Source organism: Schistocerca piceifrons, unplaced genomic scaffold, assembly GCF_021461385.2.
Source record: "Schistocerca piceifrons isolate TAMUIC-IGC-003096 unplaced genomic scaffold, iqSchPice1.1 HiC_scaffold_726, whole genome shotgun sequence".
In the NCBI taxonomy this organism is placed as follows: Eukaryota; Metazoa; Arthropoda; class Insecta; order Orthoptera; family Acrididae; genus Schistocerca; species Schistocerca piceifrons.
Genome location: NW_025728977.1, coordinates 244 through 144,422, shown reverse-complemented (window position 1 = coordinate 144,422; position 144,179 = coordinate 244). Strand labels below are relative to the sequence as shown.

The 144,179-nt window shown below is 39.5% G+C and overlaps 1 protein-coding gene across 1 annotated transcript; it reads right to left on the bottom strand.

Annotated features, from left to right (window-relative positions):
* Positions 1-36,194: 36,194 nt before the first annotated feature.
* LOC124770032 (trans-1,2-dihydrobenzene-1,2-diol dehydrogenase-like) lies at positions 36,195-141,732 on the bottom strand (the record flags this gene model as incomplete). Its single annotated transcript, XM_047249170.1, is given in 6 exon segments — positions 36,195-40,915; positions 62,923-63,070; positions 75,342-75,591; positions 95,696-95,987; positions 110,589-110,790; positions 141,466-141,732. Coding segments are annotated over 6 exon segments (1,203 nt in total). The 3' UTR covers positions 36,195-40,808.
* Positions 141,733-144,179: the final 2,447 nt, after the last annotated feature.

Here is a 144,179-nt window from a genome sequence, read left to right as displayed (position 1 = left end):
CTGATACCTTTTAGTATCTCCAGGGTTCTTCCATGTATACAAGCTTCTTTCATGATTCTTAAACCAAGTGTTAGTTATGATTATGTTGTGCTCTGTGCAAAATTCTACAAGGCGGCTTCCTCTTTCATTTCTGTCCCCCAATCCATATTCACCTACTATGTTTCCTTCTCTCCCTTTTCCTACACTCGAATTCCAGTCACCCATGACTATTAAATTTTCGTCTCCCTTCACAATCTGAATAATTTCTTTTATTTCATCATACATTTCTTCAATTTCTTCGTCATCTGCAGAGCTAGTTGGCATATAAACTTGTACTACTGTAGTAGGTGTGGGCTTCGTATCTATCTTGGCCACAATAATGCGTTCACTATGCTGTTTGTAGTAGCTTACCTGCATTCCTATTTTCCTATTCATTATTAAACCTACTCCTGCATTACCCCTATTTGATTTTGTGTTTATAACCCTGTAGTCACCTGACCAGAAGTCTTGTTCCTCCTGCCATCGAACTTCACTAATTCCCACTATATCTAACTTCAACCTATCCATTTCCCTTTTTAAATTTTCTAACCTACCTGCCCGATTAAGGGATCTGACATTCCACGCTCCGATCCGTAGAACGCCAGTTTTCTTTCTCCTGATAACGACATCCTCTTGAGTAGTCCCCGCCCGGAGATCCGAATGGGGGACTATTTTACCTCCGGAATATTTTACCCAAGAGGACGCCATCATCATGTAATCATACAGTAAAGCTGCATGCCCTCGGGAAAAATTACGGCTGTAGTTTCCCCTTGCTTTCAGCCGTTCGCAGTACCAGCACAGCAAGGCCGTTTTGGTTATTGTTACAAGGCCAGATCAGTCAACCATCCAGACTGTTGCCCTTGCAACTACTGAAAAGGCTGCTGCCCCTCTTCAGGAACCACACGTTTGTCTGGCCTCTCAACAGATACCCCTCCGTTGTGGTTGCACCTACGGTACGGCTATCTGTATCGCTGAGGCACGCAAGCCTCCCCACCAACGGCAAGGTCCATGGTTCATGGGGGGGACATTAAATGTAGCTTATGTAAACACAGCTAGAAGTGATAAATTATTGCGTAACCACTGTACAATTTTAGTTTTACAGCCATTATTTCCCAATGAACTTTGTCAACTGCTGAAACACTTTCGATGTTCGGCAATATATTCGCCGTGAATATTTCAGTGTTACCAATTATGAGATGCATTCTCTACTAACAATACGCGTTATGCACTGCATAAAATGTAAATATTGCGTGTGTGTGTTTTAGTGCCTTGGTTGTAGAAAGTGTTATAGACGTCAAAAATCGGCATAAACAACGAAACCTGTAACGTAAACACACGTGTTCACATCGAATGTAACGAACTCAATTGTGTCGTTCACCCACAAAACGTAAAGCAGTTTCATTTGAAAGCTCTTTTTTGGTTTAAACAGTTTGTTTCGTAGATGTATCAAATAAGATAGAATTTATATCTACAAAATTAGTACCTACTTACACGAATACTTGTTCCACAGATCATGAATACGATACTTCGCAATGATGTGTCAGTTTAATGAAAGGTAGACCTATCATTACATGACAATTCTTCCAATCACTTATTTATATCTAAAAATCGTCTACTGAGTAGGAGCAGTCATTCATAGATTCTTTTAGTTTGATTTTAAATGCTGGTTGGCTATCTGTCAGGCTTTTAATGCTTTTTGGTAAATGAGCAAAGATTTTTGTAGCAGCATATTATTTATCCCATACATTACAGCTTACTATCTGGAAACTAACATAGGCCACACAACTACCTTTTTGCAAATGGTATTCAGTATGTATAGTAACTGGGAAGTACAAAATAAAACTAAACCCTGATGAGAAAGGAAACCCCTAACTTGTTTTTGCAAATTATTCTTTATTATTTAAAATAATACCAGCATAATTCAGCCCTTTGTGTACCAAAGTCAGATTTAATCCAGGATAGTAAAAATCATCCTTTCTTCTTGTGTAGTAGCAATGCACATTGCCATTGCTTTTGGAGAGTGGGAAGGGTTATTGGTAATAAATCTCTCTCTCTCTCTCACACACACACACACACACACACACACTGTCTCTCTCTCTCTCTCTCTCTCTCTCTCTCTCTCTCTATATATATATATATATATATATATATATATATATATATATATATATATATATATCCCTAGCTCCTTGCAATTCGAGACACTAACATGAAATTCCAACTATCTGTTTAAACAGGCGCAGCCCAAATAGCAAACAATTAAGTTATTCTTTCTCCTGCAAAGTATGTTAAGAGTTCTATTCTTAACTGTCTATAGCAATCTGTTACTAGACTAGGAATATCACATCTTGAATGACAAAGGTATGAGCATAATATAATTCACATAAATTTTTCATAAAACATTTATTTTGCAACACAATACAGTATTTACAACAAACTCAGAACTGAACAAATTTCTATTTTTTTTTAAAGTAGACTAACACTACACACGAACCATTTAGTGTCCCTTAAATAATATTGTTTTTGTAAGCAAGCTCCTTACACATCCTTTCTGAAAGGTTTCTGTTACAGCCTTCCCCAAATGGTGATTTCTGATCTTGAAATACTCAAATAAAATGGATTTTATAAGAGTTGTACGATGGTTTTCTGTGGGGTCAATGCTCATTATATGTTCATTGATAGATGTAAATACATTGCTGTCAATTTCTGCCATAGCAGATGACAAGAGCACAAGCATTATATTTTTTTTTTGTCAGCATACCCTTTGCCTGCTGCAAACGATAGGCTTGTTCTGCTACTTTACAGATTTGAACAACATCCCTGGAAGGTGTTACTAAACCTCCCATATTCTTTCTCATCAGGAGTTCATTTTCGCTTTCTAATAAGCCATATAAAGAATTTGCACATTCAGTACAATATATGGTTTTCTTCAACTTACGTACTATAAATCCTGCAATGTACACAACAACATTTGTCACATACTTTGACAGTTGTTTGAAACAAATAGAAGGGATACTGTAACAGTGATCATGAGACACGTTTTCAACATCAGGAATTTCAGCTCGGAAATTTATACATGAAACAAATGGGTTTGTTTGTACTTTACCCAGTGCTGAAGATACATTCAGAATAGAACACTCTTCAGTGTCTAAACAAGTTCCAAACTCTGAACCCCTTACTTGCTGATGTATAAGTAACCTTTTGTAAGCAGCTTTGAACTGAGTGGCAGTAGGGTTATTGTTATCACCACCATACCTCCTGATTGAACTAAAAAATGTATCGATGTGATCTTGTAACAACTTGTGTGTCAGTATGAATTTAAGTTGTGGATTAGGACTGCTTATGAGAGAGTTGTATAACCTTTTGAGACTTTGAATTGACACAATAAAACCAAGGAAACCAGTCTTTCTGTTTGTAAACAAAACAGAGGGGCCATTTGCATCCAGTCTTAAATTCTTTATATATTCTTCAGCTTCATCCAGAAAAGACAAAATGTGGCTAGCAGTCTGCAATGACAGAGGTGCTTTATAACCTTTCGCTAACAGATTTCTACTGTTGAAGCAATCAAAAACATTGTTCATAATCCTTATGAACCTAACTGTTGGATCACAGTCTTTAAAATCGTCTAGCTGCAAATCTTTGCCAAGAAATTCAAGGGCATTAGCTACACTATTACTCAATGTCTGTGCAGCAATTCTGACATTCATCTTATGGCGATACCACTCAACATGCTTCATTCTTACTTTTGTAGCAAGATGAAGTGTCTCCACACATTGCAAATCATGTAACTTGAGTACATAATCCCATTTAATAGGATTTCTATCGCCATCAAAAATTGTGCCCTTACCAGCTAAGGTATTACGTACTAACTTTAGCATGTGACATGGGTCAAGGAAAATACATATTTCATCATTACACAATGGGTGCTTAAAGAAAGATTTTATGTTAGGTAAAGAAAAAGAAGCACCTAGCTTTCCTATCATTGCAGTATTTACATGTGTTCCATCAAAAGTTACTGATATCACCTCAACACCAGCATCAAAAGTAATTAGAGCCTCATTCAATAGGTTAGATTTTTCTAGTGCAGTTAGTCTATTGACTAGAAAGTAACCAATTGGCAGTTTCCAAGAACTGTTAACAGCAGTTACCATAAATGTTAGTGCCTCGTTTGCAACAGGAAGGTTATCATCAAGCTCTGCCCCATAATCTACATATCCAACAAATTTATTTTGAGGAAATTTAATGTGTTTCCTTATTGCAATTTCGTCAAATGACATAGCACACAGCAATTTCTTGCCCTTGTTCATAAGCTCTTGACTCTTTATTCTGAGAGCAACTGCTGCTTCTTTGCTGAAACCTGGATTTCCATCAATCACACTATACCACCTTCTCAGTGTCCGTGTATGTGGCAGAGGTATACTGAAATTTCTCCTTACGTAACTGTAAGCCTTGCTGCTGTAGAAATTAAGAGTTAAAGCAAAGGTCCGAAGAGCTGCTGGGTACTTTTCTCTTGTTTGACCTCTGCTGACACGCTTTAACAGCTCTGAGGTACCTGGTGGCAGCATCTCAAAGCAATATGATACTCTCAGTAAAGAACTGCAAGAGCTAGGCTACAAACTGTCATTCACTCAACATGTTCTGAATATCAATCACATCATGCAGAAGACTCTACATTGATAAGGAATGAGAAAACAACACATAATTAGCAGTTACAAACTAAATTTCTGCATAGAAGGAACAAAATATCATAACTGTTTCTACTATTTGTGCTCATGTATGGTAGATCTAACATAGTTAAGTTTCCAAGAGTGTCTCCACTTTAATAAAAGTTACTGCTTTCTCATTTATATTAAATTATGGTACTTTCTCCTACTTTATTTTATCCATTGTGGTTATTGAATACCACAACTGTTTTTGTAAATTACACTGTAGGAAATAATGCAACCAGTCACAAGTTTCTTTTAGTAGTGATTTGTATTGTACCATTACTAGTTTTGAGCCTGAGCCCATTGTCAGATGGTAGCATTGATTTCTTGCAAGTTTTATGTATGTGTCCCAAAATATAACAAAGTTCTAAGAGAGGAAATGTAAAAGAGAGAATTTCATGAAGTAAGTGCAATGTGTAAAGTCTATATACAATCTCTTCTATTACCTTTCAAGAAATATGTAATTTCAAAATTTTAGGACACACATGTAAAACTGCAAGGAATTAGTGGTATTGCATGGCAATGGGTTCCAGGCCGAAACTAGCAATGTTACAATAACAATCACTTCTAAGAAACTTGTGGCTAGTTGCAGTACTTTCCACAGTGTAATTTTATCCTATTATTTACATGAACATGTTGATATTTTTCAAAACAATGCCTACATTTTTGTGAATAGAGACTTTTTTACAATCAACTATGCCACTTGTCATGGAATAATAAGACAGGTACAATACTAGAATCTACACCACCTGATATTTATAATAAGAATGGCAATTTGGTATGTCTTTAATGTCATATGTCAAGAAATTATAAGTACTACTTGAAGTACATAGTTCTATCTTACCTTCAGCAAATTACCCATGGATTCACTTATAAGATCATTCTTTTGAAGGTCACTTATTAATGATTCCAAATTTAAAATTCTCTTCCTCATTCTGTGGGCTGATCGCTGTAAATTACTTAATTTTCTGGCTTTCTTCTTCAGCTGCTTTTTTGCAACACTTGCCATTTTACTAGCAATGCCAGGAACAACCAAATCATCTTCCTTAAAATCTCCTATGTATCTAAAACATTTGCTTGTCCCAGCTTTTACTTCAGAAGCTTGTACAGTGGCTGCAAACAAAATACCAGTCCACTGAACGAAAATGTACATGAAAGAATTTCCCCACAGTCTGAAGCATAATACGACAATGTCACTTTAAAAAACGCTGTTACATTTTTACAGCCACTGCTTAACACTCTCCTTCTTACGTTAACATATTAACACAAAGTAGATATCTAGACTTACGAGAATTATGGGAAGTTTCTGCACATGAAATTTCGTCTAATGAATCTCTCTTAGTCGGAGGTTTACGAAGCTTGGCTCTCTTTTCTTGCAGATGCTCAGGGAAATCGAATTTTGTTGGCACGGCGTCACTGTGAAGCCAATTCCCACCAGTCTTTTCTTTGTCGAAACAGTTTTCTTCAAAGTGCTTCGAACAGATGCGTGTGTGCGCAGTAGGCTTGAAATATTTTCGTTTCACTGCCTGTATCCACATCTGCCTGCGCCCTTCATCCTTTGGAAACCTATACGAAAGAGAAAAAGCAGCTTTTTAGCTTACCATTTCAAGAAATATATACGATTGCAATGTGCGCTTGGAAACACACACAGCACTTCAAACCGCCAATTTACGTAACTGTGGCGTTCTGGGTAAGGATATGATACACACAATAGTTTATCAGTATTCAAGAAATGCCGCTAAATTAAACTAATAATACTTACACGTGAAATTTAATGTTACTTCCCTTCACAAAACGCTCGGTACAACCATAAGCACAACAGGATACCACCATTGTTTTGCCAATAGTCGAGTGGTATAGCAGTAGAGATGTTGGTGCCACGAAATTTACGTCATGACCAGTCTACCAATATCTATGGTCGAAGGGATGGATGTAATTTTTGGCGTGTGCGGAAAGGCAGCCATCTGGTTAGTATTTATGGTTTGTGCGACGAGCAGAGCAAGTCTTATTGCCTTGTGAATAAAAAATATTTGGAAGTATCTAAGTTTTACGAGAATTATTTAAAGCGATGTAGCATTGTATTCCTTGGTTTCCACCGTCTTCGTGAAGTGAACCGATGCCGACTCCGTAAGATACACACGGTCAACAAAGAGAAGAACATCGATGACGACTAATGAATCAATATTGTGCCAGAAGGACGAATTCTACGTCTGAGGTGAGAACTCTGAATAAATCAACAATGACGAAGAATTCAAAAATGTAATTAATCGGAATTGTAAATTATATTACAGGCAAATTTCACGCAGCACTGAATTTGTCTGCATTCAAGCCGGTCAATACAGTCCATAAAAAAGCCTGTCAAAAATTCTAAAGTTACAGTTCCATATCCATAATTTCTTTTTTCCAAAAAATCAATAAATTTAATTTTTTATTTATTTCGCCACACTGGCGACGGCTGACAAGGACAGTGCTGGTGGAACAAAGAGTAAGTACTTGATTGTTGTACTACAAATGTACAAATTACTGTTTCACTGTTACATGACGCACATGGAAAATGACGAATAAAGTGAAACAATATTAATTGTATAAACGGATGACACAATAACCAGAAGGAACAAGGACAAGGATTTACAAAACTAACGTAATCGTGAGTGACGCAGCTCAGCCGGAATTAAGGTAGGAAAGCGCAAACCCGTGCAGCGGCTGCCCTTGGCATAGCTCCAGCAGAACCGTTCCATATTAAAATCGTGGCAGTGTTGGTGGTAACACACAATATCACTTTGATAATTACTTTTTTATGTTAAACAATCGCAGAATTAGAAGGCGTAGTGCGCCATCTTGTAAATTTCCGACACGCAACAAATAACAGTCGCGAGATATTTTTATTAATTCAACTGCGAGAGAATTTAAAGATTTAGATTAACAGTAAAGTCCAGATAAAAATAATATCTTCACAATGGAATCGGAGAATTTTAATTTGATAAATGTTCGTGGACACGTCACTGATTCTGACAATAGTGACGTAAATGATGACGCAATTAGTTTTTCAGCACAACATAATGTAGAAGTAAATACAATTCAATTGCACTCCACAGGGATTAACAATAACAAACCACTTGCAAATGAAAACTTGTACACAGTCGATGAAGCATCGGTTACCAGATCAGATGAAAATATTTCGCGTGAAATCAGTGAACCTACCCCCGTTTCGATTCAATCAGACCGTGGCAGAGAAACAATGGTTACAAATAATGGCATAAATACACAGAAGCTTCGTCAGTTACGCTTGAGGCATTATATAGTCTAATGTCAAACGTGAGCGAGCAATTATCGGATTTAAAGATCGGTCACAACACAACGAACACAAAACTGTCGAATCTGGAAATCAGCCACAAAGTGACAAAACACAAAATTGTCAAACATGGAAACTGGGTTCCAACAGCAGTTTTCAAGTGTAAACACGCAATTTGAAAATATGCACAAACATTTCGATCAACGCTTAAATAAACTCACCAATGAAATCAACCAAAAGATCGAAGACAAAGTCATCAAAACAGTCAATAGTGTATACAATGTATTGGCAAATGATTTAGAAAAGAAATTGTCAGATCTTACAACATAAACAGGAACAGGAACTGTCAGAAATCGTAGAAATACACAATCAAACACAAACGGTACAAAAAGAAATACATGAAAACGTACAGACCATACAATTAAATTTAACCGGAGTACATGTGAAGACCTGACCAAGTTCATAAAGTTACCGAAGAAGTCGGTCTTCTGAAACAGGAGATTCGACGTATCAACGCGGACATCATCAAAATAAATGAAACTTTAGAAACTGGTGATGTAAATGAGTCAATAACTGACCGGGAAACAAAACTTTTTGAAAAATTAGGTAATGAAATCAAAGTAGCCGAGGACAGAATACGTAAGGAAATTGCGGGTAGACTGAATGTTTCAAATGATTTGCCTACGTCAAGCAACAGGCAGCGTGACACTTACTTGCCCGTGCCAGATTACGATGTCAATAACGCAAAACATCACGCGCCCAGTCCGGCGTATGCGCACGCACCGGCGCAGGCAAACAATGGCTATTCGCCAAACGCGGTGCTGCAACAGGCAGTAGGCGTACCGCCTTGCATCTCGACGATACTAGTCGATGAGAGCCTGTTAAAACATACACAGTTTCCAGTTTTCTCCACAGAATCCAGAAAAACCCATCCAGTCGTATTCGCAAGAGCATTCAAAAATGTCTTACCAAGAAACTGGACGGAGGCACAGAAGATTAGATATGTAGTAGGCTTCACACAAGCGACGCACTTCTGTGGACCGCAGACATGGCTGAACAGTGCGTCGCCTACGAACAATTTGAACGGGCTTTCTTGGAGGAATATTGGTCTACTGGGGTCCAAGAAAGACTGCGACGTGAGGTATTCAACCCACAGCCGTTCAACCTAAAAAACGGTGGGTTGAGAAAGTATTTCGAAAAGTATTTGAATAAGACGCGCTATTGGAACAATCCAGTACCGCACGTAGATGTTCTCAAAATTCTGAAAAACAGACTACCCGCGAACTTACTAGAAAAATTGGTAACCATACCGGAGAACGACCTTGAATACTTTCTTTCCGTGCTTGACTCAATTGATCTGATATATGAAGACGAGCCGAACACAAGTAATCGGAATGGACACTCCGTAACCAATCAAAACAACGGTAACGGAAATCATTTTAATGGCAGTGGTCAAAACCAACACAGTTGACATCTGTATGCGACAAGGCCAAATAATGGAAACTGGAATTACGGAAATCGGAGGAATTCGGCGCCAGAAAGGCTTGAAGACCGAAGATATAATACAGATTACGGTCCACGCCGGTATGGAATTGATAGAATTCACGTGAATGATTGGTCAGGCCCGCGTTATGAAAGGCGGCACACAAAAGAAAATTACGATAGTTACAGTAGTAGCAATGACCGACCAAGGAGAAATAGCGAGGCCGGCCGCAGAAAATGTTGCACGCAGCGGTCCGGAAACTAATTGGCAACAGAATACTACTCAGTACACTTCGTAGAGGTAACGGACAGTAATCAAGCAACGCCGTTGTCCCGTCCCCCCCCGTCCCCCCCCCCCCCGGTAAACAACAACCTGTTACCATTACCGATGTCACGATAAAATGTACATTCTTAATCGCTGACAAATTAATCGTTGTCGCCCCCCCCCCCCCCCCCCCGGTAAACAACAATCGGTCGCAACAAGCCCCCACTGGCTGACCGATTTGACAACAGGGGGCACAAACAAGCACACATTACATCTTAAACAATTATTTTTAAGATATGGTCAGGATGCTGCCATAGAAGAAGATCTATGTGAAGAAGAGATGAAAGCACCGAACAAGGTAAGTGACCTCGTGCAGGCTGGAATAACAGCAAAGATAGGAACTATAATTACCAACGTAATTTTAGGTACAGGCGCATATACGAATATTATTTCTAACAGTTTACTTAAAGAAGTTTCGAAAGCATTAAAAGTACCAGTGTTGCCAAGGCAAAATTGTAATATCTTGGCAGCTGTAGGTAACAAGTCAAAAAGTATTAAGTGGCAGACGTAAATACCTGTTACCATTAGCGATGTCACGATAAAATGTACATTCTTAATGGTTGACATATTAATCGTCAATTGTATTTTAGGTATGGAAGTTTTCCGGCAGTATAAAGTTTTTGCTATTGTTGTTGTTGTTGTTGTTGTTGTTGTGGTCTTCAGTCCTGAGACTGGTTTGATACAGCTCTCCATGCTACTCTGTCCTGTGCAAGCTGCATCTCAAAGTACTTACTGCAACCTACGTCCTTCTGAATCTACGTAGTGTATTCATCTCTTGCTCTCCCTTTACGATTTTTACCCTCCACGCTGCCCTCCAATGCTAAATTTGTGATCCCTTGATGCCTCAGAACATGTCTTACCAACCGGTCCCTTCTTCTTGTCAAGTTTGTGCCACAAACACCTCTTCTCCCCATTACTATTCATTACCTCCTCATTAGTTATGTGATCTACCCATCTAATCTTCAGCATTCTTCTGTAGCACCACATTTCGAAAGCTTCTATTCTCTTCTTGTCCAAACTATTTATCGTCGATGTTTCACTTCCATACATGGCTACACTCCATGCAAACACTTTCAGAAACGAATTCCTGACACTTAAATCTATACTCGATGTTAACAAATTTCTCTTCTTCAGAAACGCTTTCCTTGCCATTGCCAGTCTACATTTTATATCCTCTCTACTTCGATCATCATCAGTTATTTTGCCCCAAATAGTAAAACTCCTTTACTACTTTAAGTGTCTCATTTCCTTAATTCCCTCAGCATCATCCGGCTTAATTCGACTACATTCCATTATCCTCGTTTTGCTTTTGTTGATGTTCATCTTATATCCTCCTTTCATGACACTGTCCGTTCCGTTCAACTGCTCTTCCAAGTCCTTTGCTGTCTCTGACAGAATTACAATGTCATCGATGAACCTCAAAGTTTTTATTTCTTCTACATGGATTTTAATTCCTACTCCGAATTTTTCTTTTGTTTCCTGTACTGCTTGCTCAATATACAGATTGAATAATATCGGGGAGAGGCTGCAACCCTGTCTCACTCCCTTCCCAACCGCTGCTTCCCTTTCATGCCCCTCGACTCTTAGAACTGCCATCTGGTTTCTGTACAAATTGTAAATAGCCTTTCGCTCCCTGTGTTTTCCCCTGCCACCTTTAGAATTTGAAAGAGAGTATTCCATCAACATTGTCAAAAGCTTTCTCTAAGTCTACAAATGCTAGAAACATAAGTTTGCCTTTTCTTAATCTTTCTTCTAAGATAAGTCGTAAGGTCAGTATTGCCTCACGTGTTCCAACATTTCTACGGAACCCAAACTGATCTCCCCCGAGGTCGGCTTCTATCAATTTTTCCATTCGTCTCTAAAGAATTCGCGTTAGTATTTTGCAGCTGTGACTTATGAAACTGATAGTTCGGTAATTTTCACATCTGTCAACACCTGCTTTATTTGGGATTGGAATTATTATATTCTTCTTGAAGTCTGAGGGTATTTCGCTTGTCTCATACATCTTGCTCACCAGATGGTAGAGTTTTGTCAGGACTGGCTCTCCCAAGGCCGTCAGTAGTTCTAATGGAATGTTGTCTACTCCTGGGGCCTTGTTTCGACTCAGGTCTTTCAGTGCTCTGTCAAACTCTTCACGCAGTATCGTATCTCCGATTTCATCTTCATCTACATCCTCTTCCATTTCCATAATATTGTCCTCAAGTACATTGCCCTTGTATAGACCCTCTATATACTCCTTCCACCTTTCTGCTTTCCCTTCTTTGCTTATAACTGGATTTCCATCTGAGCTCTTGATATTCATACAAGTGGCTCTCTTTTCTCCAGAGGTCTCTTTAATTTTCCTGTAGGCAGTATCTATCTTACCCCTAGTGAGATAAGCCTCTACATCCTTACATTTGGCCTCTAGCCATCCCTGCTTAGCCATTTTGCACTTCCTGTCGATCTCATTTTTGAGACGTTTGTATTCCTTTCTGCCTGCTTCATTTACTGCATTTTTATATTTTCTCCTTTCATCAGTTAAATTCAATATTTCTTCTGTTACCCAAGGATTTCTACTAGCTCTCGTCTTTTTACCTACTTGATCCTCTGCTGCCTTCACTACTTCATCCCTCAGAACTACCCATTCTTATTCTACTGTATTTCTTTCCCCCCTTCCTGTCAATTGTTCCCTTATGCTCTCCCTGAAACTCTGTACAACCTCTGGTTTAGTCAGTTTATCCAGGTCCCATCTCCTTAAATTCCCACCTTTTTGCAGTTTCTTCAGTTTTAATCTACAGGTCATAACCAATAGATTGTGGTCAGAGTCCACATCTGCCCCTGGAAATGTCTTACAATTTAAAACCTGGTTCCTAAATCTCTGTCTTACCATTATATAATCTATCTGATACCTTCTAGTATCTCCAGGGTTCTTCCATGTATACAACCTTCTTTTATGATTCTTGAACCAAGTGTTAGCTATGATTAAGTTACGCTCTGTGCAAAATTCTACCAGACGGCTTCATCTTTCATTTCTTACCCCCAATCCATATTCACATCGACATAGGCATTGGACTTTGCTATTTCCGAGTGGGCAGTCGTAGAAGGTCAATCTTGTAAAGTCAACAATATAGTATAATGGCCAGTTACAGAAACAAGCTGAAGTAAAATTAGTTTACCCACAAGTGTTATTGATAGATATTCCTTTCCCCGAACAATTAGACACGGAAATAATTAACGAACATGCCGCCCACGAGAAGGTAGGAAAATCTACTTGTCTTTCAGAAACTCAACAAAATGAACTAGCAGATCTTATTTATGAATACCGAGACATTTTTAGAAAACAGCCGACAATAATCAAAAATTATGAATACAAAATGGAAGTCTACCCACATAAAACGTACTGCCATGAATCATATGCGATACCATGGGCAAAGAAGGAGGCGGTTCGCAAAGAAATAGATAGAATGGTTCTGTGGAAGGTGCTAGACCCTTCGCATTCACCGTACTGCAGTCCCATCCTAGCTGTCAGCAAACCTGACGGGTCAGTCAGATTAGTACTTGATGCGCGGGAAATTAATAAGATCATCGTACCAATACGCACTAGGCCGGAAAACTTAGATGAGCAATTGCTTAAATTTCATGGAGTGAAGTATTTAACATCCGTTGACATGAAAGCTTCGTATTTGCAAGTAGCCCTACATAGTCATAGCAGAAAATATAGTGCGTTCATTCATGCTGGCAGAAGCTATCAGTTCCAAGTACTGCCATTTGGACTCTACGTGAGTGCTGGGGTGTTCATAGAGGCTTTAGACAGAGTATTGGGTCCAGAACTGATTAGCAAAGCGACGTTGTATGTAGACGATCTCTTGATAGCCACAGAGACCTGACAAGAACATGTAGAATTGGTACACAAGGTGTTCCAAAAGTTCCGAGAATATGACGTCACAGCAAATTTTAAGAAGCCCGGATTCGGAAGGGATCGGATAATATTTTTAGGCCACTTTATTTCACCAGGCGGAATTTTACCAGCTCCAAAAAAGCTTGATGCCATAAAATATTTCCCATCACCACATGCACGTAAATAATTGAAAGCTTTTCTGGGGGTCACCTCATTTTTTCGAAAATTCGTGCCTAAACAGTTACTGAATAGTGATTCCCTACTCAACCTTTTAAGGAAAAACCACGCATGGTTGTGGACAGAAAAATGTGAGGAAGATTTCGTAAAAATCAAAGAGGCACTCATAAATGCACCAATTTTGAAGCATCCTAACATGAACTACAACTTTTGTTTGAGCACGGACGCCTCATGTCAGGGATTAGGTTCTTGTCCGTTCCAATTTGTAAAGGATAATGGAGAACAGAAAGTAAACATAATTAGTTTTGCCAGTAGAACGTTAACGGAATGTGAGAGAACCTATTCGGCAACTGAACTCGAAGCGTTAGCTGTAGTGTGGGCTTTCCGCAAGTTCCAATACTATCTCTGGGGAAGGCATACTCGAGTGTTTTGTGACCATCAAGCATTATCGTTTTTACTCACATGTAAATTGTTGCACAAACGGATTGCACGCTGGTGTGTATTACTCCAGGAATTTGATTTCGAGATAGTTTATATCAAGGGTGAACAGAATGTAATTGCCGACGCATTATCGCGCTTGCCACAACGCTTGACCGAGTTCAATGAATTGATCGAACAAACTTCCGATTTTAGAGTTTTTCTGATGCATGATGGCACATTTCAACTATATTACAGAAAGATGTGTAAAGACATGAGCAAACTGCAAAAGGAAGCCAATAGATGGAGACTAAGTTATACAAAAACTGCAGGCAGATGACAATAGTACATTGGAACAATATTACACACTGTCAAACGATGTTCTTTTCTACAGGCGCAATCCCCAGTCCAACACCTGGTGTGTATGCATCCCGGAAGAATACATAGAAAATTTGATAAGACACACACATAGAGTATGAGGACTTCATGGAGTATCAAAATGTACAGCGAAAATACCAACGTATTGTTACTTCCCGAATCTCAGATGCAGGATTGAACAAATAATAAAAAAGTGTACAATATGTCAGAAGGTTAAACATCTTAATAGATCTTGTTTGGACGTATTACACCCTATCATTCCAACTATACCAAGAGAACTAGTTTCCGTGGACGCAGCAGGACCATATCCATGGGGAGGAGTTAGATATGTGATCGCATTTTATGATGTCTTCACAAAGTACTTAAAAATGTATGCTATAAAAGCAGTACTGCCGGGATCAATAATCAAACGCATGATGGAAGACTACGTACCACTAGTGGGAAAACCGAAAATATATTAACTGATAATGCAACAAACTTCACTAGTAATAAATGGAAAACATTTCTCGAATCTCAAAACATAGAACATATATTGGTATCCAAATTTCACCCAGAATCGAGCCCAATTGAGAGAAATTTTAAGAAATTTAATCGCTTTATAAGAACTTATATACCAAATACATAGTCAAAATGGGTAGAAAACATAGCCCCATTTCAGCATATTGTAAATAATTTAATTCATACTTCAACAGGCTTTACACCTACAGAGTTAATGTTTCAAGGCACAGGCACAGAACTTGACGAAAGGGCTAAACCTTTACCTAAATTAGCCACAAAGGAAATAACACTAGACGAAAAGGTACGCCAAGCATTACTACAGATGGAAGAACAAGCAGAAATAAGGAGAAAACAGTTCAACAAAAAGATAAGAAAGGTTACAGAATTTAACATTGAACAGGAAGTACTATTAAGTACCCACCCAGAATCCTCTAAAATTAAGGCATTAAACAAAAAGTGGCAGTTGTTGTATGATGGCCTTTTCATTATAATAGACAAACCACACCCAGGATGTTATCTGTTAGGTAACACACGAACGGACAAGGTGAAAGGGTTATACCCCCACAATGGTATCAAGGAATCTTTTCATTAAAGGCTATGCATTAAACTAGAAAACATAACTGAAGTTTCAGTTAAACATCGAAACTAGTAACCAACTGGGGGCATATGCCAGCTTAAAAACGCATAGTTAACCACACCTAATGAAACATGTGTTACTGTGAGTCTTAACACTATAAAATAAACCATACGGTACTTTTGTAGTCTAACTCAGTTATTTAAGAGAGAGGAACAAAGACAAATTAGCGCGAAGGTCAGAGTTTGTTCGCTTGAGACGAGCAACAAACACGCGTTGAAGTTGCAATCCAACGCTCAGCTGATGAGCACGCGATAGCAGCATGGCAAGACGAGGGCATTGGCCGCGCTGTGGGCAGCGAGCCGGAGAGAAACCTTCCCCCTTCCCTGTCCAATCAGCTGAGTGTATACAAAGCACGAAGGCGCATGCGCGGTCGAGTCCAGACGACACGTGACTAATATTACACGATGGCAGGTATCACGAATAATGTTCACCAACAATGCAGAGTTTTCCCCGCGCCTACAGTCCAGTCGTGCGCGGAACGTTTAGAAGTTTTGAGACCACGCTTACTATGAGACACAGTTCGAAAGTCATTCAAAAACAAGAAAGAAAACGGTATACAAGTCTTGTAAATAGTAGCTTAGAAAATTTACTGCCCACCGTGACTCTGAAGTCACGTCAAATTTTATCGTTATATTTCGCATTAGGATCGTTATTTCTTTCTTGACAAGTGTGACTTGAGTGTTACAATATGGCTGCTTTGTATTTAGGTTGTTTGCACTGGCACCAGAATAATATTATCTTTGGTAGGTAGCATTGAATGTTGGACTGCAGTCATTTCTCGTCTTCCTGTGCTGGTGCAAGTTTAGCTATTATTTACAGTGATGCTATTGTCATTTTCAAGAAACAAAAATACTTAGTTAGAAATGTTAGTATCATTCTTCATTATAAACACTGCATTTCATGTAACTATAAATATTGCATGTGCTATGAGCGAATTTGGGTCCGTTTCTCTGAAGTCACGTTGGGCAATAGTGGAATCATAACCTCACTTTGTTGCAGAGTCATGGAGCCCAATAAGTTTTATGGAAAACGTAAGAAAGGTGAAGAATATGAAGTTAGAACTGTTCCTGGGTATGAATCAGAAGATTCTGTCTTAGATTCAGATAGTGAGGATGATATTGAGATAGTAGAAAAGCGTCAAGGTGACATAATTATAGGCGAGAGTGATAATAATTTCAAATCAATTATGATTGGAGACGTTCTAGCAATCGTATTATTCGTCCTGTTCAACCATGGAAGTGTTGTCTCCCTTGTGCACCGGAAGAACCACATCTACCTATGACCTATTTTAGGCAGTTGTTAGACGATAAAATTGTGGAAAATGCTGTAGATCAAACCAACTTATATGCAATACAGAAAGACATTTCTAAACCAATAAACACTGATAAAAATGAGATTGAACACTTTTTTGGTTGTGGTATGTACATGTCCATTTATGGACTTCCATCGTCTCGTATGTATTGGAAAACTACTACTTGGATTCCAGCTGTTGCTGATGCAATGAGCCGCAATAGGTGGGAGCAGCTAAAATTAGGACTCCAATGATAACGAAACTATAGATCAAGCTGACACATTGTACAAGATCAGACCCTTTCTGGAGCCATTGGTTGAAAATTTTCGAAGAATTCCCATGAGTGTAAAATTGTCAGTGGATGAACAAATGATTCCTTTCAAGGGAAGACACACCTTGAAGAATTATGTCAAAAATAAACCTAAAAAATGGGGTTACAAAGCATTTGTCTTGTGTGATTCACATGGAATTGCACATAATTTAGAGATATATTCAGGGAAAGTGAAACATGACCCATCCTTACCTGATGTAGGTGTGAGTGGAAATGTTGTTCTCAGATTGGCTTCTGTAATACCTAGACACATGTTTCACAAACTGTATTTTGATAATTGGTTCACAGGAGTTCGGTTAGAAGTTGAACTAGAAAAGATGGCTATTCAGTCTTTAGGAACTGTGAGACCTAATCGGCTCAAAGGCTGTATGTTCACTTCTGACAAAGTCATGAAAAAGAAGGGTCGAGGGAGTTATGAGGAACATTTATCTAAAATTGATGGCATTACTTTGCAGTAAAATGGTATGATAACAAGCCTGTTCATTTGCTCAGTACTTTTGCTGGTGCTCATTCAACATCAACAGTGGAGAGATGGGACCGTGCAAAGAAAGAAAAAATAAATGTTGAATGCCCGAGTATTGTTCACTATTACAATCAGTGCATGGGTGGTGTTGATCTGTTGAACTCACTGATAGCATTGTATCGCATCAAAATCCGGTTGAAGAAATGGTATTTCAGAATTGTATTTCACTTGCTTGATCTGACTGTAGTCAATGCTTGGCTACTATACTGAAGAGATTGTACAGAGTGTAACGTGAGAAAACGAGATCAGCTCAACCTATTGGACTTCAAAGCTACTGTTGCTGCTTGTCTTTGCAAACAGAAAAGGATGGACAGAAAAAAAGGGGAAGATCTAGTAGTTCATCAATGGAAACTGCAATTCAGTTGAAGAAGAAGACTGGGTCAGCAGAACCACTGCCTGAAAAAGAAGTGAGGAAGGATGGAATTGGCCACTGGCCTCAATTTTCAGAAAAAAGAGGCTGCAAAAACCAGGATGTAATGGTGCACCAAAAGTGTTTTGCACAAAATGTAAAGTGCATCTTTGCTTCACACCAAATTCCAACTTTTTTGATTTTCATACTCAGTAGTTCATGTCAGAAACTAAAAGTAACCAGAAAATTGCTGACATTAAAGTCAATTTTTAAGTTTGTATTTTTTTAATTATTGTATTGCGTATGTTTTTATCTGTAATTAATTGTTATCTCATTATTCTTTACTTACTTCCAATTTTACCATAACATGCAGCTCCATTCTTGTCTCGAATTAGAAATACTAAATTATTTGTACAAGACTGAACAAAAAATGTAACTGCCAACTGTGACCTCAGGGTCACAGAACTATTTTTAAAAAAATAAATTATTTCAAAAACAAAAATTCACCTTATATGTGTTAAATACATTATTCTCTAACATTCTGTGCATATAAATATTTTTTTCTACAGGGAATAATAATTTGGGCAATAGAGGGATAAGCTGGTACTACATTATAAAAGTGAATATACAAGTACATACTGGTCATGGATGGTATTGTAATATTATATTATACTGAGTAAAATCTTAGCTTGTATGGAAGGAGAAAGAAAATAGCACAATAGAAAATAAATAAATAATGCAGATATATAACTGGAAGAAAGGCCATGTACACGAAAACAACACACAATTACATATAGGGAAAAGCTGGCAGCAAAGAGGAAAGCAAAGAGATAACACATACATTTAAATTACACAGCAGCGAGCGATTTTCAGAATGAACAAGATAAACGCGTGAATTTTTATGACTAAGGTAGAGAATGACACAAGCTTTAAAATAGGAAAATAATAAACAGATCTATGCAACGTGAGTAATGAGCTGAATCGCCCTCAAAACAAATACCTAGGCCTTATATAGAGAGAAACACATTAACATTAGGAAACATCTAAAGCACTCAGCAAACAACTTTGTAGAATATATAAGCTACACACGAAGGTACATGTACGAAAGCTAAAGTGTAAAGGAGGAAAATATGGAATAATTGCGCATTAATGGACCATAAGGCAGTTATGTATGTAAGAAGAAATATTTAGTTGTAAGTATTATTAGTATGAGGGGACGATGCTCAGCACACCCTGAATTATTTTGGACTATTGAGGGAATGGTGCAGGGTACCAAAAAAGGGCCCCACCAGCAAAGTGTATATTATAGTGGTAGATATTTTTTGTATGTATAAACGTATGTATGATTATGTGAAAGGCGAAAGAAGCTCTGTACATGTACGGAACCTAAACAATATAGAAGTGTGTAAGGAAAATTAAACTGTAAGACAACCTCGTATAAAATGTATACCTAACGTCAAGAAACAACTTAATTAAAACCGTAAGACTCTACGAGTTTAAGAGAAAATACGAAAAACCTGATACACAGTGCAACATTAGCTATGCTTCACTCATGTATGCAGAAGGAAGGTATGAATTACTTTACACACTTGAAACATGAAATGATAAATCATGTCAAAATTATATCTTTCATACATATCACGATTTACAGTCACAAAGAATGAAAATGATATCGCCGCTATACGAGAAACAGGTAAGTAGTGTGATCGACGACATGTAAGCAAAGGAATCGTCTATAAAATGAATTATGAACAAAAACGTTATACAGAATTTTATGGTGCACTGAAGCTATGAAAGTCGGATTATTCGTGTACATAGATTTTAATGAGAATCGTTGCATTAAAATGTATGTATTTTTTGACTCATGATAACACAAGACGCCTATAAGCTCACTTTAATTGAGGATGATACACGCACACAAGGGCGTGCCGCTATTATGAAACACTGTACATAGTAATAGTAGTTACACCCTGAACTTCAAGATTTTATGTTTATATGTCCATGTTAATGTAGAAAGTTTTATTAAGGGTAATGATTTACAAGCACACCAGAGCGTGCTTAAGCACAAAACACTGTACATATTACGGTTATGCTGCATATAAATTATTATTTCGTGCACTTTCAGATTTTATACGTAAAAACTGTAGCATACACGTAGCCGTTGCCATTACCCTAAGTAGAAGGTAGAAAATTCCCTTCCCAAGCTTCAGTGGAGGGGCTACAGGTGATGCATGTCGTTGCGTATGAAGAATACGTAATGTAAGGTAAACCCTAACTTACACTCGAGTTCAAGAATGAAAACAAAGGACTTGTTCCTGCTGACAGGTTAATGGAAAAAGGTGTGTGTGTCAGTAAAATCCAAGGCGAAGAAGCCACTATGAGTGGTCAAAAAAATTTTCAATTTTCGTCGATTGTTTTTTCCTGTAATTAATGTAACCAATGTATTGTATGTGTTATATGTTATTCCACTGTATGTGATATATTTTGTATTTCATGCCGAGCCCGTGACATAAATTTGTGAATCTTATGTACATTGACCAGAAGTATTGAGGGGAATGAATCTTGGTACAATAGGTAAAAGGGGTTAATGCGGGGAAAAAAGTGTAGTGAAAAAGAAAGTTTCGATCGCAATACTCCCAGTTAAAGTGGTGTGTGTAGAAATTAAAATTGTGCAAAGTAGTGCTACGTTGCAAGTGTCAGCGAGCCCAAACAAGTGACATCGAAAATTGAAGCTTGTATCGTCAAAGACCCATGGCGTCACAATAAGAAAAGACAATGCCAACCAAGTTTGACATGGTACGCTTCTTACCTGGATCTGCATCGACGGGATCGTCCTCCGCCTGGCACATAGTGTGGTGTGTTCTTCCGGGCACATATTCCAATGTACCTCGTCGTATCCAGTCTAAGTACTGGAAGGAACTACAAAAACCACACGCATACTGAGGTTCGGAAATCTAGACGGTACCCGCACGTCGGTGTATATTCACTGCACTGGCGCGCGCATTCAACCAACGTCGCCCGCTAACGGACGGCCAAAGCTCGTCGCCCCAGAATAAATACAGAAAGCAATACGAGGACTTAATTTTTACCTCTGACGAGGAAGGAAACATTTGTAAATAACGTTGTATTCATTGTATATTTTATTGTACAAACTTTACTACGTGACATCATTTCTCAGTATAAATCAAAAGTTTGTGTATTAGGATTAAGGTTTGTAAATATTAGCATAAGTATGCCAAAAACCTGACACACACCCAGTAATACCAAAGAATTCCCAGTGTCATGAAAACGAGACAGTAAAAATGAAGTTTGTAAATAAAAGACCCCCAAACCTATCAACTGCAAGGTCGACTACTGAATCCTGTCAACCAAATAAAATGTTCTAGTGACAGTATTGTAGTGTCGCGGAATAGTAAAGAGTTGGAAACGTGGAATACTGTCAGAGTTTCGTTGACTTAAACTCAGATAAATCTGCTGTTTCCGCAGGTCTCACAAAGTGCACTCCCAACAAAGACGTGCATCCATAGTTATTAACAAAAATCGCCTCGTGCACTTACCACAAGGCTGTGTAGAGTCGACAGTTCTACCGCAACTCTGTGATGTCAGTCCTGCAGTGGCGGTGTCGACGACTCCAGATACCAGATCTGCAGGCCAGTGCTGTAGTGGGCAGTTCGAACACTTCTGATACCAAATCTATAGGCAGTGGGAGCGAGGACTTCTGCCACCAAATCTGTAGGCGCCCCAGTGGTCCCGGTCGCCTATGGTGGACTGGAGTCCGAGTGATGATCTCTCCAGTTGTCAAGATGCTAGGAAATGACTGTGGACGCGTCAGAAACGCCAAAGAAACATTATTAATTCATGACGCTTTTATTCCTGCCGAGCACAATGTGGCCCGCGTAACACAGGCTGGCTGAGTTTGGTGATATCAACGACCTTCCCCGAGTCCTCGCTCACTCGGAGCGATGACACCAGCTCCGAGCCAGCGCAGCGCCCCGTGCTGTGACATAGCGGTGGACTTCGGCCGTCCATGGCTGGCGGTGCCCAGCTGGTCGGCCGGCTCGGCGGCGGACAGCAGCCGCTGCGCGTGGGATGCTCCGGGTTGGAGTCCCGTTGCTGTCGCCACGAGTGGCGTTCTCGTAATGCGGAGTGTACTCTATCCCACCCTGTCTTCTTCCCTGCTCCTCCTGGTGGCTCGCCCGCAGTGGACGGGCGGAACGGGCTGCAGTCCCCCAGCTTCGTTGGTTCACCAGGTTGTGACGGCGGATGCACAGGGCCTAGGCCCTGCACAATCTCGACGACAGCTCACTGATGTGGTCACCATTGTCGGCGAGCGAGTCTGCCGCGATGTCTGCTAATCCTGGGTTGATGATTGACAGTGGCAGCAGAGAGAACCAGAGCTGGTACTGTCCCCTCACGTCTGCTGCTGGATGGGCTGCCCTTACTGCAACATCTCCTTAATAAAGATTAACATGTCGATCACCGAGCTGAGCGCTACACAGCGACCCAGTACACATCTAAACTGCGAGTGCCTTGTTGCTATCAAAGCTGGCGTATTTAAAGGAACCACGAGCGACGTCCTGACGTCATGCTCGTTTGTAATGAACGCATTTGTTCCACTTATACTGCTGATTTATCTGTTGTACTCGCCCCTTAGGTCTTCTTGTGACAGAGTTACGTGTCGTTACGGCAGACTTACGCGAAGTTGTGAAATGCAGTACAGCTGACGCTATACCTCTGTCTTACACTCTACGAAAGTCTCCGTCTAACACAAACCCGCGTGCTAAGCAATTCTCTCTCGCCTGATGTGTGTAACCAGACCCTGCGTGACGACACATTCCGATACATGTGCAATCCTCCTACCTCTTGGCTAACCTACTGCCTCTGGCTCTCGGCATAGGCAACGAAACTTTGACAATATTCCACGTTTCCAACTCTTTAATATTCTGCGACACTACAGTATACAGTAGGGGGGCAGTTGTAATGACACATTCCGATGCAGAGACATATAATACCTTAAAGACTGCGCCAAAGATTAAGTTGAGAGGGATGTAGAATATAATCTCTGTAATATGCATATTGGATTCTCTTTTGTTTCATACTCCAAGAAGGAGGTAAGAGACACTTTCGATTGTTACCTCGTAGGGGATGGTCGTAATTTTTGGTGTGTGCGGAAAGGCAGCCATCTTGTTAGTATTTATGGTTTGTGTGACGAGCAGAGCAAGTCCTATTGTCTTGTGAATAAAAAATAGTGATAAGTATCTAAGTTTTACGAGAAGTATTTAAAGCGATGTAGCATTGTATTCCTTGGTTTCCACCGTCTTCCTGAAGTGAACCGATTCCGACTCAGGAAGATACACACAGTCAGCAAAGAGAAGAACATAGATGGCGACTAATTAATTAATATTGTGGCAGAAGGACGAATTCTCTGAATAAATCAACAATGATGTAGAATTCAAAAATGTAATTAATCGGAATTGTAAATTATATTACAGGCAAATTTCATGCAGCACTGAATTTGTCTGCATTCAAGCCGGTCAATACAGTCCGTAAAAAAGCCTGTCAAAAATTCTAAAGTTACAGTTCCATATCCATAATCTTTTCTCTTTTCCAAAAAATCAATAAATTTAATTTTTTTATTTATTTCGCCACAATGGCCAGACGTGGGTTTGAACTGTCATCCTCCCGAATGTGAGCCCAGTGTGTTAACCACTGCGCCACCTCACTCGGTGAGAGAACAGAGGTAGACAAGACAATTACAACAATAATTACAACGAATGGCAAGAACAAACTGGATAGAACAACGAAATGCAAACCAGTTCCAGCGGGATACTGGAGAACCACAACAGCAAAAGAAACAACGGGAAGACCAATCTCAGGCCATATTTGATGTGGGATGAGGAGAACTCACATGGCAAAAAGATTGTGTCGGAAAATTACATTTGCTGATCACGCAATACATGCACAAATTCCTGCCGAATGCCTGAACCTAAATTACACCACAAAACTAGAGGAAGAACACTTCAGCCTGTATTATATTAAAAAGGTGGCGTTTGAGAATTATGTTACCACGGGCAGGTAAGGGACATCAGCAGGAAACAAGACAGGGATCGAACACTACTTGCTCTAAAGAAGAGATTGAAGGATAGGACGGAAACTAAGTTCAGGCAATTCTACGAGGGCCGTTCAGAAAGTAACCTCCGGTTGATTTTAAAAAATACACCAAGTTAAATAAAAATATTTTAATATATACCTCTTACAACTACATCTTTGCACTATTTTTCTACATAGTCTCCATAGCGATTGAGGCACTCTTCACAAGCTTTGAAATTCCTTCTGCATAAAAATCACCCGCTTGTGCCTGGAGCCAGCCTGTGACCGCATCTTTAAGCTCTTCGTCCTTCGTCGTCATCAAACCGGTGTGACCCGAGCCATTTCTTCAAATGCATGAAGAGGTGATAATCACTTGGCGCCAGGTCTGGGCTGTAAGGTGGATGGTTGATAACGTCCCACTTGAAGGACTCAAGAAGGGCCGTTGTTCTGCGAGCAGAGTGAGGACGGGTGTTATCGTGCAAAAAAACGATACCGGAAGTCAGTATACCACGGCGTTTGTTCTGTATAGCCCGTCGTAACTTTTTTATTGTTTCACAGTACACGTCTTGATTAATGGTCGTACCACGCTCCATGAATTCAACCAACAACACCCCTTTGGCATCTCAAAACACCGTTGCCATCAGTTTTCTGGCAGAAAAATCTTGCGAGGCTTTTCTTGGTTTGGTAGGCGAATTTGAATGTGCCCACATCTTTGATTGTTCTTTTGTCTCAGGGTTCACGTACTTAATCCAGGTTTCGTCACCGGTCACGATTCTGTTTAACAATGGTTCTCCTTCGTCCTCATAACGTGACAGAAAGTCTAATGCAGAGGCCGTTCTTTGAGTTTTGTGGTGGTCGGTAAGAATTTTGGGCACCCATCATGCACAGAACTTACGGTAAGCCAATCTTGCTGTCACTATCTCGTACAAGAGAGTCTTAGAAATCTGTGGAAAACCAGTAGACAACTCCGACATTGAGAAACGTCGATTTTCACGAACTTTTGCATCAACTGTCTGAACGAGTTCGTCAGTCACCAATGATGGTCTACCACTCCTCTCTTCATCATGAACGTTTTCTCGTCCACTTTTAAATAAACGTACCCATTCACGGACAACTCCTTCACTCATAACTCTTGGTCCGTACACGGCACAAAGCTCACGACGAATAGCTGCTGCAGAATATCCTTTGGCTGTAAAAAACCTTATGACAGCATGCACTTCACATTTGGCGGGGTTTTCTATTGCAGCACACATTTCAAACTGCCACAAAAACTAAACTAGCGCAGGTACGACGTTCACTCGACCACGGCTTGATGCCGACTGACCTGTTGAGTGCGTGAACGCACAGATGGCGTCGCTACTCCCCCCACAACCCGCACTGTGACCAGTCGGAGGTTACTTTCTGAACCGCCCTCGTACATATTGCAAAAGGGAATCTTGTTCTTTCACAGTGAAGGAAAAGGAGTGCCCTAGCGTCTTTGCATTCCAGATGAAATTGTGAACAAGGTAATCTGGCACACTCACTTTAGCTACGCACATTTTGGAATCAGGAAATGCTACCTGAAATTACGCACACTGTGCCTATTTAAAGATGTGGACAGACGAATTTGGAGGGTATTGGCAGTGTCTAAAGCCTGTCAGAAATCAAAGCATGTTACGGTGACAATGCAGGTACCTCTGCGTCCCATAATTCCATCTAAAACACCTCACTGCAACCAGTTTAAAGAGTCCCCTTGTGCTCACAGATAGGGTATACAGTTACATTCAGGTAGTCGTGGAGTAGGTATCTGAGTATGTCATCTTAGCCCCCCCCAATGAAACAGGCAACTGCACAGAGTGCAAAACCTTCTACAAAGCTTTCCTGACCCTTGCAGGTCATTTGTGGTGAAACGAGCTCTGTGTCATTTGAGAGATACAGAGACGAGCGAGTGTACAGGGACTTCCCAGTTCACTGCTATTTGTGCCATGTTATTATAACGCGTCTCAGCGTTGCATACAAACTGTTGTAACGGCGACTGGAACGGTCGTGGGGTTGAAGAGACAGAAAGCGTGGCGGGACCCACGGAGTGTCCCGTGAACAACAACACAACGGGAGAGGACGGACACGACCAACAAAGGACAGAATGAACAACAACAAGATCGAAACAACAGAGTCACAAGAAAACATAACAACCATGTCCACTCATACACAGAACAAGAAAGTAAATAAGCTGTCTAAGGCGAGGCGATGTGTCCAGAGATGTATGCAAGGTTAAACTGTCTGGCTGGGCGAGAGGCAGGCGCTTAAATACTCTATCGGGGGCGCCGCTATTGGCCGCCGGAGCCATGTGTTCCACTGTGGTGCCCTCACACTAAATGCGGGCCATGAGGCGCACGCCGCCACAGCTTACAGCGTGATGGTGCAGAGACCTCTAGGGGTCTTCGATGTCCATGACATCTGGCGGGGATTCAAATTCTGCAGCGCACGGTACCAGATCCCACCCCCTGAAACTTCCGCGTAGGGGCAGAAACGCCCCGGACGGTGCCGAGATTGGTGGCAGTGAGAAGAGGAGTCAGGCTCATCAACCGTTATTGGCGGGGAGGAAGGGACACCTGAGGTATCCATGACAGCTGATCCAGAGTCCAGTGTGGGGGAGGGAGACGCCGATCCACCAGGAGGTGGAGAGGGCCGGTGGCAGGCCTGCGGGGAGACAGCAACCGGGGGCAGGGACAGTGACTCGAGGACCACGTGCGCACCTAAAGGACGCAGGGAAAAAGGTCGCGACGAGTGTCCCGTGGCGGCATGCAGGCAGAGCTGATTATGATGTCGGCGCTCCAAGCCTTTTGATGTCTGCACTGACGTCGCACGCCGCCCATGGGCCGCAACGACTGTGGTGGTGGGTGTGTTTTACCTGCCTTGCAACCGTACTTGCGGGCCCACACAGCTGTGCCATGGTCATACTGCTGTGAGGGCCAGGAGTGGGGGCGGGAGGAGGACGGCATCAGCAAATGGAGCAGGGTCCGCTGCTGTCGCCCATGAAGGAGCTCAGCCGGGCTGCGTCCATCAATTGGTCTAGTGCGATAGGTTCTCAAAAACAGGGTGTGGGCTTACGTGGTTGGAGATGTGTGTCGCCGTAGTCTATTGGTGTTTAAAAGTGCAGAGAAGCCTCTCCACGCGCCATTGGACGAAGGGTGGAAAGGGGGGGCTACGGATATGTTTGATACAGTTGAGCTGACAGAAGTCGTGGAAGACGACGCCATGGATTGGGGATCAAAAATCGACCTACGGAAAAGTATCGATCTATCGAATAATATCGTCTATTATAAGTTATCGAAAAATAATGACATGTCACTACGCATCTATACCTCGTGCAATATCGGATTACCGTAGATAATCGACAATATCGATAACATGAAAAAGTCGACCTCAATTATTTCCAGTCTAATAAAAAGTGTTGATGTCTCGAAGAATAACATTCTAAGGAAAAATTTCGATCCATCGAAAAACAGCATTCACCGGAAGACTGAGGAACTAACAAAACTACCGATCAGTCGAATATCATAGATCTTACAAAAAATACAGATCATATATACAGACACATCGAAAAAGGTCAATCCTCAAAAAATATGGATCTTTCGAAGAATTTCGAAATCCTGGAAAAAACGTATAGCTCGAGAAATATCGATAACACATAAGATAGATAACTAGGAAAAGATCGACGTCACCAACGATGTCGATCCATCGAAATATGCCGATCGAACGAACATATCACCCAAGGCAACTATCAATATCTCAAAATATAGGTAGAAAAATATGAATCTGGCGAAAAATATCGGTCAAACGAAAAGTATCGTACTATCAAAGTATATCAACCTATCGAATAACATTAACCACTCGAAAAGTATAGCTCCACCGGAAAATATCTATCTATGCAAAGAAATCTGTATATTGCAACATTTCGATATTTCGAAAAATAATTATATACCGAAAAATTTCGACAACGCGAAAACAACGATCTGTCAAATAATATCGATCTCTCAGAAAAACCAGTCAAACGAAGAATACCAAATTTTCGAAGACTACCGAGCCATTGAAAAATTTCGTTAACTCGAAATACATCAATAATTCGAAAATATTCGATCTACAGAAAACATCGATGAACAGAAAAGTATCAGTCTCTCGAAGTATTACAATCAATATGATAATACGGATCTGTCGAAAGAAATCTAACTATCGAAAAATATCAATATCTCGAAAGCTCGCGATCTGAGGAAAATATCCATTATTCGGCATACCGACATATCGAATAATTCGATACAATGTAAAGTGTCGATATTCGAAAATCCGTGATATTGTAGAACGACTAACATACAAGGATATCGATCTATCGAGAAGTAACGATCTATCGGCAAATAACGTCATGTAGCCCTCGTTAAAAATACACGGTACTAAAATTATCGATATCTCGAAGGATATCGTTTTTTTGCTATAGAACAAAAATCTATACCTAAAAAAATATCTATACCTAGAAAAAATAGATTCCTCGCAGACATTGATGTCTCAAGAAGTTTCAATCACTCGATTATTATCCATATGTCGAATACGACACAACGAAAAGGAAAAATATCGATCTATCGCAATATTCCATCATACGAACATACATATACTTAGAAAAACATCGACACCTAGAAAAAGATCTAAACCGATGAAAATATCTATACCTAGAAAATAAATTACCTAGAAAAATATCAACCTCAATGAATATGGATCGTGCCGGTGATATCGATAACTCGAAGAGAACCGAACATTCTACGTATAACGACTTCTCGAGGAACATCGATACCAAAAATATACTTCCCACGGAAAATATCTGATCTCTGGATAATATCTGATCTCTCGAAGCATAACGAAACTTTGAAGTATCGATCTTACAAAATGTATCATTCACTCGTATTGTATTGGCCTCAAGAGAAACATAGATATCTTTTAAGACAGTAGCCCTCGAGAAGGAGCAACCGACGAAGTTATCGAACTCTCGAAAATTATGATTTGCTGTATGTTATGGAGCACTTCAAAACTATCGATATCATTGAAAGTTCTGGAAAATCGATGTGTGCTGACAACACGAATTATATCGATTTCGCCGGAAATATCAGCCTCTTAACGTACATTGATATCTCCGAAACTATGGATCTCTCGGAAAACATGGATCTCGAAAAGTATTGATGTCTCACAAATGTGGGTCTCGACCTCTCGAACAGAACCGATCTGCTGATCGTTTTTCGGAATGTACCACTTTCACGAAAAGTATCGAACTTAACACAAAGCATCGGTGTAAGATTGATTCCGCGAAAAGTGTAGATTCCTAGAAATATATAGACCAGAAAACAATCGATATAACTAAAACGGTCGTGCTCTCGTAAAACATCAAAATCTCGAAAAATATAGATCGCTCGAAAAGTTTCAATATGTCTAGAAATTCCTATTTCTCGAGAGGTGCAGAAATTACAAAAAGTGTCGACTTCTACGTTATCATCGATATCACAGAAGGTATCATATACAAGAAAGTAGTTGATCCCTTGAAGAGACTTGATCTCTCTTCAGCTATCGATGTCTGGGCAAGTCTCGATCTTTCGTATGCACTTACCTGTCAGAAATTATCTATTTCTCGTATGCATCCATCGCTGGGAATGTATCGACCTTCTGGTGTCTATAGATGTCACGAATTGTGTCAATTTCAGAACAATATCGACCTTTCGGAAAGTACCCGAACTCTCAGAAGGTATCCGAACTCTTGGAAAGTATCCGATCTCTCGGAAATTATCTGATCTCTCGGAAGTTTCTGACCTCTCGAAATGTTTCATGCAATCGAAATAATAGATATATCTGAAAGTATCGATCGCTCGGTGGCATTGATCCCACGAATTGTATCGACCTTACGTGAGTGATGAAGTACCGAAAGGCATCGAACACTCGGACGGTATCGATCTCGAAAGTAGTAATCGCTCGAAAGGTATTGGAACACTGAAAAGTGAAGATCCCTTTAAAAATAGCGATCCCTCACAAATAACGGTCTCTCGAAAAATATCTAAATCTCGACGATTATTGATCGCTCGAGAAATATCGATCTCATATAAAATTCCGACTCTCGAAAAACATCAACCTCCCGAGAGATTTTTATTCTCGAAAGTTGCCTATCTAGACGAACTTATCAATTTCTCGGCGGTATTGATCCTTCAGTTAGTGTCTATCTCTAATAGCAACGATTCCTCGATTAGTAATGGTCCAACCAATAGTATCGACATCTCAAATAGTATCGATTTCTCGAAATTAATGAGAACCCGAAAAGTGTTGAATTGTTGTAAAGTACTGATTTATCGGAAAATCGTGAATATCAGATCAATCGGAAAATATCCGAACTCTGTGAAAATATGATCTCTCGAGAAGTATCGATCTCTTGGAATGTGTTGATGTCTAGGAATGTATTGATTTCTCGGAATGTATCGATCTGTCAGAACGTATCGATCTCTCTGAAGGTAAAAAATTCTCAGAATGTATTAGATCTCTCGAATAGCGTAGACCCAACGAGTTAAAATTTCATAGAGTGGCTGAGATACTAGTTACAGCGCTCCTAGCGGCAACCAACGCTAACTCGGCCGCCATGTTCTCCTTAGTCAAAACATTAGGAAAGCGTTACTGTTGTTTGTGTTGTAAGTGTGTCAGCTGTTGTGATATTACTGCAATATTTAACTTTTCTAGTTGACTTTTTTGTTACAAAATATAAAGTCAACATGCCTGCAGTGTGTTCAGCGTTCAACTGCACAAATCGCAGCGATAAAACAACAAATATTTCATATTATAAGTAAGTATATTAGTACCGAAATACGACACACGTTTTTTAATGTTTATTAAAGAGTCATTTGCATTGGAACTGTAATTATGCTTAAGACAAATGCAGGAAGTAATTTATCATTGATTACAGATTTCCTTTAAAAGATAAGGAAATTACAAAAAGATGGGTTATAAATATGAAGCGAGAAAACTGGTTTCCTACTACAGCCAGTTACCTCTATTCAGCTCATTTTGAAGAGAAATATATGTACCACACAAATGTCCAGAGGCGCCTTTTGTCAAAACCTGTACCTACTATCTTTAACTTTCCACCACATTTACAAAAGCAAGTTAAAGTATTATGACCACAACCCAGAAAGCGATCTTTCGACAATTTGCAAGATAGTGCTATTACAGTGACATCATTAGCACAAAGTAAGTCAAGAATTTAATTTTACTCCGTGTTCTTATTACTTTGAATTACATACTTTCTATTATAATCTTATGGTGTAACTCTGTTATAAACGTATGATGTAACTACATTCTTTCAGTGCCTGTCGGACCCACATCTGTTTCTGCTGACCACAATTACTGTCTACCAAGCCCTAAGAAGTTGAAAACACAATATAAGAGAGTACAAGCAGAGAATGTGCGACTAAAGAAGCGGATAAAGCAAATGAAGCAACTTAGTGTACGACACAAATGAAGAATAGTGCAGTTACAGACTTTAGTTGCTGGTTTGAGAAGAAGGCTATGTAGTTCAGTTTCTGATATGTTAAACAGTGAACATGTAGTTGGTTTGTTGAAGGAGCTATTGGAACTTCAGTGCAGTGCTAAAGTATGCCATTATTCTCAGCAAATAAGGAAATTTGCCCTGACCCTACACTTTTATTCTGCCAAGGCATACAGCTACTTACGAAAATTTGTGAAATTACTCCACCCAAGAACGCTTCAACTTTGTTATTGAATTACTATGCTTGTGTTAACTACTTGTAACACATATTTCAAATAAATTCTCGTTCACAGTGTACTGGTTTTTGAGGCTTTGACTGTTTACTTTGAAATAGCGACAAAAATATCGCATTTCTGCGCCCGTTACTGTTTCTAATAGTTAACCACAGCATGTTTAGAAGTTTCACCGTAATATTCTGGTGGTACCTGCGCTAATTGCATTAATTTATGGGCAACAAGTAACGTTATAGTGGATGGACAGACTTATTTGAGTTGTCTTGTAGTGTTATCTACATCGAAAAGTTTAGCCATATTTCGACAAAAACATCCCTTTTTGCTGTCAGTGTACACTGAAATCACTGCTGTCTATTGCTTGTTTTAGAAAAAATAAAGCTAGTATGGGCTATTTCAAGTAAGTCAAACACAGTTACAAGGGGGCAGGACACGGCAGACGAATGCCTTGACTATAGAAAACATGGCGGCCAGAACTTCAATTTGCTTCAAACATGGCGGACCTATAGCCACTCTATGAAATTTTAACTCGTTGCGTAGACCTCACGCATATATCGATCTCTAAGATAGTATCCAATTTTTCGGAAAGTATCGATCTCACGGAAAGTATCGAACATTCAGAGAGTATCTAACACTCGGGCAGTTTCCGAATCGCTCGCAAAGTATCAGTCGCTCGAAAAGTATCGGTCGCTTGAAAAGTATAGGTCGCTCGAAAAGTATCGGTCTCTCGGAAAGTATCAGGCTCAACAAAAGTATCGGTCCCTCGAAAAGTGTCTATGTCACAAAAAAAAAAAAATTGCTTTCTTTCTCTTGGGACAGTTTACATTTATTGGCTGGAAATATATGTAACGTACTGAGGTTCCCAACTTATTCATTCTGTTGAAAACAGAATGTTCTATGTTAACGCATCGACAAGTAATCCATATAACAGGTCATGTTTTAGTTATCGAAACTTCAATTACTGACTGTTTGAAGTGCCTTGCAGTTGACCTAGGACCCTAAGATTTTGCACAAGACTAGATGTAGTAACCACATTACTCGAGAAAATGCGAAAAGTATTAATTTGTACTGAAAACGTAAAAAAACTTCCCGTTTTTGTCATTTGTTTTCATACTAACGTAATGCTAGAAATTCACATCGATAGCTTATCTCTCGAGTAATTTAATATTTTCCTGCTGGAACTAGTATCGACCTCTCGAAAAATATCACATCCACGAAAAATAAAGACCTCTCGTAAAATATCGACCCCTTGAAATGAAATTACCGATCAAGAGGTGTTGAGCGCTGAAGAAATACGATCGCTCCAAAACATCAATCACTCGAAAAATATCGAACTGACGAAGAAACTCGGTCTCTTGAGGAATTGCAACTCCTCGAATTATATCGGTCACTCGAATAATATTGTTCTCTCGATGAATATCGAGCTCTCGAAAAATATCAATATTTAGTAAAATATTGACCTCTAATAAAGATCTATGACTCGAATTATATCCACTCCTCGAAAAACATCGATCTCGTGAAAATCATCGTACTCTCGAAACAACGATCTCTCGAAACATATCGGTCTCTCGCAAAATATCTCTGACACAGGAAAAATATTGGCAAGCTGATAGATACCGCTCTCTCACAAAGGGTCGATCTCTGAAAAATGTAGATCTCTTGGTAAAAGTCGACATCTCTGAGTATGTATCTCTTTCGAAGAATGTCGATCTCTCTAAATATGTCAATCTGTCGCTAAATGTCGATCTGTCGGAAAATATGTATCTCTCAGGAAAAAAGTAGCTCTCGGAAAATATAGATCTAGCGACTAATATCTATTTCTCGAGTAATGTCGAATTCTCAAAAATAGCGATCTTTCGAAAGATCGATGGATATAGATCCCTTGTGTGTTATTGGTCTCTCGGTAGATATCTAATGCTCGAACATGTCGACTTCTCGAAAGGTATCGACCTTCCATAAAGAGCCTATCGTCTAAAAATATATCGACCTTTGGAAAAGTATCGACATCCCCAAAAGTTTTTTTTTTTTTTCAGTTTTTCGCTCTTACAAGAATTTTACCCAATTTTTAAGTGGTCTGGAGGGGGGTTGGTACTGATGCTATTTCTTCATGGTAATGGATGATTCTTTATACTGTTTGATTTTACTTTAATATTTTCTAGGAGCAAAATGTAATTTTTCAGTGGTCAAAATTTTTCACAGTTCTTGAGCAGGTTTTAACATTCGTTTTGGAAGAATATGTATGTGTTAAACTCACTTTTGGAGAAAACTACTTTCTGAGAAAGCTAAATGGGACAGCAAGATTTTTTGTTGCTGTATCTTACATAATTTCTTTATCTCTGCACATAGGATCCATTGTATAAACTCGATTTATCGTATCTTCCATTGTTTGTTGTACACTAACATGGATTCTCCTTCACACTAGATGATTATTTCAACTGTTAATGCAACTGCCAGGAGTGTTACATTATGTTTCATCCACATGTGCAGGTTTATAACATCGATTGAAGTAGCTTTTCCATTACATGATATGGTGGTACTGGTACTTACAATGGCATTATGGGTTAAGAATGTAGGGACATCCTACCCTTACATATTCCTTTAACACCACAGAGCTGGAGAAAGTAGGTAGCCCTTTCACCCATTTTATTATATTTCTAGCCTCAGTTCCTCTGTTGGCACCTCATTGTTAAACTCATTCACCTTAACTTACAATGTGCCACAGGATGAGATAACTCCTCTGCTGTAATAGCATTTAATTTTCTCCCTGTGTACAGAATACTCTGCTAAGGTTACCTGCACTCGGTAGTTGATAACCTATTGTTGTTTCAATTAGAAGAGCACCATTATGTACCCCTTTGCACATTTTAACATAGCAATACCTTCAAATGCTTATTAGATGTAAAACTGGAGTAGCTCTTCAAAGATACCTTTTACCCTCTTCACGATGAACCCATTCTAGAAAACATATTGTGTGGTGTTACTGTTATCTAATAATTCTGACAGTTTTCAACAAGATTACTTGAAAATCAGGCACTTTAAAGTTGGTGAGTGTTAGTGATTTCTGGTGGCCCATGTACACCACTAGAAGATTTGTTATTTTAATTTATGACTTCCACTTATATTAATATGTATTTACTCAATAAAAATTTAAATAGTTCTCCAAACTTATAACAACAAAGGAATGATGTCTGGCCAGCCTCTAGCTCAAAACCCTTGGGTTTGTCAAACCTGTATCTGGCCAAAAGCTGATTTCACTGACATGCACTGAAGCAAGACCCATGCACTGAAGCAAGACCCAGCTCACATTATAGAAGGACTAGTGGTGCTGACCATCTCAGAAATGCAGTGTTCAGAAAATCTGAACTTAGATGATACACACTGAATTGCCTCTTTGTTCAGCATTTAGCACCACCCAAAAGGAATGTGTAACATAGGAATTCTACGAAAGCAACAAGCTTTACCTTCCCTATTTTGTGCATCTGTTTATTACTACTGATTTTTTTAAACCAATTTTACACTTCAAAAGACACCTAGTATATTGAATGGAAGTCAGTTTTTCCATTCCTCAGTTCCAGCAAAGCAAAGCAACTGTGAAAATAGCAATAGGCTTTATGCACTCCCACTCGTTGACCAACTTTTTTAACACGATTAAAAGGCTTGCTCCTGAGGCAAAGAGGAACAAGACAAAGCCTGATCATATTAACACAATGCCTACTATTTCACAACTTTATGAAGGATCAGTGGCATTACTCCAGTGTCTATCAAATAGTAACTTCCAGCACTAAAATCTTGGTAGGTAAGGTAAAGCTGCCCGAAGGTGTGTTTGAACACTACAGTGATTTACCAGGCTTGCTCCTGCTGGAGTTGGTGTGCCCTTGCCTTCCTGTGGTCTTTGAATTGACTTACCCAGCACGTTATAGGAGGAACTGCAGCTTCATGTGGATGCCTACCCACTAAGCAACTTAACATTTTTCAAATTTGTCTCTTAGTATTGCAACACAAAGGATTATATGATAATTTTTTTCTCAGTAACAACATATATTTATTCATCTGTCTTACAGTTATTGTCCAAGTTTTATATCATTCCAAAGTGGTTATATCTTACTTGATTACATAAAAGTTTTTTTTCACAATATTGGTGAATGTGCTTTTGTAATTTATGATTACATATACAAAAATATAAAAGTCGTGCATTATTACTAAAGAATCTTAGAGTAACAAAAGAGTTTGTTTTGTGAATGAATGACATCTTTGGTTTATTTGTCCAAAATCTAGCCTACTGGAACATTTACAATCTACTTTCATAGTGTCTTTGATAATGTACAATGAATAACAGTTTAAACATCTACTACCCAAAATGTCCTCAACATACAAGTTATATCTTATAACTTACACTAATCCCCTATGAATTGCCAGTGATTCATATATCACTACAAAGGGACCCAGAAACAATGAATGCCAAATAAAGATTCTCCCACACATGGTCTACCTATCCATCTTCTATGGCTCTCAATGCCATGACACTTCATAGTAATGATATTATTATTGTGAAATAGTTTACAATACATATATGACACATAAACAGTGATGAATTACAAAATTATGCTTGGAAATTTGTTTACAGATTACAATCCTGTGTATGTACATTGGAAATCTACTGCTACTCACATACTCCTTACCTGATCAAACTTAAAATCAATATTCTAATCACAAATATAACTAATTTCTCTCATTTTAAATGTGTTTGTTATTGTCATAGAAATAGGTAATGAACATGTCATTACTGTTCTGGTGTGCATAAGAATTTGTTCTGAACATCTTTTATCAAAACATCTAGCAACAAAATTCTAATCAAATACTCTTATCCAAATGAGGACATCTTATAAAAATACCTCCTTTATATGGAAAATTGCAGCATCCTAGATAAGAACATCAGATTTAAATTTTCACTAAGATACAAAAAGTGACAACTGAAATAATCCCAAACAGATATACTTTCATGTCATCAGTAAAAAGTTTTTTTTAAAAAAAAGCACCAAAATAACATTCTCAAAAACCATGACTATAAAGGCTACAGAAATGCATCTACGTCCATCATTTACAACTGAAAGCAAAATACTCAAATGTTGACAACCTTTAAACTATGTTCAGATTAATTTTAAGGCACAGGAATATTTATACCATGTTTCCCTTTGCTATTATCTCATTATGTAAGTTGTACTAGAAATAGATTCATCAGGAAACTGTAGGAGTTTAATGGCAGAATTCGTTAAGAAGATTTATAAAAGCAAAGCACAGTGTTAAATACAAATACTAGAATTGTCTAGCAAGAGAATGGCTGGATATCTACACATTTCACATCAGCTCAAAAAAGCTGCAAAGCTTGCAAAAGACTGCAGTGAGGCAGTGGATACATAATTGTAACTATTTCCAAAGTAGATATGCCACTGGACTGAATTTTCCTTGAAGTTAATAATCAATATTTGAACTGACTTATTTTACTACACTTTTTAACAGTGACGTTCTGCACAAAAAATAAAATGGCTATAATGCAAATAAAACAAGCATAATATTCTTCACTTTCTGTATCACATGACTTCAGTTTGTGAAACTTAATAAGGTAGGTTAACAACTGCATAAAAGTAAGAATACCTGAAATGAAATTAAAGTTATACATATCCTAGGTGGTGCCACTGATGGGTTGTTAAAACATCCTCTCACTAAACAGTATATTTTAAGTGAAATTGCCTCTATTGTTTTCTTATTAGAAGAAAAAACCTTTTAATGTGAGATACACTTATTCTGGTACATGTACGGAACATTGACATTAATAATTAATATTACATACAACAAAATTATAGACAAAAACTAAATCATTATCCTCAAGTAAAGAGTGGTATGTCTGGAATGTTCACGGTATCCATTACTGGAAGGATTAGTTCACAGAATTCCTACTAGAATGTCACTGAAAGATGCTCAATTTGACTGTTAAGACACACATTACTGATATACTATGGTAACTATGTAAATATTGCTGATTAAGGAAAGCGTCTGACCTATTAATGAGTACTTGCAACCTATAAGTGATAATGCTGTGGAATTGCTAACCCTAGAACCATGTTATACAACGAGGTTTTAGTGCTGCCATCAGCTGAAAGGCAATACTATTGGGCTCTGCATGGGAATAACAGCGTAATTCAAATTAGTTCATTCAGCATTATGCAATAAGAAGCTGCCTGGGAGTGCAAGGTCACAGAGAAACACGAAAGTTAACACTAGCAGGTTCTTTTCACTCATAAGGGAGACAGCTTGATGTTAGAACTGTACACTGATTTAAATAAGAAATTTCAAAACACTGAATTATTTTGAGTGGAACCTTAAGCACATACATCAATTTAGGAAGATGCGCCTTAGAATGTCGGATCTTTATTCGTCTCAGTTTTATGGCAAGACTGTTAACATACTGCAGTCCTGAAAGCAAATTTAAGTATCACCACTGTTAACATCAGCTGATGACTCTACTTTATGAAATGGCTGTGCTCTCAGATTGTTTATTTAAACGTATTGCGCAGCTGACGAGTTCTCTCTCCATCGTAGTCCACCTATGGTGTGAGTGGTGTGAGGCAGGGGGCGGGGGGTGTTGGCTCACTTGCTCCCAGTGGTTTCCTCTAAAATCAGGTAACTATAAATGCTCAACAACAAATCATTGGACAGGGTGTCAAAATTGCCCACTTGCGAAGTTTGATGAATGTGGCTATAATCAACAACAAAATGTACCTAATGACATTAACTTGTTACTTCACTGGTAAAAGGTGCAATATTAGCAACAATTTATTAGGTGATATTCATAGTGACATTCACATATGTAGTGACGAAATAACTTTTAGACAAACAAAGGTCTTGTATATAAAAAATTAAACTGTCTTTTTATTTCACCTTTATTTCTGGGACATATTGGGGGGAAGGGGGGGACACACGTAATCTACACTGATGTACACTAAAAATATGACACAGGTAATTTTACATAAAATGTTATGCTTCAGTAATATAAAATATATATTAAATCACATTTCTGTATTATTCCTCTCTCGACCAACAATCCATAATACCTGCAACTACCTGTTCACCTCAATATGATCACATACTAGATAAGACGGCTACATTCATTTGAATTTTGTAAACAAGCTGAAATACTATCTACAACAATTTAACAATGTGCTTTTACTTTTATGGCAACTTACAAAACTGTTGACTGTTCTCTCCTTTGTTATATACCAAAAAAGAACAGCAATTACATAACAGAAATTTTTAGAACCGTATTAGGGATTTTTATTAGTTAAATGCATAACATCACAAATTAATAGTATAAAAATAATATTCTGCCACACTTTCCGGTATGCTGTAAATTTCAATGAGCAGACAGTCTGCAATGTATGCTACATTAGACTGTAACACTAGTGATCAGATGTTTTATTTCACACCACCTGTAGAAGTCAGCTTACAGAGTTTCTGAAGCAATTTTGTAAATACATGAAAGGAGTCAGTCACTTACAAATGACATTTTGAAGTAATTTTTGCTACTGTTTTCCCATTGAAAAAGTCTCATATTTTTTTCAATTTCCCCGTAAGTGCCTAAGCTGTGAGGATTTTTCATAATCAAAAAATATGTCTTTTCTTCTTTACCCACAAACAGTATAATAGATATAAATAATATGAGATATTTCTGTCTAGCAATACTACTTTGCTAAAAAATGAATCAGAAATAATGTCATTACATCATTCTTCAACAGTTTCTACTCAAAGGATTTAATTTTTAATTTGGTTAAGATGAAGTTATCCTTTACTGTTTGCAATTAATTTTTTTCTATTGGATTCATTCTTCTATTAAGGCAGATTATTTTCTTCACAAAACTGACTTGCATTTGTGTTACTGATGACACACTGTATATATGCACAGACACTTTTAATGGAATTAGCAAAACCAATCTTCTTGAAAGATAAAAAGCAGTAGGTAATGCTGCAAACACTTCCAAAGTATGTTCAATGTGTGTCAATAGTCTTATATATACTGTGAAATACAATATTATTTTATATAAAAATAACTCATTGATGACGGTATAATTTTGTTGGAAAAAAAGCAGCTAAGGAAGAAAAATATTTTATTCTATATTACTGTGCAGCTCCCAAAAAAAGTATTGGTTTATATACTTAAAAAAAAAAAAAGAGTTAGAAATTTTCATAGAGATCCACTAAACTAGAATTTAATGTTACTTATGAGATAATTTACAGCAAACTAGTCACTACTATTTTCATATTTGTATTTTTCATTTTTGACTTGATGCTGTACGTCCTCTCATCAGTACTCTACTTGTTACAGTCATAACATAACCAATATACTACACATAAAACCCATGAGAATTTAAGATGCTGACAGGCGGTTGAGTAAAACACAGCTGAGTGCTACAATATTTTATGAATATTGCTAAGCACAAAAATAAAATTCAAGAAAGTCTGTCAAGCATTATCACAACATCCACAGACTCACATATGTACATTTTACTCCCAGTTTTCCCTGAAAATGCAGGTAATTATGAAAATAACACCTTTTTGCTAACATAGTGTGCAAATGAATACCAAGCATCAACTACTCATCTTGTTCATATGTAACTCCAATTTCTTTTCTCAATTTGTCTTCCAATTCAGCAATCAGTTTACTTTCAGCATGGGTTATTTTGGGGCTTTCTAGCAATCCTGTGACAGACAAAACAATTTTTGCTGTATTTATAGACATTGCACATAAATAATATGCATTACATATAAATAATAAGCACACTTGAAAATATAATAGGACACTTCTTTGTAAAAGTTGTATCAGCGGATCATCTAAACTCTTAAAGTAACAAAGTGCCTCAGGAAACAATGGATCATTTAACTAATAGGATACAGCATTTTTTTTTTCAATGTTACGCAAATTACTTCCCTGTTCTATATGTTTTGGAGAAAGAAACACCTCATTTATTTTCCATTTTATTTGTGACTGTGGAGCTGCCTCTGTAGCTGCCACCGTCTGCACTAAGAAAAGCTTAGCACTTACCTCCAGAAGGTGAAATATTTATTACTGCCAATCTATGCATATAAGAGTACACGACACTATTACGTCTTTTGGAACCATTAGTTCCTTGTTTTTATTATTCACATTTCTTTTAATGTGTTGTCATCAAATGTTGACTTACAAACTTCATATTGTTTATACAGTAATAACAAAAGTTTAAAACTAACATATTTATCTAGAAAGGTCAACACAAAATATGTACAATTTCGGCTCTTTAAATGAATACAGAACTTTATTTACAAGAAAAAATTTTAATTTTTTTAAATAATGGGTTCCCAGTATGTGCTCTTATGTAGTCTGGTAATTTGTTGTACTGGTACCACATTGACTCACAGATGTATGGACAGTGGTCTGTTCCTCTTTAATTTTGTTCTTTGCCTGTAACAACTGTACTTAGTTCTTGTGTTGTGAGTGTGCACATCGTAACATTAGGGTGTCTCACTCTAAGAGCTTACAAAAAAATGTGGTCTCCCTCTGACAGGTCTCCCAGCACAAAAGACCATATGACAGCCTAACAGCTCTCTTTTATAGCATCACTATTCTCTTCAAGTGCACATCAGTGGCATACCCTACAACTCTATCCTATGCTTTATAAATAGGAAAATTGTCCCACAGTACAATAATTTCAGCATTTTATTACATATGGTCATGGAAAGCTGTTTTAGCAAGTAAAATGCACTGCTTATTTTCCTACATACAAAGTTAACAAACATTTCCTGAACATCTGTGGTATGAATTCCCACTTTGAACTCCAGTAACCGTGATTTTGTGGTACTGACTTTTAGGCTATGGTTACTAAAATATTTAATCACTTCTGATGTCCCATGTGTTGAAAAATGTTATGTTCTCATTGTAACCATAAAACATCAGAGAGATGTCATCAGCATAAGTAATTATATAGAAGTTAGAAAGCCGTACAATGTCATTTACACACACAAGAAAAAGAACTGGCCCCAGTGTTGTCACCTGTGACACTCCCTGCATTACTGTTTCAGTCATAGACTGAATGTCAAGGAGAGAGGAATAGGTTGCAGCTGATTAAAAAGTAAGAGCAGGACATTCAGACCTGACAATAAGAGGGACTCACCTGATGTGAGGATGAGGGGAGATAGACGAATGGGGTAAACAATGTAGTAATTTGGCCATCTACTCTCTCTGACACTCCTCTCCTCTCTTTCAGGTAGGTCTCTCTCATCCTGGGGTATGAGTGACCTGCCCTTCCTTTTCAACCTTCACCAATTTATTCCTCTCTTCTTCCCAAAAAAGAAACTAGTAGTTCTAAAATCTAGGATATTCATGTACTTTCTTACATATTTGTTGGGAGTACTAAATATTCACCTTCTGAAGGTCATTGTGGCCATTAATTCTGTCTCATAATTGTGTAGCTTCCTCAAGCGAATTTTATTATATAGTATGATAATATTATAGCACAAGAAAGTTAGGACATTTCTTTAAGTGGAAGAACAACTAAAAATCAATATAAAACACTATGAAACACAAAAGAGCTGGAAGAGGTTCAACACCATTCAATGATTACTAGCTAGCTTAAATAAAAGCACATACAGTACAACACAAAGCTCACAAGTATGTCACACTCACACATTCATTGACATTGTTAGCAGCAGATAACCTAAATCACCAAGTCTATCAAATATTTTGCAATGATTGAAATAAAAAGGAGCAAAGAGCAACAAAGCAACAGAACACTGTCAGTTGTTAACAGTGTGCATGAGAAATGTCATGTAATACTAAAGAAGGTTATTTGTGAAATTCTCATGTAGGTCAACATCAAGTTTTTCCTTTTTCTATTTTTGGCAGAGATGCTTACAAGGCTATAACAACTTAAGAAATACGCGGTCCCTTACTGGTCACAAGTATATCCCAAAAATGCTTCATGGATTCATAAATTACTTTTTTGTAATTAGTGTATGAATATTTGCTTGAGAGCCGGAAGATCAGAGATCCCTCTATCAGACACATAATTTAGGAAAATACTGCTTTATATACACACAACAGACTTGAAATAAAAGTCAAAAAACAGAGCAAGAAAAGGAGGCATATTTGAACAGAACATCATTTAACATCCAAATTGTTTTTTAAGTAATTTTTCTTCCTGGCGTACACCATGTGAGGCTTTATTGAATACAAATACAGATATAGAAAATAGATTAATGAGAACTAATTTCATACAAAAACATTAGTTTAAAGTATACAAGAAGAAAACAAAAACCATGGCTATCACTGAGTATGGTCTCAAAAGAGCAAAAACTGACATGAATGTTTACATATGCCCATAAACTGTACTAGTGTTAGAAGTAGTAATAATAATCGTCGTAGCAGCAGCAGCAGCAGCAGCTGCAGCAGCCACCTGGTGGTGGTGGTGGTGGTGGTGGTGGTGAAGATGAAGATGATGATGATGATGATGATGATGATGATGATGATGATGGTGTATGACTTAATGTAATTTTTAATAGAATTGCCAATCTATGCACTATATTGACAATTTGTAAAGGTATGGTATTATAAGTGTGTTCCAAAATGTATAAAACTTATGGAAGAATGTTTCTGTTTTGTTGCAGGTACGATCATTTCTTAATTTGAGAGAGGGGAAAAAAAAGTTTCACATACAGCAGAGTATTCATTGTGACCCAGTATATTGGATGTACATGTTACAGCAAGTCTCAGAATGCCTTTAACGAAATCTCTGCATAGGACACACCAAACAAATCCACCATTCAACAGCAGCATGACAAGTTCCAGAAGACAGAGAGAGTGGCAGATTCAGCTGAAAGTGGTCATGCTAAATTGCTAACGACATAAAAACTGATAGACCTGCAAACTGTATATTCCTTGAGACCCAAGAAGTGTGTGGCACACCTATCTAGCCAGTCTCTCCATTGCTAGCATACATATTTAAAGATGAACCCATACAGAAATTGTATAGCTCACGAGTTGCTACCTGAAGATATTGGAAATGTGTTAGTGGATCATATCATTTGTAACACCACAAGAGACAGAACTTGATGATTGGTATTAGTTTCACAAGTCATGATTTCATCTTGATGCATATATGTATTCATTAAATTCATGCATTTGGGCTATGGAAATTACACATCGGCTGCAAATGTCTACATCTACATGTCCTCTGCACACACAAAAAATGAATGTTTGCTGTGCTATGCCACATATGTAAACCCTATCACATTCTTTCAGGGAATGGCGAAAAGTGGACACTACATACAGATTGTGCAGAAATTTTTACACACTATACCAAAAGACCAGCTGCAGTATGTGTTGTTTCAGCATGACAATGCTATGGCTCATACAATCAACACCACTATGATTTTCTACAATCTGGGTTTATAGATGCAGGTGATTTGTTTATACCCGACTTTTGTTTGTGGGTTTAATAACCTCGCTGGATGTCCAAATGGAGATTCGGACGTACCAAAATGTGTAACATTGCCTACTTCGTCGAGGACATCTCCAGCAGGTCAGCCACCAATCTCTTAGGCCAGTTACATGAAGTCAGGTCAATATAGGGCTACCCAGCAGTTGGCTCGCACTCAGTTTTTCTCCATTAGCTGCTGTTATCCAGATCAGCCTCTACCATTTTAACTACAACTACTACTGCTCTTTACCTGGACTGGATTGAAACTTATTTTTGGATAGTGGGTGCCATGTTCACCAATTAATTGCATGACTAGAGCAGCATGAACAGAATGAAGGTACAATGATGCCAATTAATAATTTGGGAGTTCATAAAACACCTCCCCCTTAATAGCTGACATAACTGAGAAACTGTGGCTACTTGGTAGGCAGTCACACTTAAGTTATGTCACTAGGGTTAGTCAGAGTGTTGAATTGATTCTGCATTCATTGTGTTTCGATTTTTTTGTTAGAGGTGCTCATGAGGCATTATGCGGTGTAGAAAGACCATCTTATGATGAAATCAAATCATCACAAGCACTATACGTTGCACCAGAGCCCTCCACACTGAAGTTCCATGATGATGGTCAATGCTGACCCACGAGGGTTGAACGAAGTGAAGGACTATTTTGCCAATAGCCTTGGAACAGTTCAGTCATGCTAGTATTCCTTATAAGTTAGAACTTGAGTTGTGAATTTAAGCCTGCTTGCAATCTAGCAAATTAATCCAGGTAATCTTCCACAACAGCAATTTTCAGCAAGAACTTCTAGAGGAGATAGGAGTTCTGTCAGCTGGAAGTAAAAGCATGCATCAGGACAGTAGAATCCTTGATCTCCACTTCACATGCTGGTATAAAATTCCCATATAGTGCTTCTACTTGATGAGCATGTGGTTTCCACCACCAAAAAACTTATTTGTAATTTCTTAGTGTGGTGTCACCGCCAGACACCACACTTGCTAGGTGGTAGCCTTTAAATCGGCCGCGGTCCGTTAGTATACGTCGGACCCGCGTGTCGCCACTATCAGTGATTGCAGACCGAGCGCCGCCACACGGCAGGTCTAGAGAGACTTCCTAGCACTCGCCCCAGTTGTAAAGCCGACTTTGCTAGTGATGGTTCACTGACAAATTACGCTCTCATTTGCCGAGACGATAGTTAGCATAGCCTTCAGCTACGTCATTTGCTACGACCTAGCAAGGCGCCATTACCATTTGCTATTTATCTTGTGATGCATGTACCGTCAGACTGATGTTCACCAATTATGGATTAAAGTTAAGTATTCCAGAAGCTACGTACCGTTTTTGCTAGTCTCAATTCCTTATCATTTTCCAGACCTCACGCCAGCCTGCGTGAGCTTAAACGCGTGCCTTTCGGCTTCCTGTCATAGTGGATTGGCTTTCTTGCCAGTCCACAACACTTAGCATTATAACTGTAATATGTGTGTGCATAAAAAAAAAACAGTAATGCTTGGATTTACACCAATTTCAACAGGAAATACCTTATTTACCTCAGTAAAAATCAAACAATAGAAAATCCAGGATGGAATGTACACTGTGAGATCAAAATTATCTGGATACCCGCAACAACACACGTTTTTGATATTAGTTGCATTGTGCTGCCACCTACTGCCAGGTACTCCATATCAGTGACCTCAGTAGTAATTAGAAATCGTGAGAGAGCAGGAAGGGGTGCTCCGTGGAACTCAAGGACTTCGAACGTGGTCAGGTGATTGGGTGTCACTTTTGTCGTACATCTGTATGTGAGATTTCCACACTCCTCAACATCCCTAGGTCCACTGTTTCCAATGTGATAGTGAAGTGGAAACGTGAAGGGATATGTACAGCACAAAAGCGTACAAGCTGACCTCGTTTGTTGGCTGAAAGAGACTGCCGACAGTTGAAGAGGGTCGTAATGTGTAATAGGCAGACCACCACACAGGAATTCCAAACTGTATCAGGATCCACTGTAAGTACTATGACAGTGAGGTGGGAGGTAAGAAGACTTGGATTTCATGGTCGAAGGGCTGCTCATAAGACAAACATCACACTGGTAAATGCCAAACGACACCTCGCTTGATGTAAGGAGTGTAAACATTGGATGACTGAAAACACTGGATGACTGAACAGTGGAAAAACATTGTGTGGAGTAACGAATCACGGTACACCACATGGCAATCTGCTGGCAGGGTGTGGGTATGGTGAATGCCCTGTGAATGTCATCTGCCAACGCGTGTAGCACCAACAGTAAAATTTGGAGGTGGTGGTGTTGTGGTGTGGTCGTATTATTCGTGGAGGGGGCTTGCACACCCTGTTGTTTTGCATGGCACTATCACAGCACAGGCCTACATTGATGTTTTAATCACCTTCTTGCTTCCCACTGTTGAAGAGCAATTCGGGGACGGTGATTGCATCTTTCAATACGACTGAGCACCTGTTCATAATGCACGGTCTATGGTGGAGTGGTTACACAAAAATATCCCTGTAATGGACTGGCCTGCACAGTGTCCTGGCTTGAACCCTATGGAACACCTTTCGAATGTTTTGGAACACCGACTTCGTGCCAGGCCTCATCAATCAACATCAATACCTCTCCTCATGTAGCACTCCATGGAGAACAGTCTGCCATTCTCCAAGAAACCATCCACCACCTAATCCAACAGTCTGCCATTCTCCAAGAAACCATCCACCACCTAATCGAACATATGCCTGTGAGAGTGGAAGCTGTAATCAAGGCTAAGGGTGGGCCAACACCATACTGAATTCTAGCATTACCGATGGAGGTCACCGTGAACATTTCAGCCAGGTGTCCGGATACTTTTGATCACATAGTGTAACAATATTGTGAGGAGGAAAGTTGACACTCACCATGTAGCTGAGGTGCTGAGTCGCAGATATGCACAACAAAAAGACTGTCACAAAGATAGCTTTCGACCAGTAAGGCCTTCGTCAAAATTAGATGACCAACACACACACACAAGCGCACGTGCGTGCATGCGCGTGCTCAAATGCGACACACACATAGCTGCAGGCTCAGGCAACTAAGGCCACAGTTGCTAATCAAAATTACAAATGGTTTTCTTCATATAAAGTATCTACCTAAAAAAGTTGATATTATACCCTTTCTAATCTTATGCCATCCGTTGATTTTCTACATTTTGATAATATGAGGAGAAATAAAATAAACAAAAAGAAATGGTTCACTTTATTTTTTATCTTCACATCCTTTTTTCCTTACTATCTAAAGAAGTCGTTTGTGGTGTCACAATTTTTAATCACCGATATTTGGCTGTTTCTTCCAAATACGCTGTGATTTCCATGGTTTTTGTTATGGTGGAATCTGAGAAAACAGCTGTTTTTTCCAAATAAATAGAGAGTTTCATGTCTATAATGATGTGAGAATGTGACAACAATCAATTGTCTCTTCCTTCCAAACATATCATCTGCTGGCTGTTCTCTGATTGGCTGCATAGAACCAGCAGTTAGCACACTTCATTTCAGTCCCATCATAATTCACTGTAAGTGTTGATAACATTCTGCACAAAACACGTACATCATTGGCCCTCACCTAGACTTTTACATCTCCTGCAAAAATTAATACTATTGCTGAATATTTGTTCAATTTTAGCCAGTTCATTTCTCACTACAAACAGATTCAGGCAAACTGCAATTTAAGACTAGTAGATGTTAATGATAAACCAACGTACGTGGTATACATTCCCATGGTTGGCAACATGACAAAATTTACTGCCTGCTCACCACTGCCCTCCCAACATTTGTCCTAGATGTCAGTGATCTGGTGTAATCTATTCCCCTCCAACTCTAACGAGTCCTTTAAAATATATCTGTATGTGATGTCATTGCCAAAGCATCCTCTGGAAATTGAAATGATCCTATATTTATCTATCAGAAAAAAAAAGAAAGATCTGAGCAGCAACAGTTTAACCTGTAAATACTGTATAAAATGCAACTATTTTTTGAATGACAAATTTGGGGAAGAAACTCATCCTATAGTTGGATAAATACAGTAGTTTTGTTTGGTTTTGTGAACTAATGGACAGTTTTTCTTCTGTTACAGAATGCTAATTTTGTGTTCAACAAATGCTTGTTGGCCCCAAAGTGAGGGTTACAATATTGGAAACATCTGTAAAAGATTCTGTTTACAAAACTCACTTCCACATTACTGCCTGTTTTCAAAAAGATATTGAATGACGTGTTGCTGAATGTAAAAAATGTTACAAGTGTTTCAGAATGTGTACGCTGTATTTTTTTAAAAACTAGTTTGGACTGCAACAACCCAAAAGAGCGTAGCAAATGCCATCAAAGAGTTCACTCAAATGATTCACATTAGACAATGGTAAAAAGTTCATGGGAATATTCTGTGATCTGACAAAACCATTTGATTTGGTGAAGCACTCCTTATTTCTCCACAAATGGCAGATATATGGAATCAGGTACATTGCTTTACAATCGTTCAACTTTTACTTAACTGTAAGAAAATGAAGAGTAATTGTAAATTCAATTGCATGCAATTATTCCTCAAACTGGGATGCAATTTTACAAGGAGTCCCACAAGGTTCGATACTGGGTCTTGCGTTGTTCTGATGATTGTACATGACTGATTTGCTCATGAGCTGTAACTTCTGGATATTAATTGGTTCACCTTTCTATTTCTTCATGACCGCCAATATTGAAAAGCTCAGACTTTGTTCCCAAATTCAGCTGTACTCAACTGGTAGTATCTAGTTCAGCATAATATGTAATTTTGAAAATGAATTCAAAACTTCTCCATTTGATGTGACATATATTTTTGATTTCAACTACAATAACTCTTCAGAGTAACATGTCTTTACAAGCAACACTACAATACTCTCTCAATCATAATTTTAATGTCAAATCAACACCTCACGATACAGTAACAAAAACCTTCCACACAGTTTGTGATTCTAAACCATTTAAATAAAAGTCTTTCAACTGCGGCAATCGCCATTAATCAGCTAGGTAGACACTGTGTAACACATCACTATACCAAAGTGATAAGGTACACTACAGTCCCTAGCTCTTCCTGTTCCACATAAATGACCTAACAGTTGCTACTGACGTTCTCTGAGCTTTATTTGGTGGTGATACATCAGTTCTAGTTGAAAATCAGGTGCCTGAAAGAATTCCAGGAAATTGCCAAAATACTTAAAAAAAACTTGAATCTTGGTTTCATCAACATGGTCTAAAACTAAATGTAACTAATGCCAAACTCATGTAATTTGAAATTAAGTCATCAGAATGGAGTGAAATAAATATAACCTGCAATTATCAGGATATCACATAAGCAAACCATGTAAAGTTTTTAGGCCTAAATCCTAATAAAAATTTAAACTCATGCATACTGATTACTAACAGCTTAGCATCTGCAACGTGTATTTTGTCAGGTGACATATAGACGATAGATAGTCTATCACTGCTACTTTGAGTCAGTTATTCATTATGGTATAATCTTTTGAGAAAATTTAACAAATATCATGAGACCCTTAGTTTTACAAAAGAACATAATTATGAATACATATTGCCAAACAAAAGATATCCTGTCAACCATAGTTAAAAAATTTAAAAATATTTCCCATACCACCCTTATCCCATCACCACCCTTTACATATACGAAGTGTTGATTTTCTTGTTAAAAAAGGCAACATACACTTGTGTCTGTATATGTGCGGATGGATATGTGTGTGTGTGTGTGTGCGCGCGCGAGTGTATACCTGTCCCTTTTTCCCCCTAAGGTAAGTCTTTCTGCTCCCGGGATTGGAATGACTCCTTACCTTCTCCCTTAAAACCCACATCCTTCGTCTTTCCCTCTCCTTCCCTCTTTCCTGATGAAGCAACCATGGGTTGCAAAAGCTTGAATTTTGTGTGTGTGTTTGTGTTTGTTAGTGTCTCAATCAACATATCAATGCTTTTGTTTGGTAAGTTACATCATCTTTGTTTTTAGATATATTTTTTCCACGTGGAATGTTTCCCTCTATTATATTCAATCTTAACATTTTAGTTACATGAAACAAAAGTCAATAGCATATAATGCAGACAGAAGCTTTCCTCTGTTTCTTACCACTCAAAATTACTCCAGTGTCTGTGGATGACTGATACAGGTAATATGCTGTTGTGTGCATGAACACCGAATTCACCTGATTACCGCAATCAATGCCACTTAAAACATCAGTTGTGAGGGTCAAGTGGTCAACACTTGCAGCCCTCTAGCCCCCCGAAAGTTTTGAGCAGGCTTCAGCAAACACTGTGAGGTATTATAGTGGAACACTGTATGTCTTTGACAGTGGGTAGAACATCTGGACTGGAAGTATGAGACAAAATCTATTAAAACATAAAATTGAACCTCAAGTTGCGTTCCACATTAATGGACTGGATGAAGGTTGAGACAGAACAGCCACAGTCATTTGTGGATAACCCATAAGGCATTTACCATACCCCAGTTGAATGAGGCTTATCTTGGTATCACAGGAATCTCTTTGGATGAAATGAGACTTACTAATTCTAGCAACAAAATTCTCAGTGATTCAGGCTGTCCAGTTTGTAGTAATATGCCACCTGCTAAGTGGGCTTGAGAGGGGAGGGGTGTGGGAGTAGGGATACTCTTTTGAGCTCTCTCAGTAGAGTGGGCATTGTAGTGTAAAAGTCAGCCCACTGTCATTAACAGGAAAGGTCAGAACAAATACCTGGCACCTTGAAGTATGTGAAAAGACTGTGTAATGGCACCCTTCTCATTGAGACTGTTACAATACAACGTGCAGTCCAACTTCTCTGGATAAACACATTCAGTGACTTCCCTGTTGTCCCTGAATCAAACAATCTCATGATCTGTAAGGGTGTAGTGACATCCATGTTGTTATCAGCACGCTAATGTGAAGTACCTACAAGAAGATTGGAAAAGCACAGAAGTCACTGGAGATGAAAGTATATTTTTAATGTCATAAGTTTAGGCACACCATTATGACTTGTAAAGGTGAAACAACTGCCAGAAAATGCAACCCATCAACCTGTGATGTAGTGTCAACTTGCTCTGATTAATCTATGGGTATTAACAGCTCAAGAAATCATATGTATGAAGTATGAAATAAACAGTGTATTTAGAAAGTGAAAAATTTCTTACTGTGGACTTAAAAAAGTATTTAAGATAATGACACCTCCAAGCTTAAAAATTTCTTTTGTCTCAGTGTGTCAAAACTAGTGCTGCATATTAAGCAAAGGTTACCAAAACTCGATCAAACACCTGTACTTGTAAATGTGCTTGTCAGGAAATAAGTAATCCTTTTAAAGTATCTCTACGCAAATTGAACAAGCCAAGAGTACAAAAGTTCTTTGGCATGATACTTCTACAAAGCACAGAGTATAGTTTAGAAACTTGCTGGTCTATCACGTGCAAAACTGTCAATGCCCTCACCAAGAGGCAAGGTTGCAAAAAGGCAGAATTTAAAGAGAAAGAGACCATGTGAACCTTGTTTAGCTGAATGGTTTAGGGGAACTTAAGGTTAGTTTACAAGGTCCATGCAGCCCACAAACATATCCCTCTGTTATCACAGTATGACACTGACATGTAGACAAAAGAGGGAGAAGAAAAAAATCTATTACCACTTGAAAGGAAGCAAATTGGAGTAGCTCCACTTTTTATAGTACCACCATTAACATGAACATTTTTTTCCCATTTCTACTATCTATTGCATACATAATACATATACTGTGTATGGCTATGAATTCTTTCGTGATTAAGTCCTTGTATAAAAAGTTTTTGGTAAACTTGCCTCGTCAAACTTGGATAAAACCCTGATCTTTCGATGAGTGCCTCCTTCAGCAAAAGCTTGGGATTACATCCGAATTTGATGTGGCAAATTTGCCATTAATTTTTCATCCATATACTGTATAGAAATGAAATTTCCAAATTCTTAACTGAGCTGTAGTTTTCAAAACTGTATTATAGTTTCCAGGCTGCTGCTAACAACAGTATAAATAGTTTGTGTACAAGCAATTTCTTTAATGAAATACTCATTGTTTACAATTCACTAAGAGCACAAGTCTTCAAAATTCAATCTTGCTCACCACATTTGTTTTATGATTAACCTTAAAAGGATACTGTGATTAATATCCTTGCAAGAGAGCTACCTAGCAGCATGCACTAGCTGGAGAGCCTTAGCTTCTAGAACGTTCTGCAGCCTCCAGTATTTTCCAGTGGACAGGGAACTGCCGTGTTGCGTCTAAAGGTGAATTAACAGTGAGCACACGAGAGCAGTAGTGAGGTGGACTCGGTTGTGTGAGAATGTAAATAGTAACGAGTCATAAATATGCTACATTGAATTATGAAGTGTTTAATAGTGCATTGAGGGAAATATTTCATTGGAATACAAATGCTGAGTCATCTGTGGCTTTTTTAGAGTGAATAACTGCCATCATCATTGTCATCATTATCACAGCAATCAGTGTGACACACTTAGGAATGTTTTCCATTATTTGAAGACGAATAAATTAAGTTAAAGGAAGTCATCTTTTATTTCAGAGGAACCTTACCATCCTTTATGATTAATTTTTTCATAAATAATTACAGTTTTGTACAAGTACTGTTAGCTAGTACTTTAATGCTTTGTGCTACCATTGCTGAATAAAGTCTCTCTCTCCTTATAGTTCAATAACCAACATTTAGGACGACACTCAAATGTCTTAAAATTACGGGGGTGAGAGCTTACAACCTATCTTACCAGAAAGCCCTCAGTCTCTTCTTTCTAAATAAAATCAACCCTTGAAAAACTATTTAATTAAAATGTTATCCATATTCAAAACTGTAGGTTTAAAGAATGTTTGAAACTTAAAATGCAATTGTTTCAAAAATTTAGTGTTATTGTCTTGCAGTCCTAATTTTTCTGTTTCCAAACATTTATAATTTTACTAGAATAACATGCCAGTTAATAAAATATTTCAGTTATAAAATGTGAGTTTAAAGAAAATTCTTGGCGAGCTTTTCAACTTCCAAGGCATAAAAGTGCACACCCAAAACTACACTATATAAAGTAGAATATAACCTTTTTTCCATATGAAGAATAACCACCTTATTGTTAGGCAAAATAACTTCATGCTCTAACGTACATAAGTACTATCTGTTATTTCTGTTTTCAATTTCACCATTCAATATGTAATCAGTTTGTACGCATATAATCTACTAAAACAGTCTTACATGTATCTTTAAGCAAGTACTATGAAAAGACCAGAAGGCAATTAGCGTTGCCCTTTCACTGTGTAAAGTTCCATGTTGACAGTCCTGGTTGCACTTTCATAAAGTAATGTTAATACAGTAAATCATCATAGAGCTTTAACCACAATCAGTCATTTGTGTAAAGCTTTAACTGGAGATTTATTGAGTATACATCAAGCATTAATGCCACTTGCTCATTTAATTTAGATTCATTGCAGTATTGCAAGGTTTACTAATCTGTGATATTGTGCCCAGCTGTGAGGTTTTCACTATAATATCTGATCATGAACAAGGAGGACACTGAAAATAAATCTACATCAACTAGAAGAAAATCTACTTTGATGATGTGTAAAGTTGCTCAGAGTTCACTCAAAACACTTAGCAGCAATAAACAGTTGGACTGAAGAAGAATAAGATGATGATATCCCAGGAACCTGAATGACAGGTCACAATTTCATATTCTGGTGAAATGTAAATGGATTCAGGATTAATTTGCAGCAACTAAGACTCCTAGCACAAGCAAGGCCAATGTAAACATGGTGGCCCTCTACTGGAGACATGTTTACGACCAACAAGGCCCCAACGGTGAATTGTTACAACCCCTACACAGAAAAAAAGACCTCAGCAGCAAGAAGCCTGAAGACACTGTGGCTGTATTTGTCAAGGAAGAATATTATTATTGCCTTTCTGCTTTACAAGTAGTAGTTGTGCTTCAATATTGTACAGACACTATAACAGAATTAACACCAACCAAGTTTATTCTGCTTCCACATGATGAGATACATAGAAACACTGAGTGAAGTGTAGAATAGTACTAAGTCTCATAGTTATAGAACACAACAATATACAGTTTTGTAATGAGCATACAATAAGCAAGTAAACATAAGTGAGGCCATGGGCCCGGCACATCAGGCTTATATTGGGCTGTTGTCCACACGGCACAACACCTGTTGCGCAGTCTATCCAGGTTGAGAGGTGGCATCTCTATGTAGGCCTGGAGGTATTTGCATTGCATGCTGTTTGATTATGGGTGCTCACCCTACAGAGTTGCAACATTCCTTCTCCCTTGAGGAAAAGTGTTCATGTCTTCATTGGTAGGTGATGACTGCTGGGGCAGGTATTGTGCTGCCACAGGAGAATATGGTCTGAAATAGCAAGGGTGCGGATAGGCATGATGTCCACTCCCCCATGAGCAGCCATAAGGGAGCACTAGTGGCGATGGTGCTGCATCCATGTCCACATCTGGGTGGGACTCGGCAATGGAGGCAGTAGAGAAGATGGCGGCAGTAGTGACAGGCTGTGGAGATGGAGGCGGCCCAGCACTGACTTCTCCACCCACCCAAGGCACCCAGGGGGAAGACAGCACCAGAAACGTAGGGGGTGCAACCCACATCATGGGGGCAGGCGCAGGTGGTGGGGGCAGCCGCATCGGTGGAGGGTTCTCCAGTCGGTCACTTAAGGAAAGAGCTAGTCATAGTGTCATGACAATGAGTCATTGGACGTGCATACGATGCAGAGGCAGTGGCCTGGCAGCGATGGATGACTGCTGGTATCACCTGCCAAACCCACAGGCCCAGATGACAGAGCACAGATGGAATTGCTCAGGGGAAGGTGCAGGTTGGTAGCTGGGTGTTGGCCAGAGCAGATGAAGCAATGTACGGGGTGGCTGTGAAGCAGCTTCAGTGGGCAATGGTTTCTGACTGGAGTGAACCTTTATGAACTTAAAGGATCTATTGAGGGTTTCTTTGGGAAAAGATAGAGTGATATACTTTTTCATCTGGGTTTTGAATGTACGTACCAACCATATTCCGTCTCTATTGGACCGCGGATGAAAGGGAGGGAACATAACATACCGGATGCCACTCTTTGTGACTGTATACAGTCCATACCATATTTCACTGGTATCAGCTCAGCAGTATAGTCATGAAACAGCAGTCGAACAGAATGGACAGTGTCTTGAAAGGAGGATGTGGGAGGAACATCAACAAAGACAAAACAAGGATAACTGAATGTAGTTGAATTAAATCAGGTGATCCTGAGGGAATTAGATTAGGGAATGAGACACTTAAAGCTGAAAATGAGTTTTGCTATTTGGGGAGCAAAATAACTGATGATGGTCGAAGTAGAGAGGATATAAAATGTAGACTGGCAATGGCAAGGAAAGTGTTTCTGAAGAAGAGAAATTTGTTAACATCGAGTATAGACTTAAGTGGCAGAAACTCTTTTCTGAAGGTATTTATGTGGAGAGTAGCCATGTATGGAAGTGAAACAGGGACGATAACTAGTTTAGACAAGAAGAGAATAGAAGCTTTCGAAATGTGGTGTTACAGAAGAATGCTGAAGATTAGATGGGAAGATCACGTAACTAATGACGAGGTAGTGAAAAACACCGGGGAGAGGAGGAATTTGTGGCACAACTTGACTAGAAGAAGGGATCGGTTGGTAGGACATGTTCTGAGGCATCAAGGGATCACCAATTTAGTACTGGAGGGGGGGGGGGGGGGGATCATAGAGGGAGACCAAGAGATGAATACACGAAGCAAATTCAGAAGGATGTAGGTTGCAGTAGTTACTTGGAGATGAAGAAGCTTGCACAGGATAGAGTAGCATGGAGGGCTGCATCAAACCAGTCTCTGGACTGAAGACCACAACAACATCAATCAATAAAAGAATTTTCACAAAGGGGATATAGTTCAAATACCAAACAGCACATATTTTCAAAACAAAGCCTATATGTTGTCCCAAGCTACACTCAAGTTACCAGCGAAAACCCATGAAAGTTTGCGTAATTTTAGAGATCAGTATGTTCAGACAGACAAACAGATGGACAACATGGTTTTACAGTTCTATTATTAGTATATATTTTTATCTAAGTTTTTGATTACATTTAATATTCTGAAAAAACAGAAACAAAAAATGAAAGTAAGAAAGAGCGGAAGGAAGGAAGGAAGGAAGGAAGGAAGGAAGGAAGGAAGGAAGGAAGATCATATGGCAGCTTCTGAGTCAGGTTGTTCAGCCACCTGGTACAAGTCTTAATTGGTGGCACTTTGGTGACTTCTGTATCAACAGTCTCCAAGTGAAGAAAATCTATAACCTGGCCTAGAATCGAACCTCGTACCCCACAATCCAGAGACAGCATGTTAATTGTGAGGTATGGACTGAACACGCACAAAATTAAACTGGAAAGGAACCCCTTGAGTGTGAGGTCACAAGTTCAGTCTTTAGTAGGGCTCATTTGAAAGTGTTGTGTCAACAGTTATGACAGGAAAAATGTTACCTGCTAATGACTCAGCATGTGCATCAGGGGGGGGGGGGGGGGCAACGGACGATGAGTGTCCAGGAGGTGCAGAGATCAACCTTCTATGGGATGTATGTATTCACAAAATGGACATTGCCGACATTCGTGAAATTTCCAAAAGAAACAAATAACTTGCACCATGAACACTGGATGAAAAATGGTGTGCCACAGTGATTACAAAGGTTTGTACCATCAACATCAAAGGTGAACTCCTTAGGAGTTATAGACCATGCAGGCTGGTTGGTTGGTTGGTTTGGGGGTAGGGGACCAAACAGCCAGGTCACTGATCCCATTGGATCAGGGACGGATAGGGAAGGAAGTCAACCATGACCTTTCACAGGAACCATCCCAGCATTTACGTGAAGTGATTTAGGGAAATCACAGAAAACCTAAATCACGATGGCCAGATGAGACTTTGAACCATCGTCCTCCCGAATGTGAGTCCAATATGCTTACCACTGCACCACCTCATTCAGTAGACCATGCAGGACATTCAGTTATGTATCCTCTCTTAAAAATGCATACAGAGTCATACTGGGAGTCACTCTGGTGTAACAGGGTGATGAGGTCGGGTGAAATGTGATGGCATGCAATCGAATGCGAAACAGTCTGTCGTGGAGCTTATCATGAAACTGGCTATCCTTTAAGGAGTAGCTGCAGATATGCGATAATATGTTTTATAAGCATGAAAAAACAAATGTCCAGGGGCTGCTTTTGTCCTGTGCTTCCAGATGTATGAACTGTAATGTCACACACCTTTCAGAAGGGATAGTTTGCTGTACAGAAGTATGATTTTTATACACAGACCAGGAATCAAGCAAAACCCAAGTTATTCAGCGCTGCTAAAGGCCAAAAACAGTGCTCATACTATAGTTGTGGTTTTCTCACGCCCATTTTCCCACTCTTGCTTGATCTGATGTAAATATTCCCTTCTGCCCTTGAAAGATCATGCATATGAGAACGGGTAATAGTGGGAGAGCACCTCCAACTTCTCGCAGCACAATAAATAATTTTCCAGCCAATTTATCCTCCAGATTAACAGTTGGCATAACTGTATACGAATGTGTTAAGGCATTGATGTTAGTGATCTTGGTACAATTATCTTGGTACTTCTAATTTAAAGGGTTCTTCTTCAGATCCTGATTGGTTGGTGTTGAAAACAAAATTCCTTACTGAACGATGAGACAAGTTGTTAATCTCATATACAAATTTTAGGGCCGTTTTCACAGTTTGCTGTGCATCATCAAGTTAATGCCTTGTCTGAAATTTCGTTATCTTATGTCTTCCAATTCTCTAGCACTGTTTGAAGTTATGCAACCATCCACAGCTTCCCTTTACATCACTGTAATACACTTCGCGCACAATTTGATGTGCATAACATAGCAGGTCACTATCAGGCACATCCTGTAAACTGTATCGAGCTTCCTTGAAATGCATAACACCAGTTTTTGTAACAGGTGCACCTTCTCCTCCCTTGAATATCTGCAGTTTTTCTTATGCACTACATGCTCATATTGCTGTGGACTTATTTGAAATCTGTTCATAATTGTTTTTTCTATGTTGCATATGATCTTCCATGTACATAATTATGTTTCACATCTGCTCCTTGGACAATGATTGTTCTTTACTACGTTTCACCGGAGACGGGACTTGTGGCTCCCTGTCAGACAATGATGAACTGCATGGCTTGACACCTGTTTCAAAATTACTTTCACTTGTTAAGCTTGTATCGTCATCATTGTACTCCTCGTGTATGCTGTCCGCACAGTCGAAGATATACGGCACTATACATTTCACTGACTCACCTTGCAGAAACACTAATATTTTATCTGCCACTTTTTTTTCACTCAGCAAAATTCCTTGTGTTCCTTTCCAAGAAATGTGTCCAGAAACAACTACACCCATAATAACAACCAACTGAAATGTTTCTCTTCATGAGGTAGCTCAGTACATTACCATTAAAACGACACTAGTTCATATGAGAATTCTATGTACGGCTGGAATTCTGCCAAGTTACAGTGTCAGCATCAACAACTGACTGAAAGCAGCATTCTTTTCCTGTGTCAAGGAACATTTGAGAAACCAAATTAACCATACTATGCAGACCTTCATGGGCAATGTTAACTTCCTTGAAGATGAAACAACTTTGAGACTTAGGCCAAGGAAACAGCAATACTTTCTGCTTAATATTTCACCTCCCATTGCAGGATACCTTGTGATAAGGTACATGTGCTGTAAAGTCCACCAACAATACAGACCATTTCTGTTGGCTGCTGAATCATGGGCTTGTGTCACTGAGGAACGAATACAACAGTCCAGTTGCCAACAGCGACAGCATAAGCCTCCTGGTGCCCCATCATTGAGAACCAAACAGGTCATTGCCAGTCACTGTGACCAGTGATGTCAGCGTTGCCCACAGGTGGCATTGCTGTCGCCAGTAGGAGATGCGACTATCTCAACAGTACTTGTGTCCGCCAGGTCATGTGCCTGTAAGTAGGCTGTGCCACGTTCCGCTGCCTCTATGGTATTTATGTCAACCTAAGGCCACAGCCAGCCAGTTTGGCCCCAGCCACCAACCAGACAGTTTCAGCAGCAGATACAGGATGCAGTCCAGCAGACAATCAGGGACCACTATGCCTTTGCTATCCTCCAGAGCGGCCAGCTGGGCAACCGAGAACCTGTCCCTCATTGATCACAGGTTTGTAGACTGCTGCCTTCGGATTCAGTATCAAACTATTGTAGAAAAAGTGTGAATACTGGACAGAAATCCAGCTTGTGGCATGTCTGTACATAGACTATAACTGTGATTCACGATTGATGCCCAATTTAGAAGTGTCATTAATTAGCAAAACTATCAGACTGAAGCAGTGCACACTACATTCAGAAGTTCTTTGTGTTTTTCAATGATTAATTCTTTGGCAGGCTGTGTGGTTATGAAAGTACCTTTATTTATGCTATTCCTAATAAAGTGTATAGTGTTATTTGTCCACATAGGAGCTTCTTCCTTTTATGTCCACCACATCCTGGCCACAAGAGGGACATGGGTTTTAATTTCCCAATGCTTTTAAAAATGAAAGTTTTCTGAACCCCATATGCAACATACTTTTTTCGTAAAGCCGTCACAATGATTTCACAGAACTTTTGTTTTAAAGCTGCACTTTTGTCATTGAACTAATGGAGACTATGGATTTCTTTAATTACTATAGTTTGGTCTTGGTTTCCTATAAAGCCTTCAATTGCTTTTTCATATGAGTTTGGTAGTTTGTCGAGTCTACCCATAACTTTCAATCTATCTGTAATAACATCTTGTCATGTGCAAATGACTTTACATGCAAAGTCATTCCTATTTGCCACACATTCTGTGTAACAAGTTCCATTAGTAAACATTTAAATATGTCGCAAAAATCACACAGCAGTTTATTTCAGGCTTTAGGTAACTTTTGTAGTAACTATTATATGTTCCACCATTCCTTTATAAAATTCGAAATATTCTGGCACTTTTGGTGAATGATGCTGTATACACATTAGGATCGAGGTTGGCCATCTGGATCTTCTTTGTCAATAATCTGAAAGAGAACTTGGACAAAAGGCACCTTTTGCTCCAAGGAGAACCACAACTTATTATTAGTTCCACTCTGTCTGTAATACAAACTGAAAACGCTTCTCCCACGAGTTTCTTTGGCACACATGTTGAGAGTAAGTTGTCTTCTTATCCCATGTATTTACACCCCTTACCTCTATAACTGTGCACCTTCTTTTAGTTAGTACCATAAGTTGGACAATTTACAACAGCAAAAGTGGGACCACAATGGCTCACGTACGTTGCCAGTTTCAGATAGTGCTTGTGGGTGATGAAGATAAATAACAAAGCAGTCCCCTCCTCCAAAATGACTTTTCTGCACGTTACATAGACCTGATATTCATATGTAATGTACACTCAAGTAGGCAAGTACTCTGCAAATCTACCATTTCTGGAGACGAAGGGGTTGGTGTGAGCGACAGAAGGTTTGTACCTCAGATATTCCAACCAACACACTGATCAGTATGTTTCCAGCTGTTTGACCAAACTGAAGGCAGTTTTCAGTTGCACATGAACAGGAGCCAAACCAGTCTGTACCTAGAGAAAGCACTGTTGTTTCAGGCATCAACCATTAGGTTTATTCGATGAAGTTCTCCATTCCTGTCACTTGCCAGATAGTCTCTTCATTTTAGCATGATTACCATGCCTTAGATGCTCAATGATCTGCCTCAAATCTAGAACTCCTTTCCTTCCACCATCTCATTAGCCACAATTCTAAACAAAGAGTCTTGTGTCCAACAATTCATTCTCTCAACTGGTAATTTTTCTCATTTATTCATTCAAGATGTGTAATTCCTCACTCAATCCATCTGACCTTCAACACTCTCCTGTAACATACCACATTTTCTCCTTACCGCTGTAATAAAAATTTCTTTTGTTTAGATGTCTATGACGGTGGACATAAGATAGTAAACCAAACTGTCAAAACTTTTGCTCGTGATACTTCTTATACGTCATAACTGGTAACTATTTCCTGCTCAATCTGAAATTGGTGTGTGTCAAACAGCTAACTTACAGATAACATTATTCCACAATGGAAACTCTCACAGAACTGGCATTCTATGTTGCAATAGCACACATGCTTATAACAATATAATGAAAGGTATAATTACTGCTCAATATGCAGCAGAGAAAACCTTTGTAAACACACACACACACACACACACACACACACACACACAAACACAAACACACACACACACACAAAACTGTGTGGGACTTGCATTTGCATGTGTGTGTTTGTGTGTGTGTGTTTGACAAAGGCCTTGTTAACCAAAAGCTAACTTCCTGACAGTCTTTTTGTCATGCCTTTCTGCGACTCAGCATATCTGCTATATGGTGAGTAGCAACTATCCTTTTCATTATATTGTTACATATAACTTTTACTTCTTCCATTGTCTGTCCAGCCACCATATCTTAAGCTCGATGATGTACTTCATGGTATTTATTCACCCTGCTTCCTGATCCTACTGGCCTACGTAACATGTGAACCCCACCACTGGTAAAATATTCATATTAAGTGTTAAGTGAGATGGAAAACTTTACACAAAATATTGTGACAGGCATGCACATGGGAAACGTATTTCTTGATGTCTAAAAATGCTGACTACAAATGTTAACAGTCAACTCACATATACTGCTTTTGGCCTCACTAGCTTCTACTCTTACGTCATTTTCAATAATCCACATCCCTACTTGCCCAACAGCTGCATCAGCATGTAATAGGAAATGTGAGGGGATGTGTGATCCTACTACATACTCATGTAGCCATTGGCTAAGAAATTTCTAGTCTATTGAGAACGACATATAGTAGAAACTGGTCTAGCTGAAAAATAATATATGTGAGCATATGCTAGTTAACCTCTTTCATCAAATTTAATGTGTTCACTGATACTCTATGCTAACAATATGACAGATGTGAACAAATCTAAAAATCTTGTGACAAGAGTATACACAAACAAAATATGTCTTTAGCTCTAGAAGTATCTTAAATGCACACGACAGTTACAAAATTTCAAAACAGAATATCTAAAAATGTGTATTTTAAATGCACTAGAATATTACAAATTTTCAAACGTAGCTTCTGAAACTCATCTTACCTTCCCTCAAGCAACGGCGAACTTCCATAGCTTCATAGCGTAGACCTGCACTATTTACAAAATTAAATGACTTTGATGCTGTTGGTAGTATGAAATCACATGTCTTCTCTGGTGTTGCCAAACTTGTAGGGCACCAAAAGTTTGGTATCTGAAATAAACATGCAGTTTTAAATGATCTGTAGAAGTTATACTACATTTCTACTTTCATGATCAAACATTAATGATTAGCTCTAGTAAGGTGTCCACAATAAGTACAATATAATAATGCATTATATACCAATTTAAAGCAAGAAGTGTACATTCAAGATAAAAGAAATGATGGATTTAATGAAAGCCAGAGCTCCTATGCACAGATTATTGAAGAGGACAGCAATAGTAAAGACATTCTTAAGTAATACTGACATCTACCTTTCCCATAGTCTCGCACATTTCTACAGCTTTACATTTCTCCTCTAGCCAATCCAACTTTGCCATTTTGCATTTTCTCTCATTCTTGTTTTTTCAGGCATCTGTATTCCATTTTGCCTGCATCATCTGCTGTAATTTTCTACTTCCTTCTTTTGTAAATAAATTCAATATTATGTATGTTATCCAAGAACTTCTTCTCGACCTTATCTGTCTGCCTTCTTGATTGTCTGCTGGCTTCACTGTTTCATCTCTTGAAGCTACCCATTCATGTTCTATTTATTGACCTCCCCTATTTCAGTAAATCATTACCACTCACTCCATCTGGAACTCTAACCAACTTCTAGTTCTCCCATTTTATCCAGGTCTCATTCCCTTAATTTCTGAAGTTCCTTCATCTTTAATCTGCAGTTCATAAACAATAAAATATGGTCAGAGTTCATACCTGCACCTGGAAATGTTTTGCCATTTGAATTCTGGTTTCAGAATCACTATCTTACCAATATACAAAGGTGTGAGAAAAGTGATAAGTGATTTTTTTATGTACCAAAGTTTTTATTTTTTTCAAATAACAATACTGTCCCCTTCAAAGCAGTTCCCTTTGGCAGCGGAATCATTGTTCCCAGTCTTGGTAGCAGTGCTGAAAGGCTTTAAATGGTAGGCCTTTAACATGTCGGTCACATTCTTTGAATGTTCTCCAGAGTCTCAAAATGACGTCCTTTTAAGACAGTTTTGGGAAAAGAAAAAAGTCTCAGGGGGTTGTGGGACAATAGGAATGCCTTTTGAGGTCAAAAATTCCACAGTGAAAGAGGCCATGTGACATGGGGCATTGTCATGGTGCAGCATCCACTTGTCTGCAATATCTGCTCTCCCGCTATTCACCCTTTTTTCGAGTTTTTTAAGGACATCTTTGTAAAACACTTGGTTGACAGTTTGTTCTAGAGGAACAAATTCTTTAGGCATGTTAACCCTACTGTCAAAAAAGCAAATCAGCATTGCTCTGATCTTTGATTTGATTATTTGAACTTTTTTCACTCGAGCAGATGTCACAGTGTGCCACTTCTCACTTTGGTGCTTTGTGCCAAGATTGTACTCAAAAATCCAGGACTGATCACCGTGATCACAAGACTGAACCATTTGTGGTCACTGACAATCCTCTCACGATGATCAACGCACACATTTTCGCAATTGTCCTTCTGCTCAGTTGTGAAGTTCTTTGGCACCTTTTTGGCACAAAGCTTTTGCATGTGCAAAACTTTGGTCAAAATCTGATGTCACCCATTATCCTTCTTGTTAAACATAGGTGTGCTCTCACAAGCGCATGCACACGTTCAACATTTTTTTTTTTTTTTTTTTTAATAGAAGGTCTCCCTACGCGAGGTTTACCTTCAACGTGTTCTCAGCCTTTCGAAAATGATTTGTGGCAGCAAAGAACTTGTATTCTTGATGAGGAGTATTCCCCACAGGCCTGTTTCAACTTTTGAAAGGCACATTTGTGAATTCGCCAAGTTTAACGCAAAACATGATGGCATAGCATTGCTCTAAATTCTACTGTTCCATTTTCATAATACAAAACAAAAACACAATCTCACTGATGATGCTGCCAAAAATCATGTGCTTGCAGGGAGCTGTAACTCGGACTGAGCATCTGGAAGGGATGAGCAAGTATTGCCAGATCGCTCAGATGTTGTCAGTCTCATTACTTTTCATACACAACTCAACAATCTATCTGAAACATTCTGGAGTCTCTATGTCTCTTCCAGGTATACAACTTTCTTTGATGGTTGTTAAACAAGTGTTAGCAAGGTTTAAATTAGGCTCTTTGCAAAATTCTATGAGGTGGCTGCCTCTTAAATTCCTTTTCCCCAATTCCTGCTCTTTTTCCTTCTGTTTGTTTTATTACCATCAATTTTCAGTCACCTTCCATATTTAAACTTTTGATGCTCTTAATTAGGTCAACAGTTTCTTTTATCCCATCATACATTCATCAATCTCTCAATCATCTGTGTGGCTAGTATGTACATTAATTTATACTACAGTGGCACCAGAGTACTTGAAGAAAAAATAAAAAGAAAAGAAACTATATGAACTATAGACTAAATTATACGAGGCAGAAATTATTTATTTCAAAGATGAAAGTGGCAAATTTGGTATTACTAACATTTCTTCCAGCTCTAATAAACTGAGATGTCGCAAAAAATAATAAAAAAGACCCTGAAAATTGAAAATAAAACAGCTACAACTCATTAAGAAGTACATAAAAAAGAGTATTCTTCTTTAACACGAAGCTACAAATTTATTGAAGGGCAGTTCCATTTTCCACCTTGGCTGTTACGTAATTATTGTTATCTGAATCACTATCAGCTGATTTTGACTGTTAGTCACATTCCAGTGAATACTCATACATTCTTAAACACCACATGAGACCTACATTCTATGTATGTTAACATTTTAAAATAACTACTGCCACGGTGGCACGTGTGTGTATATATATAAAACCATAACTTGCCATATTACTCGTACCTAATGCCGTATTAATTTGCCACTGGCTATCTGCCAGTAAAAAGTTTTTCAAAGATGTACTGACAGACAGTCACCACTGCCCAACTAATTCTCCCTTTTAGTATGACGGTAAATTTCTATCTCCTCCATAACCCTTCCTTTCCTGATTTCATGTAGAACTGTACGGGCTTGGTGGCCTCTGAAATAGTGTTGCCAGTCTCTTTTGAATGTGTTGCCATTGCAGACTTACTGCTGTCAGTCAACATGGAGTGTTCTTTGTATCTAGTGCCAAAATTCTATCCTGTCTGACCTGTATAAAATTTCTGGAAACTATCACAATTCATTTTATAAATTCCAGGCCTTGACAAGGGGTCAACTTTGCTGTTTGTGTGACACATGAATCTGAGTATGCTCCTTTATTTTTATTTATTTATTTTTACCACACAGTTTTATTCAAGATTTTAACAATATATGACACCGAGACATATTTAATTTCATCATTATAACTTGTCTTTAGTCATGGTAGTTTCTGTATCGGTTCTTGCTCTGCTTTTCTTTAATTTATCTGCATACATTGTATTATTTGCCATTTAAAACCATTGTTTTAAGCTCCCTGTGCAAAACTCCCAATTCTTCCTCTATTTCACAGATTTCTAAAGAAATGACAATAGATAATTTGATGCAGCATGGAATGAAAGTATGTATTTTTGTGCATATTTAGGCGACAGGAATTATTATGGCTAATGACATCTGTTCTTGTATCTTTATGATGGATTCTGAATTTTGCTGTTGCTTAGCATTTATAGTTTTAATATGTAGGAAGCTCACACTTTTGTGGGTCTCATTTTCCATTGTAAACTTCGTTGTGTCATGTAAGCTATGATGCTGGGCATGCATGTTGGTAAGATCATTCTAGGTGTCGTGGACAAATATAATCATCATAGTTTTGTTCTCAAGGCATGATCAAACTTTTTTGATGAAATTCACAGAGCATTCAGCACAATCCAGCATAGGACAGGGCAGTAAAGCATCACTTACAATGCTAAATTTCAGCACTATCATGCTTAAAATTATTGCACTCTCCCAACTCTGAATACAAAATATGATATAAATAACGTAAATCAATCTTTAATAGCACACTTTTTATAATTATTGTGTTACAACTGCAATGTCATTAACATGGAAACATGTACTGTAACGATTCTGACAACCTGTAGGCCTCCAACAGTAAATGTTTTCAACTTCATTAAGCAATTAGAGACAGTACTAGTAACACTTAGTAGAAACAACTGAGAAATGATTTAACTGGAGATTTCAATATAGATTTCAACATTCCCAACAAGAGTAGAAAGACATACTATAACAGCAGTCAATAAGTTATTTCTAAATCAAGTTGTCTTTAATTAAATAGATGTGAACCCCATAATAAATGATTTATCTAACCATGAGGTTCAAACGACAGCAATAAAACAGACTGAAAGTGTGTAATGTAGTGGGAGTCTAACCTGGGACCTTTGGTTTTTGTGGGTAAGTGCTCCACTGACTGAGCTATCCAAGCACAATTCACGACCCACCCTCACACTTCACTTCCAACAGTACAACATCTCTTACCTTGCCAACAGGAAGTTTCGAAGTATTGCACACTCTGCTGCACAGTCAAAATTTTATTCTGGAAACAATCACCCAGGCTACGGGCTAAGCCATTTCTCCACAACATCCTTTCTCTTTTGAGCGTTATTTCTGCAAGGTATGCAGAAAAACTAATTTGAAGTTTGGAAGGCAGGAGACAGGGACTGGTAGAAGTGAAAGCTGTGGGTGCAGATCATGAATCTTGCTCAGGTAGCTCAGTCGATAGAACACTTGTTTGTGAAAGGCAAAGGTCACAGGTTTGAGTGCCAGTCCAGTGCACAGTTTTATACTGCTAGGAAGCTTATGGCAATCTAGCTGGGTGACATCTTCAACAACCACCAACATTTTGACAGTTGCCTGAAAATGACAGTGTGTGTACCCATCAAAATTTAGTTTGTTGTTGAAAATGTCACCTAGCTGTATTTCCATAGGTCATTTGATCCAGGAATTCAATTCTGCCCTAAAAATATTCTTACAGTGTTATGAATACAGTTTTCTTTTGCAATTGGCCAGGGATATTTACACAGGAAGCCAAGAGAAAGTGCAGCTAACATCTGGTATCAAAATATCTTTCACTAAAAAGAGAGAGCTTCATTTAATACAAAGAAGCAGCTCATATCACAACTTAAAAATGTACTGTTAACAATACCACAAAGTTATTCAGCATGTCACCCAAAAGGCCAAAGCCATGCATGAAATATTCAAAATTCCAAGAACAAGTCAAGAAAAATTGGAGCATTATTACATATGGAACAAACTGAACAAATGATGTTTAACTTACAGGTAACAGTAGCAATGAAACAGATAACATGAAATTGGCTACTAAATTCTACAAATTCTTCCTAATATCAGCTGAGAACATGGACACTAAAAACAATCTATTGAAATCAAAGCTAATATTCTTACTTAGACAGGCAATGTATATTTCATCATCAGACATATGTTTTGCCAACTGACCTGTTAGAGACATCAAAAAAATCATTAGGTCGCTAAAAGTAATGACTCCTCTGGCTGTAAGGTTATCCCAGCCAAAGTACTAGCATACTGTGCTGACTTGGTAGAACCACCCTTGAATTATCTCTGTAACCAGCCAAAAAGTCTACATCTACATCCATACTCTGGAAACCACTGTGAAGTGTGTGACAGAAGGTATGTTCCATTGTGCAAGTGATTTAGGTTTCCTCCCATTTCATTCACATATGGATCACAGAAAGAATGATTGCTTGAATGTTTCTGTGCATTCTGTGCATGTTGTAATTATTTTAATATTCTCTTTGTAACTATGGGAAAGATACTGAGGGGATTGTAATACATTACTTCAATAAAGTTGATTTTAGAAATGTTCTAAGTAAGTTTTCACAGGATAGTTTGTGTCTATATTCAAGAGTCTACAAGTTCAGTTCTTTCAGAATCTTTGACACTCTCCAAAGGGTTGACCAAACCTGTGACTATTCTTGCTGTCCTTCTTTGTATCTATTCTACACCCCATTAGTGCTATTTGGCATGGGTCTGACATACTTAAGCAATTTTTTTACGATGGATTGCACGAATGTTTTGTACGCAGTCTCCTTTGTAGTCCTTGTATTTCCACAAATTTCTAGTAATGAATTACAGTCTGCTGCCAGCTTTACTTAAGACCAAGCCTATGTGACCATTCCATTTCATACCCTCACAAATTATCACACCCAGGTATTTCTATGACTTGACTGAATACATTTTAATAATCTGATGCTAAATCACAGTAAGACTCAGTTTTTACAGTTTCTAACTCACAATTCAACAAGAACCAATATTTAGATCAGACAGAATGGGCGTATTATAAGTGAGACGGAACAGTTCAAGTTCCTAGGCGTTCAGATAGATAGTAAGCTGTTGCGGAAAGCCCATGTCCAGGATCTTGTTCAGAAACTAAATGCTGCTTTATTTACCATTAGAATAGTATCTGAAATAAGTGACACTTCAACACGAAAAGTAGTCTACTTCACATATTTTCATACGCTTATGACATATGGCATTATTTTTTGAGGTAATTCTTCTGATTTAAAAAGGGTATTTTGGCTCAAAAACGGGCTGTTCGAGCTATATGTGGTGTAAGTTCGAGAACCTCTTGTCGACCCCTATTCAGTAGTCAGGGAATTCTGACATTGCCCTCACAGTATATATTTTCTTTAATGTCGTTTGTTGTTAGCAATATTAGCCTATTCCCAAGAGTTAGCAGCTTTCACTCAGTTAATACTAGGCAGAAATCCAATCTGCATGTGGAATCTCCTTGACTCTTGTGCAGAAAGGAGTGCAGTATTCTGCTGCATCCATTTTCAATAAGCTACCACAAGAACTCAAAAATCTTAGCAGTACCTCAAACTCTTTTAAGTCTAAACTGAAGAGTTTCCTCATGGCTCACTCCTTCTATTCTGTCGAGGAGTTCCTGGAAGAGCTAAAAAATTAAGCAAATTCCAGTGTTAAATTGTTGATTTTCTTTATTTAAACTTACGACTTGTCACCTGAATATGTTTTTTTATATTTAATTTTATCTGTTTCTAATATGTTATAATTTCATGTATTGACTCGTTCCATGACCATGGAGATTTCTCCTTAATTTGGTCCCACAGAACAATAAATAAATAAATATAACTGTGACTTAGTATACAATATTCATAGGGTATTAGACATTTTCCTTTTGTGAAGAGCACAATTTTACATTTCTGAAGTGAGAAGTATGTAGTTACTGTTAATGTTGTCCACAAGGTCAGTAATACATGACACGAACAAGGATCCCAACACACTTTCCTGGGGCACACAAAAAGTTACTTCATCTGTCAATAGCACTCCATCCAAAATAACTTGCTGTGTCCTCCCTACCAAACAATTCTCAAACAAGTCACAAATTTCACTGGAAACACATACAATAGTAATTTCTATAATTATTACACATGTGATACTGAGCCCGGTGCTTTTCATAAATTGAGGAATACTACATGCACCTGACTGCCTTGATCTGTGGGTTTCAGTGTGTCATGAGAAAAGTGAGTTGAGTTTCACATGACCTATGTTTTCAGAATTCATGCTGTGGAGGAGGCCAAGACATATTTCTTGAAAGACTGGACAACATGCAAAAGCTGAGCTAGACAACAGATTTCTAATTATAAGCCAGTCTCCATCCTTCCTGTGTTATCAAAAATTTGAGAAGATAGCTAACATAAGATTAATGAACCATCTTGCCAAGAACAGCCTTTTAATGGCTCAGTTTGATTTTAATAAAGGCAACTGTAACGAGAAGTCAATGTAGGATCTACGTTACTCAATTCTAGAAGAACTAAACAATAAAAATTACCCTGTTGGCAATTTTCTGTGATCTTGTCAAGGTCTCTGATTGTGTAAAATTATACAGTTCTGCTAAGGAAATTGAAATAGTATTGCTTTAAAGGTCTTCACCAAACCTGGATGAAGCAGCGTCTTAGCAACAGAGTATGTGGAATAGGTTCCCAGACATGCGAGTGGCTCGAAAACTTGTTAAGTAATAGAACCCAGTACAGAGTCCTGGATGGCGAGTGTTCATCAGAGACAAGTGTGCTTTCAGGAGTGCCTCAGGAAACGATTTGGCGGACAGGGTGGGCATCAATCTGCCATTGTTTGCTGATGATGCTGTGGTGTATGGTAAGGTGTCAAAGTGAGTGACTGTAGAAGGATACAGGATTCTTTAGACAGAATTTCTATTTGACGTGATGAATGGCAGCTTTCTTTAAATGCACAAAAATGTAAGTTAATGCAGATGAATAGGGAAAATTATATTGTAATGCTCAAATATAATATTAGTGGTGCACTGCTTGATGCTGGCATGTTAATTAAATATTTACACGTAATGTCGGAAAGTGATACAAAATAGAATAAGCATATAAGGTCGGTAGTGGAGACGGCAAACGTTTGACTTCAATTTACTGGAAGATCTTAAGGAAAGTGTAGCTCATCTATAAAGAAGACTGTGTATAGACTGTGTAGTATCCATTCTTGAGTATGGCTCAAGTGTTTAGGATAACCCGGGTCGGATTACAGGAAGACATTGATGAAATTCGATTAAAGGAAGACATTGATGAAATTCAGAGCTGGGCTACTAGATTTATTACAGGTAGTTTCAACCAACACACAAGTACTTCACAGCTGCCTTGTGAACTCAAATGGCAATCCATGGAGGTAAGGAGATGTTCTGAATTAGAATCAATATTGAGAAACTTTATGGAACCGGCAACTGCGGCAGACTGCATAACAATTCTACTGCCCCCCAATGTACATTTAACATATGGACCACAAAGACGAGATATGAGAAATTAAGGCTCATACACAGGCATAACATCAGTATTTTTCTTTTGCTTTATTTGCAAGCAGAATAGGAAAGAAAATGCTTATTAAGAACATTCAACTATATGGTGAGTAACAATCTATATTACTAAGCCACAAACCCCAAACAGGCGAGCCCTACTCAAGTTGCATGTTTCCAATGTAATGGCTTCCATGGGCAAAAAAAAAATTATTTTCAGTAATTCAAAATAGTTATTGACCAAACTTAAAATGCTACAATAATCTACTCATTAAGAGGCATACTTTATGTTACAGGTCTAACATACTAAGACAAGTGTTACAGTTAGAAACTGCACATATACTGTAGTGTATCAGGATGTTTTAGCAAGTATCCTGGTCCACTTTGAAGAATCATCCCAGCAAAAGAGCATTGCAGTAGAGGAAATAGGCAGAAACAGTGTGTAAGACAAAATTAGAGACTGTCTGCACTGCTTTATTTTGGTACAGATACTACTGGAGGGTCAAGGTACATTGGCAGCAAATGCACAGCATCTACCGACACTCTTGATCCTGGCTTCTTGAGATCTCTCGTTAAGAGTCACGATAAAAGTTTAGTAGTGGCGTGAGACAATCTGTTGTGGGTGAATTCATTTCCAATTAACAATCTGTCCAGTTAATGTGAAATAATAATGTATGATAGAAGTTTTCAGATAAACCTTATTACAATTCCACAAGATTTTAATAATTCCACCTGAAAGTTTATTCTAGAATTGGAAGCTGATTGCTCTGTTTTAATGAAGTAATGCCCATTCAGTTATATTGACATTTATTACTGGTTGTGATGTGAACTGCTGCTTGGCAGTGTTGGTGAGTATCCAGAATCTACTTGCAATTAATGTCCATTTATCAATAAGAACGGTGTTCATCAGTGAAATGCAATATCAATGAAGTTACACAACAGTTGGTAATTTAACTTTTTAAACTGCTGGTTTATTGGCATTTCTGGAAAAGAACACTCTTATACTCTCATTCGATCAGCAAATTCCGTGTAACAGTTTGAATGTGTAATGGGACTTATTACGTCGCAAATCATTCTAACGAATGAATTGATTTGCATTACAGTGTTGCTAAGCAACTTGATCAACAAGGTGATATGTGTCCTAATTAAAACAGAACCTCAATATTTTGAATAAATTTTCAGTTCGTTTTTATCAAAAATCAGTATTTGTCTCGAAAAGTAATTTCAAACTTCGTGCATTAAGTCCAAGCACATTTGCAATCATTATAAACAATTTAATGGAAAGCTCAATCACGCACTAGTGTGTAACGTGTTTCAAATCGAGTGCGCAGGTTTCAATTTTCTCTGATAAGCTAAACAACGTTTTGTAATAATGTGATGTGTCTATCGCAAGTAAGGTCTAAATGAAACTGGATTTGTCTCTGTTCGCCTCAAACTCACAAAATGAAATTCACCACACAGGTCAGTGAACTGTACACATGCACTTTTAGCACTCTAAGTGGTAACTCATCTAAGAGCAAAAGCCACACATAACTTCACACTTTTTACATGAATACAAAAATCAAAGCACCTTTATATTAAACAGATCAATTATGGCATGCAATTACTAATTAAACATTTCCTATTCTAAATAAACTTCAAGAACTTTTATTTCATAATCAATAAAATTTTATCCCGTGAAAGAAACTATTGGTCTGCTAAAACGGATTCAGATTACTGTCAACTTGTGTCTGCATGATGACATCACGAATTGATACTTGCTTGGAATGAACGAAATACCTGTACTAAAAAATACTATCAGTTGAGTAATTTATGGACTTTTATGACAAATTTGGTACCCCTTGCATCGCCACATAGCCTATTTGAGCTACTGTAATATACATTAATGAAAGTAACAAACGTCAAAATATGGAAGAGTTACACAAGAGTTCATTCAAAGTCATTTCATAGCTCAGAGTCGAAGTTAAAAACTTTCCTTTAGCATACCCTGCAACACAGAACGAAGCCCAGAAGAGCTGGATGTTCAAGCACAGCAGTAGCACGAGGATCTGGACCACCAAAACAAAATAGTAAGACAACAATCCATCATGAAGAAGCATTTGAGGTAACAGCTGGCATTCTACAATGGTGTTCGAGACATACCCATGCTATATAAAACATACAGCTTTCACCACAGCCATTTGCAAATTTTACACTGTAGTACTTCGAGGGAACATAGCTCATGGTGCGCAAATGCGCAGACTATATTCATCTGGTATTTGGGAATGAGGGCACCTAGTGACTGTCAATAGACTTAACAAACAACTTCAAATGTTCATGAAACTTTTTCTCACTGACACTTCCCCACAAAATGATGAAAAGAAAAACGTTTATCGCTTACTGCATTTGTCCTGTCCATGCCATCAAACTTCAGTATGGGGCATAATGCTTTAATTCACTACTTCTTTACTATTAACTATGTTCACAACATATTTTGCACACAGTATCCACATATACCTCTGAACATACCTGCAATACTATATCATTGTATGACACATAGTTTAGGAGATATGATATAAACACTGACAGCACGAAAAACTAGCCTTGCTAACATAACACGCATAGTTTTACTCTGTATTAGGGGGCACTGTGGGTCTGAAGTTGACAACCTGTCATCTCGCAGAAACCTCTTCAGGGAACTAGGGATGCTTACACTTACATGTCAGTAAATATACATACTCATAATGGGGCCCGCCTGGGTAGACACACATGTTAAAGTGGGGAGGTATGCTGGCCACAGATTGAATCCACTCACCACATCGACGATAAATGGTTGGAGTGCCGGCCACCCTGTATGTGGTTTTTAGGCAGTTTCCCACATCCCACTAGGTGAATAATGGGTTGGTTCCATGTTCTGCCTTAGATACACACTACTCGAACATTGGAACACTTTCTAACACTTCTTGCATTCAGTATATGGCATTTGTAGTGAGTAACAAGAGAGAATTTAAGATAACTCAGCAATTCACAACAACAATATCAGAAGTACAAATAATTTCCATATAGACTACACATCCCTCTTCAGTGTTCAGAATGGAGTTTTATGCTCTGGTTCAACAGTCTGTAACAGGCTGCTAGTGGTCATCAGGTGGGAAATTAAAAAAAATCCCCAAATATTTAAAAATAAAAATTATGCACTCCTTCCACAAATTATCAGAATACTTGGACTTGGGAATGTAAACTGCACATATCACTAATACTTTTAACAGACACATCCTGGCTTTGCTAATATGGAGAAAAGTGTTAGGAGGGAGAAGCAGTGCTTTTTTTTTCCTTCTTCTGAGGTAGCCGAATTTCTCTTTACATACATACATACATAAAGTAGTCAAGACGTAATTAACCGTTTGAACAGATTAGTGCCAGACATAACTTGTTGTTAGTGTACTTTGCAGAAACAGGGAGCAGTGATTGCTCCTGTGTAAGTTGACTAGTTTCACATCCCTGAAGGCTCTCCTTCATGTGGGATTTACGGAACAAATTATGTGAAAGAATAAATGAATGATAAACGAAACACGACATTTATGTTACTTACTTTTATACTTCCTTTAGTCCCAATTATATATGCTTCATTTGGAAGAAGTACACGGGCATTTGTGCTCAGAACAGCTGTTTTACCACCTTCATACTTTAAAACACATGCCATGCTCTCATCACATCCAAACTCATTTAAATGTCCCAAAGCAACAATGTGTGTCGGATTCACAGGACCAAATACGAGCACAGCTAGCTGCAGGCAGTAAACTCCTAGATCAAGTATAGTTCCACCACCAAGCTCCTTCAACCTGAAGAGTAATATTAATTGATTAACATCATTAATTTCACAATACACTTTCAAAATATGACAAACAACAAATACAGAAAGTGTATCTCAGTCAATAACTTTGTGTGGCAGTTTTAATACAAACTAGTCAATTTATGAACCATTATTGAAGGAATGGAAAAGTCTTTCATCCTTAGTGTTATAACTCACAAGAACAGAAAATGATAATTTCCAAGCTTGGCAACTTAATAAAATGAAAAATGTTTATGCCCCCCCCCCCCCCCCCAGGCTAAAATGATCAGCCAGTCCCAGTTGCATGTTGTCTGTCTAACAGCTTCCAGGGGGAACAAAAAATTAATTTTCACTACTTCATGTCACATTCTACGCATTAAGAGGTGTAAACCAAGTATTAATGCCAGAAACTGTTTATATGTCTTGAGGCAGCATAACTCACGGCACCCAAAATTACCCAGATCATATTCATCTAGTAACTGAGAACGAGAGTACTTAACTTACTCGTAATACCCCCAAGCATCACTAAAAAAATTATTTATCACCATTGAGGCTCATGGGTTGATATTCACCTTTCAGCGCCTCACCAGATATTGGCTTCAGCTACAAATACTAACTGTTGAAAAGTAATAAAAGGATTCTACTGTCATCGATTGACTGTCCTCCACCAGAGCACACCCACACCCTTTACAAGTGGTGACAGAAATGCTGGTGGAGACTGCAACAGTAGTTCAAAGTCCACAGCTACAAAGGGCGACAATAGCAGCAGCAAAGAAAAAATACAGGAAGTGCCAATTTCAAGATTTTGTATGGGCCTGTATTACTATTTCCTTCTCTTTTCTTTGAACTTTACAACATTTGTGGGATCAGGCTACATCTACATCTACATCCATACTCTGCAAGCCACCTGACAGTGTGTGGTAGAAGGTACCTTGAGTACCTCTATCGGTTCTCCCTTCTATTCCAGTCTTCTATTGTTCGTGGAAAGAAAGATTGTTGGTATGCCTCTGTGTGGGCTCTAATCTCTCTGATTGTATCCTCATGGTCTCTTCGCGAGATATATGTAGGAGGGAGCAATATACTGCTTGACTCCTCGGTGAAGGTATGTTCTCGAAACTTCAACAAAAGCCCGTACTGAGCTACTGAGCATCTCTCTTGCAGAGTCTTCCACTGGAGTTTATGTATCATCTCCATAATGCTTTCACGATTACTAAATGATCCTGTAACGAAGTGCGCTGCTCTCCATTGGATCTTCTCTATCTCTTCTATCAACCCTATCTGGTACGGATCCCACACCGGTGAGCAGTATTCAAGCAGTGGGCAAACAAGTGTACTGTAACCTACTTCCTTTGTTTTCGGATTGCATTTCCTTAGGATTCTTCCAATGAATCTCAGTCTGGCATCTGCTTTACTGATGATTAATTTTATATGGTCATTCCATTTTAAATCACTCCTAATGCCTACTCCCACATAATTTATGGAATTAACTGCTTCCAGTTGCTGGCCCGCTATATTGTAGCTAAATGATAAAGGATCTTTCTTTCTATGTATGCGCAGCACATTACACTTGTCTACATTGAGATTCAATTGCCATTCCCTGCACCATGCGTCAATTTGTTGCAGATCCTCCTGCATTTCAGTACAATTTTCCATTGTTACAACCTCACGATATACTACAGCATCATCCGCAAAAAGCCTCAGTGAACTTCCAATGTTATCCACAAGGTCATTTATATATATTGTGAATAGCAACGGTCCTATGACACTCCCCTGCGGCACACCTGCAATCACTCTTACTTCAGAAGACTTCTTTCCATTGAGAATGACATGCTGCGTTCTGTTATCTAGGAACTCTTCAATCCAATCACACAATTGGTCTGATAGTCCACATGCTCTTAGTTTGTTTATTAAATGACTGGGGGGAACTGTATCAAACACCTTGGGGAAGTCAAGAAACACGGCATGTACCTGGGAACCCATGTCTATGGCTCTCTGAGTCTCGTGGACGAATAGTGCAAGCTGGGTTTCACCCCATGCTGATTCCTACAGCGTAGATTTCTAGTCTCCAGAAAAGTCATTATACTCAAACGTAATACGTGTTCCAAAATTCTACAACTGATTGACGTTAGAGATATAGGTCTATAGTTCTGAACATCTGTTCAACGTCCCTTCTTGAAAATGGGGATGAGCTGTGCCCTTTTCCAATCTTTTGGAACGCTACGCTCTTCTAGGGACCTACGGTACACCGCTGCAAGAAGGGCAAGTTCCTTCGTGTACTTTGTGTAAAATCGAACTGGTATCCCATCAGGTCCAGCGGCCTTTCCTCTTTTGAGCAATTTTAATTGGTTTTCTATCCCTCTATCATTATTTTGATATCTACCATTTTGTCATTTGTGCAACAATCTCGAGAAGGAACTACAGTGCAGTCTTCCTCTGTGAAACAGCTTTGAAAAAAGACATTTAGTATTTTGGCCTTTAGTCTGTCATCCTCTGTTTCAGTACCATTTTGGTCACAGAGTGTCTGGACATTTTGTTTTGATCCACCTACCACTTTGACATAAAACCAAAATTTCTTAGGATTTTCTGCCAAGTCAGTACATAGAACTTTACTTTTGAATTCACTGAATGCCTCTCACATAGCCCTCCTCACACTACATTTCTCTTCATGTAATTTTTGTTTGTCTGTAAGGCTTTGGCTATGTTTATGTTTGCTGTGAACTTCCCTTTGCTTCCGTAGCAGTTTTCTAACTCGATTGTTGTACCACGGTGGTTCTTTTCCATCTCTTATGATCTTGCTTGGCACATACTCATCTAATGCATATTGTACGATGGTTTTGAACTTTGTCCACTGATCCTCAACACTATTTGTACTTGAGACAAAACTTTTGTGTTGAGCTGTCAAGTACTCTGAAATCTGCTTTTGGCACTTTTGCTAAACAGAAAAATCTTCCTACCTTTTTTAATATTTCTATTTAAAACTGAAATCATCGATGCAGTAACCGCTTTATGATCACCGATTCCCTGTTCCGCATTAACTGTTTCAAATAGTTCGCGTCTGTTTGTCACCAGAAGGTCTAATATGTTATTACCACGAGTCAGTTCTTTAACTGCTGCTCAAATACAAGCAGATAATTTAGTATTATATAGGCAGGCTGAGGGTCTGCAGGGTCAGAGAAAGGAACAGGGGAAGAGATTTTTACTTTTATAAATAATTTCCTGATGATTGCAAAATTCGTGGGGGGCGAGGGGGATGGAATGATGAAAAGTTAGTAAGTATGGTGTTCCGAGGAATGTCTTAAAGGATGGGAAAGACGTACTGCGGTTTAATCGATGTATTACAGAACAGCTACATACACAAAAAGACCTTCATCACAGATTCAAGAGAAGTCAAAACCTATCTGACAAATAAAAGCTGAATGACACAAAAATGAGCATAAAGAGAGCAATGAGAGAAGCACTCAATCAATTTGAAAGAAAAATTTTAATACCCGATACGAGTAAAACCCCTAAGAGGTTTTGGTCTTATGTAAAATCAGCAAGTAGTCTGAAACCTCCCATTCATTCAATGAGCATACCAGCCATTCATTCAATGAGCATACCAGCACTACAATGGAAAATGACAGAAATACTGAATTCGGTCTTCCAAAATTGTTTCACTGTGGAAGACTGTAACACTATCCCTCATTTCAATCATCATACAAATGTTGAAATGGTATATATTGGTATATGGTATGGTATATTGTATATTGGTATATGGTATATATATAAAACCTCTCAGGGTTTTTACTCGTATTGGGTATTAAACTTTTTCTCTCAAATTCATTGAGTACTTCTCTCATTGCTCTCTTTATAACTGATTGTGGAACACAAAAGCAACTACAATCACTTAGTGATGGAAAGGCATCAGGGCCAGATGAGAAACACTTAAGATTATTCGTAAGAACTTGCCCCCCTTCCAGCAGCAGTTTATCGCAGATCATTGACGCAATGAAGGGTACCCAGCGACTGTTTTCAAGAAGGGTCATAAGCCAGATGCACATAATTATAGGCCTGTATCATTCATGTCAGTCTATTACAAAATTATGGAACATGTTTTGTTCTCAATAATTATGACTTTTTGGAAAACAAAAATCTACTCTATAAAAATCACCACAGATTCTGCAAACAGAGATCTTGCAAAACTCAACTCGCACTGTCCATCTGTTAGATTCATAGCACAACAGTGTTCAGATTGATGCCATGTTTCTCGACTTTGGGAAGGTATTTGACGCAGTCACATATTGCTGTTTAGTGAAAAAAATATGAGCTTACCAAATATCAGATCAGATGAGCTTTATAGCATTGTTGATGCTACATGGCAAGACAATACTCCCCCCAGCGACAAGGCATGCTTGACTTAGAAAATTTCAGAATCCAGCAATAAGTAAGCGCAGTATCAGCCACAATCTGGTTGGTCGCACTTTCAAATACGTTCACTAGCAGTTACACAGTGGCCAATGAGATGCGAGTATCCCCTCTCCAGAGCTCCAGTGATGGGTGTAATTACATCTGAACATTCACGCACTGATCCCATTTTGTGCGTTTGCCATTTGGATAACTTTTACAGACTTTCATAGCAGCTAGGCCTCATCATCTTCTGAGCAGACATTGTATTGAAGAGTGACAGATTTATAAAATTTTTGTATCTGTAAATATTTCTACATTAAAATCTACTGTTAATAACCTGCACTGCAACTTCAGCAATAAAATTATGTATTACTTTTACTATTTGATATTAGATGTAGAATAAATGAATATCTTTATAGCTAACTCTAAATTAATAGCTTTCTTCATAAGCTAATTGGAAAGGACACTAAATAGCCACGTAAAAGATTGCGGATCACTAGAGGGATTAAAGTATCTTGTGAAAGGAAAATGAAAATGTATCTCTTGACAAGAACAAGTAGGGATCCTGCAGTAGTTGCACAATGCAAAAACTACTCAAAATTAATAAGAAAGATTATTAAAAAAATCAAGGAAAGTGCACATAATGTCAGAAATCAGTACTTCTGACAACAGACTGAAGGCTATATGGAATGAAGTGAAACAAGACACAGGACAACCACCCACAGAACACAACATCACTATTGAACTTAATGGAAGGACTATAAATTATGAGTCACAGGTAGTAAATGCATTTAACACTTTGCCGTTCACACGACTCGTACAAATTTATTCGCTTGGCACCAGCAGCATTAATTCGGATTACTTGGCTTGTCGCCGGCCGCTTGTCACCTTTCTGTTGTTGACAAGCTTCAAACACATTGACTTTTGCGAGCTTTAATTTTTCTAGAAATTCTCTATTTTGCCGTATTGTTCCACAAACTCGAATTTTCTTTTCAAGTACCTTCTCTGCAAGTTCTACACTGTTATAATACTTATCCATGTAGAAGTGATACCACTTTCCACAAGAAGGTGTCTATAGTTCCATCACTGTTTTTGCTAAAGGTAGTCCAGCACCAGAATATATCTCGAATGAGGAAATGTATCATGTACTCGAATCACACAGCATCTGAATGAGTATGCCATATTTCGTAACTCTTGACGGATTGTTAACTTTAAAATTTAACTGTCCATGCCACGGTATCATTCCTTCATCAGTTGAGATGTTTTGACTTAGATTAAATGTTTCTTTAAACTTTTTGGAAAAATAATCAGTTACAAATTGCACTTTGAAAAGTTGGTCAGCATTATTCGGTTTAATGTTGTTGTCGAAAAAATGTAAAAGTGATAATATTTATCTGAATCAGTTGCGGGACATCGTTTTGCGAAATATCGGTGTGTCTAACAACAGATTCGTTGACCAGCAATCATCGATCCTCATTTCTTTTACAGTTTCCACAAGGATAGCAAGCCCAAACCATTTTCTAAGTTCGGATCCCATAATGTCGACAAATTTGGCATTTTTTAAATCCAGTTTCCCGTAATGTCGACAAATTTGGCATTTTCTAAATCCAGTTTCCTCCTATTGCAATTTTGACTGTTACACTTGTTGGTTTCATTGCTAATATATTCAAATAGATCGTTCCCAATATATAATTCTACGATATCCATGATGCTCTGTGTATCTTTGGGAAATATGTGTGGATCCTGAGATCTTTCAAATTTATTATTGGTCCTTAGTAAATCATAGTCTGCCTTCTTCATCTGATTCATCTGAATCAATTGGCAAGCGTAGCATTCGCCGAATTCTTCTTGGACATATTTCACTATCTTTCGACGATTCTGCTTCACTTTCATTTTTTTTACATCCAATGTCTTCGTCCCAATCGGCCAAGTCATCCAGAACGTCAGACAAGATGAAGACTTCTGCACATTCATTGTAAATAATCTTATCGTCTCTTTTGTCTGCGATGATGAAAGTGCACAAGTACTTATAAAAACAAAAACCTTGTTAACGTGTGTAACTTACTGTTACCTGAACAAAACACCAACAGAATGAAAAAGATACTAAAGTGCTGTCACCGGCCACTGTGTGATACTATGCTCACGACACCACTGTGGTGTCACCGGCTGTTGACCGCTATTTTGTGCATGACACCACTGTGGTGTCATCAGTTGGGAAAGTGTTCATAATCATTTCTTAAATACAATAGAAATCATATGGACAAACAGTTCAAAAGCAAAATCACAGCAGTATGATGAAAATGTAACTTTCATAAAATTCAGTCATATGAATGTACGAGGGTCACTCCAAAAGAAATGCACACTTTTTTTTTTTAATCCATCTTTTATTCTACATGTTTGAAAGTTTTACAGTGTGTAGATACATCCTTTAGGAACAATATTTTCATTTCTCCACATAATCTCCATCCCTCTCAACTCCCTTACGCCATCTTGGAACCAGCACCTGTATACCCGCATGGTAAAATTCTGGACCAACCTGTTCGAGCCAATGTTTGGAAGCATGCACAAGGGAGTCATCATCTTCAAACCTTGTTCCACGAAGAGTGTCTTTCAGTTTCCCAAAGGGATGATAGTCACATGGACCAGGTCAGGACTGTAAGGCGGGTGTTTCAGTGTTGTCCATCTGAGTTTTGTGATCGCTTTCATGGTTTTTTGACTGACATGTGGCCATGCATTGCCATGCAACAGCAGAACATCCTGCTTTTGCCGATGTGATTGAACACGACTCATTCGAGCTTGAAGTTTTTTCAGTGTCGTCACATATGCATTAGAATTTATGGTGGTTCCACTTGGCATGATGTCCACAAGTAAGAGTCCTTCGGAATCGAAAAACACCGTAGCCATAACTTTTCCAGAAGAAGTCGTGGTTTTGAATTTTTTTTCTTGGGTGAATTTGCATGATGCCACTCCATTGATTGCCTCTTCGTCTCTGGTGAAAAATGATGGAGCCATGTTTCATCACCTGTCACAATTCTTCCAAGAAATTCATCTCCACTATTCTTGTACTATTCCAAAAGTTTGCTGCATACCGGTTTTCTTGTTTCTTTGTGAGCCACTGTCAACATCCTGGGAACCCACTTGGCACAAACCTTTTTTAACGCCAACACTTTCAGTATTCTGCAAACACTTCCTTCTCCTATCCCAACGTAGCGTGACAATTCGTTCGCTGTGATGCATCTGTCAGCAGTCACCAATTCGTTAACTCTCTGCACATTGTCTGGAGTGTGTGGAGTACGAGGCCTGCTGCTGCGAGGACAATCCTCAATGTTGCCGTGTCCGCTTTAATCACGTAACCTGCTTGCCCGCCGACTAACTGTACTGCGATCGACAGCAGCATCTCCATACACCTTTTTCAACCTCTTGTGGATGTTTCCCAATCTCTCGTTTACACAGCACAGTAATTCTATGACAGCACGTTGCTTCTGACGAACGTCAAGTGTAGCAGCCATCTTGAAAACATGCTGTGACGGTGCCACTCATAGGAACAGATTGAACTAAGTTTGAAAACAAGTGGAAAGGATGTATCTACACACTTTCACGCATGCAGAATAAAAAACTGTATTTTTACAAAAACAGTGTGCATTTCTTTTGGAGAGACCCTCGTATCACAAAAATCTCCTTCTTAAATTAAGAAAATTATACATTCTCTCACGAATAAAAGCTCATGTGGTTTTGATGGGGTTTCCAATAGAATACTAAAAATTTGCTCCTATGTAATAAGCAAAGTCTTGCCTGAAACAAGTAACACATCACTAACACAAAGCATTTTTGCAGAGACTGAAATATGCCATTATTAAACCCGTCTTTGAGCAAGGTGATAGGAGAGAGAGATATCAATAACTACCACCCTGTATCACTGCTGACATCTTTCTCAAAAATTTTTGAGAAGGTGATGTATTCTATAATAGTATCTCACCTTAGTAACAATAGTATCCTTAGCAAATGGCAGTTGTGGTTTCAAAAGGTTTGCTGTACTGAGAACGCCATGTAAATGTTCACTCGCCACATTTTACAAGTATTAAATAATAAAATAGTGCCAGTTGCTATCTCCTGTGAGCTCTCTGAGGCAATCATGGCATTCTACTAAATTAACTGATGTTTTACGGAATAGATGGTACAACCAAGCAATGGATAATGTCGTATCAAACGAAAAGAATGCAGAAAGTTGTACTTAGTAATTCAAGCAATATAGTTCAGGGACATAATTCTGACTGGGGAGAATTCACGTATGGGATTCCCCAAGGTTCAATCTTAGGTCCACTACTGTTCCTCATATATGTAAAAGATCAGTAAGTTGACATATTTTGTGTATTTTCATTCAGTGTCATATGGAATAATGTTCTGGGGTAACTCATCTTCAAGAAAGTAAGTCTTCATTGTACAAAAAGGTGTTGTAAGAATAATACACGGTGCTCACCCAAGATCATCTTATACACATCTGTTTAAGGTGTTGGGCATTCTGACTACAGCTTCACAGCATATTTATTTCTTCATGAAGTTTGTTGTAAATAATCAACTACAGTTGAAAAGGAACAATGATATATACAATTACAGTATAAGGAGAGTGAATGACATTCATAAGGTTGTCTTCAGCACAGAAAGGGGTGTACAATGCAGCACAAAAAATTTTGATTACTTCCCCAGTGATATACAATGTCTGACAGACAGCAAACTAAAATTTGATAACAAACTGAGAAAGTATCTCCTTGACAACTCCTTCTATGCCATAGACGAATTTCTATTACTGTAACGTGTAAAAGGTGGTGGGTAGGAATAACTAGCTCACATCAGCATATCTTTTTTTCTTTTTGGGAAAAAAAGTAGAAATGTTCAGAATGAAACCATATGTACAAATTCATCTGCAGTGTCAATGTACAATGAGTCAGTCCACATCATTATGATCTGTTGTGTGAAATGATCCATGGAACATGTAACTAACTAACTAACTGTGAATTCTCGGTTCATGAACGGCATCTGTTCCTCGCTCCTGTATCCTCTTAAGAACCACACACTGTGGAAGGAAGTCATAACAGTAAGGTGTACAATATCGCTATGTCATAACATCAAATATTGCAGCACTCCTTACACCATCTGCTCTGTACGAAGACTCAATCAGAAGAATATCTGCTTTGGGTGACGCTTACCACAGACGAGAGAGAAGCAACTGCCCTCCGGAATTCTTCAGTAATCACACACGTGATTCACCGGTTTATTCTGCAGAGATACTGGAGAGGATGCCATGATCGCTACCTGCATCAGCTTTTACTTCAATGAAGTGCTTCAGTAGTGAAGGATGGACTGGGCTGGCATGGGCACTGATGAAGTTGCAGTAGGAGTGCACTTAAAAGACTTAATGTAAAACACACTCAGAAATACAATTTTGCATAAATTCTGAAATATTGACAGACTGATTGGCCATCTTGCACAGTACCAGAAATGAGTTCAGATGACGTAGGGCTTTATAGACACTGTTGTGACTATCAATATTGGAACTGCCATACGATCACAGATGCAAATGCTGTGCGAAACATAGTGGAAACCTTGGACAATGTCATTGTACACCTATTGATTTGCAGAGTGGGTACCATTAGTTGTAGGTAATGCTGGAGGACAGATCTAACTACTATTTCCTAGTACCATCCCATGCCACTCAGGTTGAAGAACACTCTGGCAAGATTCCGATGTCTAGTGGATGGGGTATTACATGGCCAAAAACCAAAACATTGCATGGTGTAACTAACAATATTGTCGTATTGTCTAAAGACATTCAGAAACATCTTGTATGGTTATGGGACATCTTCAATCAGTTGCGACCAGCACGACCAACACTTATTTCAGAAGGTTGTCATTTTGCATTGAAATAAATTCGCTATTTGGACCTTGTTATCAGCCAGGACGGTGTGCAAACATATCCCTGGTTTACACAAGATGTGCAGGAATTCCCCACTACTACATGGGAAAAAGAACTACTTTTTCAGATTGACTTATCATTATAGGAAGTTTGTGTCTAAGTTCTGCAGTTGTAGCAAGGTACCTTGCACATCTGTTAAAAAGGTCAGTAAAGTTTCAGTAGATTCCAGATTGTGAGTGTGCCTTCGAGAATTAGAAAGACCTGTTGCCTTGCTTATCGAGATTATCAAAAATTGTTTATACTAATCTCATGATGCCAGCAGCCATGCCTTAGGATGCATGTTCAGTCTGGAAATATAATATTATCAAATAAGGGGGAAAGGTTAGGGAAACAGAAAATTTAAAGAAAATTTTCCCACTAGATGGCACAGCACAAATCATAAAATAAATGGGTTCAGTTGCAAGTGAGTGATGAATTGCAATACATTGACTATGGTGCATGTGGCACATTAAACTAACCATACTGTACAAAGTGCATAATGGGCACTCAACATTCAACAGCTGTCGCACTATTAGTTAGGTAAGCTCATCCATTAAGGCAAGGTCATATCACAATGGACGGGAAAAATTGGCTTTTAATCATCCTGAGGTCACAAACTTCATAAAAAGCACAAATGAGATCAGCACAAGACATGTTCAATATGCTGCCCACTGTTTCCTGCCACAATTTGAAATCGAGAAACAGAATTTTCAATAACAGATCAGTGTGTCTCAGTGGTCACATTAAGAAAGTGTTGCCCAATGTATGTCCTCAATTCATCTACGTTTACAATTGGAGCACTGGACGCAACAGCTTTTCAACAACCTCACATCAGCAGTTACAGAGATTAAGGTCAGGGGATCTGGACAGCCACGCTGTATGGAAATGATGGCTAATAAGTCTACCATTTCCAAAAAGTCTCTACAACAACTGGTTCGTTGGCTGTGCAATGTGTGGAGGATTGCCATCTCACATAAAAAAAGATCCTATCCACCTATCCACACTGTTGAAGGTTTGGAATGATGGTGTGCAAAAGACTCTCAAAGTGCTTGCCAGTGATGGTACAGGTAACAGGACCCATAAGTCCTGTCTCCTCAAAAAATACGTCCTCTATAATACATGATGCTATCTATCTGAATCACACAGTTGCCTTTTCAGAATGAAATGGTACCAGTTGATTTTCGAGTGGATTTTTCAGTGCTCAAGTTCTGCAATTCTATGTACTAACTTATCCTTGGAGATGCATGTGGACTTCTCCTGTCCACAGAATGTTCCATGACCATTCATTGCCCACATCCATGCAAGCATGAAAAATGTTTGTCCTGCTGGCGGGGTCAGCATGAAGCAACTCCTGGACGCGGTAATTTTATATGAATAGCAATACAGGATAGAATTTTATGCACCATGCTCATAGGCATGTCGAACATTCAGGCAATTCCCCTTCTCTACATCTTTTTTCATATCCTTGAGTGTCTGTAACTCCTAAAAAGCCACTGGCGCACAGTCATTGTTCTTGTAAAACAGCGTTACTAGCAGTGAATGATCCTACATTGAGACAGTATTTCGGACTGAGGAACATGTCTTTTAGTTTGATTGTTCCACCACTTACAGTGCCATCTATTGGTAAAATTTTTGTTAAATGTTGTTTTGTTTCCATAATGTTTTCTCAAAATGTTCAATGTGTGTGAATTACTAATGGACCAAACTGCTGAGGTCATCAGTCCTTACACTTACACACTACTTATGCTAAGAACAACACACACACCCATGCCCGAGCAAGGATTTGAACCTCCGGTGGGAGGGGCCACGCACTCCGTGACATGGCACCTCTGACTGCGCGGCCACCCCACACAGCAATGTTTTCCCCTTCTTCGATAACATTCCTTTCAAGTTTGACACCATTGTAAGCAATGGTTCTTTTTTTGTTTTGAAACTGAAACCGATCCAACCCAACTGAAACCCAACTCGCCTTATTTGTTCATGAGACCCAGAAAATATTAGATACAGGCTCCCAGGTAGATGCTATTTTTCTTGACTTCCGGAAGGCGTTCGATACAGTTCCGCACTGTCGCCTGATAAACAAAGTAAGAGCCTACGGAATATCAGACCAGCTGTGTGGCTGGATTGAAGAGTTTTTAGCAAACAGAACACAGCATGTTGTTATCAATGGAGAGACGTCTACAGACGTTAAAGTAACCTCTGGCGTGCCACAGGGGAGTGTTATGGGACCATTGCTTTTCACAATATATATAAATGACTTAGTAGATAGTGTCGGAAGTTCCATGCGGCTTTTCGCGGATGATGCTGTAGTATACAGAGAAGTTGCTGCATTAGAAAATTGTAGCGAAATACAGGAAGATCTGCAGCGGATAGGCACTTGGTGCAGGGAGTGGCAACTGACCCTTAACATAGACAAATGTAATGTATTGCGAATACATAGAAAGAAGGATCCTTTATTGTATGATTATATGATAGCGGAACAAACACTGGTAGCAGTTACTTCTGTAAAATATCTGGGAGTATGCGTACGGAACGATTTGAAGTGGAATGATCATATAAAACTAATTGTTGGTAAGGCGGGTACCAGGTTGAGATTCATTGGGAGAGTGCTTAGAAAATGTAGTCCATCAACAAAGGAGATGGCTTACAAAACACTCGTTCGACCTATACTTGAGTATTGCTCATCAGTGTGGGATCCGTACCAGGTCGGGTTGACGGAGGAGATAGAGAAGATCCAAAGAAGAGCGGCGCGTTTCGTCACTGGGTTATTTGGTAACCGTGATAGCGTTACGGAGATGTTTAATAAACTCAAGTGGCAGACTCTGCAAGAGAGGCGCTCTGCATCGCGGTGTAGCTTGCTCGCCAGGTTTCGAGAGGGTGCGTTTCTGGATGAGGTATCGAATATATTGCTTCCCCCTACTTATACTTCCCGAGGAGATCACGAATGTAAAATTAGAGAGATTAGAGCGCGCACGGAGGCTTTCAGACAGTCGTTCTTCCCGCGAACCATACGCGACTGGAACAGGAAAGGGAGGTAATGACAGTGGCACGTAAAGTGCCCTCCGCCACACACCGTTGGGTGGCTTGCGGAGTATCAATGTAGATGTAGATGTAGATGTAGATTAATTATAATTGCCTTGTACATGAGCAGAGTACCCAAAAGCCTATACTTCGTGGCAGCTAAATAAAATGGAAAAAAAAAATTACTCGACTATAGAGAAGGAGATGCTCTGCCTGATTCATGATATCACATGCTGCCTATATGGTAGTTGTCTCAAAGTCATACTGGATACACAGAGTAAAAATGATTGATGGGTCTCAGGAATCTGACTAGCTGCCAAACACAATATGTTTCATGGCTTAATAAATTTGATACTGAAGTAGTATTCCACTCATGGAAAACACATGACAATGCCGACAGATTAAGTTGTAAGGCACTCATGCTGGAATATGTTGGTATTTCTGCAGATGAGCCATGGACAGCTCAGACTACTGACAAAGAATGTCTACAATTTACAGTGCAAGCCCAGTTCTGTGCTGATGATGAAGTGTTGTAGAAACAAAGTGCTGGTGGATTACAGTTGTGTTGAGAGTTTAGTGACGAAGTGATGAAGCAGGCCAATGACTTCATTTTAACAGGGCATTGGGGTTGCCATACTAATGAGTGACATGTTGCAGAAAATTACTGCTGGTAAACACAAAAGATACACGTAGAACAATATGTGAAAAACTGCACACTCTGTACACAGAGGGCTGAGCTAAGTCATAAACAAATTGTCTTACAGAGGTTGCCTGAGACCAAAAGACCATTCCAGATGAATATTTTGCCCACAAAGGACAGCACCATAACAGTTGCTTATTTATTTTGCCACATAAAACCAAATAATTGGCTGACAGAGAACTGTTTTATTTACATATCATTCCAGATGTTTGGTATGTGCACAGAGACAGGTGAGGATCGAGGTGTCTTAACTTTTTACATTATTTAGCCACGACCACAGCAGGCGAAGACAGTAGCTCAAGCAATGATGAACCACTGGATTTTAAAGTTTGGGACACTGGAGACTGTTATAAATAATCATAGTAAACACATTGTGTCAGAGTTAAACAAACAGTTGAGGATACTTTTATGAATTTGTATGTTACAGATGAAAACATTACACCCACAGTCCAACAGGACAAGCGTGTAGAACCATAGACGTAAAGGTTGAATTGTTATATGAATAGTCATCATAGTGACTGGGACGCTCTACTGCCATATGTAGTAGCAGTTTATAACTCAAAGGTGCACACCAAAGTACTGGACAATAACTGCATGAGATTGTTTTGAACTATGTGAACTACCCCTGGGAAATATGTACCAGCAGTGCATAATTTTGCTGAGTGTTTGAAGGGCATTTGCGCCAGGTTAAAAGCATGGATACAAAAGACTTGGAGTTGCAGGAAAGGGCACTAAAAGAGAAGCCCAAGCTGCCCAAGTACCATGTTGGACAATGGTTAATGTTGACCAATCACTATCTTCTGAAATGAAAGACAAAGAAATGTATTATGTGATACCAGTGGACCTTACCAGGTAATTGATATGGCACCTCTGGCCAATGTAAATTTACAACTGCAGATTCATATCTCAGTGATATTCATGAGATGTGTCTCACTATCTGATGGTGCTCCAGAAACCCTGCCTCAATTACCAGTGGCTTCCTCCTAAGGTGGGAGGAAGATGGGCATGAAGAAAGGTAGAATCTGACAAGAGGAATGAGTTATCTGTATGCCCTAAGTTCACAATGTGGCCTACAAAGTTAACTGACAATTTCCTCTCCCTCAATAGGTATGTCAATTTTACCTCCTCTTTTTATAACTGGGAACGTCTGTGTGTGTGTCTGATGGGTTGTGTACATCAACAGGAACTGCAATTAAAATCATAAAATGTGCTACATTTATTCAAGACTTACAAATGAGCATGAAGGAAGCATTTTACTGTATTTAAGTATGGGTTTAGGCAATATGATTATTATTTGGTAAAGTGTGTACCTGTCAAAGTAATAGTGAGGTGCCGTAGTACAAACTGGTAACAGACAGCAGGTTGCCACCGAGTGCAAATGGGTGTGTTAATGTATGCCAGTGTTGGGCATCTAACTTCAAGGCTACAGATCCTGTTCTCAAAAATGATGATGAAGTCTGAACAGCAGAGGGAGAGCGATGTATAACTGGTCACACTCAACAGTTACTATCTGCTTCGGAACAGCTGCAGTGTCGGGCAGAGAGGGTCACAGATGCCCTACAATGCTGGTACATACAGTTCCAGGGTAATGTGAGCTCAATGTATCCTGCTTGGAGAAACCTGCATATGAATGTCCCTGGTAAGTGATTACAGGCCGAAATGAATGTTTGCAAAGTGTAGAGTCACACTGGCTCTTTTCAGTAGCAGACCCGGTAGTTGCCATTTGCACAGGCTGTGACCAGGGCTGCTTAAGTAATTCATGACAATTATAGCTCCACAGCTAGGATCTGCTAAGAAATGGCACCCATTGTGACACCTCTGGTTCATCCTTCTGGCTGCCTGCTACCATTACATCATGAAACACCACATATTCCTTACTCTCCCTGCCCAACCTTCCATATGAAATTATACGTAGAGAAAATGTGAGTTACCTGATGCTACCACAGATTCGACCCTTCTCGCACCTGTAGAGTGAATGCTAGCTGCTCATAATTGTCAGACTTCTACTGGGCTACTGTTTGGGCATTTACAACAGTGTTAAGGAATATAACAGGTACTCCATGTGAAGGATTTCAGTCACACCCACAATTTTACTAGTGACAGTCACTGCTTATTATTATCTGAGGCACATAACTGCACAGATCTTGCCCCCACCAACCTCCTACCTGCATGCTTTATAGTAAAAGTGTTGGCATCCATAAGAAAGATGCTTAGCTGTTAAGGTATCATAGAAGAACTACAGGTACTTTGAGGCACAGACTAACTGAATGTGCCCGCAATGAACTTTGGAAAATTAACTAGTTCCAGATACAGCAACAGAGAGTGAGTTTGGAGAGTCAAATTCTTTGAAGAGGAAAAGAGTGTAATGGCACAGGCTTAGCCAAGAGGACTCAATGCAGTAATATGATATTTGCTAGTGCAGCATTACACCACAGCATCCGCTGGGTGCTGCCACCCACCTGCTGATCAGTGCCTGGTTAGTTATCGAGACCGGGCATGCTTCTGCAAGCAGAATATGTGACATATGAGAGAGGAGCACCACAACAAACCCAATTAAGTGCATATAAATACTGGCTTTCTGGACAGGTTGATCACCAAATCAACAAATTGGCCAGTCAGTGTCCATTGCAGTGTCAGCTTCTGTTGTGAGGTTGTTACTGATCCAATGTTACTTTGACAGAACTGTCTGCCAGGGGATCCAGCTGCAACACTGATGGGCCCAAGGTCAAACTGATGCCCTCCTGGGCACCGAACCACTGGGCATACTGCCTTATATGCCTGACTGGGTTACACTCCCTGGACGTCTACACTCCTCTCATCTGCCACGGCTCAGGCAGGCTACCAGTCTGACATGCACTCAACCTGGTCGTGCCAGTCTGCCGCATCAGCTTGGCCTCAGATGGGAATGTTTACTGCATGAGGTTGAGCCGTGCCTCATCTGCACTGGCCAATGCAACTGCAGACATCTTCATGACATTTTGCTGTCTTCACCCACCTTCCAATGCCTGCTAATTGTTACTAATACAAACTGTCAGAAAGTAAAAAAGATATTCCACTCTCATCAAGATAATCCTCAATAATTCCTATAGTGAATATCACCTACTGTATATACTGACTTTGCAAAGTAAAATTCTTTGAATAATTTATGAGTAAAAATTTGACTGCAGTCTCCAAAATTGTAGGTGTGTACCATTACATTTGGTGTTTCAAATACTACTCTGTTGAGGTGCCAAAATAATATGTTACTAACTACTGAGTTGTTATGTTTTTGTTTAAAGTCATTAGAAAGCCTCCTAAGGGTAAATGATAGGGTGTCATGAGAAATACACTCTTGGCAAAGGGTAAAGATAACAAATTGACACAATTCATTTATTCATGTTATCAAAGAAAATTCAGTCAAGATTGCTAATAAATTAGGAAACAGAATTTCTGCACAGTACTCATATTCAGAAGGCAAAATGTTTAGTACTGCCAATAGAAATGTATAAAAATAAAAGTGATGACACTAGCAGAAATAGCTTCCAGAACTATGAGTTTCTTCCTCCAGAAGGAGACAGGTATATAGGTTTGGAAAGATAAAAAACTAAGTACAGGTCCTTGGACTTCAGAATGTTGGGGTCCCACCTGTAGTGGGGATAAGTGTAGACAAAGATGAAAGGGGAGGCATCATAGAGAGTAACAGGTCAGAGACGGTACACTGGCAAGCACTGGGGCAGCTTCTGTCCCAAGATGATCAGGAGAGTGTGAGGGCACCACCCACCCTCATTCTCACTACTGGTGTGTCCCTCTTTTCCTTTGTTCCAAATGACCTGCCCCTACATTTAAGCTTTCCCATCTGACACCTCTCCTCTCCCAAAGAAAGGAACTGACAGCTTTCCAAAAGCTACGCTAGCGTCATCACTTATACTTTTATCTGTGTCTGTCAGCAATACCAAACATTTCACCTCCTGAACGTAAGTACTAGCCAGCTATTCTGTCCCATAATTAATTACAACAATGACATACTATGTAAGATAACTAGCTGTTACCCACTGTTTTGCTCACATATCAGTAATGTTGTTGTGATGAGTGATGGTAAGCAAGCTAGTAATTTTACAGTTTCTGTGTATATAGTGGTGTAGAGATGTATACATAAAAAACTTATGCAGTGCCGGTAGGTAAGTACATAATGAATGTTTTTCAATTGTTTTGCTCCCCAAAATTCTCCCAAATTCCACATGTAAATATATGACTCTGTTTGTTGTAGAGCCTTTAAATGACACTGACGTCATCTGCAAGCATCTTGGAAACTTTGAGACATGCATGGTGCTCAGTGTCTAAAATGCGATGGGCTTGTGACTGTTCTGATGTCTCTGTAGCTTTTAGGGCTGCCCGACAGTCTGCATCCAAGTTCTGGCAGACATGAGATTGCTCTGAGGTTTGATGCATTTGAGTAATTTTTGCAGCTTGAGCTCTCTTAGAACTATGCACTAAATCAGACTTATGTTGGAGAGGCTTACAGTGATAGTTTTAAATATGGTCCTCAGGTTTATCATGCAATTTTATTTTTGTATCTCAATCAAAACTCTCTAGCTATGCTAGGTGGTGTAGGAACTCAATATCATAAACCATGCACATAACAACACTGAATTTTCACTGTCATGGAATAATCTATACACACTTAGAGTTGCCAACCACCATGCCAGCATCGTCTGCATGCCACTCATGTACAACATATTTAAAAATGTTAATAATACTCAAAAAGATACAACTTTCTACAGCAGCCTACGGTCTTCCTCAGGGTTTAGGCTACCTCCATACCACAATACCATCAGGATTGGTTCAGCAGAGAGTCATGAAAACGTAACAGAGTGATTTACTTTCACAATTACTAATACTGGTATTAGTATAGACATATTAATTAAACCACTGAGAAGTGAATAAGCATTGTATTGATTACAGTGAATCATATCCTGTAGAACATACCAACCAATAACAGCATTTTCACACATATAATTAAGTTCAAAAGTGAGAGAGCAAATAGCTTTTTCAAAAAGTAAACATTTTCCCTTAATTTGCATAATATTCTTCAAATGAATAAATATCTTGTACAACACACTTTGTAAAATAGCCTATCTCCTTCATCAGAGTTCAAGCTATTTGACACCAAATTACATGGATATCGGTTCAGTAGTTTAGTTGTGAAAATGTTACAGAGAGAGTTACTTTCACATTTATAAGTAATGTGCAAGTATGGATTTGCTTGGATTCAACATATTGAGGATCGTACAAGAATTGTATTCTGGCTATTAGCCACAGCTGTGCCCGGAATCAGTAAAATGAAATGAAATGTTCATAGGGCTTTACTGCCCAGGAGACGCCAACTGGGATGTTCAAAAGCTTGGCACAAGTCTTTTGACGCCACTTCAGCGACTTGCATGTCAATGATGGTAAAATGATGATGAGGACAATGTTCTCTACCAGCGAAAAAAAACACCAACCTGGCTGGGCACAGAACCCTAGAACCCATGATCATGAAGCCTCAGTGCTAACCACATAACCACAAGGTGTTCATGCAAATTTAAACAGAGGCACATGACTCCCAGTGGCAAAAATGTGATGGGGTTTGTGACTGATGTTAGTGTGGATTAAACAAGCGGAATTGTATAAAAATTGTATTCATTAAGTTGAACTGTATTATGTAGAACATATCAAACAATACAAAGATTTTCACAAATATGAAGTTCAAAAATCAAAGAGTAAATAACTCTTTTAAAGAGTAATTGTTGTTCCATATTGAATGTTATACTCTTCAAATCAATAACTATATTGTACTAGATACTTTCTAAAATAGCCTATGTTCTTCCTCAGCATTCAAGCTGCCTCCATACCAAATTTTATGAAAATTGGTTCAGTGGGATGGTCATGAGAGCATAACAGATAGGGTTACTTTTGCATTTACAATATTAGTATGGATTAAAAAATGAATGATATTATATTCTTACAAAAGAAAACTGCTTTTTTCATTTAGTAATATTGCTTCAAGAGAGGTAAGAACAAAAACATAATACATCTTACCTCATGCGGTCCACACTTTCTATTGGAAAGCCAAAATTAACAATAACCTGGACAATTTCACCCAGATTCCCTGCTTCCATTTCCCTTCTCAGCATGTCATATGCAGGAAAACAACGAGACCAAATTGCTTCCATCAAAAACAATCCTTTCTCCCTCGCTAATGAAATCAGTTCAGTTGTTTCTTTCAAATTCATAGTCAATGGCTTTTCACAGAGTATAGGCTTCCCATTATTCAACATCATCTTTCCAATAGGAAGATGCTGCGGATGGACAGCTCCAATGTATACAACATCTGCAAAAATATGATAATTGCTTAAAAACAATCAAAAACACAAATAATTTTATGATAAAGCAATAGTGATGTGTTAAACTTCTGTGCCGGACTGGGACTTCAATCTCTCACTTGCCTTTCCAAGCAGTGTACGAGGGTTGGAACTTAAATAGTGGCAACTAATTATTCACAACTGAAACAAAAGAGTTAGAGTTACATGTTTGCACCTGTTACTGTCCTTCAAAGTAATCACCAGTGTTGGGTAGAACCCGTTGCCAACAATGTGGAAGGCGTAGTATACCATTAGCAGAGCCTGTTCTGTTGACGGTGCGAATGGAGCGGTCTACTGCCTGTCGAATCTCTGAAACAGTTCTGAAGCAAATGCCATCAAATGGTTCCTTCATCTTCGGAATCAAACCAAAGTCACAAGAACTTGAGTCCGGGAATATGGTGGATGGTACAGTACTTCCCAGGCCCATCGACTGAACAGAGCAGCCACAGCTTGCGCTGTATGCGCCCGCACGTAGTCATGCAAAATGATGGGTGGGTTGTGCAGAAAGTGTTGCAGCTTGTTTTGCAAAGCTGGTCCCAGGGGATGCTCCAAAAACGAACAGTAATACTGTGCACTGAGGTCTGCCGCAGAGGAATGTAATGCATTAGGATAACATCATCACAGTCGTACACGAGAATCACTATAACTTTAGACTGTGCCATTCATGCCATCAACAGAACAGGCTCTGCTAACGGTATACTATGCCTACCACATCACTGGCAATGGGTTCTACACAATTCTGGTGACTACTTTGAAGGACAGTAACAGGTGCAAACTTGTAAAACTTTTGTATCGGTCGTGAATAAATAGCTGTCACTATTTAAGTTCCAACCCTCATATTTACATTTTAGGTATCTAAACAACTTCAGACAGTTAAACTATCTACCACTTTCACATCAGGTAAGCATGGAATTGAAAGACAAAGGTATTGGCAAACTAAATCTATGAAATATTTCAGACAACATAACTGGGCAATTTGTGGTTCAATCGCTGAATCAATTTTTGTGTTTCCTCTAGAATTTCTATATAAGTGACAGAAAAAGAGAAAACCATATGAAGGACAAGGGATAAGAAGGGCAAAAAGTACAGGGCTATTACAAATGATTGAAGCGATTTCACAGCTCTACAATAACTTTATTATTTGAGATATTTTCACAATGCTTTGCACACACATACAAAAACTCAAAAAGTTTTTTTGGGCATTCACAAATGTTCGATATGTGCCCCTTTAGTGATTTGGCAGACATCAAGCAGATAATCAAGTTCCTCCCACACTCGGTGCAGCATGTCCCCATCAATGAGTTCGAAAGCATCGTTGATGCAAGCTCGCAGTTCTGGCACGTTTCTTGGTAGAGGCGGTTTAAACACTGAATCTTTCACATAACCCCACAGAAAGAAATCGCATGGGGTTAAGTCGGGAGAGCATGGAGGCCATGACATGAATTGCTGATCATGATCTCCACCACGACCGATCCATCGGTTGTCCAATCTGCTGTTTAAGAAATGCCGAACATCATGATGGAAGTGCGGTGAAGCACCATCCTGTTGAAAGATGAAGTCGGTCTCTAGTCGTGGCATGAGCCAATTTTCCAGCATGTCCAGATACATGTGTCCTGCAACGTTTTTTTCGCATAAGAAAAAGGGGCCGTAAACTTTAAACTGTCAGATTGCACAAAACACGTTAACTTTTGGTGAATTGCGAATTTGCTGCACGAATGCGTGAGGATTCTCTACCGCCCAGATTCGCACATTGTGTCTGTTCACTTCACCATTAAGAAAAAATGTTGCTTCATCACTGAAAACAAGTTTCGCACTGAACGCATCCCCTTCCATGAGCTGTTGCAACCGCGCCGAAAATTCAAAGCGTTTGACTTTGTCACCAGGTGTCAGGGCTTGTAGCAAGTGTAAACGGTAAGGCTTCTGCTTTAGCCTTTTCCGTAAGATTTTCCAAACCATCAGCTGTGGTACGTTTAGCTCCCTGCTTGCTTTATTCGTCGACTTCTGCGGGCTACGCGTGAAACTTGCCTGCACGCGTTCAACCGTTTCTTCGCTCACTGCAGGCCGACCCGTTGATTTCCCCTTACAGAGGCATCCGGAAGCTTTAAACTGCGCATACCATCGCCGAATGGAGTTAGCAGTTGGTGGATCTTTGTTGAACTTCATCCTGAAGTGTTGTTGCACTGTTATGACTGACTGATGTGAGTGCATTTCAAGCTCGACATACGCTTTCTCGGCTCCTGTCGCCATTTTGTCTCACTGCGCTCTCAAGCGCTCTGGCGGCAGAAACCTGAAGTGCGGCTTCAGCCGAACAAAACTTTATGAGTTTTTCTACGTGTCTGCAGTGTGTCGTGACCATATGTCAATGAATGGAGCTACAGTGAATTTATGAAACCGCTTCAATCATTTGTAATAGCCCTGTATAGTGATTAAATGGGATGAGGTCTCAGATAATTATGATTATAATGTTGGTGAGTATAATGACATTGATTATGATAAAGAAACAATATTTAGGTTAACAAAGGCCATGCAGCGAGATAGTATACATGGTCAAGAGAAAACAGAAGAAGAATCGAAGTGGAAGAATACTGAGAATGAAAATGTACAAAATAAGAGAGAAAAAAGGGAAGCAACGGAGAAGACTGACTATAATTAATCTCAAAAAGGTTTAGGAAACCAGTAAATTTTACCAAAGGGTTCTATGTTGCCTTAATGGAAATATAGTTGAGAATACTAGCTTCAATTCTTATAAGTAACTTTCTAGCTCAGCGGATTACAAATAGTCAGCTGGCTTAGTTTAATGTTATTTGTTCACTGGCCTGTAATACACAGCAACAACAACAAAGCAGTCCCACCGAGAATGCTGCTCTCGAACACGGGATGAGTTGGTTGACATTCGTAAGCAGATGGGAATCACTATGACTACTGTCAAATGATTGCCAACTGCTGTGAATCAGTGTGTTAGAAGAGCTCCCAAGAGTCGTGTACCTGTGATAGCGGTACCTTTGTACTATTGTCTCCTGTGAATTCTGTCTCCTCTCGAGGAAGAACAGGATCTGACATTAGTTGTCCACTTGACTGCGAGTAGCATATTGATGGTAGATGTAGGCATCCTGTACAAGGCAGACAGGGACCAGGGAGAACTCCGGGTATTATACCAATCCCCCTAACCAACAAGTTCAAGGTGCTGTACTTCATTGAAACTAAACCAGTGGGACTCTCTTCACATGTTTTAGGGAAATCTGTTTAGTCTAGTGTTAAGAGGACACAAATGCAAAAGGGTAGGGGTCTATTAATCGTCAGCAGTTCACGTGTACAGCAAATAATGGTAAGAAGGGACAGAAAAGAACATCAGATGCACTCAGTGTATATGCCTGGAGGCCTCATTCAACATGTTGAAGACACTACTGAAGATCCAATGAAGGAACAGGGTGCAACCAAACTGCAGATCATGACACACATTGGAACAAACAATGTCTGTCGTATGGGCTCCGAGGTCATTCCAGTGACTGGCAAAGAAGGGTGAGAAGACCAGCCTTATGCACAGAGTTCCCACAAAGCATACAATTTGCAGCACTGTCCCCAGAACTGATCTTGGCCCCTGGTTCTTAGTCAACGGGAAGGAATGAAACACAGAATTCGAAGGTTCTGTGAAAAGTTACGCTGTGACTTCCTGGATTTGCACCATAGGGTTGAGACTTGTAGGGTCCTGCAATTGGGTCAGGTGTGCACTACACATCAGAGGCTGCTACCCAGGTACCTTACAATGTTTGTGGGGTGCACACAAGGGCTTTTTAGATTAAGTGGCTCTCCACCCAGTCCCTCTAAAGACAGCTGTATGAGACCCACAAGTATAAGTGTAAGACCCAAAAGAATGCTGCCCACATGCACAACAAAATGTCAGAGTTTGAAGTCCTCCTGAAAATCAGTGAAGCTCATATAATACTAGGTACAGAAAGCTGGTTGAAACCTGAAATTGATAGCAGTGAGACTGCTGGGAAAAAGTTTAAGCGTATATTGAAATGGGAGGATATTGGGAAATGGGAGTGGGTATTTGTTGCAGTAGACGAGAAACTCAAATACACAGAAATAGAAATTGAAGCTGCATGCAAGACTGAGCAAATCTCAGTATCAGGGATGGGCATTAAATGCTAACTGGATCCTTCTATTGCCCACCAGACTCGACTACTAATGTAACCAAAAAATTTAGAGAAAACCTCAGTTTGCTTGTATGCAAGTTCCCAACTAACACTGTATCATCATTGGAGACTTCAATTATTCAACAATCAATTGGAAAAATCACAGTTTTGTTAGTTTTGGGTGGAATAAGACATCCTGTAAAACATTGCTAAATGCCTTCTCTGTAAACTATCTACAGGGTGAAAAGTATTTAAACCGACAAACTCTGGGAGGTTGTAGGGGACATCAAAACAAATATTTTTCCCTAATGTCATTTTTTCCTATGAGGATCATTTAAACTGGTGGAGGCTGTATTACACTCTGCAGTTGCTAGAGGCTGTATTACGATCTTCAGTTGTTACAGGGCGTATTAACGCTCTTCAGTTGTAGGCAACTGCTGTCCACCAGTGTAGTAGTGCATTGTCTCTGTTTACTAATGGAATGATACACCTGGAGTGTGTACACTGGTATGGTTGGTGCGTACTACATAGCGCACCACAACGGACGAGCTGCACAGCGGGTTTATCAACAACAATATCCTAATCGCCGTAACCCGCATCATACGACCTTCGCTGCTGTGTACCAACATCTGGGTAAGACCAGATCATTTAGCAGATTAACTGGACAGGGACGCCTTCACACGGCAACAATGCTGCAAGTTGAGGAAGCTGTCTTGCAGCATGTGGAGCGGGATCCTTCAATCAGCATTCGTGCAATTGCACGTAACATGGGGACGAATCAGACGAATGTAAGAACAGTCCTTCGAGGGCAATTGTTACATCCATTTCACTTACAGCGTGTCCACAACCTGGAACCAGTTGATTATCCACCCAGAGCACACTTTGCGCAGTGGTACCTGGAACAGTGTGAAATGCATCCTACATTTCCATCCTCTGTGTTGTTTACCGACGAAGCAACGTTCAGGCGTGACTGAGTCTTCAACATGCACAATTCGCATGTTTGGAGTGAGGATAACCCACGTCACAGTTACTAGCACTCAACAAGTGCAGTTCTTCTTTAATGTGTGGGTTTGTGTTGTTGGGGACTGTGTAATTGGGCCGTATCTGCTACCTAGTTGTTGTCTCTTGGTCATAAAAAAATGGAAAAGTGTTTGTTGGTTTAATTAATTTGTCACCGGAGAAATCTTCCTCTACCGGTTTAAATACTCATCATAGGAAAAAATGACTTTAGGGAAAAATATTTGTTTTGATGTCGCCTACAACCTCCTAGAGTTTGTCAGTTTAAATACTTTTCACCCTGTAGAACAGACAGTTTGCAACATAAGTCATGATGGAAATATATTGTATCTAACAGCGAGAAATAGACCTGACCTCTCTGAGGGTGTCCACTTCAAAACTGGTATCAGTGACCCTGATGTGGTTGTGGCAACAATGATTACCAAAGTACAAAGGACAACTCAAACAAGTGAAAAGGTATGTGTGTTCAGTATAGCAGATTAAAAACCAGTAGCGTCATATCTGGATGAGGAACTATGAACCTTCAGCACAGGGCAGGGGCATGTAGAGGAAATATAGCTCAAGTTTAAAACAGTTGACCATGCACTGGATAAGGCAGTCAGGTTGATGCAGTATTTCTTGATTTCTGAAAAGCATTTGACTCAGTACCATATCCACGCTTGTTATCAAAAGTACAATTGTACAAGGTATCAAGTGGACTTTGTGACTGGATTGAGGATTTTTTTGGTACGGAGCATGCAGCAAGCTATCTTGGATGGAGAGTCATCAACAGATGTTGAAGTAACTTGGGTGTGCCCAAGGGAAATGAGTTGGGATCCTTACTGTTCGTAATGTATATAAATCACCTTGCAGACCATATTAATAGTAACCTCAGACTTTTTGCAGATGATGCAGTTATCTGTAACGAAGTACTGTCTGAAAGAGGCTGCATAAATATTCAGCCAGCTCTCGATAAGATTTCAAAGTGTTTCAAAGATTGGTAATTTACTTTAAATTTTCATAAATGTAAAATTCTGCACTTCACAAACCAAAAAAATGTAATACCCTATGACTATAATATCAATGAACCACAGCCGGAATCAGTCAACTCAAACAATTACCCGGGTGCTACAATTTGTAGGGATATGAAATGGAATGAGCGCACAGACTTAGTCATGGGTAAAGCAGTTGGCAGAATTCAGTTTACTGGCAGAATAATGGGGAAATGTAATTAGTCTACAAAGGAGATTGCAAACAAATCACATTTGCGACCAGTTCTAGAATATTGCTGAAATGTGTGGGACCCGTACCGAAAGGCACTAAACCATAATACTGAACGTATACAGAGAAGGGCAGCATGAATGGTCACAGGTTTGTTTGACCCATGGGAGAGTGTCACAGAGATGCTGAAGAAATGAACTGGCAGAGCCTTGAAGACAGATGTTAATCACCCTGGGGAAGCCTATTTACAAAGTTTCAAAAACCAGCTTTAATTGATGACTCTATGAATATATTACAACCCCGTACGTATTGCTTCCGTAGTGATTGTGTGGACAGGATTAGATTAATTACAACATGCACTGAGGCATTTAAATAATCACTCTTCCTGTGCCCCATAAATGAATGGTAGGGGAGAAAACCCTAGTAACTGCTATAATGGGACTTACCCTCTGCCACGTACTTAACAGTGGTTTTCTGAGTACTAATGTAGATGTAGAGAGAATGGGAAGATCAGAACAACCAAAAGAATTTCAAGAAGAAAAAAATCAGAGTGTACCTGTTAACTGAATTAAAATGTCAAATTGTTCATAAGCATGGATGGAAGTACTCAACTGCACCTTGTAGATATATTCTTTATATGTGGCTCTGTATTGTTTTGGTACACTGATGAGCCAAAATATTGTGACCACCTGCTCAATAACATGTTGGCCCATCTTTGGAACACAATACATCACCAACTCTGCGTATCATGGATTCAACAGTTTGTTGGTAGGTTTGTGGAGGTATGTTGCACCAGATGTCCATTCACAAGTCATGTAATTTCCTTAAACACCAGTCCGGTGATTTGTGTATGCAGTGATGGCACTTGATAGCGACCAAAATGGGTTACTTGATTAAAATCAAGTGAATTTTGTGGCCAAGACATCAATGTGAGTACACTATAATGCTCCTCAAACCACAGCAGCACGATGCTGGCTTTGAAACACAGAGAATTATCCTGCTGGTAGATGACATCACTGGCAGGGAAGACATCAAGCATGAAGGAGTAAAAGTGCTCCACAGTGACCAACGTGTCTTTGATTACTACCAGAGATCCCACACGAGTGCACAGAATGTCTCCCACAGCATAATACTGCTCTCACCAGCCTGCATCCTTGGCATGGTGCATATTTTGAACTGCTGTTTGCATGGATGAGGGCGTTTGCAAAAATGACTATCAACTTGATGTAGCAAAACGTGATTCATTTGGCGAGGCGACACGTTTCCATTGATCTGTGGTCCAATTCCGATGATCCCATGGTCACTAGAATTGTAACTGACAATATTGTTGGGCCAATAAATGAACACATACGGTTGTCTGTTGTGGAGCCCCATGTTTGACAATGTACAATGAATGGTGTGCTCTGAAACTACTCGTGTGTGCAGCAGCATTGTGCCTTTTGGCAGAGATGCTACAGATTGGCACCTATCCTACTTTACACAGCAGGCAAGCCTCCAAATCCCATATTCTGTGAACAGTTGTGGGCATCCAACTACTTATCGCCCATTGAGAGTTTCACTGTCGTTCTACCATTTTCTACAGGTGCTCACTACAGCAGCATATGTACATTTGACCAGCTATCCCTTTTTCGAGATATTTGTTCACAGGCTCTGTGTAATATTAATATCACCCGTATCACAGATGCTTATGTCAGTACATTTCCCCATTTGCCGCCCTTGTTATCGCTTTAATAATTCTTCCGCATCCGTCTTTGATCCACTTATATACAAAGGGTGTTCAAAATGTTTTGCATGGTCATCTCTAATTTTTTTTTTTTTTTTTGCACGAGGAGAATGAAATTTTTTTTTTTTTTTTTCGAACATACTTGGAACATTTAGCTATAAGTTGGTATATAAAAGTATTTTCTTTTATTTAGAGATTAGCCATAATGGACCGTGAAGTAGATGTCAGATTGTGACAATGGTCAGTGATGGAGATCCTCTTCAAGAGCGGCGATGACTCTGCCACGTCGATTCACAGTCAAGTTGCTCCCTGTTTATGGGGAGGACACAGTGGATCGCAACAGTATCCAGCGGTGGTTGCAGAGGTTTAAAGCAGGTGATTTCTCTCTATTGGACAATCCAGGATGCGGTAGACCATCGACAGCAGTGAATGATGTGAATAAAGAGACCATTGACCAAATCATCCAAAATGACAGATGTGTAATGACACATGAAATGACTTGTTTGTCATTGGATAGTGCGGTATCTCTGGTATAGCCACTAGGGTACAGAAAACCTGTGCATGTTGGGTATCTAGATTACTGACAAGAGAAATGAAAACAATGCGAAAGAATGTGTGTGAGGGTCTCATGAAGACCTTTACTGAAGAGTGGAAACAGCGTTTTGATGGCGTCATTACCCAGGATGAAACATGGTTGTTTTTGTCCGAACCTGAGAGCAAAACCCAATCCACGGAGTGGCGTCACCCGGGTTCCCCTCAGAAGAAGAAACCAAGACTTTCACAAACAGCAGGCCAAAAGGTGATGGCCACCTTCTTCTGGGATCAGTGTGGTGTCATTTTCATTGACTTTTTGGAATCTGGCTCCACAATTAACCGGGACCGTAACTGTTTGTCATTGGAAAAGCTGCGACATGCCATCAAGACCCACAGACCACAGCTTCAGGGTCAGCTCATCAGACTACACCATGACAATGTCAAACACCATACAGCCCTTATGACACAGGAGAAAATCAGGAAAATGGGTTGTAAAATTGTTCCTTATCCTCCCTACAGTCCGGACTTGGCTCCATCTGATTTTTACCTCTTTGGTCGTCTGAAGGTCCACCTACATGGTAAAACATTTGATAGTGAGAAAGACCTATATCCTGCGTCAAGCGATGGTGTAAAAGTCAATCCCCAGAATTTTACCAAAGTGCATTTACATCATGGAAAGAACGTTGGGCCAGCTGCATCACAGCTGATGGAGGCTACATTGAGTAGGCTCAATACATAGCTAAATGTTCCAAGTATGTTGATAAAAAAATTTGTGCTCCTCCTGCAAAAAATAAAAAAAATAGAGATGACTGTGCAAAAATTTTTTATCATGCAACATTCCTGCAATTGCACCAGGTGACATCCAATCTCACAGAGGGCGGTGGTCATATGTTTTGGCTTATCAGTGTGAATTGCTTTTTTTCTCTCTCTCTTTTCCCAATTTATGTTTTAATGGATTGGCTTCAAAATGGTAACAGAACTTTTGAAAGTTATGCAGTTCTGTCACCATGGATTGTGTACATTTCAGTAAGTCAACTGCGTGTTTTGTGTCCCAAATTTATCAAAACTGCATAGAGTTCCCATAGATCACAAGGATATTCTTATGGATTTTGATCAAAACAATCACAGATTGGAGAAAAGAATTCAATAGTGCCAGTAGTATAACAACTGATATCAAATTCCAGAGTACTTCTAATAACGATACTTCAGAGCTTGCTAGGCCAGAGAGAAGAGTACTCAAAGTAAAACACGCTCATGAAAATGAAACTAAAGGCAGAAATGCACAAGAGTTGAGAGGGCAGAGGAGTAGTAATAATAATAATAATAAATAAAAATATATAGTTATTTAAAATGGAAGCAAGTGCTTCTAAAAAGAAGAAAGGGGGCTTATGAAGAAAGAAAGTAAGGATAGACAGAGTTGTGAAGCAGAAGAGAAAAGATAAATACTTACATACTGGAGTAAATTGAGAGCAGGTGGACTGCTAGGGCAATGTACACAGTGAAGAGCCTGTTCTGTTAATAGAGTTCACAGTTACTGGTACTTTGAAGAGAGATACAAATGGTAGCTTTCAAATATGAAGTCATGTTGCAGACATATAGCTTAACAGAGTAGTGATGCCACAAAAATTGGTGAAAAGTATACATGTGGATTACTCTCTACCATGCAGCTGTTATATTTCATTGTCTTTTATTTAAGAACACAAAAGTAACAAGGTAGGAAACATAAGAAAGGTCATTTAATTGAACAAAATATTGAGGAATATGGAAGAGAAGGGAATGGAAAAATACAGAAGAGGGTAGATGCATGGCGGATAATTTATTTAAGGCTAAATAAAGAACAAAGACAGGGAAAGGACAAAGCTAAACGAACTGCTTGAAGGAAAAACGCACGAAAATTTGCTAAAAAAATTGATGGCAAGTTTAAATATTAATAAGTTCTGCAGCACTTGCAGATAGCTGCTGTAGTTCGGTGGAACTTCTGTGTGAAGCTATTAATCCTTGAGCAGGCACACCTATTATAGTGTGTGCCAACTACAAATAACAGTGTCTTGCACCATTCCACTGTTGTTTTACAACTGCGATCCCATACCTATTCCTTCGTCATTGCTTCAGCTAACGCAATGGTACACTCTGTTGTCATACATCCGAGTGAGCAGTAGTAATATGAAATAATAATGGACTAGGTGAGAAAAAATTTATGATTTGTGCAAGTAAATGATCCAGATTCTGAGCTATCAGCACAATCCCACAATGAGGCAATTGTCTAGGAGTTAATTAGTGATCAGATAAGAGCTTGGCAGGAATCTGATGCAAATACACTGTTTAATGATCTGAAAGGGGTCATTACTAGGGGGTGACACTTGCACACAGAAACAGAGTGATTCTATGAAAGTTTATTTTATTACTGTTTAATTAAACAGAGATGTACCGTATTTAATTGAATCTAAGCTGCACTCGAATCTAAGCTGCACCTGAAAAATGAGACTCGAAATCAAGGGAAGAAAAAATTTCCCGAATCTAAGTCGCACCTGAAATTTGTGACTCTAAATTCAAGGGGAGAGGAAAGTTTTAGACCGCACCTCTAAATCGAAACAAAGTTGGTCCATTGTAATATGAGACACAATTTAGGTCGAATGAGTCAAGATACAGCTACGGTAGTTTGGTTCGGGTCGTAAGCTTAGCAGTTAAGCTTGACGAGGTAGCCATTGCTCTGCGTCAGGCGCTCCGTCCGTATTTATACAGGTACCCTTCCTTTTTCATGTGCTTCGTCTGGTTTGAATTGATTGCTTGTTTTGTTTTAATCTAATAGGTGCCGTTCTCTTTGTTATAGGTGCTTACGTCACTGTAAGCTGAAAATGCATTATTGTACTGTATCATGCATTGTTTGTGGCATTTTGACAATGAGTGTTTACGGCCTGTCTGCTCGCGGCATGGCTTGCTTTTGTGCACGATACTGCCGCTTACAATAAAAAAAAAAGAGGATTTGTCTCATTAGCAAAACAATGGCAAGAGACTGCTATTTGTTGTTACTTACACTGCTGCTTTCTTTTATAATGATCAACGAGAATCAAATAATAGACTGTGTGTGACAGAAGATGTTCTGAACGAGAGTTTAGCGAAAAAAATTTTGTGTTTGAAAATCTTTGCAGACGTCTCATTAGTACATTACATTCTGCACAGAAATTAGTCATCTTAGATTTAAAAATCTAGTCAGTTGCCGTGTTTCATTTCTGACAGTATCACTATTCAGCATAAGAATAATACTAATATAAACATGACGTATTATGTATATTCTTCCGCATTTGCTGTTGTCTCACTCTAGTTTGGTAGTTTATTAGGCAGACAGGATTTAAATGAGAAAGCAGCAAACACGAAAGAATACATGGCAAAATGTTTACATTCGTATTATGGTGAAGAGAATACTGCATGTGATACACAATTCATAAAAGTTCCTATTAGCTACCCTCTCTTGTCACAGGTAGGAAAACATTCAGAACGTAGAGTTGGCCATATTGACAAACATCCCGAAGTCTTGCCAGTCAGATTTTCGTAGTATATTGAAAGGCTGCTACACTCGAAGATGAACAATACGGAATTTTTATTTACTTCATTGGATAGTGTATGAAAATGCAGGGGTCGAAACTCGGGGCGGAGAAAAAAACTCATCTTCCACTTTTTTTTTCTTTTTTTTTATTGTGTGTGTTTACTGACGCAGAGGTTTTGGCACCAGTATTTATCTTTGCGCCTGCAGAGCATGCCTGTGTTGCGCTACATACATTCAACGGCGGAAGTTCGTTGTGGCGGCACCTACCAACATTTTTCAGAACTTCCGCTTACTTTGCACTCGATTCTAAGCCGCAGGTGGTTTTTTGGACTACAAAAACCAGAAAAAAAGTGCGGCTAAGATTCGAGTAAATACGGTAGCTCATATAATAGAAGTTTATTATATCATTGTTTTTTCATGTACAAGGTACACCTGTTTGTGTTAAGGAAACTGGTGCTCCCACTCAATGGTTAAAGGGCAAAATGATGGTTGAATATGTTACGACTGATTTTTCCCTAACTTTCACCTCATGCAGTATGAAAATTCTGAATGGCTTGCCCTTGAAATTTTAACAGTGCGAGGAGTACAAGCTGCGTATACAATAGAAATCTCTTGATTACATTACCATTAAATTTTATTTTAAGTGTCTTCAATGTGGCCAAAAGTGTTTATGGAAGAACATTTTGCAGCCTTCCACAGGAAGCCTCACAAAACATTGAACTTCTTGCATCTTGAGCTCACACTTTGCACAATTTACTTTCATTCATTCGAGCAAAATTTCATTCAGGTTGGAGATAGGTGGAGATCAACAGGAAACTTAGTTTGAAAAGACCCTATTTATTTATTTATTGACTGATGGAAACAAATACATAAAGACAACATTTGTGAACAAATGTGCATAATCACAGGCTCATGCAATCTTACATCTCCAGATCTAGTTGCCTGACATATCATCCAATGTGCAGTGAATGTCCATTATCATATCTTTGTAAGCTCAAAGAGGGTAGTCAGCAACGATACAGTGGATCGACTATAAGGAGACAACACATTCACAATTTGTAGAACTAGGCCATACACAGTTGTGCTTTTCATAAATATGCCGTGCATCATTAACTCACAGATTTTTTTCTCAGGAAGATCAAAATATGACATCATTAAACCTCTCAAAAAGATAGGTGAATGACAAACATCAATTACTATTGAGCCATTCCACTACTGACATCAGCTTCAAAAATTTTTGACAAAGAGATGTATTCTGGAATAGTAATCCACCTGAGCAACAATAATATCATCAGTAAATCACAGTTTCGATTTCAGATGATTTTCTCAACTGAGAATGCCATTTAAACATTCATTCACCAAATTTTAGAAGTATTAAATAACAAAATAGCGATGGGTGGCATTGCCTGTAAGCTATATAAGATATCTGACTCTGTGAATCACAATATTCTCCTAGGTAAACTGAGGTTTTATGGAACTGATGATTTGGCCAACAAATGACTGTAATACCTAAGCAAAAGAATGCAAAAAATTGCACTTAATAATTCAGTTTAAGCAGTGGAGGTTCTTCTGATTGGAGAGCCAACTACTGTTTCTCATGTATGTAAATGAACTCCTGTCGAATATATTTGAGAAGTAGAACTTCTTCTTTTTGTGGATGGCACTAGTATTGTTAATCAATGCATACACACATACAGCAACAGAAGAAATGGAAAATGATGTTCTTGAAAGTATTATTGACAGGTTTTCTGTGAGTGGTCTCACTCTCAATTTCTTAAAGGCACAGGTCTGCACATCTACGGATACTACAAAAATGGTAAGTATGCTATCTCCAAAGGCAACTTCCTCATCATCTTAAGGCATGTTATGTATGCTGTGTATTATATTTTGGTCCATTGACTGGCACTGTATTAACTTGACAAGTCCTATATCACTGTGAGATGATCCTTGGATGGATGGGTGGGTGGATGGATGGATGGATGGATGGACGGATGGATGGATGGATGGATGGATGGATGAATGAATGAATAAATAATTGCACTTTAAATCACTGCAAATCTTGGGGAGAAACAAATCAGTAAGCTGACATATTTTGCATATTTTCATTTAATAATGTCATAAGGAACAATATCCTGGGGTACGCAATTACAACACCAGATGAAAAACTGGCAGTCATTACTTTACATTAAAGTTGTCTTAAGCACAAAAGAAGTGCACAGTGCAGCCACCAAAATTTTTCATTGTTTACCCAATGATATAAAACATCTGACAGACAACATGTGTAGTTCAAAGTACCTGCCATCGATCAGTCAGTGTTTCCATTATACTGTGAGTGGTTATCTTTGCTCCTTCTATTGATTAATCTTTTATCCAAACATGGAGAATACATAAAGAGAAATTTTAACAACTGACTTACCAACATTAGGATCTTTTGCAAGTTCTTCATATGAACCATATACAGAAGGAATTTTATGAAGGTCTGCAAAGGCCTGGGCTCTTTCAAGATCTCTGGCAGCCACAGCCACAACTTTGTGTTCTTCCTGGGAGAGTGTGCTTAAAGCAACAACAAAGTCATGACTGATTTTACCAGCACTTACAATTCCCCATTTTGTTGCCATCTGCAAAGAATAGTTTGTAGCACATTAGTAATTTTAAGATTAATATGATTAAAGATAATTTCAATTCAACAGTGGCATCATGTTCTGTTTTGTGATTACTCCTATTATTTTACTCTAACCTATAATGTTTCCTTTGATGATGTGTGTCATGTATGACTTCCCTGCTTAATCCCAACTAACTCTCATTAGTCAAACTTTTTCTTCTCTTTTTCCAGATGAATTAACATGTACATGAACATTACACCAGTATTGTGCATGTTTTATTCATAACCTTTAGGTGATTTACATATATCAAAACAATTACTATGATGTATGCAGAAAAATACATGAAATGAATTGGTTTTTTGAGTAATAATGCATAAGATGTAAAAGAATGAAAGTCAGGAGATGAACCATATTTATAATTACAACAAAGAAACTGAACAGTGACTTGACAACACCTCATCACTAAAACAAAAAAAAAAAAACAGCGCTTCCAAAGTATTGTAGATACAAATTTCCATTTAAGATTAATTATGTGGACTAGATTAAACAGATACCTGGCTGACCAACACTGAGGAATGCCTGCCACTTTAAAAAATTTCATCTTGAAAATAGAATGAAACATGATATACATAAGGGTTACGGAGGAACAGGTGGCGAAGAAGAAGAAGAAGAAGAAGGTACGAGAACAAAAATGCAAAAGATGTTCAGAAAGTTTCTTTTCTCTTGCATACCACAAGCAAGTGAGAAGGTGAGGCAAAAGGAAACTATACCATTATACCCTACTCTTTTTACGGGGTCAACCAATAAACTATTCTCCCAACCAATTTCAGTAACAAGTGACATACAATCAGTTATCCTTAATGGTAATGATAAGGGAAAGGATTAATTCACCCCAACGCTTCACTTTAGATTTTGCATTTATCGTCACACCCTTCAGTGTAAACCACAGAACAAGTAAGTGTAACAATGAGAGAATATTTGCACTCATAATATTTGCTATATAACTTAAGAATTACTTAACAATAGGAATGTAAAATTATTCCTTTTTAACAAACATATTTTTAAGACCATAAACAATAAGGATCAATGGTTAATAAAGTCCCATAAACTTGAGCAAGGATCACCTTTTAACTCTCTGGTGACATGGGGACAATCAGACACCTATAACTATCTTGATAGTGTACAATACTCAGGTTATCCAGAACTACTCTAATTCGCCTTTCTTGGTCATAACGGTGGAGTAGATAATTAACCTCTTATTTCATTCTCCTGGAACACTGAGTGGCAATAGACACTCGGGCAACTCTTACCCCAGCGTGGCACGGGAAAGAGGATGGCTCCACCAGGAGGAGGAAACATTTACCCAAACTGGAAAGGGAACTCGTCTGACAAGAGCCACTAGATTGGACAAAGACCAGTTGGCGATTTTTAATCATTAACCAAAGCTTCCTGGCCAGGGGACGAAAATTACAGAGGCAAAGGTAGCTTTATTTGTGCTCACAAGAATTGATAACTTCTGCAAATGAGATTCCGGCAGAAATACCACAATAGTATCAATACGGGACTTCGGAGCTGAGGAAAACAAGTCAACAATGGTCTCTACCCAATACGCCCAATATTTCAGACAGACCGAGCAACCGACATCAGTCATGGCTAGGCGTATTACCAAATAGAACCTCTAGCACTACCTTATATATAATTAAATAGAGCACTTAAATGCCACAGGGACTACCGGTATACTCCCTAACACAAGAATATATACACAATAACAACGACTAAAGTTAAATATGCCTACATACTAAAACACAACAGATATTGGCTAACATTAACATAATCTTGCATTTCAGACATCCATAAAATTAATTGGCTCTATCTCTCCGCCAGACAGTACAAGGTGATGTAACATTTTACAACGTGCTTATCTAAATAGTAACCTATGCCGTCCATGGAAAAACAACGGTTTGCAGGTCTACAGCCAAAAAAAAATTTTTTTTTTTTATTTATTTATTTTTTTTATTTACGTCGCGCGGCTGAAATCAGCATGGCGTTCAAATGCATGATTATTCAAAGGGGACAATAACAAATTTCTGATCACAAACTCAAAGAAGAGAAACGTTGCCACACAGTTATTAATAGCTCCGACAACACTGGGAGATTGGTCCCACCAGACTATGAGCGTTGCACTAACTAGATGAAAAATCTTACTTTCAGTGATGACACCACCTTCTGGAGGTTACTGGCACCCGCAGACAGACTTCATAGCTTCCCCATCCCATGAACGGAAACCAAACGTTGTTCACAGGTTTATGGCCTCTTGTGTCCTCACGCCCCGGGTTTTTGGGCCCATCCAAACTTAGCGTAGAGGGACTGAGCGTCCCACTGCAGAACAGTCACCCAGGGCCAAACACTCATCTCAACTGCCTCGTCTGCCCTCGGCACGGCACACAGCGCCTCCTCCCAGCGGGCACACTAGCAGCGCGCTCAGAGGCTCTGCAATGCCCTCCAGGAAAGTGCGGAAACTCCAAACAGGAGTAAACCAAAGGAAAAACAGGAACCGTGGCAAACGACACAGTTCAACCTCCCCCTCCAAAACAGACACCCCCCCCCCCGCACTCCCCACCTTTACGGAGGGAGGGAGGGGGGGGGAAATCCTCAACTACCACTGATTTTAACTTGACTAATATGCACCCGGATTACTTTCCCAATATCTGGATGTCTAATTGATAAATTGACAGGGATAACTATGTCCTGTATGATATAGGGACCTACAAAACGTGGGGCGAGCTTATCCCTAGCTCCCCTCCCCGATTGGTGAACCGGATTAAGGTTCTTGAGAAACACCTTGTCACCGACTGTACCTTGAAAGGGATGTCTGGCTTTATTATAGCAAGCCCTTTCCCTTTTATGTGCCCACCGGATATTAAACCTAGCCTTATGCCAATTGGATTTAATAAGCTGAGAGTCGATTACCTGTGGCAGGAGGTCACTGATATGCCACTAGTTACTAAGAGGGCAATTGAGGATATGCAAACATCAAGGAGGCAGGGGTCATCCCAGATGATTCATGACGAGCAGAATTGAAGGCAAAATTTAGCCACAGGAGAGACTGTTCCCATTTAGATGGGTAACGAGTATGGTAGATGATCAAGGCTGCCTTCAAGTTACGGTTAAAATGTTCGGCAAAGGAGGGTTGAGGGTAATAAGGAGTTGTTGCCACATGACGAACACCAATACAGTCCCGACTTCGTAAAACAAGATTTTCATCTGTTTCCAAAATTTAAGGAACACCTTCAAGTACTTCAGCTTGATAGTAATGAAGTGGTGCAAGCAGAGGTGAGATTGTGGCTCTTGCAATGAAATCAAACATTCTATAGTGACAGTATAAATAAACTGGTCTTTTGTTGGGAGGAATGTGTTCATCACCAGGGTAACTATATAGAAAAATAAACATATAGACATTAAGAATAAAGATGCAGAATGGTAACAACATTTATTTTATTTAAATACTTTCAGGTTTTCATAAAATAATTTGGAGGCATTACTCTTCAGCATGCCCTCATACTTTTGCCCAAAAGTTGGCCACTTCCAATGTATTTTTTGTTCATTGTATATGTTCATCTCCTGTGTACGTGGTTGAAAACAGATGGCATTGAAGCATATGATGAACAGTCAAGTCTTCTCCACAGTCACACTGAATATCATCTTGATCAGTGCAGCCCCATCTTGTCAAAGAAACCTTTGATCTGCCACCTCAATCTATTTAGGGACATCCAAGTTGTCCATTCCTCATCATGGCAAGGAGGTAAAGTTTCAGAAACTCTTTTCTAGCCAGGGAGGAAGGCAGGTCATAGCCCTCCACAGTTGCAAAATAGCTTTTTCAGCAGTGATTCTAAGTGCCAGTAACATTCTAATGAAACACCTGCTCAACTTCACTCATAGTAGGTGCGGATTGTTCCCCTACAGAGGGTGGGTTCTCTCCTGCTCCACTGTCTTTCTTTCCTCATTTGCAGCTATGGAACTGCAATGACTTGGGATCTGGACAATAAAAGTACTCGGGCATACCCTGGGGAAAGTCAGAGAATGCCAGCTAATGATTCCACTCCAGGCAATTAACATCCAAGCCCTTTTTGGAGCCACATCTAACAATTATCCCTATTAACAATGTCTTACACGAGAAATGTATTCCTCTTAAAGTAGTTCAGTTTGTAGCAAAGTGTACTAAAAATACGTATTAAGTAAGTGATAAAAGTATTTTGGGGGACAGAAAGGAAAGGTTATCTGTCAGTTAGACTCAAATTTGATGATTATACACTAGCTTATTATAAGACATATCATAGAATATTCAGAATAAACCATTCATTGAAGCAAATGCATTATGCAAAGAGAATAGTCACATCAAACAATACAATAAAAACAATTTGCACTTCAGTGAAGGAGAAACTGATTAAACCAGGGCTCAAAAGGAGCAGATGGCTTTTGTACACTGGTAATCACCATGTGTACAGTGGCACAGCTCTTTAACAAGCAGTTTATATTTATTATGGATAAGACAGGATTCTCAGCTTCCATAAATGTTACCCGTTTTTGAAAGTAACTTCATTAACGTGAATATAATCTTCACTACAGCAGAAGAAGTAACATTTATCATAAAATCTTTAGAACTATAAAATTCTAATGGTTATTAAATATCAAAAAAATTAATTAAAGAGTGTTGTTCTGAATTTAGTAACATTTTGGGTCATCTGTGTAACCAGTCACTTATCAGTGAAAAGGTTTAATATTTTGCCTATTGGCATACATCTTGGGATATTCAGCCAATGGTCATTAAGTGCTTTTGTCTCAAGTTTCTGCAGCTAAAGTGGCTGACATTGTCAAAGAATCATCCTCCATTTCCAGGGACTGCCTAGAGTTGAGCCCACAGCCGGAAATTATATGTACCTGCCGCACCAATGTCTGAGAGCCTTTCCCTGATTGTTAACACTGTAGTTTTTCCTTTGTTGCCTGCAACAGCCCTTCACTCTAATGGTTGTTCCCTGCATCGGGAGGAGGGGGAATGCAGGCTCCATTTATATTGATTCTTTCCTGTTTCTTGTTAAAGCTATTGTTGTGCTTATGAATTACAGTGCCTCACCTGAACAACTGGGTGTGGCAGTTGTTCTCCACAGTAAGAACCTGTGAGTCAACTCACTTTATCACATTTCACACAGTGTGAGCTTCGAAATGGCTGATTTCTCCATATGTCTCAAGTAGCAATACCATTTATCTCGAGTGATCCTCACTTTCATTGATCATCCGTTAATTCCAACATGTACAAAGCCTGCAGCATTCTCCTTAAACGGTTTGTCCTTCGCTGATATTTGATACACTGTGATCTTCTCGGTCAGATTGTCATTACGCATTTTTGTCCAATATACAGCTGTTTCTTTCCATCACTCTGAAGATGTATGGCATTTCTTCTTTTGATGTGTCACTACACTAGGTGTTAGGATTCGTGACACTCCCTATACGCCTGCAAGAGCAGCTACTCAGTACACATTCGACATGTCACACCTCATCTCCGAGATGTTGCGGCAGACGTCTACATCAACAACTATGTCATTACCCTGCAATTCACATTTACATGCATGGCACATGGTTAATCAAATCACTTTCAGACATTTTCTCTATTGTTTCATTTTCCACTCACATGCAGGGAAAAATGAAAACTTAAATCTTTCTGTAACAGCCCTGATTTCCCTTATTTTATTGTGGTAGCTATCTCTTCCTATGTAGGTCGGAGTCAACAAAATACTTTACCATTTGAAGGAGGAAGCTGGAGACTGAAATTTTGTGGAAAGCTTTCATCGCAAAATTAAAACTTTTGTTTTAGTGATTTCCATGCCACCTAGCATATCTTATCCATGACACTCTCTTCCCTTTTTTAGGATAATACAAAATGAGCTGCACTTTTTGAATTTTTCTGATGTCCTCCGGGAATCCTATCTGGTATGGATCCCATACCACACTGCCGTACTCCAGAAGAGGTCACAAAAGTCTAATGCAAGCAGTCTCTTTAGTAGACCTATTGCATCTGCTCAGCACTGTGCAATAAAACATAGTCTTCAATTTGGCTTCCCCACGAAATGTTGTGATCTGTCCAATTTAAACTGTTCACGATTGAATCCTTAGGTATTTAGTGGAACTGACGGCCTTTAAACTAATTTATCACTAACCGAAATTTAATGGATTCCTTTTATTACTCATGTGGATGATGTCACACTTTTTACTGTTTACAGTCAACTGCCACTTTTTGCACCACAAAGATATCATGTCTTAATCATTTTGCAAATGGTTTTCATCTTCTCACGACTTTTCTAGACAACAGCATCATCTACAAACAATCTACGAAGGCTACTCAGATTGTCTGCCAAATTGTTATATATATCCATTCTGCATGTATTATGAGTATTGTTGTGCCCCCGAGTAGTATCCTCGGTGGACACTAAAAGTTCGTCCAAGTTCTACCTCAGCTGCTTCCAGAAGTTGAATCCCATGTGTCGATCACCAGTACTCTGCCAGCTAGGGGGAATTTCTGGACAAGTTACAGCAAACAAAAGCTATCACACATCGGGGGGAAACACTGAGTGCCCAAGTCCACAAGCAAAGCATAATTACATCACGGAAGACGAGAGAGACCATCATACCAGGGACGAAGCAGAGTATCATAAGGGAGGCTAGGTACAATGCAACAATAAGTACTCAGATGCCAAGGCAGCATAAGAGAACCTACAAAAGGTGAAGTTGCGAAAGTCCGAAGTCACTAAGAGAGCTGACAACAAGGAAAAACCAGGACACACGATGTCACAGCCATCCTTAGTTCTGCAGAGTGCACTGGAAGCGCCAAAATAAATATCCCACCCTACGTAACAGACGCCTCATTGCTGAATTCAATTTGCCAACTGCCCAATGTGTAGCCTCAGCCCTCGTGCCAGCTGCAGCTACACAGTGAGAGGGGAGGCTAAGGCGGTCAACCCTCAGCATGCCAGCTGTCTTCGATCATCTACGGAATCACAAGTCCAGTCGGAAGGATGCTGCTGCTGCTGCCAGCTGCAGTGCCAACTTCCAAGGCCACACTGATGGGGTGCAGAGCCTGCTATCGCCCTGCAGGCACGACCTCTGCGATATGGATGCTGCACATCATCCGCATTCGAGAGGGAGGGCCATTGCTGCTGCTCATTCTGTACCTGTGGCAGACACTGATGCTGCAGGTCTTGTCATCTAAATGGGGGCTGAGAGCCACTCCCTGCAATCCAGCGAATACTTCGGGTGGACTTGGGGCCTGACACCTGAGTCCAAATCTTCTATATCAACATCTGCACTTTGGAGAACAATACATAAAGCTGGAGGCTGCCGGAGTCCTCGGGTCGACAGCCGTCCTGTGCGTAATGTGCATACCACCTGATGCTCTGCTGTGCTGGCTGCACTGCGAGTCAAGCGCACTCCAGCCTTCTGCCCCTGACAATGTGCTACTCCACCGGGCCAGCTGGGGTGCAGCACTTTGAAAGACAATCCTGTATTACTGCCTAATAAAGGTGTTATTGTCAATGATGTTTTCTTGGTGCTCTCAAGCATAACTGGGTCCTCACGGATCTCTCCTGATGACTGTAGGAGTATGGGGCCAGACACATATATCTGGTGTCAACAAGTGGTTGCCAATGGAGGAGACACCTGTGCCTGGTGCAACACCCACTTGTCTACAACAGCAGCAGCTGTACATCTATGCCGCTCCAAAGTGAGGTTAAAAGCTATAAGCTAAAGTTCGTAACATTGTGGTAAGCTAGTGACTGATATTACTTTGCTTTCTTGTTCTGTATTTTCACATGACCATATTGAGCTGTAGAGACCTTCACAGTGCGTTAAAAGTGTCATTTGTTAAACTGCAGGAACCTACACACTATCTCAGCTCCATGGGAACACTATTGAAGTTTACTTGCAGCCAGTGAGGTGTCCACACTGTAATTTATCTGGGCATAACTAGCCATGTTTTCAAGCTGTGTCAGCTGTCTGTAGTACATGTAGAATTGTTGGTCACAAAGCACACCAGTGCACAGAATCTCATTGGGCTATGATATAGCATAAAGATTAAGTACAGTTTAATTCCCTTTCTTTGCCTACTGTGTGTGCAGTTCCCTTCTTTTCAGACTTAACAACAGATGGAGTTTACACAAATACCAGAAACATAAACAGTGATTCTGAATGAAACGGCAGAGGCTTTGAAGGGTCAGACAGCCACGCTGTTACAAATTACAAAGCGACAGGGAGAGGACAATGAAGCATTTTCAGGTGAATAAAGCAAATGGAATCCACTGGGGACCACGGACTCCTTGATTCAGGAGAAATTAAAACCCTGTTGAGTACACCCACCCATTCCATCAATCCCGCAGGTGCTAACCTCGTAGTGTCATATTCAGGAAAGCAACTGAGGATGTATTTACTTCATTAGTGATCTACATCTACATCTACATTGATACTCCGCAAGCCACCCAACGGTGTGTGGCGGAGGGCACTTTACGTGCCACTGTCATTACCTCCCTTTCCTGTTCCAGTCGCGTATGGTTCGCGGGAAGAATGACTGTCTGAAAGCCTCCGTGCGCGCTCTAATCTCTCTAATTTTACAATCGTGATCTCCTCGGGAGGTATAAGTAGGGGGAAGCAATATATTCGATACCTCATCCAGAAACGCACCCTCTCGAAACCTGGCGAGCAAGCTACACCGCGATGCAGAGTGCCTCTCTTGCAGAGTCTGCCACTTGAGTTTGTTAAACATCTCCGTAACGCTATCATGGTTACCAAATAACCCTGTGACGGATCGCGCCGCTCTTCTTTGGATCTTCTCTATCTCCTCCGTCAGACCGATCTGGTACGGATCCCACACTGATGAGCAATACTCAAGTATAGGTCGAACGAGTGTTTTGTAAGCCACCTCCTTTGTTGATGGACTACATTTTCTAAGCACTCTCCCAATGAATCTCAACTGTTGCCAAACTGGGAAAATGGTCAGAGAAATGTCCTTGAATATGGCTAGATTACAGTTAGTGGGTGTTGCAAAAATGCACGTTATGTACCACGAGACCCTCAATAAGGCACAAACATTTGATGAACTGGCTGATGGTCTAATACGGCACTTTCGGGAGCAGAAGAGCTTGAGGTTCTTTATGAAAACACTCAATGGACAATCACAGAAGTAAGGCAAATTAGTGGAATTCTTCTCTGACAGGATTAGGAAACTGAACTCACAAATGTATAAACTAACACAGAATGTGCAGGCCTATTGTTTGATTCTGTGTGATGCAGAAAATAGGGCTCTGGGTGTGTTTCAAAGAGGTATATTTCAAAGAGGGTCAGAATGGAGAACCCAAGTGACTTACCTGCTGCCACCAGGATTGCTATGTAGCTGGAGGAGATTGACATTGCTACATGAAGAAAGAGTCATTGTGGCATTTTTTTCTTCTGAAGTGAAGTGTTTTAGATGTGGGTTCAGATGCCACATAAGGAAACAATGTCGTCAGCCCAAATGGTATGAATGTGGAGAAGTTGGCCATAAAATGGGTCATCATTGGAAGAAAGCACAGGACAAGCAATGTCCTAATAATCAGTCATTAAATGGGAATAGAAGTAAATGGTAGGGAACATAAATTTCTGGAGGACACAGGCACTCGTGTCACAGTAGTCAGTCTTGATCTCTTGGGCAGAAAGAGACTGGCGTCGCCATGATAGACCTTATGCAGAATAGGTGATAGTGACATGAAGTCAGTGGGGACAACACTGTTCAGTTTTAATGTGGGAAATAGGTGTTTTTGAGAAGATGCAGAAGTATTGCCACATGTTGGTGAGGGGTATTGTGCGATCCTGGGACTTGACTTTCTTGTTAACATCATGAAAAAATTGACTTTTTGCAGTATACAACTAAACTTGGTGGGACATCATTTCTGCTAGGGGCCACAGCTACAAGTGTTACACAGCTGCAAGGTTCACTGATCATGGAGGTATTATCCAATAAGCTGGACACAGGTTCAAATGGCTCTGAGCACTATGGGACTTAACATCGATGGTCATCAGTCCCCTAGAACTTAGAACTACTTAAACCTAACTAACCTAAGGACAGCACACAACACCCAGCCATCACGAGGCAGAGAAAATCCCTGACCCCGCCGGGAATCGAACCCGGGAACCCGGGCGTGGGAAGCGAGAACGCTACCGCACGACCACGAGATGCGGGCTGGACACAGGTACTAAAGATCAATTCGCATGACACGATACCTCAAGATACAGTTGTTCCCTGTATCTGGATGATTATAGACATGGACCTACCTACGGATTTATTGTATGTTGTAGAGCCATTATAAACTAATAAAGAACTGAATAAGTCACAATGTTTTGCAAGCAGGAGTATAGTACGCCTCAGTAACGTTGATGTAGATTGTATGGTTCTGGTCAGTCTTGACAATTTTGGCAGGGATGAAGTGAGTCTGCCAACTAACGGCTAATTTAGATGTTTTGGAGGAAGATGACAGACATTTAACTGAGGACCCCTGCTACAAGCAAACCATCAATGAATCCACATTATGTGAGAAAGTGAAGCATTAATAAGGAAATGATAGAGAAGGTTTGTTACTGCAGTTCATGGATTTGTTTAAGCTGAGTGATCTATTACCAGAAATGCCACACATGGAACACAGAATACCAACAGGGAATAATGCTGCAGTGTGCAAGAACCCTTATCGAGTTCTAAGGCGAATGCAACTGATAATGGAAGAATTTACTGATCAGCAGCTTGTTAAAAGTAATATTGAGTACAGTTATAGTCCCTGGGGAGCACCCGTAATTTTGACCCCAAAAAAGTCATCAGATGGCACTAAAAAAATACAAATTTTGCTGTAACTACCAAAACCTCAACGCACGAACTATCACCGATGTATATCCACTGTCAAACATAGCAGAGACTCTCAATAACTTGGGTTAATGTAACATTTCTCCACAATGGATTAAAGAGTCGGTAGCACCAAACAGAAGGGGCCTGACCAGACAACTTTTACCGTCCTCGGGGGTTATTTCCATTATTATCAAATGCCATATGGACTCAAGAATGCACCCACCAACTTTCAGGAGACTGAAACGAAAACAAAGTTTGATCTATCTGGATGACATAATAGCGTTTTCAGAGGACATTGAAGAGCATGTAGGATGGTTGGAGGAGGTACTCGAAAGACTTAGAACAGTACAACTAAAGTTAAGCACCAATAAATGTCATTTTGCAGCAACAGAAGTAAATTATCTTGGGCGTATAATCAGCAAGGAAGATGTGAGTACAGATTCACATTTGGTCTCAGCAGTTCCGAATTTTTCGCCACCAAAGGCATTTGAACAGTCACAGAGTTTCATTGGTCTCTGTAATTTACCACTGATTTGTAACAGACTTTGCTGAAACTGCAGGATCTTCAGACCATTTGTTACGGAAAGGAGCAAAACTTTAATGGTCTACTGAAAGACAGACAGCGTTCGATACTTCAAAGCAAGCACTGACATCGGATCTATTTTTGATATTCTCTGATTTTGAAAAACAATTTATTTTGTTTTGTGGTTTAAGTAATGTGGCTATGGGGGCTGTCCTACAACAGAAAATAGATTGTAAAGAGCATCCTGTAGTGCACACATTCTGACAGTTGAACAAAGCAAAGCAAACTTATTTCACGACTGAGAAAGAAATGTTAACAGTAATCTATGGTATCACATACTTATGCTGTTATTTTATGACCAAAAGTTTGAGATAGTGATGAATCATGTTGCTCTCAAATAGTTACTAGGATTGAAGGACCCTTGCAGCAGATTAACAAGGTGGGCACTTCGTCTGAGTGAATTTGATTATGAGGTAATAAACAAGCCAGAGAAAATGCTGCCAAATTGAGTATAAAAATTGCAGTTCTACAAACACTGGGCAAGAGTATTGCTGAATGGCAAAAGGCTTGAGCTGTTGATGCTGACTGTCAACAATGCAAGTCATAACTTCAGTTTGTGACACACGACAGCTTGCTGCACAGAACAACAAAGTGTGCATTATGAGTGGTAGTACCTGCAGTTTTCTAGAATGAAGTATTGGCACAAGTACGTGACCTTATACTGTCAGGTCACAGTGGGCGAAGAGAAACTGGCAGGCAAATTGCCGAAAAAAGTTGGTGGTGGACTAGAAAACAAGATGTTGAGCAATAGGTAAGGAACTGCCTAGGGTGCACAACGAACTGATCTTAGTTACCAACTGATTCCGTTACATGTACTGGAAGCAGCTAAATCATTTCAAATACTTGGGATGGACATTTTAGGTCCATTTAGTACAACACCAGTGGTAAATAAGTACACATTGACTATAATTGATCATTTCTCATGTTATACAGGGTGTTACAAAAAGGTACGGCCAAACTTTCAGGAAACATTCCTCACACACAAATGAAGAAAAGATGTTATGTGGACATGTGTCCGGAAACGCTCAATTTCCATGTTAGAACTAATTTTAGTTTCGTCAGTATGTACTGTACTTCCTCGATTCACCACCAGATGGCCCAATTGAAGGAAAGTAATGTTGACTTCGGTGCTTGTGTTGACATGCGACTCATTGCTCTACAGTACTAGCATCAAGCACATCAGTACGTAGCATCAACAGGTTAGTGTTCATCACAAATGTGGTTTTGCAGTCAGTGCAGTGTTTACAAATGCGGAGTTGGCAGATGCCCATTTGATGTATGGATTAGCATGGGGCAATAGCCGTGGCACGGTACGTTTGTATTGAGACAGATTTCCAGAAGGAAGGTGTGCCGACAGGAAGGCGTTCGAAGCAATTGATCGGTGTCTTAGAGAGCACGGAACATTCCAGCCTATGACTCGCGACTGGGGAAGACCTAGAACGACGAGGACACCTGCAATGGACAAGGCAATTCTTTGTGCAGTTGACAATAACCCTAATGTCAGCGTCAGAGAAGCTGTTGCTGTACAATGTAACGTTGACCACGTCACAGTATGGAGAGTGCTACGGGAGAACCAGTTGTTTCTGTACCATGTACAGCGTGTGCAGGCACTATCAGCAGCTGACTGGCCTCCACGGGACCACTTCTGCGAATGGTTCATCCAACAATGTGTCAATCCTCATTTCAGTGCAAATGTTCTCTTTACGGATGAGGCTTCATTCCAACGTGATCAAATTGTAAATTTTCACAATCAACATGTGTGGGCTGACGAGAATCCGCACGCAATTGTGCAATCACGTCATCAACACAGGGCAGGCATTGTTGGTGATGTCTTGATTGGGCCCCATGTTCTTCCAACTACACTCAATGGAGCACGTTATCATGATTTCATACGGGATACTCTACCTGTGCTGCTAGAACATGTGCCTTTACAAGTACGACACAACATGTGGTTCATGCACGATGGAGCTCCTGCACATTTCAGTCGAAGTGTTCGTACGCTTCTCAACAACAGATTCGGTGACCGATGGATTGGTAGAGGCGGACCAATTCCATGGCCTCCACGCTCTCCTGACCTTAACCCTCTTGACTTTCATTTATGGGGCCATGTGAAAGCTCTTGTCTACGCAACCCCGGTATCTAATGTAGAGACTCTTCGTGCTCGTATTGTGGACGCCTGTGATACAATACGCCATTCTCCAGGGCTGCATCAGCGCATCAGGGATTCCATGCGATGGAGGGTGGATGCGTGTATCCTCCCTAACGGAGGACATTTTGAACATTTCCTGTAACAAAGTGTTTGAAGTCACGCTGGTACGTTCTGTTGCTGTGTGTTTCCATTCCATGATTAATGTGATTTGAAGAGAAGTAATAAAATGAGCTCTAACATGGAAAGTAAGCGTTTCCGGACACATGTCCACGTAACATATTTTCTTTCTTTGTGTGTGAGGAATGTTTCCTGAAAGTTTGGCCGTACCTTTTTGTAACACCCTGTATAATAATGGCTGAAATTACTGACCAAAAAGCAAGTACAGTTGCTCAAGCATTAGTAAATAACTGGTTGCTCACATTTAGCATTCCAGACACTTTATTTACAGACCAGTGTACAAATTTCATGTCCAATCTTATGAAGCACCTTTGTTGACTGCTTCAAATTCGCGAGTTGCAAACAAATTCCTTCCACCCTCAAGCCAATGGGAGAATGGTGAGTTCATCCCAGGATATCGAAGATGTTGAGCTATTACTTTGGCAGTAATCGTGAAAATTGGGACATATATTTAAATTTTCTAACCACCATATACAATTCTAAAGTTTATACAGTTACTGGTCTTTCACCGTATGAAGTAATAATATATGGGAGACAAATGCCTCCATCTTTCGAAGTGATTAAGCTGAAGCTTGGATCAGTAAAAATGTTTGCTAAGAAACTGCGAAACATTCGGCAACAAGTAAAACGTGCAAATACAAAAGCCTTAGAATGACAAGAGCAGATAGGTCAACATGTAGAGAAGTTACCATGGTACAGGATTGACCAGTGGGTATTAGTAACAAACCCATATACACCAAAAAGCACAACTAAGAAATTCTTGATGCAATGTCCTGGACCACGTCAAGTAATGGAAATGAAGTCACAGATCTGCGTTAAAATACAGGTGCCAATGAACACTTCGATTATTCACATGGGACTTATTAAATATTTTAAGGGAGCTGTCAAAGCACTGTCACAATACCAGCAGCATCTATGGTACAGAATGCGAAGCCTTGTGGAACAAATAAGAAGCATAATCGTGAAAATTGGGACATATATTTAAATTTTCTAACCACCATACACAATTCTAAAGTTTATACAGTTACTGGTCTTTCACCGTATGAGGTAATAATATATGGGAGACAAATGCCTCCATCTTTCGAAGTGATTGTCTAAAATGCCCGAAGCCCTTAGGCCATGTCAGTACGTAAGATTTGAAATTGTTGTTTGCCTATATTGCAATGTGCTTTTTTATTTTTCATTATTGAGGGATCAACACAATGTTGTTTTGTATAAAGGGTACAGTTTTTCTGAGTACTCACGCGTTCTGAATGGAGGGGGGATAGTGAAAAAGTTTCCTTTCTCTCAGGTCACATACCAAAATGGGTACAGGTACAGACCAAAGATGTATTAATAATTTCACAGCAAAGTGGTGATTACACTCTAATGTCATTGGAAGACCTACAGAGATGCCAGAGGGAAAGTGTTACAATCTGCCCATGTAGGATGACACGTGGTGTGCAGACATGCGAGGTCCAGTTATTCGTGGGAAAAACTGCAGCAAGTGAATGTCAAAGGGGACTGTTAATGCCATATTCACATTTCCAGAGAGTAGGACCCACTGGCCTAATCCGTTTTTTCCATCAGAAAGGGTCATAGTAAACGGTTACAAACACAGGAAACCAACAGATATGAAAAGAGTGGAATTATGGGAGAGCAGAATAATAATAAACAGTACGACTTGTGACTTAGTAGTACGGCATTTCATCTACCAGCTACACACAACCACACTGAAGTGCAAACAACCTATGTTGTACCAGCCCGAGAAGCCACCAGGGGTGCTGCTTATCCAAAACTTAATCTTCCTACATAGTACCCTGAATCCAGACATTCTAAGCTCACTAGGCGAACAAGTAGTAATACAAAAAGGAAGAATTAAAAAAGATACAAATGTTTCAGCACATATAGGAATACCACAACAAACAACAACATAGTATCACAACTATAAGTGGGACATCTACCAGTGCTGTAGTGGTTCTGATTGTGATTTGTGTAACCTGCTTCTGTTTTAATGAAAGTCAGTGCACTGCACTGATTTACTTGTGCATCAAATATCCGTTGATTGATTTGTAAATAAAGCTCAGACACATTAAGAGAATTATGCGTAAACTAGTAAATGAACTTACAAGTATATGAATAATTGTGTTAGTGCATTAAAAAAAAACTTCTGCAAAGATCTACATTATCACTTCAATACATTAACTGCTGAAAATCATGTAAATTAGCATTATGGTAATGAAAGAATAATTAAAGTTGTATAAAGTGTAACTACTGTTGCAAAATATGTACGATGAGATTATTATTGGAACTCCAAACTGAAACTTTGAGACAAATCTTTTGAAGGAAGGGGTAGATGTTACGCATCAGGAATGTCTCCCCAGTGGACATTAAAAATTCATTCAAATTCTACCTTGGCAGCTGCAGGAAGCCGAATCACACGTGTCAATGATTAATAGACTGCCAGCTAGGGAGAAATGCTGAGAAAGTTGCGGCAAACACAGAACTAATGCAGCCCAGGGGAATGATCTAGTGCCCAAGTCTGCAACCGACACATAATGACATCGTGGAAGACAAGAAATACCATCACAAAATAGTGGCAAAGCAGAGTGTTGTAACAAAGGCTAATAGAGCAACAATAAGTATTCAGATGCTACGGCAGCAGAAGAGCACCTCTGAAAGGTGAAGGTGAGAAAGTCTTAAGTCATTAGGAGAGCAACAGCGATGGGAAACCAGGACACACGATGTCACAGCCATCCCCACCGCCACAGAGTGCACTGGAAGCACCAACATAAATATCCCACACGTCTTAACAAATGTCCGATTGCTCAGTGTCGATTACCCAGTGTGTAGTCTCATCCCTTGTGTCAGATGCAGCTATACAGTGAGAGGGAAGGCTATTGAGACCAACCCTCAGTACGCCTAGCTGTCTCCGATTGTCTAAGAAATCACAAGCCCACTGGAAAGGATGCTGTTGCTGCCACATGCTATTGCTGTCAACATCCGAGGGAACAATGATGGGGCACAGAGGCCAACATTACCGAGGCTGTCATCACCGTGCAGACCTGATGGAGGCTTGACCTGTCTGACCTGGACACAGACCATCCACCTTCCAGGGGGTGGGTGGGTGGCATTGCTGCTGCTCAATCTGTTCCTGTGGCAGACACTAGTGCCGTCAGCTCCTGTCTCCTACACAGCAGCTAAAGGCCACCGCCTTCAAGCCAGTGAGTACTTCATGTGGAAATGGGGCCTGACTACACAGTGCAAATTTTCAACATCAACGAGTGCACTTTGGAGAGCGATATGTAAAGCTGGAGACAGCTGGAGTCCCTGGGGCAACAGCGACCCTGCGACATAATAGCCACCGCCTGATGCTTTGCTGTGCTGGCAGCACTGCAAGTTGAGCGCACGCCCGCCCTCTGCCACTGACGATGCCTGCCACTGACGATGCACTGCTCCACCAGCCCAGCTGAGGCGCAGCACTTTGGAAAACAATCCTGTACTATTGCATAATAAATGCGTTATTGCCAATGATGTTTTCCTAGTACTGTTTTCTTGATGCTCTTGAGCATAACTAGGTCCTCACTACCGCATCCCACTTGGCTCTCTCCTGACGACCGTAGGAGTCTCGGACTGGATCCCCGTAGCATACTAGTCAGACATGTTACCTGGCTTGGGTGATGATTTGAAAGTTTGTGCTGGTATCAGTCTGTGCATTGGTTTCTGATACATGCAGTGGTGCAGGTTCTCATTTTTTCTCATCTATAGCACATCCAGAAAGGGTAGCTGTCATTTAAATTTAATGCTGACATAGAGAGTGTTCACATGTCTTAGGAAGTAATCACTCCATTTTTCATTATGTCTCCACGCAAATTAGTAGGGTACAGCTACACAGACGAAATCTTCGTTGGTGAGGAATAAGTAGCGATATGTCAGTAGAAGAAATGTCGGGCACAGCCTTTCTGCTGTACATCCCCAATGTGACAGACACAACTAGGTTAAACTGACTACAAAGATCAGAGACTGTCTCAGATTGGTGAAGGGTGATACGACATACACGCAGCATCATCAGTGTACAGCATATATGTAAAAGTTTATTTTGGAAAGACTGGATGATCCATTGAAAATGGGATTGTCGAACATAAATGGCATTTTGGGTTGGAACAAATGGAGAAACTGGCGATGGCAAAGCACACTATAAAACATCCATCTAGTAAAATTCATTTATATACAATTTCTCATGGTAGAGAAGAACTGATGTGCCCTTTTTTCAGAAAGGTCACTGAAATTCACAAATAAAATAACAGTTTTAACACGAAGAGGAAATTCTCAATATAAACAGAGACTGGATTCCCTCACTACAGCAAACAGGTCCCAACACAACAAGAAGTGGCCACAAAAGCCTCAACAATTTTGTAGTGAAACATTTTCCAATTGGATAAAATATGCTGAGCTTATGGGACAGAGAAATATCATTAAAACTTCACCTACTTCTACTTTTACAAGTACTCTCTACAATGTTTGAAAACAGAAATGGCTTCTTAACCATCTGACTACAAGTAATATATTGTTTGGAATTTTAAAGAGATCTGAAGTTGAAAAAGTTAATTTACACAATACAGTGAAAATACACTTAATTTTTTAGATAGCAAATTACAAGCATGCAGTACACTATGTGAAATCATAACGTTATTTAACCCTTTTAGTGCCAAATACGATCTGATCGTGATCCAGATTTTCGGCGAAAAATGCCAGTAACGATCTGATCGTTATGCCTTTCTCATTCATTTTTTCCGCGCTTGAAGGCAAAGTTGTTAGTATTTCCTAGCGAATGAGAAAGGCTTCACGATCAGATCGTTACTGGCATTTTTCGCCGAAAATCTGGATCACAATCACATCGTATTTGGCACTAAAAGAGTTAAAGAAAAATAAGATTATTATAGTAACATACAAAATTCTATGCAGTGGTTCAAGTCACACCTCTGTAATAGGAAACACACGGAGTCAACAGAAAAGTGTTTCCCACTAAGCTGCCAGTCCACATGCAACTGGAAAGTAGATACATCTGTACCCCACATTTGGCACATCTCAAGGTCTTTACTGTTTCTTCAATGTTTAACTATCTTTCATCAGTGTCACTACCGATTTTGTGTGTTTTGTATACACGACATAAGCATTGTAATAAATAGTAAATTTATTATAGTTTTAGAAAGAGATGTTAATTAAATTTTTTGTGATCATTAACAAAAGATTTCTACCCTATTGTTGTCATAAAATTTAAAAAAAAAATCTGTTTTCAGTTCAAAACCTGCAAGAGCTTTCCACCTAGTAGTCACATACAGTATGCAGATGTCAACAGCATTAAATTCTTGTCTTGTGACCCAATAATAAATTCAGTAAGGTGCGGACTACATAAATATCTGCAATGCAAATTGTGTTGCATGCAAATGACACAAAAATACTTTTTTAAAAAGTTGACATGTTTTGCTTACTTCCATTCCATAATCACATACAGTATCATATTTTGAGTTGCTCTAGAAGATAACCTAAAGTTTTCCAAGTTCAAAAGCGTGTAATGCAAATTAGTTGTTGTGTAAACTCAAGACTGTCCTGTCAAAGAACTGATTATGCTAACAAATCCTTCTCAATACTCACTATTTATTGTCTACTGAATTTGTCAAAAATGTTATACCTCCCTTTCACGCAACAGTACAATTCACAGAATCACCATTAGGAACAAGAATCCATTAGTATTTGTATACACCACCCACCCACCCACCCACGCATGCACGCACGCACACGCACACACACACACACACACACACACACACACACACACGCACAAAATATTATGCTTTTGTCAACACATTTCTCTCGCTCTTTGAAGCATTTAAAATAGGGTACTAGCATTAACAGACAACCTAGGAGGCTGTATAATGGGATATGGGCATCATGCACATCAAACTGGGAATTATATATCAGGCTGCAGTAGCCCATTAGAAACAGTAGGTACTGGAAGGTGCATAAACTATCATTAGGAAGGCAAAAAGCACGTGGTATGCGAATTGTATAGCTAGTTGTTAGACTAAAATTAAAACAAAGACGGTCGGCTGTCAAGGAAATGTGTGTCCAACAGCACAATGTTGAAAAATGTGTGTGTTATGGATAAGTCAGGTACAAGTGCAATATTTAACAGTCACTTTCTGAACATAGCAGGTGAATTAAATAGAAACTCAGCTTTTGTAGGAGTAATGTAAACTACACTGAGTAACGCTCTTTTAATTGAATCAAATGAGCCTCCCGTATATCTACATTGCACTATACGTTCAGTAACTGGCACAATAAAATCTTCCTTCTCTTGTTGCTGCATAGATGGGTATTAGTCCATTTCTCAAAAGATGCATAACTGCATAATAATTACTTTGCTTTAAAGCAGACTGCCTTATTGGTGTACTGGGATCACAAACCATATTTGACCTGGACTTGGCTGTAGTTATTCAAATAATTGTATTTTGATGGAGTATCTCACCAAACATAACAACACAAGATTCATCTACACAGAAATTTCAAAAAATGAAGATGGATGTGGTTGTGCTTACTGGGATAGCAGCTGTCTTATTTGAATGAAATTCAAATTACCTAAGAAACTCATGATTTCAACAGCCAAGTTTTTGGTTATTTTTCAAGCCGTTCAATATGCCAAGAAGCTCTTGGGTTCTGAGTTTGTTATCCTTTCTGATTCCATATCAGTGCTGGAACTATTAAGATATCTGCTCAATGCAATATACAACCATCCAATACTATATGACATCATTAATCTGATGTTACAAATCAGAAACAGGACTCTGGAGGTACCATGTGCTAAGTAAAAGGACCCTGTGTCATACCTGGTAACAAAACAAGTAGACAAGATAGTCAAATCAGCCATCTATGAGGAAGTGAAGGGACATATTATGAAATCAACAATGAGAGAGATGTGGAACACAAAGATTCAAGACCTCCAAATACAAAGGAGAAGATTATGCCAGAGTGAACCCAGTGCTGATTCCTAACTTTTGGCACAAGAAAAATCAATGCTCAGAAGACTCACAAACACAACAGTGTGCCTCAGATTCAACTACAGCTGCTACAGGAGTCATCTATATTGTTCTGGTCTGGTCACATCTCCATGAGACAGATGTAGTGAGGATGTAATTAACACATTTTTGGCTGCATCAACAGATATAATGCTATTAGCCGCCACCTACAATGTCTGGTCACCATCAGCTGCCCTTTGTCAACATGTGTAACACTATGATCTGCTTAAAAGCCTTGAGAATATATTGTAAAACCCAGGATGAATGTTACAATATTATGGAAAGGAAAGTTGCTATTCACCATATAGCGGGGGTGCTAAGTTACAGATAGACACAACAAAAAGACTCTCACAATATAAGTATTTGGCCAACAAGGCCTTTGTCAAAAACAGACGACACACTTGTGCGCACACACACACACGTGCGCGCGCGCACTCACACACACACACACACACACACACACACACACACACACATAAATGTGTGCAGGCGCAAACGAAACTCACACACATGACTGCAGCCTCTGGCAGCTGAAGCCACAACGCGAGCAACGGCAGCAGTGCATGATAGGAGTGGCAACTGGGTGGGGGTAAATAGGCGGCTTGGGTGGGGAGGGGAAGGGATAGCAGGGTAAGGGAGGGGGATATTGAAGTGCTGCTGAGTGGCAACTGGGTGGGGGTAAGGAGGTGGCTTGGGTGGGGAGGGGAAGGGATAGCAGGGTAAGGGAGGGGGATATTGAAGTGCTGCTAGGGACTGCACAAGGACAAGGTGGAGGGAGATTAGGGCTTCTAGATATAGTCGGGGAGGCTAGACAGAGGGCAGGGGAGAGGTGGGGGGGGGGGGGGGTTGGAGGGAGGTTGTGGAAAAGGAGAGAAGTTAAAAGACTGGGTGCACTAGTGGAATGAGGGCTATGTGGTGCTGGAATGGGAACACGGAAGGGGCTGGATGGGTGAGAAAATGACTTAAGAAGGTTTAAGCCAGGAGGGTTACGGGAACATAGGATATATTGCAGGGAGAGTTCCCACCTGCACAGTTCAGAAAACCTGGTATTGGTGGTAAGTATTCATATAGCACACAATGTAAAGCAGTCATTGAAATGAAGGGAGACGTGTTGGCCAGCATGCTCAGCAACAGGGAGGTCCACTTGTTTCTATGGCCACAGTTTGTCAGTGGCCATTCATGTGGACAGACAACTTGTTGGTTGTCATGCCCACACAGAATGCAGCACAGTGGTTGCATCTTAGCTTGTAGATTACATGACTGGTTCAACAAGTAGCCTTGCCTTTGATGGGGTAGGTGATGTTTGTGACTGGACTCAAGTAGTGGTGGTGGGAGGATGTATGGGACAGGTCTTGAATCTAGGTCTATTACAGGGATATGAGCCATGAGGTAAGGGGTTGGGAGCAAAGGTTGTGTAGGGATGGACGAGTATGTTGTGTAGGTTCGTTGGTTGGCAGAATACCACTTTAGCACGGGTGCGAAGGATAGTGGGCACGACACTTCTCATTTCAGGGCACGACAAGAGGTAGTCAAAACCCGAGCAGAGAATGTAATTCACTTGCTCCAGTCCTGGGTGGTGCTGAGAAGAGAGGAATGCTCCTTTGTGGCCGGATGGTGAAGCTTTGGGAGGTTGTGGGAGACTGGATAGATAAGGCACAGAAGACTTGTTTTTGTACAAGTTTGGGAGGATAATTATGGTCTGTGAAGGCCTCAGTGAGACTCTCGGTATATTTCAAGAGGGACCTTTTCATCACTGCAGATGCGGCAATCATGGGTGGCTAGGATATATGGAATGAACTTCTTCGTAAGGAACAGGTGGCAGCTGCCAAAGTGGAGGTATTGCTGGCGGTTTGTAGGTTTGATATATGTGGTATCGGTAGTTCCGATGCCACAGCGTAGGTGCACGCTTGCAGGTTGACACTATGAGAGCGGATGAACTACACCGACAACAGCGGCCTCTAGCTGACGCTGTGGAGTTCAACGAGTGCCACTCTGCTTTCTGCCCATGACATCAAGAGCAGATGGCCTGGAAACATTGTTTCAACTTCAGAGGGTGTTGGCTTGCTACTGAGACGTTGTACTATTTACGACAGGAATATGGCTTCGCACCTACATGCTCATCATCGCAAAGTTATGTAACCATTTATTAACTTGTTTTTGCCTATAGTAAACATTTTTAAATTTACACACAGTACCGAAGTGCTTTACCCTTCCTGCTCCTACTTGCTTCCTTCATTCGGCCTATTTTGCAGATCACAGGAGCAGACCCACGCGCAGCCTTCCTGGCGGGATACAAAAATATAGACAGAGGTACTGATGAAGCCATCTTTGAGGTGGATGTCAACATCTAGGAAGGTGGTTTGTTAGGTTGAGTAGGACCAGGTGAAGCTAATGGGGGAGAAGCTGTTAAGGTTCTGGACGAATGTGGATAGAGTGTCCTCATCCTCGATCCAGATCGCAAAGATGTCATCATTGAATCTGAACCAGGTGAGGGGTTTAGAATTCTCGGTGTTTAGAAAGGATTCCTCTAGATGGTCCATCTAAAGGTTAGCATATGGCAGTGCCACGTGGGTGACAATAGCCGTATCCCTGATTTGTTTATAGGTAGGGTGACAATAGCCATAACCCAGATTTGTTTATAGGTAATGCCTTCAATGGACAAGTCATTGTGGGTGAGGATATAGTTGGTCATGGGGATTAGGAGGGAGGTTATCAGTTTGGAATCCACCTGGCATTGGTAAAGGTAGTTTTCAACAACGGTAAGTCTATGGGCATTAGGGATGTTAGTGTAAAGGGAGGTGGCATCAATAGTGAGGAGTAGGGCACCGTTTGGTAAAGTGACAGGAGCTGTGTAGTGTTGGTGGAGCAAATGGTAGGTATCTTTTATATAAGAGGGTAGGTTCCGGGTAATAGACTGAAGGTGTTGGTCTACAAGAGCAGAGATTCTCTCAGTGGGGGCACAGTAACTGACCACAATGGGGCCCAACCCCCACAACCACCCAGGATATCTCATTCTGACCAGTTATTGTGCCCACACTGAGAGAATCTCTGCTCTAACAGACCAACACTTTCAGCCTATTACCTGGAACCTACCCTACTATAAGAGATCCCAACCATTTCCTCCACTGACTCTCCACAGTTCCTGTCCCTTTACCACATGCTGCCCTGTTCCTCAATATTGATGTCACCTCCCTTTACACTAACATCCCTAATACCCATGGCCTTACCCTTGTTGAACACTACCTTTCTCAATGTCCGATGGATTCCAAATCAACGATCTCCTTGCTAATCCCCATGACCAACTATACCCTCACCAACAATGACTTCTCCTTTGAAGGCATTACATATAAACAAATCCAGGGTACAGCTATTATTACCCGCATGGCACCATCCTATGCCAACCCATACATAGGCCATCTAGAGGAACCCTTCACAAACACCCAAAATCCTAAACGCTTCACCTGGTTGAGAATCACTGATGACATCTCTGCAATCTGGATCAAGGTTGAGGACATCATATCCACATTCGTCCAGAACCTCAACAGCTTTTCCCCCATTTGCTTCACCTGGTCCTGCTCAATCCAACAATCCATCTTCCTACATGTTGACATCCACCTCAAAGATGGCTACATCAGTATCCCTGTCCATATCAAACCTACTAACCACCAGCAATACCTCCACTCCGACAGCTGCCACCTGTTCCATACCAAGAAGTCCCTTCCATACATCCTAGCCACCCATGGTCTGCAGTGACGAGAGGTCCCTCTCAAAATATACCGAGGGTCCCCTTGAGGCCTTCTCAGATCGTATTTATCCTCCCAACTTTGTACAGAAACAAACCTCCCGAGTCTTATCTATCTGATCTCCCACAACCTTCCAAAGTCTCACTGTCCGGCCACAGAGAAGCACTCCCCCTGTAACTCAGTACCCAGGACTGAAGCAACTGAATTACATTCTCCGCCACGGTTTCGACTATCTCTTGTCATGCCCTGAAATGTGCCCACTATCCCTGTAATAGCCCTAGATTCAAGACCTATTCCAAACATCCACTCACCACCACCTACTCCAGTCTGGTCACAAACATCACCTATCCCATCAAAGGCAAGGCTACTTGTGAAACCAGTCACATAATATAAAAGCTAAGCTGCAACCATTGTGCTGCATTCTATGAGGGCATGGCAACGAACAAGCTGTCTTTTCGCATGAATGGCCAATGACAAACTGTGGCCAAGAAACAGGTGGACCGCCCTGTTGCTGAGCATGCTGCCCAACAAGTCATCCTTCATTTCAATGACTGCTTCACAGCCTGTGCCTTATGAATCCTTTCCACCAACACCAGCCTTTCTCAACTGCACAGGTGGGAACTCTCCCTGCAATATATCCTACATTCCCATAACTCTCCTGGTGTCAACCTTCGTTAGTTTCCTCACCCATCCAGCCCTTCCCTGATCCCATTCCTGAACCAAACAGCCCTCATTTCACCAACGAACCCGGCCTTTTTACTTTTCTCCTTTTCCACAATCTCCCCCCCCCCCCCTCCCTCTGCCCTCCATCTAATCTCCCGACCCGACTGCACCTGGATTCCCTACCCTCATCCTTTCACGCTCTCTAGCAGCATTTTACTGTCCCACACCCCTACCCTACTCTCCCTCCCCCTCCCCACCCAGTTGCCACTCCCATCATGCACTGCTGTTGTTGCTTGCATTGTGGCTTCAGCTGCCAGAGGCTGTTTTGTGTGTGTGTGCGGGGGGGGGGGGGGGGGGGGGGGGGGGGGGGGGGCGTGTGTCGTCTTATTTTCTACAAAAGCCTTTTTGGCCAAAAGCTTATATTGTGACAGTCTTTGTTGTGCCTGTCTGCAACTCAGCTTCCCTGCTATATGGTGAGTAGCAACTTTCCTTTCCATAATACTGTGAGAATATATTGTCTTCCTGATGCCTGTTTGCTGGAAGATGAGGTTAACTTCTAATATTATTCTGATGTAATTTTATGTTTATGATGATTTGTTAAACCATATGTGTAAGGTGATGGTTGCTCTGATGCAGAGAAAAAAACCTAGAAATTGGTTTCCAAGTCCACTGTCTGAAATACCTCTCTGTGATAATGAAAAGCAGGAGATTAGAGTCAATAATTAAATTACTGAAGACTAAGGGACACTCATGGACATCATAGAGTATCTAGCAGGATACTAAAGTACTGCACCTGCATACTTTAGCTCTATGCTTTGACACATTTGCAATTTTTTACTATAGGAATGGTCAGCTTCCTGAATGACTAAACTACACAACAGTGAAACCACTTTTATAAAAAAAAAGGAAAAAGGCATAATGTGCGTAATTATACACTGTACCTATTTCTATGCCCATCAGTATTTGCAAAAGTTAATGAAAGGGCTGTATATAAGAAAGTAATTCACCATTTCAGTTCACATAATTTTCTGTCAAACATACAGTTTGATTTTAGAAGTGATTTCACTTACTGGAGAAAATGCTATATGAGGTGTTATCAAAAAATAATGGGATTTTTATTATACATCAATATTTTTTATCTTGTATGCACACATTTCCCTGATTTTCAGCTGTTCTCAGTATTTAGTTTATTGTTGACAGCTCAAAACGTTAAATGTGTTTTTGAGTGCTCAGCGAATTTCTACTTTTGAAAAAGATGGATCAAAGCATTCACATTAAATTTCGCTTGCATAATGGAATAAAAAGTGTAGCACTGAATTCAAAATGTTGGCTGTGGATTTTGGTGAATCTGCTATCAGTAAGACGAGAGTTTATGAATGGTATAACCATTTTAACGATGGTTGAGAATACACTGAAGATGACGACTGCCTTGGACACCCCTAGCACACCAATTACTGATGGCAATGTGGAAGAAATAAACAAAATGGTTCTGGAAAATAAGAAAAGCATCATCAGAGAGATTTCTGATGATGCTGGGATATGCTTTGGCTTTTGAAAACCAATTTTTTGAATGTTTCTGGCATGAAATGCGTTACAGCAAAGTCTGTTCCAAAATTGTTGTATTTCGACCAAAAACAATGTCATGAGGACATTGGTCAGGAATTGCTGAATGAAAGTGACAATGATTCAGGACTTTTAAGGAAGGTTATAACAGGCGATAAAATATGAGTATATGGGTACGACGTTGAAACCAAGGCCCAACTGCTCCAACAGTAACTTCCTGAAGAGCCAATACTAAAAATAATTGAAAAGTTTGATCACATGTGAAGGTTCTTCTCACTGTTTTCTTCGAAAGTAATGGGATAAAGCATCATGAGTTCTGGCCCTATGGTCAATTAGAAATGCTACCTGGAAGTTAAGTGCCATTCACATGAAGCAATCCAAAGACAATGACCAGAACTGTGGTAAAACCACTTGAGGAAATTACACCACAATAACATTCTCGCCCACATCTCAATGCTTGTTCATGACCTTTTTTTTTTTTTTTTTTCAAAAAAACAAAACTGGTATGTTGCCTCAGCCAGCAAATTCACTGGACATGGCCCCTGCAACTCCTCTCCATTCCAAGGTTGAAGAAAACCGTGAAAGGGCTGTTGTTTTACTGCCATTGATGAGACAAAAACAGAATTGCTGAGGGAGCTGAACACCATAATGAAAAGTGAAAATCAAACAATGGAAAACCCAGAATGGACTGTAACAGTATTATGAGATGGGAAGCTGCTACTAACCACGTAGTGGAGATGCTGAGTTGCAGATAAGCACAACAAAAAGACTCACACAATTAAAGCTTTCGACAATGACCCTTCATCAACAACACACACACACACACACACACACACACACACACACACACACACACACACACACACACACACACATTTTGATAACACAAAACAGGACATGATAAGTGAGTCCAAACAGACTGAATCCCAAGGTGTTCCAATGTAGATGGTAAGCTATCTGGGTCAACAGAAGCGTCCGATCCCACGCGTCGGCTTTGACCCATAACATAAGGATGTTGTTGTGTGTGACGTCATGGCGGCGCGGAATTTGGTTTGAGTGTGGCTGTCTCCAGTTCTGTTTTATCTCATTTTATTTACTTTTCTGATCTGTTCGTTCTATCCCGTGAGATTTTTTTTTTTAAAGACAAAAACACTAATCAGCTACTGAAGCATCTTTATCTTCTATGGGTTGCAGGGGTTACGACCCCTGGGGAGGTGGGTGGGTATTCATGCATGGCTGTCTTCACTTACACGTTGTAGCTACGCAAGGTGTCTAAATTTGTTTATATTTAGTTTGCTCCCCACCCAAAACACCCCATTTCCTGCGCTTGTCCCGTTAGTGTCATTAGGCTTCTTGTGGAAAGTGTGTGTGTTTGTTTTTGTTTCTGCCATATTTGTGACGTCATGGGTCAAAGCAGACGGGTGGGATCGGACGCTTCCGTATTTCCAGCTATCTTGCAAGTTCAGGAAATTGTTCAAAAAGTGAATGCTGGTATAGTTACCTTCAACAAGTGATAGTCCAACAAGAAAATTAGGGCCTAGTCTACTTTGTGCATTTTGATTTGCTTATGACTTGAAGCATTATATTCTGTGGCAACATTTCCCATTCGCAAAGGGTATTTTTGGCTCAGAAATGAGTAGAATGAGATTTTCACTCTGCAGCAGAGCGTGTGCTGATATGAAACTTCCTGGCTGTGTGCTGGACCGAGACTCAAACTTGGGGACCTTTGCCTTTCGCGGGCAAGTGCTCTACCATCTGAGCTATCCGAGTACGACTCATGACCCGCCCTCACAGCTTCAATTCTGACAGTACCTCACCTCCTACCTTCTGAACTTCACAGAAGCTCTTCTGCGAACCTTGCAGAACTAGTCTAAATTTATTTGCCATAAGTCATCACAAAAAACCACTTATACTTAAATGATTGTACCATCCACAATAAATGCATAACACTTCCTCAACAATGCAATTGATTCAGAGGACTATCATTTGGTACTGGATGTTGAAGGAAGGAAAGACGATTTTATTTTAACATACTGCCGATGACAACATCTTTAAGGGTCAAAGCAAATCCCTATAGAGACAAGGCAGGGAAGGAAATCAGGAACATTCTTCTCACAGGAATAATTCTGCCTTTGGCATCAAGAGAAACGGGGCAAACTCAGAAAATCTAAATGTGTATCGTTGAACTGCACTTTGAACTGCAACTGTAGGGTTTTTTACCACTGCACTATCCTGCTTCGTAACTGTGTGTTGTAGTCCAACTCCTATAAATTTCACTCTCACAGCTAACTAAGAATTCTAAATCACAGGCCTAACTGAGTAACTGATATTGTGGGACTGTCCAATACATGAGCAGTTTTATAATCCTTGTAGAACAATGGTTCATACACTATTAAATATGGACCTCAGCATAAATCACATTTAAAAACATGGTAATGACACTTACATCACATATACTCAAGGAAACATTTTAATTAGCAGTACCAGTGGCATAAAATATGATAACATATTAGACTACCCTGAAATTGATGTTAAACAATGGAAGCTCCAGGCTGGAACATTAACAACATAAGGAGAAGGATAGATTGTTACTCACTATAAAGATGCCATGTTGTGTTGCAGACAGGCTCAACGAAAAGACTGTTACACATTTAGCTTTCGGCCAAAGCCTCTTTCAGAAAAGGAAACCCCCAGTCATTCACATAAGCAAGCACACCTCATGCACACATGCTCTCCGACCAGAGCTGCCGGAGATGGTGGTTGAAATTGATGTTACATACTACAGATGGCTGTCTTACATTTTTTACTGGAACATCTATTGACACATCCACAAACTACATAAGAAGATCAACAGTTGAGATTTCTCAGTAGCTCCATGCAAGGCATGTCATTACACAAATCACAGCATTCTCTTAAAGAAGTTACATTTTTTTGGGGGACTACAGAGCAATGTATTACAGGTTTACTTTATATTTAAGAAAAGGAATGGACAAAGTAATGTTTCCTTATTTACATCTAAAGAAATTGCAACCGTATTCCAGTAAATGTGATCGAGACTCATGAGTACTTACTGCTACATGTGAATGATGTCCCATGTTTTAAGAAATGGAGAAATAGGAGTAGAAAGTTCTTTTTGATGATGATAAAGGTGCTACAGTTAACCAAAATGAATAAAATTAACAACAAAATGTAGTAAATTGTGTTTTGTGATAGTTACTGTAAGCAATTTATTTAGCAGGCCTACTGCATGACTGAAAAAATAAAAGACTCTATGCAAATATTGCATACAGTATTCTTATCACAGCAATCTGTAAACACTGTCTAGGTTTTTAAAACTATATACTGAGCAGAATTAAAGCAGCAATATTAGTTGACAAAGCCTTAAAATGAATAAGGTGAGCCAATATAACATACAAGTAACTGTTAAGTTCAATTGGGATGAAGTTTGTAACCCAAAGACAATTTAATTCACTAAATGGGTATCTAGTGAATAATATTTACTGATTAATTTTCATATTATCATCATCTCCCAAATACCTGGGAGACTGAATGTGTGATATGTGTAAAAACATTACAGAAATCACTGCATTAATGTTGTGTTCTTGGAAAGTAGCAGTTCAATATATGTATAAGCGGAGCGTGCAGCCAAATGTAAATTCAATAACCGACCAAAAACTTTAATTTTATTTCAAAAGCATGGTTACACAAAATATATTTGTTATTCGTTTCACCTCCACTAGACAGTGGAAGTGGCTATCGGTTAACGCTGCTTTATGGACTGCCATCTCCTTTAAGTATGGCTAACGAGTCCTAAGGCGACGCTGCGTTCTTGTTTGTATGCTCACCCTTAAAATAAAAGTTGTTTGCAGATAATACAATAAATTTTCCCTAAGGTCCTTCGCCGACTTACAACCTTGGCGTCCACAACACTTTCTGTCCTGTGTGATGATAAGCTTATCTTTGTAATTAGCACTGAGCAGCAGAGATGTTACCTTATATTCAGAGAAGGAAGTGTTTTGATATGAGGGTGTTAGCGGTTCAATGGTCATCCGACCTGTAAATGTCTAGAGGTAAGATCTCGCTGCTCATCTCGAAGTCATGGAGTTGACCGTAAGTTTACTAAGTAAATCATAGTTTCACTTAAAGTGCGAATTGTGTGGACTCCAGAGTTTGTGGCAGAGTGATTCATTTTCCGTTATGTGACCGCCATGATCTGGAATAAAGAAATACCTAGCCGTGCTCCTTGTTCAAAATTTTAACTCTTCGGAGTTAGAATGAATACTGTGAAACTGAAACCTTATAATTCACTGAGCGTTGCTCCCTTAAAGTGTGACTCTCTTGAAAAATATAACAAAAATATTCAGTGTACAGCTGGTTGGATAACAACTAACCTACGTGTTTGCGAGATGATTTGTCGTTGCCCCACAGTATATTCTGCTCTAAAGTGAAATTTAACGTCAGTGGTTGAGGTAGGCTGTCCATGCAGATACTGTGAAGAAGCAGCGTAGGGAAAACATGTAAAGACGCCACGTACGGTGACCGGGTTTTGGTTCCCCGCCCATCATATTTTTGGCAATATGACAGTGGCTTCGCTCCTTTCGCAGATATAATACTGTAAGTATGCAGCTCATTAAATTATCACTTATAAAAACAAAATGTGAACACATTTTAGATCCATACTTAGTAGTGAACAATTGTTATTTGCGTTAGAATGACGTTAAAATACCTTAAATGAAAACTTAATTCCGATAAATTTTCTGTATGTTCCACTGTATGGACGAAAATAGTAGGAAAGAGAATAATGTTCAAAAAACTCACAGCAAGAACACAGTAGAAGTTAAGGCCCTATTTTTGAATCTGTGATTGTTCAATAATAGGCTACAAATATTTGTATAGCAGAAAATAACACTGACGCTGGTTGGGAAGGGAATGAGGGGATAGAGAAGCATGAATGTTAATTATTTTGCAAAAGAATCATTCTAAATTTTAGGGATGCTATTGTAAGCTCACTGCTGTCACTGGCAGATTTCAAATTAATACTTCTGCTTGCATGTAAGAACAGCAGTTGTATATTGTTTACTAAAGCATCAGATTGTCTGGGCAGACTCCAAGATCAGATCGTAGGAGTCTTCTCAGACACTGACAATGCATTTAAGGGTCTAGTCATCCCACATTGTTGGTTAAATGGCTAATGAATATTTTATATCATTTGTTATACGTAGCATGTAAATATGGTACATGTATTTATGTACTATGTGTGGGTGCACTTCAGTAGGTATTTAGCCTACCGTCATTTCATAGATTTTCCGTTTAAAAAAAAATTAAGGTAGCCTTATGTAATTCATCTAATATAGGCCCCGTTACTGTATGATTTGAAAACAAATATTGGTAGAGCTATGAGATTGGCCGTCCCTCCTCCTCCCCCCCCCCCCCCTCCCAATCTCTGCTTGTGGCAACAGACTGATACAGATAACTGAACATTGCCCATTGGGACTGATACGAATAACTGAACATCGTCCATTGGGATTTTTTTGTGAGCTCTCTAAGGCTTTTGATTGTGTAAATCGTGAAATTCTTCTTGATAAGCTTCAGTATTGTGATACAAGAAGGACTTTGCACTAATGGTTTAACTCATGTTTAACTGGAAATGTGCAGAAGGTTGAAATAAACCGTTCACACAGTGCATAATGGAGGGTGCCTTGTATCACTGCTGTCACTTCCTCACCTATTTCACTTGAGAATAGAGTGAGGAAAACCCATTGTCTAAAAGTCCTCCATATGAGCCCTAATTTCTTGCATCTTCGATAGGCTATCTAGTGAAGTTTTCACTTTTCTGATCATATTTAGATCAAAAAGAAGGTATTTTGTAAAGGTCAATAATAGTCGTTGTTTTTTTTCTAACTTAGCAGTTCAAAGTTAAATTAGTGTCCGTCATACAGAGTTTAAGTAGTTAATTTGAACTTTCGGGTCTAGTGCAGCAGGGGATACAACCCGTCGGCTTTGGACAATGACGTCACAAGTCGCCAGATAGCAGTTTACCATTTTCGCTTTTGCTGTTATGTTTCAGTTTCGTTTTTTTTACTGATTGCTTAATAAAGTGGATCTGTTTATTCTATCTCGTGAGATTTTTTTTTAAAAAAGCCAAAAAACACTTATCAGCCACTGAAGGGAGCTACAACACTAAGAAGAATCGCTTCGCGATTGGCGACTTGTGACGTCAATGTCCAAAGCCGACGGGTTGTATCCCCTGCTGCACTAGTCCCGAACTTTCAAAAGTAAGTAAGTTTAAAAGTTTGTTTACATTAGTGTTTAATTACATATTAGTACAGGCTATGAAACTTCAGTGATCTTGTGCCAAGTTGTTCTCTACTTTTGTGTAAATTTTTCTATCAAACCATGTGTGACAAATGTGGTGGTTGCCAAAATTTGGAGGAGTTGGTGTTCTTTGTAGACTGTAGGTTATAGTTTCATTTGGGGTGAATGCAGGGGCAAGAAAACAGGGGTAGAGAATGAGGTTCTTCCATGGCAATGTAGTTTATGTAGAAAGGACAGAAAAATC